General features: G+C 45.7%; 2 protein-coding genes across 3 annotated transcripts in view; both read right to left on the bottom strand.

Moving 5' to 3' along the window:
- The window catches only part of LHX3 (LIM homeobox 3), a 48737-nt gene extending 8564 nt beyond the window's left edge, over positions 1-40173 (bottom strand). The window contains exons 1-3 of one of the 2 annotated variants that reach the window (XM_068249103.1): positions 38971-40173; positions 1461-1632; positions 65-267 (exon numbers count right to left, since the gene is read on the bottom strand). In XM_068249103.1, coding sequence (XP_068105204.1) covers positions 65-267; positions 1461-1632; positions 38971-39040 — 445 coding nt within the window. In that variant the 5' untranslated portion in view covers positions 39041-40173. Of the gene's footprint in view, positions 1-64; positions 268-1460; positions 1633-13421; positions 13559-38970 lie in introns of those variants that run through there. The other variant, XM_068249102.1, reaches the window with a different exon arrangement.
- A 33323-nt stretch (positions 40174-73496) lies between these two features.
- Positions 73497-143641, bottom strand: QSOX2 (quiescin sulfhydryl oxidase 2). The gene is made up of 12 exons (XM_068249101.1): positions 143380-143641; positions 122728-122828; positions 121876-121924; positions 114823-114925; positions 114139-114229; positions 111730-111875; positions 110090-110233; positions 105885-106014; positions 98852-98974; positions 95143-95293; positions 77107-77292; positions 73497-74035 (listed from the first exon to the last, which is right to left on the bottom strand). The coding sequence occupies exons 1-12, from the start codon at positions 143624-143626 to the stop codon at positions 73521-73523; spliced, it is 1986 nt and encodes a 661-aa protein (XP_068105202.1). The 5' UTR covers positions 143627-143641; the 3' UTR covers positions 73497-73520.
- Between the last annotated feature and the right edge of the window lie 538 nt (positions 143642-144179).

The raw sequence follows: 144179 nt of genomic DNA, 5'->3' as shown, positions 1-144179 counted from the left end.
CAACCATTTCTTGGACGGTTTGATCTGTAGTAAACATACATAAGTGTTGGGAACAGTGGCTTACCTCTCTGCTTGGCTGTCTCGTAGTCCCCCTTGCACACCAACCGACTGTCCTCCATCAGGTAAAACTCGTCTCCAGTCGCCAGCTGCCTCTTACAGACAATACAGGAGAAGCAGTGCAGGTGGTAGACGTATTCCTGAGCCCGCCGCACTACCTGGGTAGGGGGAATCCCCTGCTGGCAAGCTGCACATTTTGTCCCAAACCGCCTACAGAGAGAACAAAGCTTGATAAGCCACATTTGCTATCACATGACACACAACCACATTGCACACAGTTGTAGACCACACAATCGTGTCTCACACAGTTATAGACCACACAACTGCCTCCAACACAGTTATATAGACCAGACAATCGCATCTCACACAATTACAGACCAGTAAACCATGTCTTACATCAGTGTTTCTCAACATTTTATTGGTATGTACCCCTTTTAAAGCCCTGGACTCACCAAGTACCCCCTAGCATAGTAAACATTAGCTCAAGTACCCCTTGACAAATATATATTTAATCGTAGTACATGATAATTGGTTCTAAACAATTTCCAAGTATTTACTATTGCTTTAAATTAGCTAAAACACTAATTTGGTGTAGTTTAAATAAGATTTATCATTTTCGAAAACTCTAAATTTGTTGTTCTTGGTTAAGTATATCAAGCCCGAGTACCCCCTGGAACCATCAGAAGTACCCCCTGGGGTACGCGTATCACATGTTGAGAACCTAGGTCTTACATAACTATAGACCACACAACTATAACCAACACAGTTATAAACCACACAACCATATCCCACAAAGTTATAGACCACACAGCTGGTCCCACACAGTTATAGATCACACAACCATGTCCTATATAGTTATAGATCACACAACTACATCCCACACATCCAGCGATAATTCCTGTACACAAGGGAGCTTGAGTGGGGGTGGAGCTATGCAAATTACCCTGTCGGCGCACTCTGCCGCAAGACGTTTAAAACACAAAATAGAGCGGTGCGACTGTCCTGCGGCGGGCTTTCCTGATGCAGGACAATCGCAATGCACCACGTGTGAAAGAAGCCTTAAAAAACATTTTTGGTTTACCAGAAATGGACAGAACATCACTCAAAAATGGGATTCAGAATTTGCAGCAGGAGGGATATAGAAAGGCTATATATATCTCTTTATATATGGCAGTATTTGTATAGCGCCTTTCTCCTGTCAGACACAAAGCGCTTGCGAGGCAGCCACTAGAGCGCACTCAGTAGGCAGTAGCAGTGTTAAGGAGACTTGCCCAAGAAACTCCTTACTGAAATAGGTGCTGGCTTACTGAACAGGAAGAGCCGAGATTTGAACCCAGGTCTCCTGTGTCATAGGCAGAGCCCTTAACCATTACACCACCCAGCCACTAATGTTATTCTCTTACTTGAAGAAATCGTCCTTGCAGTACACGCTCTCCCCTCGGCTGAAGCACTTCTCGGCAAGCTGGATCTGGCAGTCGTTGCACTTGAGGCATTTGCTGTGCCAGTGTCGGTCCAGGACTTTCAGGATGAAGCGGTCGACTATGTGCTGATTGCATCCAGCGCAAAGGGGGATCTCTGCAACGCAAACACAGGAGAGACATGGTCGTCATAATGCAACAGACTCACATGCTAGTGCTTCGCTTAAGTAGTATACACACATCCAATTTGTATTGGCAAATGACTGGCCAAGTTTAGCACCTCCATACAGTAGGAGGGCCAGCAGATTTTGAATACCGTATAATGTATACTCAAGAATAAGCTGACCCGAGTATAAGCCGACACCTCAACTTCTATCTTAAAAAAACCTGGGAATTTTTTTTACCTGAGTATAAGCCGGGGTGGCAAAAGCCACAACCACAACACATCTCACATCTCACAGCCATGGCCGGCCACAACTATATATTAGAAAAGCAGCATAAATTCAGCAGATTGCAATAATAAGCCACAACATAGGCTTACATTGGAGATGGACATGCAAAGAACTCCTGTTGTAAAGTGTAAGCTGGCATAAAGATAAAGCAAGGAATGCAGAGCCACATAGTCATGTATCTAAAAGTTGCTATAGCAATGCAAGGATTCTCACCACTCAGTAGACACTGTCCCTGTATGCCTTCCAAGGCTACAACTCCAGATGAGGTTAGCTGGGACCTCCCATGGAACTGTCAAGTGTGTGGTCTCCCTCAGATGATGCACCACTGTGCATATAGTGGTGGCACTGTGGGAGTTACTCAAAGAGTAGTGACTCGAGTATAAGCCGAGACCCCCACTTTGGGACACTTTTTTTGGCCCAAAAATGAGGCTTATACTCGAGTATATACAGTACTATGAACAGATTGTGCAGGTAAACTCCCATGTTACATGGAATGTGTGTACACACCCTTAAAGCGGACCTGAACTCATAACTTCCCCTTTGCTCTAAAACACAAGCAACAGCATAATAACCTTTAGGATGGGAACACACTAGGGGTTTGATTCACTAAAGCGTACAAAGTGTTAGCACGCTAGTGAAAAGCCCCTTAGCACATGCAAAGTGCCTTTGCACGCTCTAATATGCGCGCAAAAAAGTTTGCGCACGCGCAAAGTTTAAGCACTGCGGGATACGCACGAAACGTCGCAGCGATGCGCGCAAAATGTCACACCCTCCGAGTGCAAAATAGCCTGATAAGCGTACTTTGCATGCGGACGGTGCATCATTTCATGCGCATCGGTGCAACGTTTTGCACGCACCAAATAGAACGCGATCAGTAACAGCTTTGCCCGTGCAAGCTACTTAGCACCCTAGTTTGCATGTGCAAAGCTATTAGGCGTGCTAACTGCGTTAGAACGCGTTTCAGTGAATGAAGCCCTAGGCGTTGTGTGAAAGGTAGCGTTTTGCTGCATATGCGTTTTGGAAAAATATTCAGCAAGTTCAGCATTTTTATAATTGCACATTGCAGAATGTGAACATATGTGTTTCTTCATGCGTCCCATTGACTTGCATTATGTGCGCTAACGCAAGTGTTTCTGCCCAGTGTGTTCCTACCCTTAAAAAAAAACATAACTTTGTCACAGCTGATACAAATCCTGCAATAAATCTGCAGTGTGTATACTTCCTGCTTTCATGGAAGTAGACATAGGGCTTGATTCAGAAAAGAGTGCTAACTGATAGCACAGCCGTTTTTTGCGAGAATTTTCGCTTTTGCGCGATCGCGAATTTTCAATAACGTTTTCGAGCACAAACGAGAATTCGCATTTGCGCACGAAACCATTATCGTTTCACGACAAAATTTGCGATTGCGCTAAATGTGAAAATGTGCGCAAAAACGGCCGTGCTATCAGTTAGCACTCTTTTCTGAATCAAGCCCCTAGGGTTAACATCCTGTGTTTACAAAATTAGCTCTTCTGCACTGTCGAGGCAGATGACATCCCTTAACTGACAGAGAGATCAAATTACAACTTGTGATTAGTCACAGATGAGGGGAAATTACACAGGCCAAACTCAATACATACAGGGTGCATTTCTCTCTGTTTTCCATTTGTCCTGTTCAGGAGTTCAGGTCCACTTTACTGGCAAGCAACCAAGGGCAGGCAGAAGAGATGGACAATGAAATGCTACACACATTCAATTTTGATTGACCAATCACTGACCAATTTTACCACCTCCGTGTGGTGTGAGAATTTACCTACTCAAAATCTGTTGGCCCTCTACATGGAGGTGGCAAAATTGGCCAATCAAAATTAAAAGGTGTGTACCAGGCTTACAAATGTAATGCAAATCATATGCAGCACTCCCATGAGATGGATATAATTTGTATGCAAACCAGAATAATTAGCATCTCAATGACCACGCCCAGAGGCAGGAGCCTGGAGTGAGGAAAAGACGGGGGAGTCACAGACTGAGCAGACTGCACCTTTAAAATGTGACTAAGTGCAGGGGGATTTAACATTAAAGTTCAGGCATAGCTATTGACAAGCATTAATATAAAATTATTTAACTACAATTTAGCCCAAGAAAGTTTTTTAAAACAAACAAACAAAAAACGTCCGTGGCTTTTTCAAAACCGCAAAAGGGTATACCTCTGCACCAGTTCACAGACCCTGAGTCGCCTTACAATTAGTTTGAAGCCCCCCATCATATGATAAAGGGACGACCATGATAGACTATCGATTAGCAGAGAGGCGTGGCTTAACCTGACAGAATAATAGCACCCCCTCCTCCTTGTATTCCCATGCAGAGAGGCGTGGCTTAACCTGACAGAGTAATAGATCCCCCTCCCCTTTGTATTCCCATGCAGAGAGGCGTGGCTTAACCTGACAGAGTAAGAGATCCCCCTCCCCTTTGTATTCCCATGCAGAGAGGCGTGGCTTAACCTGACCAGGTAATAGTTCCCCCTCTCCCTTTGTACACACATGCAGAGAGGCGTGGCTTAACCTAACAGAGTAATGGCTTCCCCCTCCCCCTTGTATTCCCATGCAGAGAGGCGTGGCTTAACCTCACCAAGTAATAGCTCCCCCTCCTCCCTTGTATTCTCATGCAGAGAGGCGTGGCTTAACCTGACCTAGTAATAGCCCACCCCATGTGATTAAAAGGGGTGTGGTTTAAAATGAATGGGAATGAGCAGACAGTTGTAGGTCACTGAGGATGAGATAAGGATCGATAAATTGCTACAGGTAGTATTTTCCTTTTAATTTGTTTTTGTTACTTTTTGTCTTCTTAAAGCGGAACTGTAGATACGTTTCAAACACACTTACCTGGGGCTTCTGCAAGCCCCCAGCAGCCATCCTGTCCCGCGCCGGTCCTCCGCGAGCCTCCGTTCACCCGCCGCCGCTCCATTCTGTAAGTCAAGGCAAGCACAGCCCTGCCAAGCGTATCTTTTCTTTGCATTACCCTCTGCAATAGCGCTATTGCACTTGAGAACGCGAAGAAAGGATATGTGTGGCAAGAGCCGCGCAGGTGCAGCCCGGCGGCGAAACCGAAAGTAGCTGGCGGCGGGAGAACGGAGGCTCGTGGAGGACCGGCACGGGACAGGACGGCTGCTGCCCCAGGTAAGTGAAACAGTGTGTTTGAAACGTATCTACAGTTCCGCTTTAATTTCAAGTAATATTTTACAAAATGTACCTAATATAAAAAATTGTCTACAATGGACGATTTTAAAAAACAAAAAACATATTTCTCTGCTTGTGATCCCAAGTGTGAAATGAACACAGTGAGGGAATTTTTTACAGTGAAAATGCATGCACTTTAAAGGGAACCTTAACTGAGAGGGATATGGATTTTTCCTTTTAAACAATACCAGTTGCCTGGCAGCCCTGCTGCAGTGGTGGCTGAATCACAGACCTGAAACAAGCATGCAGCTTATCTAGTCTGACTTCAGTCAGAGCACCTGATCTGCATGCTTGTTGAGGGGCTGTGGCTGAAAGCATTAGAGACACAGGATCAGCAGGAGAGTCAGGCAACTGGTATTATTTTAAAAGGAAAAATCTATATCTTTCTCAGCTTAGGTTTCCTTTAAGCCTACAATTTCCACCATGAAACCCCCTCCCAGGGCCCCACCTCCTCCTGGGCATCGGAGGTGAGGAAGAGACCCTTGTCCATGTATAGACAAAGGCTCTGGGGTAGAGGTGGAGGATTGCTGCCCCTTTCTTCCAGAGCTTTACCCCCTCCCCCCCCCCCTTCTTCCCTATGAAACATGCAGGTGCACTCCGTGGTCCAAATTACGGTTATACCAGCCTGCATGGGTGACAAGCGGAGAAAGAGGTTTGAGAGGGGGAGGAGCCTACACCTTCCGTTCTTTTATTATGTATAACAGAGTAACCAAGCAGCTCAGGGTGACCCAAACTACTAGGAATGTAGTAGTTTGGGTCAACCTGAGCTGCTTGGTTACTCTGTTGTACTCATCCAAGCCCTATTTCATACAGCCTTATCAATCCCTGCCATGTACTGATGAGAACCAAAAGTCAGAAACAGGCTGTCACATGTGGGTTTGATATGGCTGTGTAAAACTTAAAGCTATATGCTTGCTACACATCAGCGATTCTGGATGCTTGCCTGGCTTACAGGGGCGAAAAGTGATAATTTGCATATTTAGTGGTAGTGCATTGTGGGTAACCACAAATGTTCACTTATAACTGAATTATTGCAAATTTCCTTCTGTTTTAAGAAGGCAAATTACACCAAGCTTTATTATGTATAAAAAGTGTATTTGGAACTCAGTATATAATAAAATGTACCACAGCAAAATGTCATTTTCGTTGAATTTTTAAAAAATCGATTTTGTCAAAAACTGTAAGGTGTTGACTTGTTTTTAACAAGAAAATTTAGCAATTTTGCACAATTACCAGTAATTGTGAAACTGCCTATCATGATTACAATTAAGTTCTAAATTAATTATGAATTTGCCAGAAATTTTGCATTACAAGTTCACATCATAGTTGCGAATTTAAATAAATTTTATTGAAAAATTAAATGTATGCGATTATGCATTTTTGGAATGTGGGAGGAAACCGGAGTGTCTGGAGGAAACCCACACACACACAGGGAGTACGTATAAAATATGTGCAGATAGTGTCCTGGCTGGGATTACCCTTATATTTTCCCAGTCTGTATTATGACTGGATATCTGATGAACAAAAATGTCCTCTTCACGTCCCCTTAGACTGTAAGCTGCTATGGGCACGTCCCTCTCTCCTATTGTTTCTTAGTATGTTGTAATTGCTGAATGTCCCATTTACGGAATATTTACAGGATTCTGAGAACAGAAGGGACAGATCTGGGGGGGGGCAGGCAGGTCTCTTGCCCCAGGCGCAGTTTGTTGAATTCTTAAAAAGGTGGCAAAATTTGGATGGGGAATGGCAGTTTAGGTGCCAAAACCTGACCTTTAGGCGCCAAAATTTGACCTTTAGTCGCCAAAACCTGACCTTGCCCCAGGCGCAACTTTGTCTAGATCCGTCCCTGGGATTCTCTATACAACTGTATTTTGCTCTATATTGCATACAGTGCCCCCTGATGGTCTGTTTGTGAAAAGGAAAAGATTTCTCATGGGAAAGGGGGTATCAGCTACTGATTGGGATAAAGTTCAATTCTAGGTCGGAGTTTCTCTTTAAGTGAACATCTGTGGTTACCCACAATGCACCACTACTGAATATGCAAATTATCTCTTTATGCACCTGAAGCTAGGCTTGCATCCAGAAGCGAAATAGCTTAGGCGAGGCATCAACGGAAGGGTGGGGCTACATACAGATATATATGGTTCTGCCTACAGCAGGGGTGCTGAGAGACATTATTGGTCATAATAGTGTACACTATAATATTCACAACACCCGATTATAGCTGTATACTTCAGGCAGCTTTTGTATAATTTAAAGGACACCCGAGGCGAAAATAAACTAATGAAATAAACAATTGTATCTATCTTCCTTCTCCTAAAAATGACTTTTTAAAGATATTCCATAGTTTTATTTTATGTTTAAATTTACGTTTCAAAGTTGTAATGTTTTTGCTCAATGACACATTCAATGAAGTAATCCAGAGCTAAAATGTATTAACTATTGACCCTTTGTATCTCTTTCCAGCTCTCAGAAGCCATTTTCTGCTAGGAAAGTGTTTTATAGTTGGAATTTCTTATCAGTGAGGGTCGCACTGTAGTCACTTCCTGTCTGAGTCAGGACTGAGCCAGCCTGATATTTAACTCTTTCAGACAAAGAAAGAAAAAAGGAACACAGCATAGTTATTTGTGTGCTAGGCACTGTACATACACATGTCTATCTCATCATGTCACATGTCACTTCGGGTATCCTTTAACTATCAGTGCAATGTAGGTGATGGAGAAGATTGTACAGATGAACTCTAAGACGCTCCAGGTATTCTATTTAATGTCAGACCATTGCGGTTGATTGCTGTTGTTTTGGTGAATACGTCTGCTGTATGATGCCCGACAATGAGCCCTGTGCATGCCTAGCCCCTCCCCCTCCCTAGACCTCACCACCTTCTACCAATCAGTAGAGGCAGGTGGGGGCATCCTTGGCTCTTGCTGAGACCTGGTGTAGATAAGAATTATCATCAGATGCTGAAATCTGCCAGAACCACTGCTGGAAAAGACAGCAGAACAGACCAGAATTTACAGTATCGATATCGGAATATCTGTTCTATTTTTTTTCCTTTAGTGTAATTGGCCCCATTACCAAACATCCTACATAAATACCCCCATAGACAGATAGATAAATGTGAAACTGAGAGAGAGAGAGAGAGAGAGAGAGAGAGAGAGAGAGAGAGAGAGAGAGAGAGAGAGAGAGAGAGAGAGAGAGAGAGAGAGAGAGAGAGAGAGAGAGAGAGAGAGAGAGAGAGAGAGAGAGAGAGAGAGAGAGAGAGAGAGAGAGAGAGAGAGAGAGAGAGAGAGAGAGAGAGATAGACCTGTTTATTCAGAGAAATTAATAATATGTGGGTGAAAAATTGGGTAGTGAAATATCTGTCTATACAATTATTTCATACCGCTCTCTCCTATTTGCATTTCTGATGTAATTTGGTGACAGACAGGAGAGGAGAGATCAATAGATATGTATAGTTATGTAGTTAGTTTGGTTGAAATTTAATCAGTTTGCCCATTAAGTTCAACCAAAACATAAATAAACAAAGTTCAACCAGAACATAAATAAACAAACAAATAAAATTGATACAACACTTCTCCCTCACATATTCCAGACTTAATACAGAAATGGACATCTGTTCGTACAGAATATCTGTCTACTGTGCAAATATATATATATTTTACCCCCAAAGTGAGACCTATTGTAAATACATTTGTAGATGCCACTTGGAGATAGATGAAGAGACATATATACTGTAGATAGATAGATAGATAGATAGATAGGCAGGCGGATGGATGGATGGATGGATGGATGGATGGATAGATAGATAGATAGATAGATAGATAGATAGATAGATAGATAGATAGATAGATAGATAGATAGATAGATAGATATGCTATTTGTATAGTTAGTCATGGAGATGATGATATATTTGTCACACATTTCAGTGTTCTCCCCGGAATTTTTTTCCAGCCGGGTAGCATGAAAAAGTAGCCGGGTGGGGCGAGATGAGAATGCAGGGCCGATGCTTCTGTGAGCAATTCTGCTTACAAAATAGGAGGAGGTGAGCCGATGACAGCCGGGTGGTCACCAAAACTAGCCGGGTGGAGCACCCAGCTAAAAGAGCCTGGGGAGAACACTGCATTTATTCATATAACATTTGTCACTGTTATTACCAATTCTGTATTTTGTACCAACTCTGAATTTTGTATATTGTTGTAAACCATTGTCTGCATTATATTGTAACCCTATGTTTGTTTCAAACGTTGTACAGCGCCACAGAATATGTTGGCGCTTTATAAATCAATAATAATAATACATCAATATTAAACAGAATAGATATTATATAGATCAGAGAATCCATGTATTATATTGAAAAATTATAGAATAAACCAGAATATAATTTTAAAATTAAAGTATATATACGGTAATGTAGAGAATTTGGTTATATATGTCCTTATGTGTGTGATATATATATATATATATATATATATATATATATATATATATATATATATATATATATATATATATATATATATATATATATATATATATATACACACAGTATGTATCACATGCATATCTATCTATCTATCTATCTATCTATCTATCTATCTATGTGTGTGTGTGCACGCATCTGTGAGATATATATACAGTATATATACGGTATGTACACACACATACACACATTTATTTAATCTATATGCCTGCCCGTCTTCAGCCTCAGGTTGCTCCTTTCTTTATTTCCAATACAAATAATTTTTTCCCAGCTACCTAGGCTAGAAAGAATAAGCGGAGCATTAATTGCAGGAACAGAACTGTATTCTGGTTTCCTATCTCCTTGGAGGTCTGCCTCTTGCTGTGTACGAGTGTGACCAGGTACACCGGGCTGTATGTCTGTGTCCGCCTGCACACAGGTAGCAGGGAGGGAGGCGGTTGGGGTCTGCTGCTTAGTATGCTGAACAGGTGGGTATTTGTGTGTTTAATTATTTATTGGCCTTTATGCTGTCAGAGACTCTCATGCTGATGGAGTGACTCCTGTCTTTTGTCTGGCGGATGTCTGATGAAATTTTAATGCTCTCACTAGCAGAACCTGTGTCTCTTGTTCCTCCATTTAAAAATTATCAAAATAAAATAGAGAAAAATTCTACTCTCACCATAAAATGCTTTCTAATAGCATTGAACATCAATTCATCATTTACAACCTGTGGGTGAATTATCATCTTTTTATGGGTTGACTTTACGTGAAAAGAAACAAAAATCATAAAATCTGTTTTCAACACATTTTTTTTTAATTTATCTTACATTTTAATTTTGCAATATTGTTTAGCAAAATACTATGTGACACCATCAAGGTGCATAACATTAACTTTTTTTTGTCTTTAATTAGGTAAGTAATTTTAATGATCATATTTTTTGCAATTAAATTATTCAGAATAATATTAAAGCATTATTACTGGAGAGCAACAATATATCTGGTAATCATAATATTAATAACACAAGAATTACAAAATTATTTTCATTTAAATGTTCACTTCACGCAGCTGAATATACTATGCCACTTATTTGATCATCCAAATCATTTATTTTCTTTTACTATTTTCTTTTTTTTTATTATAAATATATTTTTACTATATCACTATCTGAAAACCTGTTATTATTAGGGATTTTTTTTTAAATTTTTTAATTTTTAGCTTCTAAGGGTACAATGGTTAATTTGCATATATTTAGCAGTGGTGCCTGGGAGACATCTCAAGCTCACTCCAACCTGAATTATCAAAAATTCTTTCTGTTTTAGGAAAGCAAACTTTTGGATTTTTTTTAAACATATATATTACAGTTTTTAGGACAAAAGAAAATATGAATGCTGAATTCTTTCTTGAAAACTGTTAGTGTGCCAAGAATGAAAAGAATTTCCTAGATTTATTGTTTTACAGTTCTGCATCTAAGGTATTATCTTTTTGAAAATATATATTTAACTTGCTAAGAATTAACAAATTATCAGCACAAAACAAGCTTACTTGTACGAAAAAAAAAACAAATATTGTAATTGGCTAATAATATTGAAAGATGCATATCACAGGATGGCAACGTAAAAGAGCAGCATAAAAATGAACTATAAGTTAAAACTTTAAGCAGAAAATGTACCCCTGTTGCGCACTGCACAGCTAGGAGGATAGATTACAGGGGGGGAAGATTAGTGGGACATGGGTATAGGCAAGTATGAGAATAAACAGATTATTATAGAGACTATAAATTACATCTGTGAAGAAGTACAAAGTAATTAATTGTTAAGTAGAATGTGCGGAAAAAAAGATAAAATTACAAAATTACAAAATACTGAGATTTTATTAAATTAGGAAAAAAAATAGCTAGCGACATAAAACTGAAAATATCACATGTGCCAGTTCTACTCAAATTCACTGTAATTTTTTTTTTATTTAGTAAGATATTTTATACAGTAAAAGTAGTTTAATTTCTTGTTGACCATCCCTATATTCATGCTTCCTGATAGTAATATAAAATACACTGCCAAGTGTAATTTTTTAAGCATTAATTTGTGACATCTAGCAAAAAAATGATTGCAAAAAAAAATATATGCCCTAATAATACAATATACAGATTAAACTAATATTTCTAAATGACTGTAATAAAAATTGAATGGTTTCTGAAAATGTTTTAGGGATTCAGTAATAACTCAACAACAGTAGTGTTCCAATCCATGCCAGAGTACAGGGCAAAATCGCAGATAGATCTGGCCAAAGTTATTATATATATATATATATATATATATATATATATATATATATATATATATAGCATATATTTAAGATATTTTTTTTAGGCAATATTTATAAAAATGTATGTATTTATTGTAGTGTGATGTACAATCTCCACTCCTGATGTTGACTCTGTTCATAAAAGATAAAATTAATTTTGGGGATATAATGTAAAACTTTGAGAAATTCTATCAATTTATGATACTAATTAATATTTTCGGTATTCTTTGATGCACAGATTGTCAGGAATGTTGTTTCCTAGAATGACATGAAGCTTCACATTTTTGTGTTGTATATGAAGGGATATATTGATTATCACAAAGTACAGTGACTACAATAAAGAGCCAGCTGTGTTTATAATACATAGCTGTCTGTGCAAGATGAGGATGGATGGTAGAGGACTGATCAGCACAACTTCAGCAGGTATAACAGGGGATGCTTAGCAACTGGAAGTGACATATATAAGAGAATTATTCAGCCTTCAGCAATATAGTGCATACTGATGTGCAGGAGGCAGAGAAGCCTGGAGTATAATATTCAATGTGTCTAATATCTAAAAATTGATTAAACCATATAGAACTTACAACCCTAAAGGTGACAATAACAGTGCATACTGTAATATATGCTTTTGATTATATATATATATATATATATATATATATATATATATATATATATATATATATATATATATATATATATATATATATATATATATTATTATGTATAACCTTTTTATTATGTATATCCAAAAAATTTAAAGAAAATGTGAATTTAATTATATCAGAAAAAGTGTATATGATGTTTATAATAAAAAGAAATATAAAATATTATAGATAAATGATATCTACTAAGTCTAATTTATAATGTGAATTGATTATAATTAAATACAGTAATGCACAGCTGGTAGTATTTGTTTTTATTTTAGAGAATGGTTTAATATATAGAGTGATATTATATGACATTATTATATAATCTAACATAACATAATAAAACACAATAAAAATATGATACAATATTATAGTACATACCCTAATATATTGTATAGTAAACACGATATATTTAGCATAATATTTTACTATACAATACATAATATTTTACTATACAATACATAATATTTTACTATACAATACATAATATTTTACTATACAAAATATAGTATATGGTGTAAATGGAATATTTGTACTGAAGACCAGTGTAATATATATATATATATATATATATATATATATATATATATATATATATATATATATGTGATGATTCTAAGGATGGCAAATGTCCAATATGAAGACTTTACATTTGCACATTGTTACATAAAAATCTGAATAATGTTTTGGTAAAACAAGAAACTTAAATTGCCAGCCACTTGTGGTATATTTGGTATAGTGACAACATGGGGATGACACAGAGGGGGGCATGTCATGCAGGGCAGTACGGGGGTGGCGTTGGTGAGTGACAGTGCAGGATGGTGTCAGTGATATAGAACAGAGGTAAGTAGACAGGAGGAGTACCTACCTTTCCTAAGCTCGTCATTGTGTGCCAGCAGAGCCAGTAACATATCAGTACTGCTGTTTGGCTCTTTGCTGCTTGTCAGATCCTTTATAGCCTGATCCATGGCTCATCCCTTCCCCAATGCAGCTGTCCCCCCTTCCTCCTGGGCACCCAGACCCAGCACAGACCCCCACACCACCCCAGGGCTCTCCAAACGCTGCTGCTCCACCTCAAGCTGGATGGAGAGTGGGAGCAGAAGAGATGTGAGGGGTGCTGTGCGCCCACCGGACACCAGGGGGAGCCACTGAGCTGTGCAAGACCTACTGAATATACAGCCAGCCAGCTAGAGAGCACAGTAGTGACCACAAGAGCTGACACTCACCTATGAGGCCCGGCTTACCGCTTCTAATGCTTTTCTCAGTACAGAGAGCAATCTATACATCAATCATGTACAACACAATATAACTCAGTCATGCTACAACACAAACTACAGAAACACTATACTTTAAATACAAAGTGTACACAGAGCAACACAATACAAATACAGCACCACAGATATACAATGTACACAGGGCAACACAATACAAATACAGCACCACAAACATACAATGTACACAGGGCAACACAATACAAATACAGCACCACAAACATACAATGTACACAGGGCAACACAATACAAATACAGCACCACAAACATACAATGTACACAGGGCAACACAATACAAATACAGGACCACAAATATACAATGCACACAGGGCAACACAATACAAATACAGGACCACAGATATACAATGTACACAGGGCAATACAATACAAATACAGCTCAACAAATCTACAATGTACACAGGGCAACACAATACAAATACAGGACCACAGATATACAATGTACACAGGGCAACACAATACAAATACAGCACCACAGATATACAATGCACACAGGGCAACACAATACAAATACAGGACCACAGATATACAGTGTACACAGAGCAACACAATACAAATACAGCACCACAGATATACAATGCACACAGGGCAACACAATACAAATACAGCACCACAGATATACAATGCACACAGGGCAACACAATACAAATACAGCACCACAAACATACAATGTACACAGAGCAACACAATACAAATACAGCACCACAAACATACAATGTACACAGGGCAACACAATACAAATACAGCACCACAGATATACAATGCACACAGGGCAACACAATACAAATACAGCACCACAAACATACAATGTACACAGGGCAACACAATACAAATACAGGACCACAAATATACAGTGTACACAGGGCAACACAATACAAATACAGCGCCACAGATATACAATGTACACAGGGCAACACAATACAAATACAGCACCACAGATATACAATGCACACAGGGCAACACAATACAAATACAGCACCACAAACATACAATGTACACAGAGCCACACAATACAAATACAGGACCACAAATATACAATGTACACAGGGCAATACAATACAAACACAGCACCACAGATATACAATGTACACAGAGCAACACAATACAAATACAGGACCACAGATATACAATGCACACAGGGCAACACAATACAAATACAGCACCACAGATATACAATGCACACAGGGCAACACAATACAAATACAGGACCACAAATATACAATGTACACAGGGCAACACAATACAAATACAGGACCACAAATATACAATGTACGCAGAGCAACACAATACAAATACAGCACCACAAATATACAATGTACACAGGGCAACACAATACAAATACAGCACCACAAATATACAATGTACACAGGGCAACACAATACAAATACAGCACCACAAATATACAATGTACACAAGGCAACACAATACAAATACAGCACCACAGATATACAATGTACACAGGGCAACACAATACAAATACAGCACCACAGATATACAATGTACACAGGGCAACACAATACAAATACAGCACCACAAATATACAATGTACACAAGGCAACACAATACAAATACAGCACCACAGATATACAATGTACACAGGGCAACACAATACAAATACAGCACCACAGATATACAATGTACACAGGGCAACACAATACAAATACAGCACCACAAATATACAATGTACACAGAGCAACACAATACAAATACAGCACCACAGATATACAATGTACACAGGGCAACACAATACAAATACAGCACTACAAATATACAATGTACACAGAGCAACACAATACAAATACAGCGCCACAGATATACAATGTACACAGGGCAACACAATACAAATACAGCACCACAGATATATACAATGTACACAGGGCAACCCAATACAAATACAGCACCTCAAACATACAATGTACACAGGGCAATACAAAACAAATACAGCACCACAGATATACAATGTACACAGGGCAACACAATACAAATACAGCACCACAAACATACAATGTACACAGGGCAACACAATACAAATACAGCACCACAGATTTACAATGTACACAGAGCAATACAATACAAATACCGCACCACAAATATACAATGTACACAGAGCAACACAATACAAATACAGCACCACAGATATACAACGTACACAGGGCAACACAATACAAATACAGCACCACAAATGTACAATGTACACAGGGCAACACAATACAAATACAGCACCACAGATATACAATGTACACAGGGCAACACAATACAAATACAGCACCACAGATATACAATGTACACAGGGCAACCCAATACAAATACAGCACCACAGATATACAATTTACATGGCAATATAAAACAAATACAGCACCACAGATATACAATGTACACAGGGCAACACAATACAAATACAGCACCACAGATATACAGTGTACACAGGGCAATACAATACAAATACAGCACAACAAATATACAATGTACACAGGGCAACACAATACAAATACAGCACCACAAATATACAATGTACACAGAGCAACACAATACAAATACAGCACCACAGATATACAATGTACAGAGGGCAATACAATACAAATACAGCACCACAAATATACAATGTACACAGGGCAATACAATACAAATACAGCACCACAGATATACAATGTACACAGGGCAACACAATACAAATACAGCACCACAAATATACAATGTACACAGAGCAACACAATCGAAATACAGCACCACAGATATACAATGTACACAGGGCAACACAATACAAATACAGCACCACAGATATGCAATGTACACAGGGCAACACAATACAAATACAGCACCACAGATATACAATGTGCACAGAGGAATACAATACAAATACCGCACCACAAATATACAATGTACACAGAGCAACACAATACAAATACCGCACCACAAATATACAATGTACACAGAGTAATACAATACAAATACAGCACCACAAATGTACAATGTACACAGGGCAATGCAACTCAGTCCAGCTACAGCACAAACTATGGAAACAGAATATGACAAACTCACAATATACACGGAGCAGTACAACTCAGCTTAGCTGCAACACACACTACTGAAACACAATACCTCAAATACACACTGTATACAGGGCAATCCACACACATTAATAAAATAAACAACAAAAAGCAAGTACACAATGTACACAAAGCAATTCAACTCAGCCCAGGTACAGCACACACTACAGAAATAAAAAACACAAACATACAATGTACACAGAACAATACAACTCAGCCCAGGTACAGCACACCCTACATAAATAAAAAAAAATACAAATATACAATGTACACAGGGCAATACAACACAGCCCTGGTACAGCACACACTACAGAAATAAAAAACACAAATATACAATGTACACAGGGCAATACAACTCAGCCCAGGTACTGCACACACTACAGAAATAAAAAACACAAATATACAATGTACACAGGGCAGTACAACACAGCCCTGGTACAGCACACACTACAGAAATAAAAAACACAAATATACAATGTACACAGGGCAATACAACACAGCCCAGGTACAGCACACACTACAGAAATAAAAAAAATACAAATATACAATGTACACAGGACAATACAACACAGCCCAGGTACAGCACACACTACAGAAATAAAAAACACAAATATGCAATGTACACAGGACAATACAACACAGCCCAGGTACAGCACACACTACAGAAATAAAAAACACAAATATGCAATGTACACAGGGCAATACAACACAGCCCAGGTACAGCACACACTACAGAAATAAAAAAACACAAATATGCAATGTACACAGGGCAATACAACTCAGCCCAGGTACAGCACACACTACAGAAATAAAAAACACAAATATACAATGTACACAGGACAATACAACACAGCCCAGGTACAGCACACACTACAGAAATAAAAAAAATACAAATATGCAATGTACACAGGGCAATACAACACAGCCCAGGTACAGCACACACTACAGAAATAAAAAACACAAATATGCAATGTACACAGGGCAATACAACTCAGCCCAGGTACAGCACACACTACAGAAATAAAAAACACAAATATGCAATGTACACAGGGCAATACAACTCAGCCCAGGTACAGCACACACTACAGAAATAAAAACACAAATATACAATGTACACAGGGCAATACAACACAGCCCAGGTACAGCACACACTACAGAAATAAAAATACAAATATACAATGTACACAGGGCAATACAACTCAGCCCAGGTACAGCACACACTACAGAACACAATAGACAAATACACATACAGTACCACAAATACACAATACAGTTCACACAGACTGTAAGCTCACAAGGACAAGGTTCTCTCGCCCTTTTGTGTCTTGCAATTTGTTATGCATTGTGTTCATCATGTTACATGTGTCACTGTAATTACTATCTCTACCAATTCTGTATCATGTACCAACATCTATATTTTGTGTATACCATTGTCTGTATTATAATATACCCCATGTATGTTTCTGTAAGAGCCCCATGGAGTATGATGGAGGTTTATAAATTATTATTAATAATAATAATGATAATAATGTAGCTCCATCCCTGCAGACAGTGCCACATACAGGAAATATACAGATTCCCCGCTTTAACAGCTAAATTATCACCACCAGTTTCACCACTAAAGATGCACAGCAGGGCTGGGGGTCTCTGTACACCCCTCCATACACACAGCAATCCAGATGGGAACAATCGCTACAACTAACCGACAGTTATTACCAGAGATCCCAACTGATGGGAGACTACAACTCCCAGCATGCCGGATACTCCAAACTATTCTCCCAGAAAAATATTCCTCAACACCCATCATCTACCAAATCAAGCAATACAAAATGTGAGTTTACATAAACATCAAATGTCTAATGTATTACTGCTCACAAATAATAACGAACGATGCATATTATTATTATTAGTAGTAGTATTAGTAGTAATATTATCATCATTATTAATGCTTGCAATTTCATGTTACATGTAATACTGCTTATAAATAATAACAATGCATATTATTAGTAGTAGTATCATCATCATTATTATTATTAATATTGGCAGTTTAATGTTAAATGTTTGATGTATTAATGCTTATAAATAATAACAAAGCATTATATAATAATAATAATAATAATAATAATAATTATTATTATTATTATTATTATTATTATTATTATTATTATTATTATTATTATTATTATTATTATTATTTATATTATTTTTATTATTAGTAGTAGTAGTACTATTATTGTTAATAATATCAATAATAATAATAATAATTTGCTGTAGTAATTGGCCACTCTATGTTGAACAGTTTAGTTCCATAAAACCTACATATGTACATTATAAACATGCAATAAGCAGATAACAGAGATAAGCAGAGGACAGACAGCAGGACATAGAGATGAATATATAAACACATGTATTTCCTTCCCCAGATTTACTCTCCAGCCAGGGAAAGGAATCCATATATAGTAAATGAACACAATTATTATTATAGGAAAATATGTACACAGCAGGAGAATTTTCGGGTGAATGGAGAACCATCCCTGGCCCTATGTTTAGGGTGACGGAGGGAACACTTAAGCCCCACATTTATATATGATAATGGCAGATATGGAACAATGGCCGCTCATACTGCCAGCAGCCTTGGATACCATGACATAATGCAGGTTGGGGCCAGAAACCAAGTGGAGCTCCAAGCAGGGTGACCAGACATCTTGGAAAGTCTCAGTCAAGCAGGTAGAGACTGCAATGCATTTTACTGCCACTGGGGGGGAGTCAAGCTTCTTTCTGTGGGCCATATTACATTAATTACATAGCCGTGTTGCCCTCAGATAGCAGAATTAAGTAGCCATGTGCCCCCATATATAAGCATGAAGTAGCCATGTGCCTTGCTTATACTATAATTATGTAGCCATGTGCTCCTTCTATGCAATAATTATGTAGCCATGTATCCCCTGCATGCCATAATTACGTAGCCATGTGCCCCCTGTGTGCAATAATGATGTAGTCATGTGCCCCCTATGTGCAATAATGATATAGCCAGGTGCCCCCTGTGTGCAATAATGATGTAGCCATGTGCCCCCTGTGTGCAATTATTATGTAGCCATGTGCCCCCTGTGTGCAATAATTATGTAGCCATGTGTCCCCTGTGTGCAATAATTATGTAGCCATGTGTCCCCTGTGTGCAATAATTATGTAGCCATGTGTCCCCTGTGTGCAATAATTATGTAGCCATGTGTCCCCTGTGTGCAATAATTATGTAGCCATGTGTCCCCTGTGTGCAATAATTATGTAGCCATGTGTCCCCTGTGTGCAATAATTATGTAGCCATGTGCCCCCTGTGTGCAATAATTATGTAGCCATGTGCCCCCTGTGTGCAATAATTATGTAGCCATGTGCCCCCTGTGTGCAATAATTATGTAGCCAGGGCCGGGCTGAGGCATAGGCTGGAGAGGCTCCAGCCTCAGGGCGCAGTGTAGGAGGGGGCGCACAATTCATTCAGCTGTCATTCCTAATTGTGTTTGAAGCAGAAAGAAATAAGAAAAGGGGATACATAGCAGTGACTGCATGCCAGATAACTACCGGTAGATATTAAGGTGTTGGGGAAGTTGTGGGCCCTGTGGCGCCTTAGTCTAATAGAAATCAGTGTGTGACGGCTGGGGTGGCAGGGATGGAGGGGCGCACTTTGGTGTCTCAGCCTTGGGTGCTGGAGGACCTTGTCCCGGCTCTGTATGTAGCCATGTGCCCGCTGTGTGCAATAATTATATAGCCATGTGCCCCCTGTGTGCAATTATTATGTAGCCATGTGTCCCCTGTGTGCAATAATTATGTAGCCATGTGTCCCTTGTGTGCAATAATTATATAGCCATGTGCCCCCTGTGTGCAATTATTATGTAGCCATGTGCCCCCTGTGTGCAATAATTATGTAGCCATGTGGTCCCAGATACCAGAGTTAGGTTGCCATGTGCCACCCAGATACAAAAATTAAGTAACTATGTGCCCTGATTATACCATAATTATGTAGCCATGTGCCGCCTGTATACAAGGAATAGGTATCCATGTGGCCCCAGATACCAGAATAAAGTAATGAGCACGAATTTTTCAGAACCGTAATTTTCTGTCATAATAGGAAATGTCAGGAAAAATCTTAAATAATTTTGTTTGTGACTGTAATCAGAAACTGTACCTTTGTAACTTTGCAGTTTTGCTTAAAGGATACCCGAACTGACATGTGACATGATGCGATAGACATGTGTATGTACAGTGCCTAGCACACAAATAACTAGGCTGTGTTCCTTTTTCTCTTTCTTCCCCTGAAAGAGTTAAATATCAGGTATGTAAGTGACTGACTCAGTCCTGACTCAGACAGGAAGTGACTACAGTGTGACCCTCACTGATAAGAAATTCCAACTATAAAATCCTTTCCTAGCAGAAAATGGCTTCTGAGAGCAAGAAAGAGATAAAAAAGTGGAATTTCTTATCAGCGAGGGTCACACTGTAGTCACTTCCTGTCTGAGTCAGGACTGAGTCAGTCACTTACATACCTGATATTTAACTCTTTCAGGGAAAGAAAGAGAAAAAGGAACACAGCATAGTTATTTGTGTGCTAGGCACTGTACAAGCACATGTATATCTCATCATGTCACATGTTACTTCGGGTATCCTTTAAGCAACTGATCTATAATTGATCTATATCTTGTTTTTTCCGCCACCAATTAGGCTTTCTTTGGGTGGTACATTTTGCTAAGAATTATTTTTTTCAAAATGCATTTTAACAGGATTATTAAAGGAAAAAATGGAAAAAATTCATTATTTCTCATTTTTCGGCCATTATAGTTTTAAAATAATACATGCTACCATAAATAAAACCCATTTTCTTTGCCAATTTGTCCCGGTGATTACACCATTTAAATTATGTCCCTATCACAATGTGTAGCACCAATATTTTATTTGGAACTAAAGGTGCATTTTTTCAGTTTTGCGTCCATCACTATTTACAAGCTTATAATTTAAAAAATATTAGTAATGTACCCTCTTGACATGCATATTTAAAAAGTTCAGACCCTTAGGTAACTATTTATGTTTTTTTTTGTTTTGTTTTTTAAATTGTAATTTTTTTTTATTTATTTTTTTTTAGTTACAATTTTAATTTGGGTATTTTTGGGTGTGGTAGTTAAACAGTTAATTTTAAATGCAATGTATTGTGTCTTTTTGTAATAAAAATGTATGTGCATGTAGTTTGACTATTTGGCCACAAGATGGCCACAGGGATATTTTTGTTTTTCTATCCTGTGAGCGAGCACGCTCGCTTACAGGAACTATAAGGAGGATGTGATTATTTTTTTTTCAGAAAGACAGCGGCCTCTGAAAAGAAGCCATCGGTTTTTCTACCGGGGACTTAGATCAATGAATGGGAACAATGTTCCCATTCATTGATCTCCGGGCTACCAGAGGAGTGGCACGGGAGCGCTCAGACGCGCGCTGCAGCCTTTTGGACGTGAAATGGTTAAACTGTCATTTAAAAAAAAAAACATTTAATTAATTTATTGACTTGTTCTCACTATTCTCTTTAGCATACCTAGAAAATCTGGTGATGACAGCATGTATAGGGGCTTTGTTATTAACCGTGTCAGCACAACATTACCCAAATTACATATACTTACGCAAAATTACAAATGGATTACACAAAATCGATTGGATTTCTAAATCGTAATTGCGTATGTTCGTAATTGCAAATTGTACGCAAAATTTTGTGTAATCATGATTAGCAAAGTACAATTATCACTAGTAGCCAGGTGCCCCCCAGATATCATAAATAAGCTGTCGAGGAACCCCGGATACCATAATTAAGTTGCCAAGATATCATAGTTATGTTGCATCGCCACTCTTCTAACACAAATATTAGGCAGCCAAGAGCAGCCCCTGGATATCATAATTAGGAAGGACAGGTCCCATTACGACCTGCAGTGGCGTAGCTAAGGAGATGTGGGCCCCGATGCAAGTTTTACAATGGGGCCCCCCAAGCACTCTATACATAACAATTGATACGGCGCACCAAAACCTGTCAATGGCAACTACAGTGTCAGAAGTGCAAGAGGGGGATGGGAAATAGCTTGTTAATGATTGCCACAATTCAAACCATCTATAGAAGTGATCATTATGAGCACAGGACCAATAGAGAGCTAATACTGTAGTTGAGGAAGGGTCCTTTGGGGCCCCTCTGGCCCAAGGGCCCCGATGTGGTCGCAACCTCTGCAACCCCTATTGCTACGCCCCTGACGACCTGTGATGGTGCCCTGTGGTATCTGACTATATATCTATAATACATATAATACACTATCAGCCTAATATATAGTGCAGCTCCCCCTGGAGGTCAGGCCTGGACTCCACAAGACCTGTGATGGTGTCCTCTGGTATCTGACTATATATCTATAATACATATAATACACTATCAGCCTATAATATAGTGCAGCTCCCCCTGGTGGTCAGACCTGGACTTCACAAGACCTGTGATGGTGTCCTGTGGTATCTGACTATATATCTATAATACATATAATACACTATCGGCCTATAATATAGTGCAGCTCCCCCTGGTGGTCAGGCCTGGACTCCACAAGACCTGTGATGGTGTCCTGTGGTATCTGACTATATATCTATAATACATATAATACACTATCGGCCTATAATATAGTGCAGCTCCCCCTGGTGGTCAGGCCTGGGCTTCACAAGACCTGTGATGGTTTCCTGTGGTATCTGACTATATATCTATAATACATATAATACACTATCAGCCTATAATATAGTGCAGCACCCCCTGGTGTCAGGCTTGGACTCCACAAGACCTGTGAAGGTGTTCTGTGGTATCTGACTATATATCTATGATACATATAATACACTATCAGCTTATAATATAGTGCAGCTCCCCCTGGAGGTCAGGCCTGGATTCCACAAGACATGTGATGGTGTCCTGTGGTATCTGACTATATATCTATAATGCATATAATACACTACCAGCCTAATATATAGTGCAGCTCCCTCTGGTGGTCATGCCTGGACCCCACAAGACCTGTGAAGGTGTCCTGTGGTACCTGACTATATATCTATAATACATATAATATACCATCAGCCTATAATATAGTGCAGCTCCCCCTGGTGGTCAGGCCTGGACTCCACAAGGCCTGTGATGGTGTCCTGTGGTATCTGACTATATAGCTATAATACATATAATATACCATCAGCCTATAATATAGTGCAGCACCCCCTGGTGGCCAGACCTGGACTTGACATGACGGGTGAAGGTGCCCTGAGGTATCTGACTATATATCTATAATATCTATAATGCATATAATACACTATCAGCCTATAATATAGTGCAGCTCCCCCTGGTGGTCAGGCCTGGACTACACAAGACCTGTGAAGCTGTCCTGTGGTATCTGACTATATATCTATAATACATATAATATACCATCAGCCTATAATATAGTGCAGCACCCCCTGGTGGCCAGACCTGGACTTGACATGATGGGTGAAGGTGCCCTGAGGTATCTGACTATATATCTATAATATCTATAATGCATATAATACACTATCAGGCTATAATATAGTGCAGCACCCCCTGGTGGCCAGCCATGAACTCGACATGACGGGTGAAGGTGCCCTGAGGTATCTGACTATATATCTATAATACATATAATGCACTAAGTATTTAAACTTAGCTCTTCTGTGGGTTTGAACCAGACAGGCTGCCCTCACTCTCTTTGGCTGCAGAAACAAGCATGCAGCTAATCCAGTCACACCTCAGTCACCTGATCTGCATGCTTGTTCAGGGGTTATGGCTGGAAGCATTAGAAGCAGAGGATCAGCAGGACAGCCAGGCAATCTGCATTGCTTAAAGGGGCACTATGGCGAAAAATTGTAAAATTTAAAATATGTGCAAACAGAGACAAATACGAAGTACGTTTTTTCCAGAGTAAAATGAGCCATAAATTACTTTTCTCCTATGTTGCTGTCACTTGCAGTAGGTAGTAGAAATCTGACAAGAAGCGACAGATTTTGGACTAGTCCATCTCTTCATAGGGGATTCTCAGCAAGGCTTTTACTCTTCATAAAGATATTCCCTAAAAAGGATTTAAACAATGATGCTGGCCAGCCTCCCTGCTCGCTACACAGTTTTGGGCAGTTGAACAGAGCAACTGCCATTCACTAAGTGCTTTTGAAAAAAAATAAATCCCTGAGAATCCTCCATGAAGACATGGACTAGTCCAAAACCTGTTGCTTCTGTCAGATTTCTACTACCTACTGTGAGTGACAGCAACATAGGAGAAAAGTAATTTATGGCTCATTTTACTCTGGAAAAAAACGTACTTCTCATTTGTATATGTTTGCACATATTTTAAATTTGACAATTTTTCGTTATAGTGCCCCTTGAAAAGGAAATGAACATGTCAGCCTCCGTATCCCCCTCTCACCTCGGGTTCCCTTTAAAGGGACACTGTAGGGGGGTCGAGGGAAAAGGAGTTGAACTTACCCGGGGCTTCTAATGGTCCCCTGCAGACATCCTGTGCCCGCGCAGCCACTCACCGATGCTCTGGCCCTGCCTCTGGTTCACTTCTAGAATTTCAGACTTTAAAGTCAGAAAACCACTGCGCCTGCGTTGCCGTGTCCTCGCTCCCACTGATGTCACCAGGAGTGTATTGCGCAGGCCCAGTATGGTCAGTGCCTGCGCCGTGGGCTCCTGGTGACATCAGGGGAAGCGAGGACACGGCAACGCAGGCGCAGTGGTTTTCTGACTTTAAAGTCTGAAATTCCAGAAGTGAACCGGATGGGGGGGCGGAGCATCGGTGAGTGGCTGCGCGGCCACAGGATGTCTGCGGGGGACGATTAGAAGCCCCGGGTAAGTTCAACTCATTTTCCCCCAACCCCCCCTACAGTATCCCTTTAATGCTGCATTCAGGGGCGTAGCAATAGGGGGTGCAGAGGTAGCGACCGCATCGAAGCCCTTGGGCCAGAGGGGCCCCGTAGGGCCTTCCCTCAACTGCAGTATTAGCTCTCTATTGGTCCTGTGCTGGTAATAATCACCTCTATAGATACTTTGAATAGTGGTAATCATTAGCACACTGTTCCCCATCCCCTTCTTGCACCTCTGACACTGTAGTTGCCATTGGCAGGGATTGCTATGTATAGAGTGCTTGGGGGTAATCAGTAACAAGCTGCTCCCCATCCCCTTCTTGCACCTCTGATCTGTAGTTGCCATTGGCAGGGATTGCTATGTATAGAGTGCTTGGGGGTAATCAGTAACAAGCTGCTCCCCATCCCCTTCTTGCACCTCTGACACTGTAGTTGCCATTGGCAGGGATTGCTATGTATAGAGTGCTTGGGGGTAATCAGTAACAAGCTGCTCCCCATCCCCTTCTTGCACCTCTGACACTGTAGTTGCCATTGGCAGGGATTGCTATGTATAGAGTGCTTGGGGGTAATCAGTAACAAGCTGCTCCCCATCCCCTTCTTGCACGTCTGACACTGTAGTTGCCATTGGCAGGAATTGCTATGTATAGAGTGCTTGGGGGTAATCAGTAACAAGCTGCTCCCCATCCCCTTCTTGCACCTCTGACACTGTAGTTGCCATTGGCAGGGATTGCTATGTATAGAGTGCTTGGGGGTAATCAGTAACAAGCTGCTCCCCATCCCCTTCTTGCACCTCTGACACTGTAGTTGCCATTGGCAGGAATTGCTATGTATAGAGTGCTTGGGGGTAATCAGTAACAAGCTGCTCCCCATCCCCTTCTTGCACCTCTGACACTGTAGTTGCCATTGGCAGGGATTGCTATGTATAGAGTGCTTGGGGGTAATCAGTAACAAGCTGCTCCCCATCCCCTTCTTGCACGTCTGACACTGTAGTTGCCATTGGCAGGAATTGCTATGTATAGAGTGCTTGGGGGTAATCAGTAACAAGCTGCTCCCCATCCCCTTCTTGCACCTCTGACACTGTAGTTGCCATTGGCAGGGATTGCTATGTATAGAGTGCTTGGGGGTAATCAGTAACAAGCTGCTCCCCATCCCCTTCTTGCACCTCTGACACTGTAGTTGCCATTGGCAGGAATTGCTATGTATAGAGTGCTTGGGGGTAATCAGTAACAAGCTGCTCCCCATCCCCTTCTTGCACCTCTGACACTGTAGTTGCCATTGGCAGGGATTGCTATGTATAGAGTGCTTGGGGGTAATCAGTAACAAGCTGCTCCCCATGCCCTTCTTGCTCCTCTGACACTGTAGTTGCCATTGGCAGGGATTGCTATGTATAGAGTGCTTGGGGGTAATCAGTAACAAGCTGCTCCCCATCCCCTTCTTGCACCTCTGACCAGTGGCGGACATACGGCCGTGCAGGCCGTGCCGCCGCACAAGGGCCCCTGAAGTTCCGCTGCTTCAGGGGCCCATTAAGTATTGCAGTTTTTTTTTTTTTAATTTTACCTTTTATTTTAACCTGGGGGGCTCCTACTCCTGTCCTCCCCCCTCACATCGGCCCCCCCCCCCTCATGCGATGCGGCGGGAGAGCAGAAAATACAGGAAGTCTCCGCCGGGGCTGCAGCAGACACTAGAGGCTGCTGCCGCTTGGTCTCCCGTGTCTCCTTTGTACACTGCTCGCTACTAAACCAGGAAGTAGCGAGCAGTGTACAAAGTTGGAGACACGGGAGACCAAGCGGCAGCAGCCTCTAGTGTCTGCTGCAGCCCCGGCGGAGACTTCCTGGATTTTCTGCTCTCCCGCCCGCGCCGCGCATACCGGGAGGGGGGCCCCTAGGTGAGTGAGGGAGGATAGGAGTCGGGCCCCCCACCCGGATAGCTACACACCCATCCACCCGGCTACCTTACCCACCCGGCTACCCACACACTCACCCGGCTACCTACCCACCCGGCTACCTACCCGGCTACCTAACCACCCTGCTGGCTACCTACCCACCCGGCTACCTACCCACCCGGATACCCACACACCCACCCGGCTACCTACCCGGCTACCTAACCACCCACCCGGCTACCTACCCACCCGGCTACCTACCCGGCTACCTAACCACCCTGCCGGCTACCCACCCACCCACCCGGCTACCTACCCGGCTACCTAACCACCCTGCCGGCTACCCACCCACCCACCCGGCTACCTAACCACCCACCCAGCTACCTACCCGGCTACCTAACCACCCTGCTGGCTACCTACCCACCCGGCTACCTACCCACCCGGATACCCACACACCCACCCGGCTACCTACCCGGCTACCTAACCACCCACCCGGCTACCTACCCACCCGGCTACCTACCCGGCTACCTAACCACCCTGCCGGCTACCCACCCACCCACCCGGCTACCTACCCGGCTACCTAACCACCCTGCCGGCTACCTACCCACCCACCCGGCTACCTACCCACTCGGCTACCTAACCACCCACCTGGCTACCTACCCACCCGGCTACCTACCCGGCTACCTAACCACCCACCCGACTACCTACCCACCCGGCTACCCACCCACCCGGCTACCTAACCACCCACACATCTACGCACTCACCCGGCTACCTACCCACCTGGCTACCTAGCCACCCACCCGTCTACCCACCCGGCTACCTACCCACCCGGCTACCTACCCACCCAGCTACCTAACCACCCTGCCGGCTACCTACCCACCCACCCGGATACCTACCCACCCACCCGGCTACCTACCCACCCAGCTACCTACCCGGCTACCTAACCACCCACCCGGCTACCTAACCACCCACACATCTACCCACCCGGCTACCTAACCACCCACCCGTCTACCTACCCACCCAGCTACCTAACCACCCTGCCGGCTACCTACCCACCCGGCTACCTACCCACCCGGCTACCTACCCACCTGGCTACCTACCCACCTGGCTACCTACCCACCCGGCTACCTACCCACCTGGCTACCCACCCACCCGGCTACCCAACCACCCACCCGGCTACCTAACCACCCACCCGGCTACCTACACACCCACCCGGCTACCTACCCACCCACCAGGCTACCTACCTACCCACCCGGCTACCTACCAACCCACCAGGCTACCTACCTAAAGACCCACCAGGCTACCTACCCACCCACCCAGCTACCTAACCACCCACCTACCCACCCACCAGGCTACCTACCCACCAGGCTACCCACCCACCCGGCTACCCAGCCACCCACCAGGCTACTTACCCACCCGGCTAAGGGCTGCCTACCTACCTACCCACCAGGCTACCTATCCACCCAACCACCCATGGGAGCTGCGCGCTGGATGGAGGCTGGGACAGGAGGTCTGCTGCTGCAGGTGAGTAAATGGTTTTTTTTATTATTTATTTTAGCAGGTGTATGTTCTGGGCAGGTCTGCCACATGATTGCGTGTATGTTCTGGGCAGGTCTGCCACATGATTGCATGTATGTTCTGGGCAAATTTGCTACATGATTGCATGTGTTTTCTGGGCAAATCTGCCGACATGATTGCACGTATTTTCTGGGCATATCTGCCGACATGATTGCACGTATTTTCTGGGCATATCTGCCGACATGATTGCACGTATTTTCTGGGCATATCTGCCGACATGATTGCACGTATTTTCTGGGCATATCTGCCGACATGATTGCACGTATTTTCTGGGCATATCTGCCGACATGATTGCACGTATTTTCTGGGCATATCTGCCGACATGATTGCACGTATTTTCTGGGCATATCTGCCGACATGATTGCACGTATTTTCTGGGCATATCTGCCGACATGATTGCACGTATTTTCTGGGCATATCTGCCGACATGATTGCACGTATTTTCTGGGCATATCTGCTCACATTATGTGTATTTTCATGAGAAAACCTGCTCACATTATGTGAATTTTCTGGGGAAAGGGTCACCAAAACCTGGGCCCACTGTCTTTGCGTTGCACTTTTCAAGGGAACCTGAGGTGAGAATAATATTGAGGCTGCCATATTTCTCTCCTTTTAAGCAATACCAGTTGCCTGGTTGCCGTTCTGGTCCTCTGCCTCTTATTCTTTCAACCATAGACCCTGAACAAGCATGCAGCAGGTCAGGGGTTTCTGACAATATTGTCAGAACTGAGAAGATTAAGCTGCATGCTTGTTGCTGGTGTAATTCAGTTTATTACTGCAGCCAAATAGATCAGCAGGGCCGCCAGGCAACTAGTATTGTTTAAAAGGAAATAAATATGGCAGCCTCCATATCACTCTCACCCCGGGATCACTTTAAATTACAGTTAGCTCCGCCCTTATCCGGTCATTGCCACGCCCATTTTCTGCCGCGGCGCTACGCGCCGCAGGTTCTATCCACACCCATTTTTTGCTGCGGCGTGCTTCGCGCGTCGTAGGTTATAGCCACGCCCATTTTTTGCCGCGGCGCGCTTCGCGCGCCGCAGGTCAGGGGGGGCCCACAATTGATATTTTGCACAGGGGCCCACTGCTGCCTGTGTCCGCCACTGCCTCTGACACTGTAGTTGCCATTGGCAGGGATTACTATGTATAGAGTGATTGGGGGTAATCAGTAACAAGCTGCTCCCCATCCCCTTCTTGCTCCTCTGACACTGTAGTTGCCATTGGCAGGGATTGCTATGTATAGAGTGCTTGGGGGTAATCAGTAACAAGCTGCTCCCCATCCCCTTCTTGCACCTCTGACACTGTAGTTGCCATTGGCAGGGATTGCTATGTATAGAGTGCTTGGGGGTAATCAGTAACAAGCTGTTCCCCATCCCCTTCTTGCACCTCTGACACTGTAGTTGCCATTGGCAGGGATTGCTTTGTATAGAGTGATTGGGGGTAATCAGTAACAAGCTGCTCCCCATCCCCTTCTTGCACCTCTGACACTGTAGTTGCCATTGGAAGGGATTGCTATGTATAGAGTGATTGGGGGTAATCAGTAACAAGCTGCTCCCCATCCCCTTCTTGTACCTCTGACACTGTAGTTACCATTGGCAGGGATTGCTATGTATAGAGTACTTGGGGGTAATCAGTAACAAGCTGTTCCCCATCCCCTTCTTGTACCTCTGACACTGTAGTTACCATTGGCAGGGATTGCTATGTATAGAGTGCTTGGGGGTAATCAGTAACAAGCTGCTCCCCATGCCCTTCTTGTACCTCTGACACTGTAGTTGCCATTGGAAGGGATTGCTATGTATAGAGTGATTGGGGGTAATCAGTAACAAGCTGCTCCCCATCCCCTTCTTGTACCTCTGACACTGTAGTTACCATTGGCAGGGATTGCTATGTATAGAGTGCTTGGGGGTAATCAGTAACAAGCTGCTCCCCATCCCCTTCTTGCACCTCTGATCTGTAGTTGCCATTGGCAGGGATTGCTATGTATAGTGCTTGGGAGGTAATCAGTAACAAGCTGCTCCCCATCCCCTTCTTGCACCTCTGATCTGTAGTTGCCATTGGCAGGGATTGCTATGTATAGTGCTTGGGAGGTAATCAGTAACAAGCTGCTCCCCATCCCCTCCTTGCTCCTCTGACACTGTAGTTGTCATTGGCAGGTTTTGGTGCGCCGTATCAATTGTTATGTATAGAGTGCTGGGGGCCCCATTGTCAGACTTGCACCGGGGCCCACAGCTCTTTAGCTACGCCACTGGCTGCATTGATGAGTATATATGTGTGTGTGTATAAGTAATATGGGCATTAGGTAGAGAGAGGCAGTGAGCGGTCCCAGAGGCCGGGCCAGCCATGGAATAACAGTTTACTCTGGCTCTAGCGCCGGCTCAATAAGCCGTCAGGAGGCCGAGCTGCTGATAAATGCTATTGACACGGATCCGGGAGGAAAGTGGCGTCCTGGGAAATCAAGTCTAGTGCTGCCCTGTATGCTGCAGATGAATTCACAATCAATGCCCCATTTGCCTATATCTCGCCAGTCTATGAAACACACTGCGGTGAAAGGTGCGAGATGTTTCACCGTTATAGCCAACTTTTAGTCTTTAATAATAATTTTACGTCTTATTGATCGACCACTTTGAAGGAGTCGCGCGACACTAATGCTATAAAATGAGGCCGCGGGAGATGAATGAGCGAGGCGGGGGATGGGGGGGACACAAGTCCGTCGCTCTCTCTCTCTACGGGCCATGAAAGGGTTAATGACTGCCCATAGGTCTGCCCTTCAATACAGGTCTATGAAAGGGTTAATTGTCGTTGGGGGTGAATCCGGCAAATCTCAATCTGAACTGAGAGATTATTCTGTCTGTCTATGGCATTATCTATCTATCTATCTATCTATCTATCTGTCTGTCTGTCTGTCTGTCTGTCTGTCTGTCTGTCTGTCTGTCTGTCTGTCTGTCTGTCCATCCATCCAACTCCCCACCCATCTATCTATCTATCTATCTATCTATCTGTCTGTCTGTCTGTCTGTCTGTCTGTCTGTCTGTCTGTCTGTCTGTCTGTCTATCTGTCCGTCCGTCCGTCTGTCTGTCTGTCTGTCTGTCTGTCCATCCATCCAACTCCCCACCCATCTATCTATCTATCTATCTATCTATCTATCTATCTATCTATCTATCTATCTATCTATCTATCTATCTATCTATCTGTCTGTCTGTCTGTCTGTCTGTCTGTCTGTCTGTCTGTCTGTCTGTCTGTCTGTATGTCTGTCTGTCCTATCTGTCTGTCTGTCTGTCTGTCTGTCTGTCTGTCTGTCTGTCTGTCTATGGCATTATCTACCCACCCATCTATCTATCTATCTATCTATCTGTCTGTCTGTCTGTCTGTCTGTCTGTCTGTCTGTCTGTCTGTCTATGGCATTATCTACCCACCCATCTATCTATCTATCTATCTACCTACCCACTGTCTGTATCTATCTATCAATTAATCAATCAATCAATCTATAATCTATCTATCGGTGCCAGTGGCATAGCTGAGGAGCTGTGGGTCCCGATGCAAGTTTTACATTGGAGCCCCCCAAGCACTCTATACATAACAATTGATACGGCGCACCAAAGCCTGCCAATGGCAACTACAGTGTCAGAGGTGCAAGAAGGGGATGGGAAATAGCTTGGTAATGATTACCAATATTCATAGTATCTATAGAAGTGATTATTATGAGCACAGGACCAATAGAGAGCTAATACTGCAGTTGAGGGAGGGGCCCGATGTGGTTGCTACGCCCCTGATCAGTGCCTATTAATGGATCAATTTTTAGCAAACTATCATATTTTCAGTAGAATCATTCAGATCGAAAGAAAAGGATGTATTTACACTATTTGGATAACACCACCACAGAAACTAGAATGTCTCTTCATATCAAAACTACCTGCCACACCGATCCACTATTATCTGTTCATTATACTATCCATCTATCTATTCAATATCTATCTATAATCCTCCACCCCTGATTGATCAAGACACCCTGTCCAGTCTGATCGATATCGTCAATCGATTTCTGTAAAATCTCACACTACCAGAGGCCAGGCTGGGATGTCAGAGAGATCTCTCAATACCCGCCCCCATGCCATGTCATCGAGTCCAGCAGAAGCTCCTCCCACAAAGCCCTCTGTTAACTCCTTCAAGGATTCAAGTCCACTTTCGATAAGCAATAAAACTTTTATGACATAATTTCTGTGTATATTAAAAATCTAGCACGCAGCATTACACAGAGGTGCCTGTGATTACTCTGAAATTACTATTACCTTCACTCTGAACCTCTGCATGCGCTTTGCTGTGAAAACTGCCGAACATGGCTTTCAGCTGTTACTGAGGATGGAGTGATTACTCTCCACTGCTGCGTACGCAGAGCCAGCATCCCCACAGTTGTGAGGCTCCCTCCTCTCTGTGGAATGTGTTAGGGTGGCTGTGGGGGGGGTGAAAAGAGATACCACCGTCTTCTCTTCCTGCTTTGAGCAGATTCATAAATCAGTAAGGCCCGGTTCACATTAGCGTTTTTTTCCAGATCGGAACCGGAACGTATACTGTACAAATGGAACGGATGTGAAAGGATCCAATGTTAACCTATGGATCCTTTCACATGCGTCCGTTGATACGGATATGTTCCGTATGTTCCGGTCCCCGGATCTAAAAAATGCTGCAGGCCCTAATTTTCCTGCCCAGCGGAACGGATCTGGACATAAAATATTGCAGCATTGGGGCAATGGGAAACGGAACGTTTCTTCTCACTAGTGAAGAAACGGACAGTTCCACGGGGGATGGGGGGATGTGCTGACGCGTATCTAGCGACGGGAGGGGAGGGTGCAGCAGTCGGGCGGGTGGGTGAGGGGAGAGTGCAGCGGGCGGGTGGGTGAGGGAGGGTTTATACATACCTAATCTTCCATAGCAGCCGGCGGTAGAGGTTTCTGTCTTCTTGCATGGCATGTGACTACATAACGCGTCATGTGACTAGTTGTGTAGTCACAGGAAGAAGAGGAAGCCTCTACCGCCGGCTGCTACAGAAGATTAGGGATGTATTTGCTGAGTGAAAACGGATCCGATCAATCATTGATCAGATCCGTTTTCACTATGTGAACTGGGCAACGGACTGAGCCATCCGGATCCGGTGAAGCGGAGACCGGATCCACTCACCGGATCCTTTTAGCTCAGAACGCTAATGTGAACTGGGCCTAAGACAGAGAGGGGAGGGGAGATATCCAGGTATCGCCACCAGGGGGCAGCCAAGTCAGCAAGCTCTGTTCCCTCTTTACTATAGATGCTAATTATTCTAGGTTGCATGCAAATGTTATGCAGCATGGAGTTGGGCCATTCGAATGCACTTACTGCTGATATTGGTTGGCCCAATGCAGAACTGCATACAATTCGCATCACATTTGCATGCAAGACAGAATCATTTACAAATCATTGACCATCTTCCGTTTCTAAGGTACTTTCCATTCCCGTGATCTGTTTGTTTGTATGATTGGCCACACCCACAGTCTCCGCCAAACACTGAAAGAGGAATTCCAGGTTAAAGTGGAGCTGAACGCTTGCACAGGACAGAAGGAAAACATATAGAATTGTACCCTGTATGTATTTAGAGAGTTTAGCCTGTCTAATTCCCCCCTCATCTGTGACTAATCACCACTGTAATTTGATCTCTCCCCTGTGTCACCTGACTGCCATGGCAGAGAGCTAATTTGTAAACATAGGATGTTAACCCAATAACCCTATGTCTGCTTCCATGAAAGCAGGAAGTAGACACACTACAGAGAGATACTGTAGATAGATAATTCAATCATAATCCATCTATCTATCAATTTCCTGCTTGTCTATCTATACATCTTACATCTATCTAATCTACCCTATGACCACATCTTTATTTTTTATATATGTTATATATAGATAACTCTTTCTGTCTCTATATCTCCTCTGATTTCTACTTTCTAGGCAGATAGAAAGAATATCCTGTTTCCTGTGTGCACATCGTGTAGAAAAATCTTTTATCTATAATCTGTCTGGACTCTCTATATTTTATATATAGACAGATACATAGCTCAGTCCTTTATAGTCCCAGCCCAGCCCATTGTTTACCCAGTCCTTATAATGGTCTTATTTTTAATGCTCTCGGGGTATGTATTCATCCTCAAATCACCCCCACCCATAAAAAGTCCCAGCAGTCCTGTTTGTATGCAAACATAACCGCCCCTAGCAACCAATCAGAGGAGGAATCTGGTTGCTGTGAGACTGCTCCATAATGTCTTTACTATTCATAAATCACCTGAAGAAGGTGAGAAACATTCTACTTGTGAGACTCCCCAGAGCCCCAGAACTGCGGGATAAGCCGACCCAGAACTGCGGGATAAGCCGACCCAGAACTGCAGGATAAGACGCGCCCCTAGGCAGATGCCTCCGATGCCTCTTCCCCAGATGGACACAAATTAACTATCCTCATTTGTTATAATAAACAAGAACACTGATTCATTGATATTTTTTTTTCAGTCTCAAGAAAGATAAAACCTTAATGGAGCACTATTGCGAGAAATTGTAAAATGTATAATACAAACATATAGAATGTTAATTTCTCCCATACTACTCACTGTTTTTCCTATGTCGCTGTGACTTATGCTAGGTACACATAATGCAATATTTGCATCAGATAGACCTATCATTCAATAATTTCCGACATGTACGATCTGCTTCTGACCCAGAAAGGGATTGATTTTGTGCAGTACTGATCTCAAAATCAATCTTGATCGGAAGCAGATTGGACATGCCTGTCGGATTGAGCAACTACCATTCACTGAGGACTTGTTTGCACTATGAGCATTTGTGGATTTTTTTTAAGCGCTGGCGATTTTAGAAATCTCCCTAAGGGCCCTTTTCCACCAGCGCGTTTGCGCTGGCTGAATAGCAAAGTCGCAAACCGCTAGCGATTTTACAATCGCTACGGTTTGCTTTTTAACATAGGAATCGCGTTAGGTCATTTCCACTACCGTGATTCGTTTTTTACAGCAACGCGAACGCGCGGCGGAGCGATATTTGCCGCGATTTTGCTATGCAGTGCATAGCATAGTAAAATCGCGGCCGCAAACGTCGTGAAATCGCCGGCTTTGCGATTCAGCAATCGCTAGCGTTCAGCGTGAACGCTAGCGACTGCTAGTGGAAAAGGGCCCTAAAAGCTCTTGTGCAATGATTCCCTATGAGAGAGTTCACATCAGAGCAGTTCGTTTCCGATCCGCTCAGCAAAGCGCTGCCTGGACTATTTTTGGGGCGATTTGCCTCAATGGAAGTTATAGGGAAATCGCAAAGCACTTGAAAAGCACTATATATAGCGATTTCTCCAGCACTTTCATGGATAAATACATTTTATTTATTCATTTCCGGGTGAAAGAGTTCACTTCCTGACCGACCTCAGGAAGGGAAAAAAAACTGCTCTGCAAGAAAGCGCAGGTAAAGACGATTTAAAAAATCGCAATAAATTGCTCAGATGTTGAAATATCACTGGTGATTTATAATATGAACAAGTGCTTTTGTAAATACAGAAATACCAATCCCCGTGAGGAGATGGACTAGTCAAAAACCTGTCAGATCTGTCAGATTCTCCCTACCCACTGTAGGTTACAGCAACATAGGAAAAAGCTCATTTATAATACATATTACGCTGGGAGAGATTGACAATAACATGCATGTATTTTACTCGATAGCTGTCCTTTAAATGAAGAAAATACGTTATCCTTTCCAATAAAGAGGATTAATGAATTGTATTTTTACACTTACAACGCCTCCTGTTTTGCTACAAGCCAAGCGGACCTGTCAGTGGAGTGGCTGGCAGTGAGGCAGGTGACAGCTGGAGTGGTGAGGCCAGCAGCGGCGGAGATTGTCGTTATTGTGACACAGTGACATGTGGAGGGGTCCTGTGTACTGGGGGGGGGGGGGGGGGGTCTCCATTTATCTGATGCTGTCTGTTGTGCCAGACACTCCTCGTTGTACATCTGTCCCCACCAGCCACACACAATGCAGCCATTATCAGTGCGGCGGGCAGGAAATAGACCCACCGACCAAACCAGCGACAGAATTCGTTACAAAAACGCTACAGCCACCCAAAAACTCCAAAAAGTTACAATTTACAAACACTATAAAATCCTAAAAAATGCACAAAGCGCTTCAGTACCAAGCGGGGCAATCTGGGCTGGAGATTAATTATAATGTAACGAATACAAAATATACATCTTGTTCTGTTACAGCAAACCCAGAGAAAATAATGTCTTTTGTTACAGCTGATACAAGTCCTGATAATAAATCTGCAGTGTGCCTATTACCTGCTGTCATGGAAGCAGACAATAGGGTTAACATCATGTGTTTATCAATTAGGTCTCTGCAGTGGCAGTCACAGCAGAAGAGATCAAATTACACTTGTAATTAGTCACATGTGTAAGGGGGAATTACACAGGATAAACTCTAAATACAGGATATTTCTCTCTGCTTTCCTTCCTTCTGTCCTGTGCGAGAGTTCAAGTCCACTTTAACAATAATAACACTAATTATAACATGTATCATTATTATTATTATTATTATTATTATTATTATTATTATTATTACTTATTTTATTATTTATAAACTTATTTTAAATGTAATTATTCCTCATTTTCTCGGCTTTCTTAACTGTTGAAATCCAGCAATGAATGAGAAACATTTCGTTGGGAATTCGTTATCAGATCACTGAATGTCGCAGGACACATTCCTGCCCGATCAATAAAGAAGAGTTCGATTAAAAAATGGGAAATATTTCTGCCCGATTCCAGCTGAATTTCGTCGCTTCAGTTGCTGCAGTATAAATCGCGCAACGATATCTGGACGTGTAGCCGGGCGGATCGGTCGTTTTCGTTTATAATATCTCATGAAATATTTATTATCCTCAGATCCGAGGAGAGGCGATTCTGCAGCATAAAAACACAACGAATAATAACCTGATCGGGGGTTTGATGTGAAGTTGATACAAAAGAGCGAAAGAAGTGAAACAAAAGTATCGATATTCCCAATAAAAGTATCGATATTCCCGGATAGTCGCAGAATTCCGCTGTGTTTATTTGTGAATTTGATGTACTGATGATTGAGTCACTTTTCAGGGTGTCAGCGTTCTGTGTTATATATTGTGTCATTTCCCTATTCTATCACTATACCCCGAGGTCAGTATTAAGGGTTTATATTTATTTATATATCTGACTGCCATTCCATATTTATACTAGATCGCTTTATAAATGAATATTGATCTACTAAATAGATAGATAATTAAATAGCTATGGAATAAGATAGATAGATAGATAGATAGATAGATAGATAGATAGATAGATAGATAGATAGATAGATAGATAGATAGATAGATAGATAGATTTGCTACCATGCACATCTCTGTCTATCTATTTATATATCTATATAGTAATCTCATATCTATCTATCTATCTATCTATCTATCTATCTATCTATCTATCTATCTATCTATCTTCTCTGCACATTCCCCCTGCCTGCCAGTAACAAGTGTGTATTTGGGGGGTCGCAGCTCCCTGGGGACCCCCCATCCATCACGTTGGACAGGCAGATGTAGCTGTGCTCTCCCCCGATGCTCCCCCATAAGCTGCCGTCTCTGCCCCGGTGTCCCCCCTCCCCCATTGTCAGGACAGCGGTGGGTGACAGGAGGCGACCCCTTACCTCCTCCTCCAGGGTAGCCGCACAAGTCCGAAGACTTCTGGGAGTTGTTCTGCACCCTCTCCAGTAGCATGGTGCTGCCTGGTGGGGGGGGGTCCTCCGATCAGAAAGGGGGGCAGGAGCCTCTGGTGGGGTCCTCTATGATGGTCTCTGGTGGGGTCCTCTATGAGGGTCCTCTCCGGTGCAGTCACTGCAGACAGTCCTCAGCCATGGACATCAGACAGGTGTCTGTCACCCACAAGAAGGATGCGGAGCTGTCCGAGGAGGTCCTGCCTTCTTCTCACTGGTGGGACTGCAGGAGCAGAGCTGCTATGAACAGGTCAGTGGGGAGGTCCTGGTGAAGGTGGAGGCGTTTGGTGATTTTGGTGGAGACCTGATGATGATGATGAGGTCACCTGAACGGGCAGTTTTGTGTTTGTGGTGAAGGTGTGCTCAGTACCTGGCGGAGCTGTGGCGAGGTGATCGCCTGGTGGACTAGACTTGAGATCTGGTGAGGTGGTCACCTGGTGGAGTTGAGTTGTAGTGAGATGATCACCTGGTGGAGCTGAGATCTGGTGCGGTGGTCACCTGGACGAGCTGAGATCTGGTGAGGTGATCACCTGGTGGAGCGGAGATCTGGTGAGGTGATCACCTGGTGGAGCATAGATCTGGTGAGGTGATCACCTGGTGGAGTTGAGATCTGGTGAGGTCATCACCTGGTGGAGTTGAGATCTGGTGAGGTGATCACCTGGTGGAGCGGAGATCTAGGGAGGTGATCACCTAGTGGAGCGGAGATCTGGTGAGGTGGACACCTGCTGGAACTGTGGTGAGGTGGTCACTGGTCAGAGGTCACCTGTTGGCGGTTGTCCACTGGAAGCTGATGATACCCCTAGCAGCACTTTGGAGAGCAAAGCCTCCTAGTGGAGAAGTGACTGGTGGTGGTTCATGGTGGTGCTCGGATGAGCTGGACACATGGCTTCCAGGAGAGCTGTTGGTCAGTTTTGGTGGTCAGTTCCAGGTGCTGAACTGCTTAGTTGCTTAGCTGGTGACGTAGGCATTTGTTGGTGGAGCAGTGCAGGGCTGCCAGTTAGTAGTTAGTGGAGCAGTGCAGGGCTGCCAGTTAGTAGTTAGTGGAGCAGTGCAGGGCTGCCGGTCAGTTGTTGGTTGGAGCAGTGCAGGGCTGCCGGTCAGTTGTTGGCTGGAGCAGTGCTGTCCCCTCCAGCAGATAGCTCAGTAGGGTAATGTTGTCACCCAGCAGGCAGAGTACAGAGTGTGCAGAGGGGGGAGCGAGGGATGGGAGGGGGGCTGCAGTCAGGTGACCTGGTCTTGCCTCCACTCTCTAGTTTAGCATAAGAAAGCTGTGGTGGTCTCCAGAAGGCCGCCCCCCCCCCCCCTCTCCCCCAGTGACAGGACACATACCCATACACGTGCCCTCCTTTCACTGCTCACAATAGGCAGAGGGGACCAGCGTCACAGTATTGTCTCCATGCTAATGTCACCCTCTGTCACCCTCCCTGCCAGAGCTCAGGGGAGCAGGGAACACAGGAGGGCATTGTGTGCCCATTGTGTGCCCCCCTCACCCCCTGCCTTCTGTGCAGCTTCCTGAGTCATGCCCCAGATAACTGCCCCTCTGCTGTGTCTTATTATTATTATTATGTTACATCCAGTCATTGTCAGTTTGTTGTGTCTTCTATCTAAATCTGTTAAAGTGGCTACACATCTTGCGATTTGGTTGTATGATCGACTATTCCATTCGATCATTTTATAGAACCGAGAAGGAAACGAGTGTGTCCCAGAATTCCCAATCGATGAAAAGTGACTTATTTCATGTTGAATCGACCAGCTTAGTCGATCGAGCAGGAGGCAAGATATCGGTCGATCGCACAGAAATCGGCTACTCTTTACATGTCATTCAATCGACTCTCAATCGATTTTTGCATTCAGACAGAGCACGGAGACACAACATCGGTTAGATCGAATGTGAAGGTAAATGGCATAGGATATGGTTTGTAGTGTGTGGGTTACTAGTCGATTGACTTTCAATCAACCATACTGAAGTAGATTCCTTAATAAAGTCGACCGCTTAGTCGATTAAATCAAAATCGCTAGCTGTATGACTACGTTTATTCACTCATTTCTGTATATTGGTTCATACACACGCTTTTCGAAAACCCCTTCCATCAAACGTCATGAAAATGACTTCACTGGCGACAAAACAGCGACAAGTCTGTCAGACGAAGTTGTCTGCTCACCGATATTGTAAACGTCCAACTCATGTAAACGCGGAAGTGACCATGCATGCATTTTTTAGAACAATGTTGTCCAAACTCTAGGGGGTCAACAGGTGGTACGTGTAGGGGGGGCGTACATGTAATAAGGGCGCCTGGAAAAAAGGGCACAGAGGATCATCACTATGGTAGTAGAATATCGGTAAAAATTACAGATAGTCTACTACTTTATTCAGATAGTAAGATATATCAGTAATCTTTATCGATATTTTACTATGACTTAAATCTAGCCTTACCCTAACATAAGCCCATCCTCCACCTCCCTCTATGCCTACCCCTTAAAGGGTTCTGTGGCCTTTTTAACAAAAAGTTTCCTTGTACTGCACAGGACACTCCCGATGACGCGTGTGGGAGCGAGAACGCTCGCGGCCATGGCCGCGCAGTCGCAGCGCTATTCGTCTAGTTAGATGAAGAATTGGCAGGTGACCAGCGGCGAGAAACGGACGGGGCTTCAGTGACGGCGTGGGACTTGATAGCTGTAGGGAGCCGGTAGAAGCCCCAGATAAGTGACACTTTTTTGTTTTTATAAAAAGGCCACAGAACCCCTTTAAAGTTGAACTGATGTTAAAAATGTATTTCTGAACTTAACAGGGGTTTCCTCCAGCCCTCGTCCTGCCTACTCTGTAGTTTGTGAGGTGCCTCAGCATTCTTTGCTTTGAGAGCCACACGTGCGCAGAACGCTCATGGCAGCGGAAGCATGACTGAGACTGGTGCGCGGACGGGCCACATAGAGGTAGTTGCACTCGTCATATTTTTATTTTCAGGCATATAGTTTTTTTTTTTGTTTGTTTTTTTTTAATAACACTGCATCATTCTCTAATAATTGCAGTTTCCACACTACACTCAGCATTCTAAATGATTTCACAGAGCAGGCTAATGACCATGTGAACTTTAAGGTGCGTACACACGCCGGACTGGAGGCAACGACGGGTCCGTCGTTACCTCCCGCTGGGTGGGCGTGCCAACGACAGTCCGGCGTGTGTACGCACTGTCGGCGGACTGATACGGCTGTTTCTGAGCGATCCGCCGGGCGGATCGCTCAGAAACAGCCATATCAGTCCGCCGACAGTGCGTACACACGCCGGACTGTCGTTGGCACGCCCACCCAGCGGGAGGTAACGACGGACCCGTCGTTGCCTCCAGTCCGGCGTGTGTACGCACCTTTACTCTGCAGGAAAACCATAAACAAAGACGAAACAATGAGAGACAGTTGAGATAAGTGCTTCAAAAGACAGTGCTGGCTTACAAAGTCACAGAGCTCAGAGAAGCTCTTGTGCATAGATAAGAAATTTCAGTTGTTAACTCTTCCTGTACTGGAAACAATATGAGACTCATATCTCTGCTCCTAATGTTTTATTTCTTAGCTGTACTACACGTACAAATCATTATATCATACGTTTATTTTCAATTCAGATTCCCTTTAACCGTCCCTCTACCGATACCTAACCCTTAAAGGGAACCTAAACTGAGAGGGATATGGATTTTTCCTTTTAAACAATACCAGTTGCCTGGCAGCCCTGCTGATCTCTTCAGCTGCAGTAGTGGCTGAATCACAGACCTGAAACAAGCATGCAGCTAATCCAGTCTGACTTTAGTCACCTGATATGCTGCATGCTTGTTGAGGGGTTGTGACTGAAAGTATTAGAGACACAGGATCAGCAGGAGAGTCAGGCAACTGGTATTATTTTAAAAGGAATAATCCATATCCTTCTCAGTTTAGGTTCCCTTTAACCATCCCTCTGCCGATGTGTAACTCTTAAAGGTGGCCACTAACGGTCCAGTTTCTAGCGAAAAATCGTTCGAGCGATCAGAAACTCTGATCGGATGAAAAATCATTCACTACACCATCAACTAACCAATCCTTGCTTCCTATCTATCACGACCAACAAGAAAATCCAAATTTTGGTTAGAGGAAAATTCAATAGGACGATTGTTTTTATAATCGTTCATTATCGATTGTGCCCATCAACTGAGATTATTTACAACCAATCCGATCAGAATTTCTGATCGCTCGAACGATTTTTCGCTAGTAATTGGACCGTTAGTAGCCAGCTTAACTGTCCCTTGACAGATGCCTAACCCGAGGGCCCATTTCCACGTTTGCGATGCAAATTCGTTGCGGAAAATGCAAAAACGAATTCGCATGCGGATGTGAATTGTACCGTGATTTTGCGTACTTTTGTAAGTATGCAAATTTATCCATGTCAGTGCCTGTGTGCTTTTACATTGATTTTAGAAACATACGCAAATTCACATGGGAAATTCGCACAGCGAAAACGCATGCGAATTTCCTATTAATTACATTGTATGCGAATCTCTGATGGCTCTGCCGTGCAGATTTTTCCTGCACAGAAAAACGTTCTGTTTTCCTGACAAGTGGGAACAGGATAATTAACTTGTATTGGTTGTGCGAATCTGCGTGCAGAAAACGTATGCAGATTCGCGATAGTGGAAACGGGCCCTCACCATCACTCTACCAATGCCAAATGCCCGGCACACGATTCATGGTCATACAGATAATTACCGATAGGTCTGATCTGATTTCCTATAGTTTTTTTCTGATTGATTTTGTATAGAAGTGACCGGAAAATTGACCAGAAAAACGCCCGGAAATCAGATCGAACCTGCCGAAAATGATTGATTCCACTGTCAGGCCCAGTGCACACCAAAACCGCTAGCAGATCCGCAATACGCTAGCGGTTTTGGGAGCTGATTTCAGAGCGATTCTAGGTATGTTTAGAGAGGTTTTCTAAACATACCTAGCGGTTTTGGGTGCGTTTTTGTGTAGCAGATTACACATATTGTTACAGTAAAAGCTGTAACCGAACAGCTACTGTAACAAAAATGCCTGGCAAACCGCTCTGAACTAGCGTTTTTCAGAGCGGTTTGCGTTTTTCCTATACTTTACATTGAAACGCTTCCGAAAACCGCAAACGCGCAGCAGGAGGCGTGTTTGCGGCTTGGCAAAAACCGCAAACCGCCGGTGTGCACCATCCCATTGCAATACATTAGACAAGCGTTTTTAGAGGCGGATGCGGCCGGCAGATCGCTCCAAAAACCGCTCGGTGTGCACTGGGCCTCAATCTGATGGGAAATTGCCCTCCTCCCTGCCGACCGCTGTCAGCTCCAGATCCATTTCTGTGTCCAAATCTGCCTGTGTAGAGGGGTATCAGTTTTACTATTGATTTTCACTACCCCTCCGTGTATCCCAGTTCCGTGAAAATGTTGCAAATCTGGATCATCCATTCAGGTTTTGAAAACGGGTCCCCCGGATCCGTGTTTTTTATGAGTGAAGATGGCTGCTATTTTTAACATTGCTATCTGTGGCTGGATAGTGTAATGGTTAAGGGCTCTGCCTCTGACACAGGAGACCTGGGTTCGAATCTCGGCTCTGCCTGTTCAGTAAGCCAGCACTAATTCAGTAGGAGACCTTTGGCAAGTCTCCCTTACACTGCTACTGCCTATAGAGCGCCCCTAGTGGCTGCAGCTCTGGCCTAACACTGCTACTGCCTATAGAGTGCGTCCTAGTGGCTGCAACTCTGGCCTAACACTGCTACTGCCTATAGAGCTCCCCCTAGTGGCTGCAGCTCTGGCCTAACACTGCTACTGCCTATAGAGTGCTCCCTAGTGGCTGCAACTCTGGCCTAACACTGCTACTGCCTATAGAGCTCCCCCTAGTGGCTGCAGCTCTGGCCTAACACTGCTACTGCCTATAGAGTGCTCCCTAGTGGCTGCAACTCTGGCCTAACACTGCTACTGCCTATAGAGCTCCCCCTAGTGGCTGCAGCTCTGGCCTAACACTGCTACTGCCTATAGAGCGCCCCCTAGTGGCTGCAGCTCTGGCCTAACACTGCTACTGCCTATAGAGTGCTCCCTAGTGGCTGCAGCTCTGGCCTAACACTGCTACTGCCTATAGAGCTCCCCCTAGTGGCTGCAGCTCTGGCCTAACACTGCTACTGCCTATAGAGTGCTCCCTAGTGGCTGCAACTCTGGCCTAACACTGCTACTGCCTATAGAGCTCCCCCTAGTGGCTGCAGCTCTGGCCTAACACTGCTTCTGCCTATAGAGCTCCCCCTAGTGGCTGCAGCTCTGGCCTAACACTGCTACTGCCTATAGAGCTCCCCCTAGTGGCTGCAGCTCTGGCCTAACACTGCTACTGCCTATAGAGCGCCCCCTAGTGGCTGCAGCTCTGGCCTAACACTGCTACTGCCTATAGAGCTCCCCTAGTGGCTGCAGCTCCGGCCTAACACTGCTACTGCCTATATAGCGCCCCTAGTGGCTGCAGCTCTGGCCTAACACTGCTACTGCCTATAGAGCGCGCCCTAGTGGCTGCAGCTCTGGCCTAACACTGCTACTGCCTATAGAGCGCGCCCCTAGTGGCTGCAGCTCTGGCCTAACACTGCTACTGCCTATAGAGCTCCCCCTAGTGGCTGCAGCTCTGGCCTAACACTGCTACTGCCTATAGAGCGCCCCCTAGTGGCTGCAGCTCTGTCCTAACACAGCTACTGCCTATAGAGCGCCCCCTAGTGGCTGCAGCTCTGGCCTAACACTGCTACTGCCTATAGAGTGCGTCCTAGTGACTGCAGCTCTGGCCTAACACTGCTACTGCCTATAGAGTGCTCCCTAGTGGCTGCAACTCTGGCCTAACACTGCTACTGCCTATAGAGCTCCCCCTAGTGGCTGCAGCTCTGGCCTAACACTGCTACTGCCTATAGAGCGCCCCCTAGTGGCTGCAGCTCTGGCCTAACACTGCTACTGCCTATAGAGTGCTCCCTAGTGGCTGCAGCTCTGGCCTAACACTGCTACTGCCTATAGAGCTCCCCCTAGTGGCTGCAGCTCTGGCCTAACACTGCTACTGCCTATAGAGTGCTCCCTAGTGGCTGCAACTCTGGCCTAACACTGCTACTGCCTATAGAGCTCCCCCTAGTGGCTGCAGCTCTGGCCTAACACTGCTACTGCCTATAGAGCACCCCCTAGTGGCTGCAGCTCTGGCCTAACACTGCTACTGCCTATAGAGTGCGTCCTAGTGACTGCAGCTCTGGCCTAACACTGCTACTGCCTATAGAGAGCGTCCTAGTGGCTGCAGCTCTGGCACTTTGAGTCCGCCAGGAGAAAAGCGCGATATAAATGTTCTGTGTTTGTTTTGTTTGATCTGTGGCTCCGTTTTTGATCAGGACCAAAAAAACAGAGCCACAGATATGTTTTTAATACAAGTGTGAACCTACTCTAAAACAGAAATCACTCCCCCAATATCAATTGCGCCCCCCAAAAAAAAAAAAACACAAATCGCTGGAAAAATGCAGAATAATTGCAATTGCTGAAAGATATGCTTCTTCTTTCGGGGCTTTGGAAATAAGGCAGCTGGCAGATGATCCAGGTAAAGAAGACTTCTGGAAATGCTGGTCAGTTTGAATACTACATACTTTTGTGATGTTCATTCTTATATTTGTTTTAATATTTTCTCTTTTGAGCTTTATCCTGAGCCTCTGCCTTATAGTATAGTCTGGTAGCTGCCCGGATCACCTATACATTATACATGCTTCCTAAGCTGTGTTTTGCTTTTAAATAATTCAGTCCTGTCATTGCCGACCTCTCTGTTTCTCTCAGCTTCACTGTTTGCTAAAACTTTAAACAGTCCTATGTGCCTCATTCCAGCAGACAGACGTACGGTACCCCCCCCCCCCCCCGTACCCCAACATGTACCTCACAGGGGAGTAGCAATAGGGGTTGCAGAGGTTGCGACCGCACCGGGCCCTTGGACCAGTGGGCTCCGAAGGGCCCTGCCTAAACTGCAGTATTAGCTCTCTATTGGTCCTGTGCTCATAATAATCACTTCTACAGATACTTTTAATATTGGTAATCAGTAACAAGCTGCTCCCCATCCCCTTCTTCCACCTGTGACACTGTAGTTGCTATTGGCAGGTCTTGGTGCTCCGTATCAATTGTTATGTACAGAGTGCTTGGGGGGCCCCATATAAAACTTGCACCTGGGCCTACGCCACTGGTACCCTAGAGGGGCATGTACCTCAATAGGAGGGGATGGATAATCCTAATCGTTATCTGCTGATTACGATTACCCGAAATTTTGCATACGGGCATACATAATTACGATTAGGACATTCAATTGATTTCGTATAGTCCGTTCATAATTTTGCATAATTTTCACGTAGGTTTTGCATAATTTCTTGCCAACTTTAGCTTTTTTTTTAAAAAAAAATGCAAAGGGAAATGTTTTCTAAACTCACAAAAAAAGTTTTACAAACCATTTTTTCTTAGCATTTTTAAAAATCATTTTTTTTAAAAACAACGAGGTCTTTTCAAAAAATGTTTTGACTTATTCTCATCATTCTCCTTCAGGGTGGCCATATACCATACATTGTTGGTTGTTCAATCTTACCACTTTCATTTCGTATAAGAGCTGATTGTAATATTCTTCTCATAGTCTGTTGGCCATTATACGTCACAGATTTAGTAAATCTGTACAATCAAGATTGTATGGTGTATGGCCACCAGTTTATCGTGTTTGGGCTTAGGAAAGATTTATTTCTAACCCCCTGTACTATTTGTTGCGCTCCACCTGTTGTAAGACTACAACTCCCAGCAGGATTTTGTGTGACTTAAAACCCGTACAGGCACTCAATAATTGTTGCCTGGAATGCTAATGATCATTCTGGATGACCCTCAGAAAAACAGTCAAAGAACAGAATGATCCTCTGGACAATAGTCAGTCCTTCTCGCTGCTGTGTAAAGGCCTTGTAGTGTGGCGGCAGCACAGGCCTGTCTGTAGGGTGGCGGCAGCACAGACCTGTCTGTAGGGTGGAGGCAGCACAGGCCTGTCTGTAGTGTGGTGTGTGGCAGCACAGGCCTGTCTGTAGTGTGGTGTGTGGCAGCACAGGCCTGTCTGTAGTGTGGTGTGTGGCAGCACAGGCCTGCCTGTAGTGTGGCGGCAGCACAGGCCTGTCTGTAGTGTGGTGTGTGGCAGCACAGGCCTGTCTGTAGTGTGGCGGCAGCACAGGCCTGTCTGTAGTGTGGTGTGTGGCGGCACAGGCCTGTCTGTAGTGTGGTGTGTGGGGGCACAGGCCTGTCTGTAGTGTGGTGTGTGGCAGCACAGGCCTGTCTGTAGTGTGGTGTGTGGCAGCACAGGCCTGTCTGTAGTGTGGTGTGTGGCAGCACAGGCCTGTCTGTAGTGTGGCGGCAGCACAGGCCTGTCTGTAGTGTGGTGTGTGGCTGCACAGGCCTGTCTGTAGTGTGGTGTGTGGCGGCACAGGCCTGTCTGTAGTGTGGTGTGTGGGGGCACAGGCCTGTCTGTAGTGTGGTGTGTGGCAGCACAGGCCTGTCTGTAGTGTGGTGTGTGGCAGCGCAGGCCTGTCTGTAGTGTGGCGGCAGCGCAGGCCTGTCTGTAGTGTGGTGTGTGGCAGCACAGGCCTGTCTGTAGTGTGGTGTGTGGCAGCACAGGCCTGTCTGTAGTGTGGTGTGTGGCAGCACAGGCCTGTCTGTAGTGTGGTGTGTGGCAGCACAGGCCTGTCTGTAGTGTGGTGTGTGGCAGCACAGGCCTGTCTGTAGTGTGGCGGCAGCGCAGGCCTGTCTGTAGTGTGGCGGCAGCGCAGGCCTGTCTGTAGTGTGGCGGCAGCGCAGGCCTGTCTGTAGTGTGGCGGCAGCGCAGGCCTGTCTGTAGTGTGGCGGCAGCGCAGGCCTGTCTGTAGTGTGGTGTGTGGCAGCGCAGGCCTGTCTGTAGTGTGGCGGCAGCGCAGGCCTGTCTGTAGTGTGGCGGCAGCGCAGGCCTGTCTGTAGTGTGGCGGCAGCGCAGGCCTGTCTGTAGTGTGGCGGCAGCGCAGGCCTGTCTGTAGTGTGGCGGCAGCGCAGGCCTGTCTGTAGTGTGGTGTGCGGCAGCACAGGTCTGTCTGTAGTGTGGTGTGCGGCAGCACAGGTCTGTCTGTAGTGTGGTGTGTGGCAGCACAGGTCTGTCTGTAGTGTGGTGTGTGGCAGTGCAGGCCTGTCTGTAGTGTGGTGTGCGGCAGCACAGGCCTGTCTGTAGTGTGGCGGCAGCGCAGGCCTGTCTGTAGTGTGGCGGCAGCGCAGGCCTGTCTGTAGTGTGGTGTGTGGCAGCACAGGTCTGTCTGTAGTGTGGTGTGTGGCAGTGCAGGCCTGTCTGTAGTGTGGTGTGCGGCAGCGCAGGCCTGTCTGTAGTGTGGCGGCAGCGCAGGCCTGTCTGTAGTGTGGTGTGCGGCAGCGCAGGCCTGTCTGTAGTGTGGTGTGCGGCAGCGCAGGCCTGGTTGGTGGTAACAGGTGGCTCCTGTGAGTCTCAGGTGTGACAGAGCAGTGCTGCATACTGACACTCTGTTCCTCACTCATCATTTATTAGTGCGGTGTCATCCTATAGACAATGGCATGCGGTATACGGTGACAATGGCAGCAGCATCTGGCCCCCCTGAGCCCGTCTGCCCTCCAGGAGGGGACCGGCCTAACTGACAATAAACCCGCTGCCATTGTTCCCGGGGTGCTGCGGAGAGGAGAGCACTGCCAGCTTAACCCTGTGACTGCTGGAAAGCACAGGAGACTGGCTGATCTCTGCTATATTCTACAAGACTGGAGCTCTGTGGAGGCTGCTGCCTAAAAGGTGGCCACACACCATACAATTTTTTTTTAATATCTGTTCAATTCAAGAATCGCAATCAATTTTTTGACTGATTGCAACATTTCAAAAATCTGACCGATGTACCACATTCCCTCAGTTATGATAAAAATCGGAAACTCGGAAAAACTTGCTTGGCTGTACAGTATACAGGTAGTCCCCAACTTACAAACGCCCAACTTACGAATGACCCACCGATACGAACGGCATGGATTCTGTGTTTCCATGAAAACGAGTAAAAAAAAAAACCTTATTTTTTTAAAATTGGAAATGTAGTTTTTGAGAAAATCGATTTAAAAAAACAAAACAAAAAAAAACATGGCTTTTAAACTTGTATAAGCAGGTACAGAGGGCAGAGGTGACACAGAGGGGGACACTGGAGGCACAGAGGAGGTACAGAGGGCAGAGGTGACACAGAGGGGGACACTGGAGGCACAGAGGAGGTACAGGGGCAGAGGTGACACAGAGGGGGACACTGGAGGCACAGAGGAGGTACAGAGGACAGAGGTGACACAGAGGGGGACACTGGAGGCACAGGGGGGCACAGAGGGGGACACTGGAGGCACAGGGGGCACAGAGGAGGTACAGAGGGCAGAGGTGACACAGAGGAGGTACAGAGGACAGAGGTGACACAGAGGAGGACACTGGAGGCACAGAGGGCAGAGGTGACACAGATGGGGACACTGGAGGCACAGGGGGGGCACAGAGGGGGACACTGGAGGCACAGAGGGGGACACTGGAGGCACAGAGGAGGTACAGAGGGCAGAGGTGACACAGAGGGGGACACTGGAGGCACAGGGGGGCACAGAGGGGGACACTGGAGGCACAGGGGGCACAGAGGAGGTACAGAGGGCAGAGGTGACACAGAGGAGGTACAGAGGACAGAGGTGACACAGAGGGGGACACTGGAGGCACAGAGGGCAGAGGTGACACAGATGGGGACACTGGAGGCACAGGGGGGGCACAGAGGGGGACACTGGAGGCACAGGGGGGCACAGAGGGGGACACTGGAGGCACAGAGGAGGTACAGAGGGCAGAGGTGACACAGAGGGGGACACTGGAGGCACAGAGGAGGTACAGAGGGCAGAGGTGACACAGAGGGGGACACTGGAGGCACAGAGGGCAGAGGTGACAGAGGGGGACACTGGAGGTACAGGGGGGCACAGAGGGGGACACTGGAGGCACAGAGGGGCACAGAGGAGGTACAGAGGGCAGAGGTGACACAGAGGGGGACACTGGAGGCACAGAGGAGGTACAGGGGACCAGAGCTGGGACAAGGTCCTCCAGCACCCAAGGCTGAGACACCAAAGTGCGCCCCTCCATCCCTCCCACCCCAGCCATCACACACTGCATGCTATTAGACTAAGAAGCGCCACAGGGCCCACAACCTCCCCAACACCTTAATATCTAGTTATCTGGCTTGCAGTCACTGCCATGTATCCCCTTTTCTTATTTCTTTCTGCTTCAAACACAATTAGGAATGACAGCTGAATGAATTGTACGCCCCCTCCTACACTGCGCCCTGAGGCTGGAGCCTCTCCAGCCTATGCCTCGGCCCGGCCCTGCAGGGGACAGAGATGGCACAATGTTCCGACTTATAGTGGCACTATGGCAAAAAATTGTAAAATGTAAAATATTTGCAAACATAGACCAATAAGAAGTACGTTTTTTCCAGAGTAAAATGTAAGAGAGTATAAATTACTTCTCTCCTATGTTGCTGTCACTTACAGTAGGTAGTAGAAATCTGACAGAAGTGACAGGTTTTGGACTACTCCATGCCGTCATAGGGGATTCTCAGCAAGGCTTTTATTCTTTATAAAGATATTCCCTAAGGGCCCTTTTCCACCAGAGCGATTGCGATCGCTGAATCGCAAATTGCTAGAGATTTTAGAGTCGATAGGGTTTGCTAAATGACATAGGAATCGCGGTAGGTGATTTCCACTACCGCGATTGGATTTTTACAAAAGAGCGATTGCGCCACAGAAAGATTAATGCCGCAATTTTGCTATGCTATGCATTGCATAGCAAAATCGCAATCGCCAGGGGAAAAAGGACTTTGCTGAATCGCAAACGCTAGCGACTGCTAGTGGAAAAGGGCCCTAAAAAGGATTTAAACAATGATGCTGGTCAGCTTTCCTGCTCGCTACACAGTTTTTTGGCAGTTGGACAGAGCAACTGCCATTCACTAAGTGCTTCTGAAAATAAATATATCCCTGAGAATCCCCCCCCATGAATAGATGGACTAGTCCAAAACCTGTCGCTTCTGTCAGATTTCTACTACCTACTGTAAGTGACAGCAACATAGGAGAAAAGTCACTTATGGCTCATTTTACTCAGGAAAAAAACGTACTTCTTATTTGTTTATGTTTGCACATATTTTAAATCTTACAATTTTTCGCCATAGTGCCCCTTTAAGAACAGGTTTCGGTTAAGAACGAACCTACAGTCCCTATCTCGTTCATTAACCAGGAACTACCTGCATATTGATGAATTGACAATCTACCGCACACCATTCAATTTCATAAAAATTGATTAGAAAAAATCCACCATTCCCGATTGACTTTTATCGAATAAAAACAGGAAATCTGATAGTATTTCTTGCTCAAATAAAAAAAAACGAAAAAAAAAACAAAACTTGATTTTTTGGGAAATCCAATCTTTACTGAATTGCTGTAAAATCGGATCATTTTATTGAATCGTGTGTGGCCACCTTTATTCAATGAAAATACCGCTGGTGTCTATCCCAGTCATAGCAAATCCCTCTGTCCCTCCCTGCCACCGCCACGCCCATCTGTCAGGACTGAGGGCTGCAGAACTTAAAGGACAACTGAAGTGAGAGCGATATTGAGGCTGCCATAATTATTTGCTTTTAACCTCCCTGCCGTTCTAATTGTCTGCTGCGCACGGCAGCGGGAGGGTTTTTTTTTTGCATATTTTTTTTTTAGCATGTAGCTAGCCTAGCTCTAGCTACATGCTTCCCCCCTCCCTTCGCTATCCCTCCCGCACTATTACCGAACAGGAAATCCCGTTCTGAACGGGATTTCCTGTATGGGCTTCCCCCCGTCGCCATGGCAACGATCGGACTGACGTCATCGACGTCAGACGGAGTCCCGATCCACCCCTCAGCGCTGCCTGGCACTGATTGGCCAGTCTGCGCACGGGGTCTGGAGGGGGGGGGGGGGGCGGCGCGGCAGATATCGGATGTTACAAGCAGCTAGCAAAGTGCTAGCTGCATGTAACATAAAAAAAAATTATGCAAATCGGCCCAGCAGGGCCAGAGCAATCCTCTGCGTCGGGTTACCCCGAGCTGAGCTCGGGATAAGCAGCAAGGAGGTTGAGCAATACCAGTTACCTGGCTATCCTGCTGATCCTCTGCCTCTAACATGTTTAGCCATAGCCCCTGAACAAGCATGCAGCAGATCAGGTGACTGAAGTGTGACTGGATTAGCTGCATGCTTGTTTCTGGTGTGATACAGCCACTACCGCAGCCAAATAGGTCAACAGGGCTGCCAGGCAACTGGTATTGTTAAACAGGAAATAAATATGGCAGCCTCCATGTCCCTCTCACTTCAGTTGTGCTTTAAGTTATTAACGGTCTCTGATCAGATTCCATCAGAAAGGGGTCTGACGGGCGAATCTGGAGGGCTTTGCACACTGTATGGGGACCTTTACAAGCATCTCACGAATACTCTTCATCTCTGTTCACCTTTTCAGCAGTGAAGCTGCGGGGGAAACAATATCCTGAACACCGCTGACTTCCTGCCTAGTTATTAGGAACATACCCACCATCCTCCAGTCTGATTCCGCTACAAAAGGGCCTAAAATAGGAACACCACCACCAATATAATACGAAGGGGGTAAGAGGCGCCCAGGAGTGTATAAATCCACAAGAGGCACTCTTGCACCTGGCTTTTAAAACCATTCAGCACTTTATTTGGCCTGAGGAAGGGGACAAAGACCCACGAAACATGTTGCCTTTGCTTATTAAAAATTCATTTTGTTATTATTGAGATAAGCCACCTCCCCTTTCTGTTTTATTTGTTTTTAACAAGTCCTGGTCACCACATGGCTGATGCCACATGTCAGGACCTTACTGTTATTGCTCAAGAGTGCGACCATCACCACCCTCTCTGGGTACCCGAGTGGAGTCAGGTTTGAGCATCTCCAATGGTTGGTTGCTCTCTATGCACCTTTCCTTTGTAAGTATTCATTTTGCCCAATTTTCATTTTTACATACTTTGGCTGGAGCTGGGAAAAAAGGGCGCAGGCAGCTAGTGGACAAAAAGGGCGCCGCCATTCACTCCCATAATAAATAACGTTTAATGGGCGCCGAGCAGGAAAAAAGGGCGCCGGAGCTAAATAAAGTTTACAAACGGCGCCCGGAGCTAAATAAAGTTTACAAACGGCGCCCGGAGCTGTTTAATGATTTATAACTGAGCTTGTGTTGATTTACGTTTATAAAATGCACCCGTGCCGAATAACGTTTATGAAAATACTAAATATATTTATCTTATTTAAATAATTAAAACATTATTTAAAGTTTTATCCCTTACTGTTTTTAAAACATTATTCACAAAATAAAGCGATCAGTACGTAATGTAAATATAGTATATATGTTTTGGAGTCACAATTTGTAAAACATTATTATCCACATAATAAAAAACATTATTATTCACAAAATAAAGCGATCAGTACGTTACGTAAATTGCAAAATATTTTTTGCATCCATAATTAGTAAAACATTATTATCCACATAATAAAGGGGGGTCTTAGGTTTAGGCACCAACAGGGGGGTCCTAGGTTTAGGCACTAACAGGGGGGTCTTAGGTTTAGGCACCACCAGGGGGGGTCTTAGGTTTAGGCACCAACAGGGGGGTCTTAGGTTTAGGCACCAACAGGGGGGTCTTAGGTTTAGGCACCAACAGGGGGGTCTTAGGTTTAGGCACCAACAGGGGGGTCTTAGGTTTAGGCACCACCAGGGGGTCTTAGGTTTAGGCACCAACAGGGGGGTCTTAGGTTTAGGCACCAACAGGGGGGTCTAGGGGTTAGGGGTAGGTACAGGGAGGGTTACTTAGGCACCAACAGGGGGGGGTCTTAGGTTTAGGCACCAACAGGGGGGTCTTAGGTTTAGGCACCAACAGGGGGGTCTAGGGGTTAGGCACCAACAGGGGGGTCTTAGGTTTAGGCACCAACAGGGGGGTCTTAGGTTTAGGCACCAACAGGGGGGTCTAGGGGTTAGGGGTAGGTACAGGGAGGGTTACTTAGGCACCAACAGGGGGGGGCTTAGGTTTAGGCACCAACAGGGGGGTCTTAGGTTTAGGCACCAACAGGGGGGTCTAGGGGTTAGGGATAGGTACAGGGAGGGTTCTGTGTAAGAGTAGGCTTAGGTATAGTTTTAGTAAAATTTTAGTAATAATTACTAATGTTTTACAACACTTATTACGAACGTACTTATATTTATATCATCGTTATAAAGAATATTTTCAGATTTTATTATAAGAACAAACCATAAATGAAGGTTATTCACAATAATATACAATTATAGCAATTAAACATATATTATTGTTTTTTTAATAAACATAATTATAAGTTTAACTTTACAAATAGGGAAGATTAACGTTTTCACAATTTCCGATTTTATAAACATTATTTAATGATTTATAATTTTGTTAAACTTTATTTGTAAACGAAATATAGCACACTATTTTTATAAACCCTATTAATGATTAATTATTATTTAGAGTTTACACCCCGCGCCCTTTTTGTCCAGGCGCCCTTTTTGTACGTACACGCTTTGGCTATCATTCATAAAGCATTCCCGCATGCGGTAATGCTGAAAACAGCTGACTTTACCGACCAGTTAGAAAAGTGTCAATTCATAAAAGCTGTTACCGCATGAAAAGCTCAAATTACCGAGCAGTGCGGGAAATTACCGCCTTGTGCAGTGATTATCTCAACACGTCAGTAAATGACAATTCATAAAGATTAGAGCAGGCGGTATTGAGATAGAGAATATCGCTCCCTTGGAAGAGAAGAGAAGCGTGCGGATAACAGCTAAGTTAATGGAGACAGACCTCCCAGGCAGCAGCAGTGAAAGCAGAGCAAAAAAGGCTTTCCAGAATACCCAGGCTGTGTTTTTTAACCTCTTGGGTACCTGTTTTCATTGTTTTTTTTACATCAGAAAGCCTATGTGTAACATTTCTTGAAGTTCTTCTAAGCTGTGGCAATTAAATAGATTTTTAGAAAGACTAATACACAGATTCAGGGCAAACAGAGGCAGTTTAAATAAAAAACAATGCACATCTAAAGGGAAGCTGGGGATGCCTCTTTTATTGTAATGCTGACTCTGGAGGAGAAAATGTATCAACTCGGCAGCTTCTCATGTTACCGCCAGCCTAGTTTGTCCCGAACTTCTATTGCAACTGTAAACATTTTTATGAATTAGCACACAGAAGTGTAAAATACTGAATGCTGTATTTTCATGCCCAGATTTTTTTACCGAACACACTTTTATGAATGATAGCGTTTGTGATGTACTACTGCACCATTTGGGCTCCCCTGGTCTATGGGTTTTTGTCTTAGGGTGCTTTGCTCACCCTTCCACACACTAAGGCCTTGTTCACACTGTGTTTGGCTCGCGTGTCCATCCGCGGTGGGCTTTTTTTAAAGCGTTTTCCGGCATGTTAGCTCGTTTTTGTAAGCGCTTTTGCAGAGTGCTTCCGTCTTTTGAATAAATACTTTTTTGTTTTTTTTTGATGGTCACGCAATCGCTTGCCAAAGCGATTTTGTGAGCATTTTGCGTTTTTCCTATACCTTCCATTGAGGAAAATCGCCTCAAAAATGGCCCAAGCACCGCTTTTCTAAGCGGATCACAAACGAACCGCTCTGATATGAACTCTTGCATAGGGAATCATCGCACGAGCGCTTTCAGGGCGATTTTGAAAATCACCTGCGCTTAAATTTTACAAAAACGCCTCTAATGTAAACAAGGCCTGACACCAATATAATGGGATTTTGACAACATACACAATTTCACAGGAAGAAGAAATTTCTTGAAAACGCATTTTTCAGATATATACTGATTTGTGTAAAAATGTGTTTTCTCACATCCATAAGATTGCACAAATACTCTCATCTGTGCAAAAATGTGACGTTTTCATGAACAGTACAGTATGGGGGAATTACTGAAATTCTGACTGTACAAATATTTATCAGCATTATTTCTGGTTCTGGTGGCTTTTATTTGGGGAGTCTGTGAGGTAACAAGTCCCTCAAATGCCTCCCCAGTCCCCACAGCTGATTGGGAAGGGGGGGGGGGGGGGAGGGAGGGGGGGCAGTTTGGATTTCTCCCCAATCCCTGCATAATTATAGTTATAATTTATCTGTGTAATCAGAATAATCTTTTTACGGCTGCTGTGAGCGGATTACATATTAATAATGTCAGATTAGAGTTGTGACCTCGCACAGATCATCGGGATGATGCGGTAACCTTCGCTGTTTGGGTTAAACAGACTGAACTGCGTCCATTTCATTCCTGGCAGCATTAAAGAGGACCTGTAGTAACATAGAGTAGAATACAGCAACAACAAATAACATTTGTAAAGCGATTTTCTCCCGTAGGACTCAAAGCGCATAAGCATGGCTCCGACAATCGTGGTACAGAGGAAGAATTTTATAAGTCCGGAAATGCCAGGCTAAACAGGTGGCTTTTCAGTCTGGATTTGAATAGCTCCAGGGATGGTGCTGTCTTTACTGGGTGTGGCAGGGAGTTCCAAAGAGTAGGGGCAGCATGACAAAGCTCTGGCTCTAGATTTTTTGCACTTTGGGAGTGACCAAGTTTATAGAATACAGTAAATTATTCAGGATACCCACTTTTACATACATTTTCCTGGTTTCAGGAAATCGCCCTGAAAATGGTACAGGCGGCGCTTTGGTGAGCGGATCGGAATTGAACCGCTCAGATGTGAGCTCTCTCATAGGGAATCATTGCACAAGCGCTTATATGGCGATGTTCAAGAATGCTGGTGCTTAAAATAACCTGAAACCGCTCATACAGGGAGTGCAGAATTATTAGGCAAGTGGTATTTTTGAGGAATAATTTTATTACTGAACAACCATGTTCTCAATGAACCCAAAAAACTCAAATATCAAAGCTGAATATTTTTGAAAGTAGTTTTTGGTTTGTTTTTAGTTTTAGCTATTTTAGGGGGATATCTGTGTGTGCAGGTGACTATTACTGTGCATAATTATTAGGCAACTTCACAAAAAACAAATATATACCCATTTCAATTATTTATCTTTTACCAGTGAAACCAATATAACATCTCAACATTTACAAATATACATTTCTGACATTCAAAAACAAAACAAAAACAAATCAGTGACCAATATAGCCACCTTTCTTTGCAAAGACACTCAAAAGCCTGCCATCCATGGATTCTGTCAGTGTTTTGATCTGTTCACCATCAACATTGCGTGCAGCAGCAACCACAGCCCCCCAGACACTGTTCAGAGAGGTGTACTGTTTTCCCTCCTTGTAAATCTCACATTTTATGATGGACCACAGGTTCTCAATGGGGTTCAGATCAGGTGAACGTGTCATTAGTTTTTCTTTTATACCCTTTCTTGCCAGCCACGCTGTGGAGTACTTGGATGCGTGTGATGGAGCATTGTCCTGCATGAAAATCATGTTTTTCTTGAAGGATGCAGACTTCTTCCTGTACCACTGCTTGAAGGTGTCTTCCAGAAACTGGCAGAAGGACTGGGAGTTGAGCTTGACTCCATCCTCAACCTGAAAAGGCCCCACAAGCTCATCTTTGATGATATCAGCCCAAACCAATACTCCACCTCCCAGGGCCGGGCCGAGGCATAGGCTGGAGAGGCTCCAGCCTCAGGGCGCAGTGTAGGAGGGGGCGCAGAATTCATATAGCTGTCATTCCTAATTGTGTTTGAAGCAGAAAGAAATAAGAAAAGGGGATGCATGGCAGTGACTGCAAGTCAGATAACTAGATATTAAGGTGTTGGGAAGGTTGTGGGCCCTGTGGCACCTATTAGTCTAATAGCAATCAGTGTATAACGGCTGGGGTGGGAGGGATGGAGGGGCGCACTTTGGTGTCTCAGCCTTGGGTGCTGGAGGACCTTGTCCCGGCTCTGCTGGCACCTCCACCTTGCTGGCGTCTGAGTCGGACTGGAGCTCTCTGCCCTTTACCAATCCAGCCACAGACCCATCCATCTGGCCCATCAAGACGCACTCTCATTTCATCAGTCCATAAAACCTTAGAAAAATCAGTCTTGAGATATTTCTTGGCCCAGTCTTGACGTTTCAGCTTGTGTGTCTTGTTCAGTGGTGGTCGTCTTTCAGCCTTTCTTACCTTGGCCATGTCTCTGAGTATTGCACACCTTGTGCTTTTGGGCACTCCAGTGATGTTGCAGCTCTGAAATATGGCCAAACTGGTGGCAAGTGGCATCTTGGCAGCTGCATGCTTGACTTTTCTCAGTTCATGGGCAGTTATTTTGCTCCTTGGTTTTTCCACACGCTTCTTGCGACCCTGTTGACTATTTTGAATAAAATGCTTGATTGTTCGATGATCATGCTTCAGAAGCTTTGCAATTTTAAGAGTGCTGCATCCCTCTGCAAGTTATCTCACTATTTTTGACTTTTTCTGAGCCTGTCAAGTCCTTCTTTTGACCCATTTTGCCAAAGGAAAGGAAGTTGCCTAATAATTATGCACACCTGATATAGGGTGTTAATGTCATTAGACCACACCCCTTCTCATTACAGAGATGCACATCACCTAATATGCTTAATTGGTAGTAGGCTTTCGAGCCTATACAGCTTGGAGTAAGACAACATGCATAAAGAGGATGATGTGGTCAAAATACTCATTTGCCTAATAATTCTGCACTCCCTGTAGTGTGAATGAGCAACCTGAGGCAAAAACTCATATCCTGGCAGTTTTTGAGCACAATCGCGAATTTTCACATGTAAACGCAGCCATTTTCACATGAAAATTTGCAATTGTGCACAAAAACGCAAAAATGCGCTTGAAACCGTTAGCACGGCTGTGATATGAGTTATCACAGTTTAGTGAATTAAGCCCTAAGGGCGTTTTTGCCCTTTTTAGAAACGCGGGCGATTTTCTAAATCGCCCTAAGAACGCTTGTGCAATGATTCTCTATCACAGAGTTCATAGAGTTCGGTTTGTTTGCGATCCGCTCAGCAAAGCGCTGCATGGGCCATTTTTGAAGGTATAGGAAAAAGCAAAACGCTCACAAAAGCGCTTTGTGCAGTGATTGCGTTCGCGTTTTTAAGAATACATTGTATTCTTTCCCGGGTCAAAGAGTTCACTTCCTGACTGACGTCAGGGAATGTATTACAAAACCGCTCGGGAAAAACGCTTAGAAAACTGCTTAGCAAAAAAACAGAATCCCAAGCACCGGGAATCAAAAAAAAAAAAAAAAAAAAAAAAAAAAGAAGAAACCGCATCAAAAAGCGCCCACCGTTAACAGCCACACGAACGGAATGCAATGTGAACAGTCTAAACAAACATTCCATAGAGATCACCTGACAGGACTGAAGATATGATACATTTCAAAATGTAAATCAGGGATAGGAAAGATTTTACAATGGGCAAACACTGACTAAATAATCTATACATGAATATTGTAAAAAAATAAGCCATTTTATTCATTATTTCGACTATAGTTTCTCTATAGGACAAGCTCTGCCTTTTTCACTGGAAGTACGGTTTAGGCCCTTACACCAAATGCGTCATGTGACAGCAGCAGTGAAGCAGTACCGCAACAAAGGCCCAAAAAGTTGCATGCGGTACAACGCACAGCTGATCAGTTTTGGGTGGCAATTTCCCCGCTATATATGCTCACAAGCCCCTTGAAAGGCACAAGCTCCACCAAAGGCGCATTTCCACCTTGATCAAAATTCACATAATTTTCAGGCAAACCCACATTGCCATTTGTTAACATTAGTGCATCATGACACAAGTTGATGCATAACGCACGGCAACCGCATTGGGTCGCAATGCAGCATTTTGTTGCATCGCCACGCAGTAGGTGTGGGCTGCAGAGAAAAACTTGCATTGCTATGGCAGAAAAAGGTTGCATTGCGTGGATCAGTTTCAATGCGATTTAACACTACTTGACGCATTCTGTGCGAAAGGGCCCTTAAAGAACACCCGAGGCGAAAATAAACGAATGAAATAAACAATTGTATATCTCTTCCTTTTCCTAAAAAGGACTTTTTAAGATATTCCAGTTTTATCTTATGTTTAAATCTACTTTGTAAGTTTTAACTGGTTTTATTGTTTTTGCTCAATGACACATTCATTGAAGTATGCCAGAGCTAAAATCTATGAACCATTGGCCCTTTTTATCTCTGTCTTGCTCTCAGAAGCCATTTTCTGCTAGGAAAGTGTTTTATAGTTGGAATTTCTTATCAGTGAGGGTCACACTGTAGTCACTTCCTGTCTGAGTCAGGACTGAGTCAGCCACTTACATACCTGATATTTAACTCTTTCAGGCAGAGAAAGAAAATATGGAATACCGCAGTTATTTGTGTGCTAGGCGCTGTACATATCTATGTCTATCTCATCATGTCACATGTCACCTTGGGTATCCTGTAACCACTTAATCACAACCTGACTTATAAAAACGTCCTGCTAGAGCCTCTTAATGGCTCCTGGACGTTTTTATAAGTCAGACAGCGCTGCTGCCGCTGTGCGCGCTCCCGCATCCCCGTGCACATGATAATTGTGAAACCCCCCCCCCCCCCAAAAAGAAAAATACACCTTTATTTCCAGATACTATATTGTAACCATACTAGGGGCATCATTAAAATATTGTGATAACCAGGACAAATAGGCAGATAAAATGTGTGGGTTTTATATTAAAACTATAGGGTATGAAATTGGAGAAATAGTGTATTTTTTTCCTTGTTTTTCCCTTTAAAATGCATAGAAAATAAAGTAATTACTGAAAACAAATGGCAACCCCAAAAAGCCCAATTGGTGGTGAAAAAAACAAGCTATAGATCATTTCATTGTGATTAGTAGTGATAAAGTTATTGGCAAATGAAAGGGATGAGCACTGAAAGGTGAAAATCACTCTCGTCTGTTAGGGTAAAAAAAAAAAAAACCCTTGGAGTGAAGTGGTTAAAGGTAAGTATAAATACCCTCCTTTATAAAATCTCAGGTACACCTTAAAGGACACTCGAGGTGAGAGTGATATGGAGGCTGCCATATTTATTTCCTTGTAAACAATGCCAGTTACCTGACAGCCCTGCTGATCTGCTGGCATAAGTAGTGTCTTAGTCAAAACCCTGGAACAAGCATATGGCTAATCCAGTAAAACCTCAGCTGAGTCAGCGCACCTGACCTGCTGCATGTTTGTTCAGGGTCTATGGCTAAATGTATTATAGACACAGGATCAGGAGGACAGCCAGGCAATATGCATTGTTTAAAAATAAATAAATATGGCAGCCTCCATATCCCTCTCACTTCAGGTTCCCTTTAACCTTCTTGCCGGTCCAATTCCCGCCGGCAAGGGGGCAGCGCAGCACTTTTTTTTTTTCCCTTCAAATCATGTAGCGAGCATCCCCCACCCACTCCGATCAGAACGGGATTTCCTGCAGGGCTTCCCCGGTCGCCATGGCGGGATGACGTCACCGACGTCATAGGGAATCCCGATCCACCCCCTCAGCGCTGCCTGGCACTGATTGGCCAGGCTGCGCAGGGGTCTGGGGGGGGAGGGGCGGCTCGGCAGGTAGTGGCGAATCGGCGGGTAGCGTCGGCGATCGCGTACCACACGCAGCTAGCATAGTGCTAGCTGCGTGTAGGAAAAAAAAATTATGCAAATCGGCCCAGCGGGGCCTGAGAAATCCTCCTGCGCAGGTTACCCCGAGCTAAACAGAACGTTCGCTATCATTCATGTCCGATCGAGCTGTGTCTAGTGAATTAGTAAATGTGGAACGGATCTATCAACCGGATGAAGATCTCTCTGCATTTCTAGAGGCCAGGTGTCGGATATTCCGGATCTGACCAGAGAAATCTACTTATTCTACTGAGATTCTCTTCAATGACAATCTATATCATAATCAACCCGATGAGGTGACGGACATGGAAGTCTGATTAGCTGGTTCCCATCATGTGACCAGAAGGAAAAGGTGGGGGGAGGGGGGTGGCACGAAGCATTGCATTCAAAAAGAGTAAGATGACTTAAAACTGTTAAAGAGAAGGTGTTAGGGGGCGTAATTTTTCTGAAGAATCATCTGCTGAAAACATACTTTAGACCGAAATCGTTTATGAAACATTAAAACTGGGCAACGCATTTCATGGATGGTTCCAGCTTCTTCAGGTGAAATGACAGGAACAATGTGCCAGAAGTGGCTGAGATGAAGGCATACATATTGCTCATCTCAGCCACTTGTGGCACATTGTTGCTGTTATTTGCCCTGAAGAAGCTGGCAACACCTGCGAAACGCGTTGTCCAGTTTTTTTTTTTTTTTTTAATGTGCAATAAACATTTCCTGCCCGAAGTAAGTTTTGAGCTAATGATCACTCAGAATGTAAGCTTCCCAACACAATCGCTTTGTAATAGTTTTAAGTCATTTTACTTGCTCTGATACACTGCCGTTTTTATTCAGTTTTCCCGTCTCCTGGATACCTTTCTCAGGAGATCATGTGATCACGTCTCACTCCTGTTTCTGGTGTAGGATAAATCAACAGCACTCTGCTTGCAGCACTGGAGACCCAGCTTCCAATCACAGTCGGGGCACTGTCTGCATGGAGTTTATATGCCCTCCCCTTGTTTAACTACTTTCAGACCGCCATAATTGAAATCTACGTCCTGTTTTGATGGCTATCTGACTGGCAATTAACGCCGCTGAACAAATTCACCGTTTACGTCGCTCCTGCCGATCTCACCAATGAATCATCGCCATCTCCCGCCGCAGCTCACTCGCTCTGCCTGTCTCTATAACGGCAGATCCCTGTGAGCGGGTCAGGAGCAGATTTTATTGGCTCCTGGCCGTCTTTCAATGTAAGCAACTCCCATTGGCTTACATTGACAGGCAGGGTCAGGTGCCAATGGAAGCGGCTCCTGACCGGCTCATAGGAAGTCTGCCGTCTCTATAACCCAGGTGACGTGCGGCGGTGACGCCAATTGCAGTGGGTATGCGTGGCAATTCGCTGGTATCCCACCGTTTCTGTACCAGCGGTCTCTGCTCATTGGAGAACTGTAGTGAGAGGTGTATGGAGGCTGCCATATTTATTTCCATTTAAGCAATACCAGTTACCTGGCTATCCTGCTGATCCTCTGCCTCTAATAGTATAAGCCATAGCCCCTGAACAAGCATGCAGCAGATCGGGTGTTTCTGACATTATTGTCAGATATGACAAGATTAGCTGCATGCTTGTTTGTGGTGTGATTCAGCCACTACTTCAACCAAATCAGCAGGGCTACCAGGCAACTGGTATTGCTTAAATGAAATAAATATGGCAGCCTTCATATACCTCTCACTACAGTTCTTCTTTAAAGGGAACCAGAGACAATCTAAAATTTTTTTTTTAGACATACCTGGGGCTTCCTCCAGCCCCATACGCACGGGGGTATACAGTGGTTTGCAAAAGTATTCGGCCCCCTTGAAGCTTTCCACAGTTTGTCACATTACTGCCACAAACATGAATCAATTTTATAGGAATTCCACGTGATAGACCAATACAAGTGGTGTAATAGTTCCAAACATTTTTTACAAATCAATAACTGCAAAGTGGGGTGTGCGTAATTATTCAGCCCCCTTTGGTCTGAGTGCAGTCAGTTGCCCATAGACATTGCCTGATGAGTGCTAATGACTAAATAGATTGCACCTGTGTGTAATCTAATGTCAGTACAAGTACAGCTGCTCTGTGATGGTCTCAGAGGTTGTCTAAGAGAATATTGGGAGCAACAACACAATGAAGTCCAAAGAACACAACAGACAGGTCAGGAATAAAGTTATTGAGAAATGTAAAGCCGGCTTAGGCTACAATAAGATTTCCAAAGCCTTGAACATCCCACGGAGCACTGTTCAAGCGATCATTCAAAAATGGAAGGAGTATGGCACAACTGTACACCTACCAAGACAAGGCTGTCCACCTAAACTCACAGGCCGAACAAGGAGAACACCGATCAGAAATGCAGTCAAGAGGCCCATGGTGACTCTGGACGAGCTGCAGAGATCTACAGCTCAGGTGGGAGACTCTGTCCATAGGACAACTATTAGTCCTGCACTGCACAAAGTTGGCCTTTATGGAAGAGTGGCAAGAAGAAAGCCATTGTTAACAGAAAGCATAAGAAGTCCCGTTTGCAGTTTTCACAAGCCATGTGGGGGACACAGCAACCATGTGGAAGAAGGTGCTCTGGTCAGATGAGACCAAAATGGAACTTTTTTGGCCAAAATGCAAAACGCTATGGGTGGCAGAGAACTAACACTGCACATCACTCAGAACACTGTCAAATATGGTGGTGGCAGCATCATGCTCGGGGGGTGCATCTCTTTAGCAGGGACAGGGAAGCTGGTCAGAGTTGATAGAAAGATGAATGGAGCCAAATACAGGACAATCTTTGAAGAAAACCTCTTGGAGTCTGCAAAAGACTTGAGACTGGGGTGGAGGTTCACCTTCCAGCAGGACAACGACCCTAAACAAAGCCAGGGCAACAATGGAATGGTTTAAAACAAAACATATCCATGTGTTAGAATTGCCCAGTCAAAGTCCAGATCTAACTCCAATCGAGAATCTGTGGCAAGATCTGAAAACTGCTGTTCACAAACGCTGTCCATCTAATCTGACTGAGCTGGAGCTGTTTTGCAAAGAAGAATGGGCAAGGATTTCAGTCTCTAGATGTGCAAAGCTGGTAGAGACATACCCTAAAAGACTGGCAGCTGTAATTGCAGCAAAAGGTGGTTCTACAAAGTATTGACTCAGGGGGCTGAATAATTACGCACACTCCACTTTGCAGTTATTGGTTTGCAAAAAATGTTTGGAATCCTGTATGATTTTTGTTCCACTTCTCACGTGTACACCACTTTGTATTGGACTTTCATGTGGAATTCCAATAAAATTGATGCTTGTTTGTGGCAGTAATGTGACAAAATGTGGAAAACTTCAAGGGGGCCGAATACTTTTGCAACACACTGTAAGTAGCCGATACCCCCTTTACATGAGAAATCTATTCCTTTTCACAAACGGATCATCAGGGGGCGCTGTATGACTGATATTGTGGTAAACTCCTCCCACAAGAAACTGTGAGGACCATGGTCTTGGCAGTTTCCTGTCTGTGAACCTCATTGCATTGTGGAAAATAGTGGTTTACAACAGGCAATAAAGCAAGCAGCATCTCCTTCCAGTGACATCACCTGTCAGCAGTAAAAATGTCACCATGTGATAAATGTCAGAATATAAATCAGGGAGAGGAAAAATTTTACAATGGGCAAACACTGATTAAATAATTTATACACAATTATTGTAAAAATAAAGCACTTTTTGTATGACATTTTCACTGGAGTTCCTCTTTAAATTGTGAGCTCCTCTAAGGGACAGTAATGGGGAGAAGGGTGGTGAGTGGTCTCACCTTGCAGCAATGGGCACAGTTTGGAATATCAGTGAGGACACTATCTACCTGGGATGTTCTTCCTGCGTTGCTGTAGATTTCCTCCAGGCACTCCAGTGTCAAATCAACTGCTGTCAGCAGGGAGAGGATTCCTCTGCAGAGCACTAGGGTGCGATACGACACAGTCCAAGGTACCGGCAACACCGGCAGAAGCACCAGAAGGCAGGATAGGTGCCCCAGTCCTGGCGCGGAGCAGTGCTTTTCAGTGCTGCTAGATTTGGGCGCAGCTGGCGCCACCATAGACTGTAATAGGAATTACTTCTATAGAAGCTCTCGGTGAGTAACGTCGGCACCGTCAGAAGATTGAGCCGAAGTTGCTTTTAAAACATAATAATACGGCCGTCAGCAATCGCTGGAAGCCAAATTATATCATTCCCCCACCATCCATGGCGGCCTGGAGGGGGAATAATAATTACCGCCGCCGGGACTTGTGCAGAAGCAGGATCAGCCATATATATCGGCTGTGTCCTGCGCCCAAGTCTACCGGCGCCGATTTCATATGTATGCGTCCTGGCAATCCAATTCTGAAAGCATTTATACTTCCTTGTGGAGAAAACAAAACATTCCCCCGACTTGTGAACAAACAGGAGTTCAACATGTCCCAAAAGAAAGTCGGAAATGTAAATCTGATAGATTAACTTAATCCTACAAATACCGGCCCCGGGGGGCAACTCTCTTCCCCCGACCAAACAACCCCACCATCTCTAATCCACATTCTTGTCTTTTCTGAAAGAAATAAAAACACCAGACACCCTCGTCATTTCCTCAGCTTATTTCACACAAGGAACAAGAAAACAACAGCAGAAAATAAATCAAAAAAACAAAAACAAAACAAAAAACAAACACTTTGGTGATTAAAACTCCTGGGCGAAACACTTAACACTTTAACAGTAGGCGATTCTTCTCTGAGTTTTTAACCTCTTTCGGAACGGACGGCTCTGGCCCCTTTAAGACCAGAGCGAACCTTTCCTGATTTTGTACTGCAATTGCTGAGATCTGGAAGCTCTGCTGTCAGCTGGACAGCAGAGCAAGTGTAGGCAGCAACGTGAACGGTGAGGGCGATGGTACCATTTGGCAGGACAGATTGAAATCTATGCCCTGGCAGGAATAAGAGGTCTCGAACGAGGCACAGATTTCAATAACGCTGGTCTGGAAGCGGTTTAAGGACACCTGACGTGAGAGGGATATCGGACTTCAGTCAGGACACCTGATCTGCTACATGCTTGTTCGGGGTCTATGGCTAAATATATTAAAGGCAGATCAGCAGGACAGCCAGGTAATCTGCATTGTTTAAAAGGAAATAAATAGGTCAGCCTCCATATCCCTCTCACTTCAGGTGTGCTTTAAAGGGAACCAGAGACGAAGCACCCTCATGTATTTTACCATATATATCAGAGAGCAGGGTAGGGGTTTTCTCTAATGTTCCCACTGTTTCATTCTTCACTGCTCAGCCTGTTTGTTATCAGCCCTGATAAAATCCCCCACCGAGCATTCAGTCCGGCTTTGCTCAGGGATCATAGCTGAGTCATTATAGCAGAGCCACAAGGGGGCAGGCTTGGGCTTGAAAAGACATCAGAGAAGACAGACTCAGCTATAATGATTCCTGAGCAAAGCCAGACTGAATGCTCAGTGGGGCATACATTTGAAATTGGCGCTGGGAGACTTGGGCACAGGATACAGCCGGTACATGATTGATCCTGCTTCTGCACAAGTCCTGGCTGCGGTATTTACTATTCCCCCTCCAGGCCGCCATGGATAGTGGGGGAATGAAATAGCAATTGCTGGAGGCCGAATTATTGTTTTCTAAAAGTAACTTCTGCTCCATCTTCTGACGGCTCCAACGTTACTCACTGACCGTCGCTATAGATGCAATTCCCATTACAGTCTGTGGTGGCGCCAGCTGTGCCCAAATCTTCCTGCGCTGGAAAAGCACTGCTCCGTCAGTCGGGGATTTTATCAGGGCTGATAACAAGCAGGTTGAGCAGTGAAGAATGAAACAGAGAGCAGGGTAGTTGCTTTCTCTAATGTTTCCACTGGCATATATGGTAAAATACATGAGGGTGCTTCGTCTCTGGTTCACTTTAAAGAGGAACTGTAACAAAGGACTGAACTTCACCCCAATCAGTAGCAGATATTCCTTTTTTCTTTCCCATGCGAAATCTTTACCTTTCCTCTAATAGAGCATCAGAGAGGTCTGTATTTGGAAACACAGGGGATTTTGCTGGTGTAAGGGTTAGGCACCCTGCAGATATGATAAGGTGTATGGCGGAGGCGCATTGGGGTCGGGGGCAGGAGAGGGGCGGGGTTATGGTTAGGCACGGGGCAGTGGTTGGAAACAGCTCAAAGAACCAGGTTTGGGGCCCGGGAGCCGGATGAGTGTTTGTGATACTTTTACAGGATGATAGAAACCTTGATAAATTCATCATGTGTGACTTTTGTGTCCGAATTACCAGAGCGGCAAAAAACTCTTCACACCAGAAACTCATATGCGGGGCGAGCTTTATCGGCGTTCACAGCTGCACGCAGTAATGCATGGGTGAGAAAGGAAATATCCTCTGGATCCTATAGAGGCTTTCCAAGGTCCTCATTGCTCCTGCTAGCTAGGACCCTCCAGCTGAATCACACTGAGCCGTTTGTGCTTGACAAGGAACGCAGCCCCGTTCAAATTTCAGACACCTAGTCAGTCATGTTGGGGGGACGGGACAGGGTGGTCCGCAATCAGTGAAAAGGAACAGAGGACGCTGTGCGGAGCTTCTACAAGTTTCAGTGACTTCCCTCTTCTCAGGTATCTCCTTTTTGACCTGAGCTTTGTTTCCAGTTGACTTTAAGAGTACAACCAGACATTTTAGCTGCAGTTCTGTGCAAGGCGGGGAGTGTTAAGTCCTCTGTCAGGCTTTTATTGCCCTCTGCGGCTCTGGACAGGAACGAGGACAGAATATCTGCATTTTTGGCACATACAGCAATATAACCACATTTCTGTACAGGAAAATGGTAGAATTTGTCATTTCACAGAGTCCTTGTCACGTCCTGCATGATGACATTGAGAACACAGGAAACAGACAGTAATAAATACCCACATCCTATCCAATACTGAACACAAAGCTTTTGCTGGACTGCACCCACTAGGTCATCTCCCGGGGCTACAAGTCATGTTCATCATTCAGATGCCATTTCTTCTGGTTTGCATGCAAATTTATTGCAAACTGTATGCAACTTGGAAATGGCCCAATCAAATGCATCTCCCGAAGATCCTTACTGGGTCAGTTCCAAGCTGCATGCAATTTGTATTAAATCTTCATGCAAGCAGTATTAGGAAATCACTGACCATCCCTAGTTACAGGCATGCGGTGCATGTAAAATCCCGCTGTTAGCTCCTCCTACTCTCCTCTGTACTGTAATTGTGACTCAGCGCAGGAGGTGCATGACAGTCTACTGAGAGGCATGGCAGTGCAGAGGAGAGCAGAGACTGCAGAAACATCTGCCAGTGCTAACAGCAAGATATTAAAAAGATACTGAGGCCTTAATAGTCATGGAGACTTTCTAACTGTCAGTGTATTCATACCCAAGTGTGGATAAAATGTCTTAAAATGAGGCTCTGAACAATAATGCTAGCGGTACTGGTGTAAAGCTCTGTTCGGAAATACTGGCATGTCTCCAATGTTTACATTGTTAGGTCCGTCCTCTGTATTCAGTGCATGCCGGAGTGCTGATAAGAGCAGCGCAGGGATGTTAAGCAGTGTAAACATGCCATTTACAAGAGGGCAAAGAGAACCTGACAGAAGCAGCTAGTTTACTATCAGTAGTATCGCTGAGTAACAGCTTATACTGTACATACCTGGAGTAGCAGAGATCAGCACACACTGCAGCTAGTTTACCATCAGCATTGTTGATGGGTAACAGCTTGTTGGTTACATACTGGAGGAGACATGGCACCATATAAAACTGTAAATGATGAAGCGTATTGCATTATTGATCAGAGCTTCATTTCCAGAATACTTTAAAGTAAACCAGAGATGAAGCACCCTCATGTATTTTACCATATATATCAGTGGGAATATTAGAGAAAACACCTACCCTGCTCTCTGTTTCATCCTTCACTGCTCAGCCTGCTTGTTACCAGTCCTGATAAAATCCCCCACTGAGCATTCAGTCTGGCTTTGCTCAGGAATCATTATAGCTGAGTCATTATAGCACAGGCAGCAGGGGGCAGACTTGAGCTTGAAAAGACATCAGAGAAGACAGACTCGGCTATAATGATTCCTGAGCAATGCCAGACTGAATGCTCAGTGGGGGATTTTATCAGGGCTGATAACAGGCAGGCTGAGCAGTGAAGGATGAAAGAGAGCAGGGTAGTTCTCTCTAATGTTCCCACTGATATATATGGTAAATACATGAGGGTGCTTCGTCTCTGGGTAACTTTACAGATAATTGTATAACGTTCAGGCACAAATATCTACCTCCCACCATGCTTTCTCATTTCAGATAACTGCGGCTATCGGCTCCACGTCATACAAACTCCACATCAGGCAACACGGGTAAAAAGTCTGGCCGTCCAGTGACCTCACCCCACAAACAAATCTTGTGAGAGTTTTGTGGGGGTGTTTGGGAGATGTCACCTCAGTTATTACGGCTATATGGCTTCCAGAAGGGAGGTCATTGTTTATAAAAGAGCGATCATTGTATGGCGGTACTGCCCACTCAGGATATGACACTTCACACGCAGTGTTATGTCTGGTACTCAGCATAGCGCTGGCCACCAGGCAGTGCGCACGCTCCCCGAGTCATGCTGGCAGCGCGCACATTACCTGCCGGCGATGCTACACCGAGTACTGGCCCTTATTCCGGATCACTTCTAAGCATTCCCAAGAAAACTGGACGCATAGAGGATCCGAAAAGCTAGATTATGGATTCCAAGGTTGGAATAAGCCACCTTCATTAATACGGGTGTGCCGATATTTTGTTTGCACTTTCCTGGATTGGTCGCGGTGACATTTTCTGAGCACCCGGGCATGACCTATGGTGTAACTTGTATGTTGTGCATTGTTAAAGGACATCTATCGTGCAAAAATCCAAAAATGTAAAATACATATGTTCACATACATAGAGGTCTTCTAGTGGCTGGATAGTGTACTGGTTAAGGGTTCCGCCTTTGACATGGGAGACCAGGGTTCGAATCCTGGCTAGGTCAAGTACCTATTCAGTAAGGAGTTCAAGGCAAGACTCCCTAACACTGCAGGGTGGCCTCCTGAGCGCGTCCCAGTGGCTGCAGCTCTTGAGCGCTTTGAGTCCGACAGGAGAAAAGCGCTATACAAATGTTCGGATTATATTATTATATAGAGTGAAAAGCACTATATATTACTTTTCTCCTATGTTGCCATCACTTACAGCAGGCAGTAAAAATCAACAGGTCTGACAGGTTTCAAATTCCATCTCCTCATAGGGGATTCTAAGGGTTTCCTTTTTTTTTTTTTTTTTTTTTACATAAGAATTCCCTGGAAAGGATCTATACAAAAATGTTACACACTGGTTTGTCAGTTGGACTGAGCAACTGCTGTTCAATAAGTGCTTTTGAAAGTAAAGAAAACCCTAAGAATCCCCCATTAGGAGATGGACTAGTCCAAAACCTATCAGTTCTGTCAGATTTTTATTGTCCACCGTGACAACATAGGAATAAAAAATATAACTTATAGTGCATTTTAATCTGGGAAAAATGTACTACTTAAAAAAAAAAATGATGTTCATGTGTATTTTAAATTTTACGTGATGGTGGTCTTTAAAGAGACACTGAAGCGTAAAAAAAAATATGATATGCTTTGTATGTGTAGTACAGCTAAGAAATAAAACATTAGGAGCAGAGATACGAGTCTAATATTGTTTCCAGTACAGGAAGTTGTTATCTATGCAAAAGAGCCACTGAGCTCCGTGACTTTCAAAGTGGCAGAGAGCTCTGTCTTCTGAAGCTTGTTATCTCACCTGTCACTGTATCATCTTTTTCTCTCCAGAGGACAGTTCAAAAGTTCACTGGCCTGCTCTGTGAAATCATTTCGAATGCTGAGTAGTGTGTAAACTACAAATATTAGAGAATGATGCAGTGTTCTAAAAAAAAACCTATATAACTGAAAATAAAAACATAATATTTCATTTGCTACTAATATTCTAGTAATTATCCATACTACACAACCAATTCATTATATCAATTTTTTTCCGCTTCAGCATCTCTTTAAGCACCTGTTTTGCGTACATTTGAGATATGAAAGACGCAGGGCTGGGCGTGGCAGTTCAGGAGAACTCGAGGGCAGATAGCTGTACTTTTTGCTAGGTCTTTTGTACATGGAGTTTCACGCTTAGGTCATTTTCCCCACTTCAAACTGAAGAAAAAGGTCCGAGCACAGCTGGAAAAAAAAACCTGATCAACTGATTTTACACTGCATCTGAGATGCATTAAAACCAACAACTGTGATGAAGTGATAAGGTCCATGCACACCAGCCCTAACCCTTTGGGTATGAGTACACTAACACGTTAGGCTTAGGATGAGCAGGGGAGCTGGGTCGCACATTTGAACCACATGAATGTCAGCACCGCTACTGGCTAAAAGCTTCAGACGTTTGAGTTCTCAAACAAAAGTTCTGAAGGTACGTAGGAAATTTGTAAAAACTTGCAGCAAGCACCATCGAAACTTTCCCCAAGTCTAAACAAGGCCTGGAGCCACTGCTTCCTGGAGAGAAGGCAAACGGCACCTGAAGGGACTAGAGCAGCGGCCACTTTGCTGTCTAGATCCCCCCCTCCAATGCCAAATCTCTCAGAAAGCCGACATGAATCAGCCACAGATGCCTCCTCAGCATCAGTGGTGGAACAGTAAGAAAGGAATGGAAAAAAATAGCATTTCGCACACTGGACAGTTCCCTGATCACCAGGCCACACTTAGTAGAAAACGTTTGTGGCCTGAAAAACAAAACGGCCAATGGCATGAGGTTTAAGTCAATCCTATAAATTATACGAAGGGCCGGTTGTATCTGATCTTCCACCGCCGGGAGCGGACTTTGAAGAAGAAGTACATGATCATCAGGAATAAGGAGGACGTGATGTAGAGCACCACGCACAGGCTCATGTCTATGCTGGAGAAGCCCAGTCCTAGGAAGGAGATGGAACTCTTGTTCCCTTCATGGTAGGCGTCCACCTTTTTGTCCCTGTCCGGCTGGTGTTGAATTACTTTGTCCAGGAACTCTGGTTTCGGCTTACGAAGCTTGTGGACTCCGAAGTCGTGGTGGTCTCCGGGGGTCTTGGTGTGGGGCTTCTCGATTTTCCTGTCTGCATTGTCGTGCCAGTCGTCGTTGAGGTCGGCGTACTGCAAGGAGAGGTATTTGCTACCATAGTGTCGGCTGAGGAAGGAGAAGACCTCCTTCTCGTTCCAGCTGTGGATTCCGTTCACCTCCTCGTGGCACGCAGGGCAGAGGTCAGGGGTCGGCCACTGGACTTTGGGGCTCTTGGGGTCCTCGCTGGGAGCGCCTATATAAAAAACAGACATCAAATCAAACGGTTTCCTTATATATAAATGCACAGATGAAGTGTTATCCTAGTTTCCTATAAACATAAAAGGAAAACAATATGATCAAAGTGATATGTACTAGATCTATGGGAAACCTAGGGCCACGGGTGATTTTTCATGGTACAGGCCCTGATAAACCTATAAGGGTCAGCCTACCGCATTTGGGACTGCCGGTGATTCTTAGAAAGCATAAATCGATGTTGAAATCAATCTAGTGGGTCCCAGGCCTAAAAGTCTAGTTTGGGTTGAATTTCTTGCAGAACAACATAAAATCAGTTTCTCAAAAGTCTGCATATAATTTGTCTCTCACATCTGAGGTATGAATAGGGAATTTTTAAAACATTTTTTAAGGATTTAAAAAAATTGTAAAGAGATCAGTTTTCTTGTAATTTAATGCTATTGAAAAATCTCATTCCCATTTTAGTCTGCAGTCAGTAAATACAGTGGGATGCAAAAGTTTGGGCAACCTTGTTAAGCGTCATGATTTTCCTGTATAAATCGTTGGTTGTTACAATAAAAAATGTCAGTTAAATATATCATATAGGAGACACACACAGTGATATTTGAGAAGTGAAATTAAGTTTTTTTGGATTTACAGAAAGTGTGCAATAATTCTTTAAATAAAATTAGGCAGGTGCATAAATTTGGGCACTGTTGTCATTTTATTGATTCCAACACCTTTAGAACTAATTATTGGAACTCAAGTTGGCTTGGTAAGCTCAGTGACCCCTGACCTACATACTAAAGTTAACCAAATTATGAGAAAGTATTTAAGGGGGTCAATTGTAAGTTTCCCTCTTAATTTTCTCTGAAAAGTAACAACATGGGGGTCTCAAAACAACTCTCAAATGATCTGAAGACAAACATTGTTCACCATCATAGTTTATTGGAAAGGACACAGAAAGCGGTCTCAGAGATTTTAGCTGTGTTTCCACAGTTAGGAACATATTGAGGAAATGGAAGACCACAGGCTCAGTTCAAGTTAAGGCTCGAAGTGGCAGACCAAGAAAAATCTCGGCTAGACAGACCCGACGAATGGTGAGAACAGTCAGAGTCAACCCACAGACCAGCACCAAAGACCTACAACATCATCTTGCTGCAGATGGAGTCACCGTGCATCGAACAAGCATTCAGCGCACTTTACACAAGGAGATGCTGTATGCGAGAGTGATGCAGGGGAAGCCTTTTCTCCACCCACAGCACAAACAGCCGCTTGAGATATGCTAAAGCACATTTGGACAAGCCAGCTTCATTTTGGAATAAGGTGCTGTGGACTGATGAAACTAAAATTGAGGTATTTGGGCATAACAAGGTGCGTTATGCATGGAGGAAAAACAACACAGCATTCCAATAAAAACACCTGCTACCTACAGTAAAATATGGTGGTGGTTCCATCATGCTGTGGGGCTGTGTACCCAAAGTAATACTTTTAATGGCTGACTGATAAAAGTTAAATGATGCAAGCTTTCAGGGATCTAGTCCCCTTTTTCAGGCATATTTCCAGATGTTAGCTGAAGTAAACCACTGACGCAGGTAAATAATAAACACGAAGATGACTGCTGTGCTGATTGCTGTTTACCAGTTAAACAGTAACCAGCACAAACTGTCATCTTCGCGTTTATTATTTCCCTGCAAAAACGTATTACTCTTACAAAACTTTTTTTTCTACCTACTTAAAATTGTTTGGCTAACACGGTGCAGAAACTTTTTTCACTACTATCACCAGATTAATGGGAAAGCTACATGCAAAAAGAACATAAATTACATTTTTCCTTGGGACAGAAGTACTTATATTTATGAGTACACAAATCTCTTCAGTTTTCCACCCCAGTGCTCCTAACCAGTCTACCACAATAAAAGTCCATGTGCAAAGGAAGAGTCGCACACCACTAGTGAGGTGCAGGACCAGGACCAACGTCAATACAAAAATCCAAGAGGTCCGCACACTCCAACGTGGTATAATCCACATTTATTCAAAATGTCATGACATTAAGCCATTCCAGCACCAACGATTCATTCTGCTTTATTGCCTTGACGGGGGACCCTCCGTGGCCCGGAAAGGAATCCTTGGTGCTGGAATCACTTAATGTCAAGACTTTTTGAATAAATGTAGATTATACCACATTGGAGTGTGCGGACCTCTAATTTCTCCACCACAATAAAAGGGATGCCGATCCCCCAACTTTGAGGGTCATGTGACCATGCTTCACCCCCCCTTCCCTGTCTGAATGGTCTGTGCCAGCTTCTGGTGACACCCAGTTTCACCCCAAAGGGAAGACTTTTAGGGTGAGTCAAGTAGCAGACCAGGTGGCCTTATTACACAACTAGTGAATTTCAGAAAACCTGAATCATCCAGTTTACCACCTACTCAGCACTGAACAAGCGGACAGCGTCTCCGTTTAGAAGGAGGAAGCATCATAGTCATGTGACTCGCAAGTCAGTGACCTCCTCCTGACCCTGTCTGCTTGTCCGGTGCTGAACAGCTGTCATCGGGAGTATTCAGCGTTCTGGATTCTGCCGAATTCTAACCTCCAACACTGCCTGTAACATCCCATGACTCATGTGCTGCAGTCACCGCTACTCTCCAGTGTGGAAACGTACGATCAATAACTATAAAAGCCACCTTCCCCTTTAATAGGCAGCACATAGAAGGGGGGAGTGGTTTGTGTATGTCAGCGATCTGCAAATTTGGCTCTCCAGCTGTTAAGGAACTACAAGTCTCACAATGCATTTGCCTTTATGAATCATGACTGTGGCTATCAGACTCCTGCAATGCATTGTGGGACTTGTAGTTCCTTAACAGCTGGAGAGCCAAGTTTCCAGATCACCGGTTTATGGCACGCCAGAAGGGGCCGCAAGAGGCGGAGCCAATGCTACGTACAGCACCAGCTCCAGCCAGAACCCCCGCAAGACTTCAGTGCTGAGTAGGGGAGGTTTGGGGGTTTATTTGGCTTTTTTTTTGAGGGGGGGGGTGGGTAAGTGACGCTATCCACCCTTCACACACAGATGACGGACGATCTGATGTACGTACCGGCCAGTCGGTTATTAACCACATTGTGTTTTCTCCAGAGCCACAGGACTGCTTCCTCTGCTGTTTTCACGGACTCTGACTCTTTCGCCATGGCTTCGAAATGCTGCGCGCACTCCCGGCAGCCGAAGAATTCCCGGATATATCGCCGCATGATCTTCAGAACCACCGGCGGGTCGTCTTCAAACGCTGGGGAGGGTGGAAACAAAACAATATGAAGCTCTGATAGTCCCAATTGGCAGGTTACAAAACACTGAACATAAGCTGGGTGTACAAAATATCGAGCCAGAGCACCCCCTGGATCTATCAGAAGAATGTAACCATCGCTAATTCATGCAAATCTACTGTCATATGTATTTAGGAATAACGTGAGTCTGTATACACATCCAATACCATTCTACCACTTCCCATACTGCTGTATAAAGCCCTGCCCTCCCAGTGAGGTTTAGCCTAGGCTATTTTGCCATGTGGAATGCCGCCCCCCCTCCCGCCAAAATGTTTTTTTTATATGAGACCAGATATAAATCTTCTGGCTTTAAAACTCTCAGTAAACAAACATTCCATACAGATCACCTGACAGGACTAAAGACGTCACCACCATTGACGTGTTTCAGAATGTAAATCAGGGTAAGGAAAGATTTTACAATCGGCAATCATTTATGAATAGATATTGTAAAAAAATGATGTTATTAATGATGTTATTTTCACTACAGTCCCTCTTTAAAGGACCCCTGAAGTGAGAAAGATATGGCGGCTGCCATATTTATTTCCTGTTAAACAATACCAGTTGCCTGGCAGTCCTGCTGATCTCTCTGGCTGCATTAGTGTCTGAATCACACACCTGAAACAAGCATGCAGCTAATCCAGTCACACTTCAGTCAGAGCACCTGATCTGCTGCATGCTTGTTCAGGGGCTATGGTGAAAAGCATTAGAGGCAGAGGATCCGCAGGACAGCCAGGCAATCTGCATTGTGTAGAAGGAAATACACATGTCAGCCTCCATATCACTCATCTCAGGCTCCTTTTCCAGCCTATGATATTTCTATAGCACACTGCCCATAGCGGCTCCCTGTGAGGTCTGCAGATACCGGGTCTCTGCCATGCTGCTGTCCCTCCCCCACTGAGAGGAGCAGTGTAAGTGTGCCAGGGTAAGGCAATGCGGCGGAGGCTACTGGAACAAGGAGTGGGCACAGCTTCTGTTCCACCTAATGGCCCGGCACAGTGCCAGCACCCACTTTACTCCAATCAATATTTAACATTCTGGAAGCAGCGATGTTTTGCTGCATCTTATCAGAGCGGAAGCAGGAAAGATGAGAGGGCTGCTGGTATCAGGCTGCCGGGAGGGAGGCATTGCTTTCCACACAGACAACACCGGCTGGATCCAGAGATAAGGCCATAGGTGCAGAGCTGTATGGCTGATGGGCTTGTGGTGTACAGCAGAGGTGTGCTACACAACCAGCTACTGCCGGCACACAGAACCCCCACTACACACTGCAAGACAGGAAACCTGGTCTCCCCAATATAAACCTCTCAGTGATGTCACCGGTCTCTAGTGATTGGATAGGCTGTGTTCTCAGGTATATGAGGAGTCAGTGATGTCACTTGTCTCTAGTGATTGGATAGGCTGCGCTCTCATGTATATGAGGCGTCAGTGATGTCACTGGTCTCTAGTGATTGGATAGGCTGCGTTCTCATGTATATGAGGAGTCAGTGATGTCACTGGTCTCCAGTGATTGGATAGGCTGCGTTCTCATGTATACGCGGGGTCAGTAATGTCACTGGTCTCTAGTGATTGGATAGGCTGCGTTCTCATGTATGAGGCGTCAGTGACGTCACTGGTCTCTAGTGATTGGATAGGCTGCGTTCTCATGTATATGAGGTGTCAGTGATGTCACTGGTCTCTAGTGATTGGATAGGCTGCGTTCTCCTGTATATGAGGTGTCAGTGATGTCACTGGTCTCTAGTGATTGGATAGGCTGCGTTCTCATGTATATGAGGTGTCAGTGATGTCACTGGTCTCTAGTGATTGGATAGGCTGCGTTCTCATGTATATGAGGTGTCAGTGATGTCACTGGTCTCTAGTGATTGGATAGGCTGCATTCTCATGTATATGAGGAGTCAGTGATGTCACTGGTCTCCAGTGATTGGATAGGCTGCGCTCTCATGTATACGAGGGGTCAGTAATGTCACTGGTCTCTAGTGATTGGATAGGCTGCGTTCTCATGTATGAGGCGTCAGTGATGTCACTGGTCTCTAGTGATTGGATAGGCTGCGTTCTCATGTATATGAGGTGTCAGTGATGTCACTGGTCTCTAGTGATTGGATAGGCTGCGTTCTCATGTATATGAGGTGTCAGTGATGTCACTGGTCTCTAGTGATTGGATAGGCTGCGTTCTCATGGATATGAGGTGTCAGTGATGTCACTGGTCTCTAGTGATTGGATAGGCTGCGTTCTCCTGTATATGAGGCATCAGTGATGTCACTGGTCTCTAGTGATTGGATAGGCTGCGTTCTCATGTATATGAGGCGTCAGTGATGTCACTGGTCTCTAGTGATTGGATAGGCTGCGTTCTCATGTATATGAGGGGTCAGTGATGTCACTGGTCTCTAGCGATTGGATAGGCTGCGTTCTCATGTATATGAGGGGTCAGTGATGTCACTGGTCTCTAGTGATTGGATAGGCTGCGTTCTCATGTATATGAGGAGTCAGTGATGTCACTGGTCTCTAGTGATTGGATAGGCTGCGTTCTCATGTATATGAGGTGTCAGTGATGTCACTGGTCTCTAGTGATTGGATAGGCTGCGTTCTCATGTATATGAGGGGTCAGTGATGTCACTGGTCTCTAGCGATTGGATAGGCTGCGTTCTCATGTATATGAGGGGTCAGTGATGTCACTGGTTTCTAGTGATTGGATAGGCTGCGTTCTCATGTATGAGGCGTCAGTGATGTCACTGGTCTCTAGTAATTGGATAGACTGCGTTCTCATGTATATGAGGTGTCAGTGATGTCACTGGTCTCTAGTGATTGGATAGGCTGCCTTCTCATGTATATGAGGTGTCAGTGATGTCACTGGTCTCTGGTGATTGGATAGGCTGCGTTCTCATGTATATGAGGTGTCAGTGATGTCACTGGTCTCTAGTGATTGGATAGGCTGCGTTCTCCTGTATATGAGGTGTCAGTGATGTCACTGGTCTCTAGTGATTGGATAGGCTGCGTTCTCATGTATACGAGGGGTCAGTAATGTCACTGGTCTCTAGTGATTGGATAGGCTGCGTTCTCATGTATATGAGGTGTCAGTGATGTCACTGGTCTCTAGTGATTGGATAGGCTGCGTTCTCATGTATATGAGGTGTCAGTGATGTCACTGGTCTCTAGTGATTGGATAGGCTGCATTCTCATGTATATGAGGCGTCAGTGATGTCACTGGTCTCCAGTGATTGGATAGGCTGCGCTCTCATGTATACGAGGGGTCAGTAATGTCACTGGTCTCTAGTGATTGGATAGGCTGCGTTCTCATGTATATGAGGTGTCAGTGATGTCACTGGTTTCTAGTGATTGGATAGGCTGCGTTCTCCTGTATATGAGGCATCAGTGATGTCACTGGTCTCTAGTGATTGGATAGGCTGCGTTCTCATGTATATGAGGCGTCAGTGATGTCACTGGTCTCTAGTGATTGGATAGGCTGCGTTCTCATGTATATGAGGTGTCAGTGATGTCACTGGTCTCTAGTGATTGGATAGGCTGCGTTCTCATGTATATGAGGGGTCAGTGATGTCACTGGTCTCTAGCGATTGGATAGGCTGCGTTCTCATGTATATGAGGGGTCAGTGATGTCACTGGTCTCTAGTGATTGGATAGGCTGCGTTCTCATGTATATGAGGGGTCAGTGATGTCACTGGTCTCCAGTGATTGGATAGGCTGCGTTCTCATGTATATGAGGTGTCAGTGATGTCACCGGTCTCTAGCGATTGGATAGGCTGCGTTCTCATGTATGAGGCGTCAGTGATGTCACTGGTCTCTAGTGATTGGATAGGCTGCGTTCTCATGTATATGAGGCGTCAGTGATGTCACTGGTCTCTAGTGATTGGATAGGCTGCGCTCTCATGTGTATGAGGCGTCAGTGATGTCACTGGTCTCTAGTGATTGGATAGGCTGCGCTCTCATGTGTATGAGGTGTCAGTGATGTCACTGGTCTCTAGTGATTGGATAGGCTGCGCTCTCATGTATGAGGCGTCAGTGATGTCACTGGTCTCTAGTAATTGGATAGACTGCGTTCTCATGTATATGAGGCGTCAGTGATGTCACTGGTCTCTAGTGATTGGATAGGCTGCCTTCTCATGTATATGAGGTGTCAGTGATGTCACTGGTCTCTAGTGATTGGATAGGCTGCGTTCTCCTGTATATGAGGTGTCAGTGATGTCACTGGTCTCTAGTGATTGGATAGGCTGCGTTCTCATGTATACGAGGGGTCAGTAATGTCACTGGTCTCTAGTGATTGGATAGGCTGCGTTCTCATGTATATGAGGTGTCAGTGATGTCACTGGTCTCTAGTGATTGGATAGGCTGCATTCTCATGTATATGAGGCGTCAGTGATGTCACTGGTCTCCAGTGATTGGATAGGCTGCGCTCTCATGTATACGAGGGGTCAGTAATGTCACTGGTCTCTAGTGATTGGATAGGCTGCGTTCTCCTGTATATGAGGCATCAGTGATGTCACTGGTCTCTAGTGATTGGATAGGCTGCGTTCTCATGTATATGAGGCGTCAGTGATGTCACTGGTCTCTAGTGATTGGATAGGCTGCGTTCTCATGTATATGAGGTGTCAGTGATGTCACTGGTCTCTAGTGATTGGATAGGCTGCGTTCTCATGTATATGAGGTGTCAGTGATGTCACTGGTCTCTAGTGATTGGATAGGCTGCGTTCTCATGTATATGAGGCATCAGTGATGTCACTGGTCTCTAGTGATTGGATAGGCTGCGTTCTCATGTATATGAGGCGTCAGTGATGTCACTGGTCTCTAGTGATTGGATAGGCTGCGTTCTCATGTATGAGGCGTCAGTGATGTCACTGGTCTCTAGTGATTGGATAAGCTGCGTTCTCATGTATATGAGGTGTCAGTGATGTCACTGGTCTCTAGTGATTGGATAGGCTGCGTTCTCATGTATATGAGGCGTCAGTGATGTCACTGGTCTCTAGTGATTGGATAGGCTGCGTTCTCATGTATATGAGGTGTCAGTAATGTCACTGGTCTCTAGTGATTGGATAGGCTGCACTCTCATGTATATGAGGCGTCAGTGATGTCACTGGTCTCTAGTGATTGGATAGGCTGCGTTCTCATGTATATGAGGGGTCAGTGATGTCACTGGTCTCTAGTGATTGGATAGGCTGCATTCTCATGTATATGAGGTGTCAGTGATGTCACTGGTCTCTAGTGTTTGGATAGGCTACATTCGCATGTATATGAGGTGTCGGTCAGGGCTGTGGAGTCCGTACAAAAAAAACAGAAAAAAAAAAAATCACCCAAATCAAACTCCGACTCCTCAGTTTATGAAACCAATGACTCAGACTCCAACTCCGAGTACCCAAAATGGTTCCGACTCCACAGCCCTGATGTCAGTGATGTCACTGGTCTCTAGTGATTGGATAGGCTGTGTTCTCATGTATATGAGGTGTCAGTGATTTCACTGGTCTCTAGTGATTGGATAGGCTGCATTCTCATGTATATGAGGGGTCAGTGATGTCACTGGTCTCTAGTGATTGGATAGGCTGCGTTCTCATGTATATGAGGTGTCAGTGATGTCACTGGTCTCTAGTGATTGGATAGGCTGCGTTCTCATGTATATGAGGTGTCAGTGATGTCACTGGTCTCTAGTGATTGGATAGGCTGCGTTCTCATGTATATGAGGTGTCAGTGATGTCACTGGTCTCTAGTAATTTTTTTTTTTTTTTTTTTTACAAAAGTTCAGTATTTCTATAGGTAAGATTGCTATTTTACAATAAAGCCACAACATTTTAAAAAACTTAAAATACCATTTCTGCCTGCAGTTCCATCTCAGTGACGATAATGAATGAATGTGGACTTCCCTTGCGGAGAACTCTCAGGATGAAACACTTGGCGAATGACATATATGATGATTTGATGAACTTTTGCCTCATTACAATATAGCGATAATGACTTTCTCCCCTCCGTCTCCGCGGCACATATTTCCGTAGCGTGTAATGATAGCGGCCGGCGTGTCACCGCGGTGATTGAGTACACGCACATAAATAAGATGTTGGATGATGAGATTACAGCAGATTAAAGGCTGGTATTAAAAGAAATGCTTCAAATCAGGTTTTAGAAACAAAATTAAAATCGCCCAATTTCTCAAAACACAGCGGCTTAATTCCTCAGAGAGATAAACGCCGCCGAAACGGCAGATTTATGGACGCCAAATAAAAATGGCCGTCATTTAATAATCTGCATCGGCCTTGCAGGAAAAACCCTCGATGAAATCTTAATGAACTATTAATGCTGAACTTGCCCTGCACAGAAATTCGCCCGTCGATTGAAAAGTTTTAATTGAAGGATGGGCAATTTACAGACGGGCGTGAAAAACGCGTAATCACTTCCTATAAAACAATGCGGGGCGCCGCCCCTTTCCTGACAGGAAAAGATTTCTGACATTCACTTATCTCTTTAAAGGGGACCTGACCTCAGAACTTATTCTCTGTTCTAAAACAGCATAGTAACCTTTAAATAAAAACATTTCTTTGTTACAGCCGATACAAATCCTGCAATAAATCTGCAGCGTGTCTACTTCCTGCTTTCATGGAAGCAGACATATAGTTAACAGCCTGTGCTTTCAAATGAGCTTATCTGCCACGGCAGCCAGCTGATACAGCCGAGGGATCAAATTACTGTTGTGAATAGTCACAGATGAGAGGGGAAGGGGGGACAGGCTAAATGCTCTAAATACATACAGGGTGCATTTCTCTGTTTCCTTCTGCTCTGTGCAAGAGTTCAGGTTTAGTTTATTCGCCAATTTTATTAAAAATCCATCTACACTGAGTAGTGGTTAGCGCTCTCGCCTCGCAGCGCTGGGTCCCTGGTTCGAATCCCAGCCAGGGCATTATATGCAAGGAGTTTATATGTTCTCCCCGTGTATGTGTGGGTTTCCTCCGGGCACTCCGGTTTCCTCCCACATCCCAAAAACATGCAGATAAGTTAGTTGGCTCCCCTCTAAATTGTCCCTAGGCTACAATACATACACTACATGATACAGACACATGACTATGGTAGGGATTAGATTGTGAGCTCCTTGAGGGACTGTTAGTGACAAGATATACATATATTCACTGTACAGCGCTGCGTAAGATGTTGGCGCTATATAAATACTAAATAATAAGAATTACATTTCCAAAAATGTTGAGTCGGATGGGGGGTGGGTGTCGCAGTCGGATGGGGAGGAGGGCACAGTTAGCCTGGAGCGGGGGCGTCCTACAATACAAGCTGTAGGAGGGGGGGGTGGGTGTCGCAGTCGGATGGGGAGGAGGGCACAGTTAGCGTGGTGCGGGGGCCTCCTACAATACAAGCTGTAGGGAGGGGGTAAATTGATGACAAACTGATCTGTATTGGCTGAGGGGGGTCCAATCACCTACCAATTTTTTTGGCCCAATTGACTTTCCGATTCGATCATTTCATGGAATCGGATGAAAATAGGCGCCGTAATAAACATGCCTGATCAATTACTCCCTCCGATTTAAAGCCGAAATCAGTTGAATGCGGCAATTGGACATGCAGTTAAAGTAGCTAGTAGAAGGTGAGGTGTTTTTCATTTCATTTCTTCCATTTAGCTGACCCCTGGGCTTTTGGCATGGTTCCCACTAGAACTCTGATAATAAATAGCATTTTTGCCTGGTTAGAGTAGGACTCACCAGATTGGGGACACTTTGGCGCAGTTGGTGAGCTTAAACGCTTTAAAGCGTAACCAAGAGCCCCTGTCACTGTTTTCTTGTTGTGTGCTGCAGCCCCTCTGTATTTATATGGACATGCGGTTAAAGCCGCATCTACACCATACAATTTTTTGTGCAATTCGACTCATTGATTTGATTCAATCCGACATATCCGATCGGGATTCGATTTGATTCATTTTGTCATTGCAGAACAATGGCAAAATGAATAGAATCCCGATCGGAAATGTCAAATTGAACCGAATCGCACAAAAAATTGTACGGTGTAGATGGGGCTTAAGATCTCAGTCGTTCAATCGAATACTTGGTGGCAACAGTGTTCAATATCACAATGACCAAGGAACAGGATGGGTGCTGCCTGCCTGGCTGCCCTTAAGTGTAAATGGACATGCGCAGCCCCCCATCCGCGCACCCATTGCCAGGAGAATTCAGCGCATAAGCGGTTAATTCTTTTGAGCACCTCTCATGGCGCCAGACGCACGGACAGGCGCATTTGCAGTTTGGCGCGACTCCCGGCTAAGTCGCGCGCTAACCGAGCCGCCGGCAGAATTGAGGGAGCCCAGTGGACTCTGAGGGACCTCACGGACTACGGCAGCCAGGAGAAATGCCCAGGTAAGTTCAGTATGGCATTATTTCTTCTGTCCCATTGACAGGCTCACCTTAGGTACTTTTAACAATGAGATCTCGAGGCTGTCTCAAGCACTGAATACAAGAGGTGCCGCCCCCTCCCAGGTTACCCAGAATCCCCCAGTGACGGGCCTGGTGTGAAGGAGTTAAGATGGCTCATTTTGTTAGTTGTGGTCTAAGTCCCCGGATGGATCTTGGGGCAACATCTGCCGTGTATCACGGAGTAATCCTCCCGGCCGTCTTCCTCGCAAACTAGCGCCGCTCTGGGTTACCCTAATCTCTAAAGTGGACAATGAACATTAAAGCCCTACCTGGCTCTGCCGGGGATTACAGGCAGCAGGCTTTTTACTCGATGGGATTTAACACAAGATACAAGGAGGGGAGGGGAGGGGAGGGAAAAACCTCCCCAAGACATAATCCAGCGACTCCAAGTGACCCAATTCTCTCAGCCTAAGAAGCAAAAGCTTGTCACAAATTTGGGCGAGACGCTGTCAAGTGCGCGACCACTTAGAGACACCAATCGCGTGGCCTTTCACACCGCCGGCCGGCTCAGAGAGCGGCAAAGAGGCTTAACCCCTACCAAGCCGGGGAAATAAGCCAGAGACAGAGAATGCGTCTAAGCTCCCTTTATATGCACTTTATATTCCCTCTTATACAAGGCTGAACATCGCTCTGCTCTAAACATTCTATTGTGTATTTATATAGCACTGACATCTTCTGCAGCATTGTACAGAGTACATAGTCATGTCACTGACTGGCCTCAGAGGAGCTCACACTCTAATCCTGCCATAGTCATAGTGTAATGTCCTGCCATATTATTAATATGTATTTATATAGCACTGACATCTTCTGCAGCACTTTACAGAGTACATAGTCATGTCACTGACTGTCCTCAGAGAAGCTCACAATCTAATCCTACCATAGTCATAGTCTAATGTCCTACCATATTATTATTATGTATTTATATAGCACTGACATCTTCTGCAGCACTGTACAGAGTACATAGTCATGTCACTGACTGTCCTCAGAGGAGCTCACACTCTAATCCTACCATAGTCATAGCCTAATGTCCTACCATATTATTATGTATTTATATAGCACTGACATCTCCTGCAGCACATTACAGGGTACATAGTCATGTCACTGACTGTCCTCAGAGAAGCTCACAATCTAATCCTACCATAGTCATAGTGTAATGTCCTACCATATTATTATTATGTATTTATATAGCACTGACATCTTCTGCAGCACATTACAGAGTACATAGTCATGTCACTGACTCTCCTCAGAGGAGCTCACACTCTAATCCTACCATAGACATAGTGTAATGTCCTACCATATTATTATTATGTATTTATATAGCACTGACATCTTCTGCAGCACATTACAGAGTACATAGTCATGTCACTGACTGTCCTCAGAGGAGCTCACAATCTAATCCTACCATAGTCATAGCCTAATGTCCTACCATATTATTATTATGTATTTATATAGCACTGACATCTTCTGCAGCACATTACAGAGTAGTCATGTCACTGACTGTCCTCAGAGGAGCTCACAGTCTAATCCTACCATAGTCATAGTCTAATGTCCTACCATATTATTATTATGTATTTATATAGCAATGACATATTCTGCAGCACATTACAGAGTAATCATGCCACTGACTGTCCTCAGACTATGACTATGGTAGGATTAGATGGTGAGCTCCTCTGAGGACAGTCAGTGACATGACTATGTACTCTGTAATGTGCTGCAGAAGATGTCAGTGCTATATAAATACATAATAATAATATGGTAGGACATTAGACTATGACTATAGTAGGATTAGATGGTGAGCTCCTCTAATGTCCTACCATATTATTATTCTGTATTTATATAGTACTGACATCTTCTGCAGCACATTACAGAGTACATAGTCATGTCACTGACTGTTCTCAGAGGAGCTCACACTCTAATCCTGCCATATTATTATACTCCATTCCAATAGAGTCCTTGGCTGAGAATTGAAGTAACTGACAAATCTCAGCATGAAGTAAAATCTGCAAAATCTTCAGGAATCCATGTCATGAAGAATTGTGCCCAGTATTAGTAAAGTGGCTGGATGGTGTAATGGTTAAAGGGAACCTTAACTGAACGGGGGGTAAAGAGTTTCACTTACTCGGAGCTATTACCAGCCCCCTGCAGCAGTCCTGTGCCCTCGGAGCCGCTGTGGAATCCTCCAGTCCCCCGCTGTCACTTTCGTTTTTGACGACTCACCAGTCGACCGGCCGCCATGCGTATTATTGGACGCATTCCCTACTGCAATTAGCGCTGTTGCGGACCGGAGCACGTACAAAAATATTGTCGCATTCCGCACGCGTAGATACGTGGCAATGTGTATCTTTGTACGCGTTGCGGTCCGCAACAGCGCTAATTGTAGTAGGGAATGCATCCAATAATACGCATGGCGGCCGGTCGACTGGTGAGTCGTCAAAAACGAAAGTGACAGCGGGGGACCGGAGGATTCCACAGCGGCTCCGAGGGCACAGGACTGCTGCAGGGGGCTGGTAATAGCTCCGAGTAAGTGAAACTCTTTACCCCCCATTCAGTTAAGGTTCCCTTTAAGGGCTCTGCCTCTGACACAGGAGACCAGGGTTCGAATCTCGGCTCTGCCTGTTCAGTAAGCCAGCACCTATTCATTAGGAGACCTTTGAAAAGTCTCCTTAACACTGCTACTGCCTATAGAGCGCCCCTAGTGGCTGCAGCTCTGGCCTAACACTGCTACTGCCTATAGAGCACCTCCTAGTGGCTGCAGCTCTGGCCCAACACTGCTACTGCCTATAGAGCGCCCCCTAGTGGCTGCAGCTCCGGCCTTACACTGCTATTGCCTATAGAGCGCCCCCTAGTGGCTGCAGCTCTGGCCTAACACTGCTACTGCCTATAGAGCGCCCCCTAGTGGCTGCAGCTCTGGCCTAACACTGCTACTGCCTATAGAGCGCCCCCTAGTGACTGCAGCTCTGGCCTAACACTGCTACTGCCTATAGAGCGCCCCTAGTGGCTGCAGCTCTGGTCTAACACTGCTACTGCCTATAGAGCACCTCCTAGTGCCTGCAGCTCTGGCCTAACACTGCTACTGCCTATAGAGCGTCCCCTAGTGGCTGCAGCTCTGGCCTAACACTGCTACTGCCTATAGAGCTCCCCCTAGTGGCTGCAGCTCTGGCCTAACACTGCTACTGCCTATAGAGCTCCCCCTAGTGGCTGCAGCTCTGGCCTAACACTGCTACTGCCTATAGAGCGCGCCCTAGTGGCTGCAGCTCTGGCGCTTTGAATCCGCCAGGAGAAAAGTGCGATATAAAGGTTATTTGATTTTTCTTGTCTACAATAAAAAGCATACCATTCTATTCATTATGTTCTCCTGGGCCCCTCTGCTGTAATTGCCAGTTTTAGGCAGTGTTTACAAACAAAAGACATGTTATGCGATAGGCTGAGAGGAGCTCAGTCTGTGACTCATACAGAGCATGCAGGGGGCCTGGAGAGGGTGTGTATAGGTTCTATCCTATCACAAGCATAGCAGCACATCCCTGCCAGAGTGCCTGAGCCCGACAAAGCCATCAGAGGAAAGAAGATTAGATTATATAACAGACAATACAGCCACTGTGCAACTAGGAAAGGCTGCAGCAATCCAGACCACATTAGAACAGGCATAGGAACTTATAGGATAGAAGAACTAAGGCTGAACATTTTGTTAGAGTCTCTTTAACCTGAGGAGAATATGGAGGCTGCCATATTTATTTCCAATTAAACAATGCAGATTGCCTGGCTGTCCTGCTGATCCTCTGCCTCTAATACTTTTAGCCATAGCCCTTGAACAAGCATGCAGCAGATCAGGTGCTCTGACTGAAGTGTGACTGGATTAGCTGCATGCTTGTTACAGGTGTGTGATTCAGACACTACTGCAGCCAAAGAGAACAGCAGGGCTGCCAGGCAACTGGTATAGTTTAACAGGAAATAAATATGGCAGCCTCCATATCCCTCTCGCTTCAGGTGTCCTTGAATATAGCAGAGAGCCCATTCCGTGCATTCTATATGATTATGATGCGAGTACAAATCGTCATGATTTTCCTGCATAAATCGTTGGTTGTTACAATAAAAAAAATGTCAGTTAAATATATCATTTAGGAGACACACAGTGAAATTTGAGAAGTGAAATGAAGTTTATTGGATTTACAGAAAGTGAGCAATAATTGTTTAAATAAAATGAGGCAGGTGCATAAATTTGGGCACTTTCATTTTATTGATTCCAAAACCTTTAGAACAAATTAGTGGAACTCAAATTGGCTTGGTAAGCTCAGTGACCCCTGGCCTACATACACAGGTGAATCCAGTTATGAGTAAGTATTTAAGGGAGTCAATTGTAAGTTTCCCTCTTAATTTTCTTTGAAGAGTAGCAACATGGGGGTCTCAAAACAACTCTCAAATGGCCTGAAGACAAAGATTGTTCTATATCATGGTTTAGGGGAAGGATACAGAAAGCTGTCTCAGAGATTTCAACTGTTTCCACAGTTAGGAACATATTGAGGACATGGAAGACCACAGGCTCAGTTCAAGTTAAGGCTCGAAGTGGCAGACCAAGAAAAATCTCGAATAAACAGAAGCATTGAATGCTAAGAACAGTCAGTCAACCCACAGACCAGCACCAAAGACCTACAACATCATCTTGCTGCAGATGGAGTCACTGTGCATCGTTCAACCATTCGGCGCACTTTACACAAGGAGATACTGTATGCAAGAGTGATGCAGAGGAAGCCTTTTCTCCGCCCACAGCACAAACAAAGGTATGCTAAACCACATTTGGACAAGCCCGCTTCATTTTGGGATAAGGTGCTGTGGACTGATGAAACTAAAATTGAGTGGCGTTATGCATGGAGGAAAAACAACACAGCATTCCAAGAAAAACACCTGCTACATACAGTAAAATATGGCGGTGTTTCCATCATGCTGTGAGGCTGTTTGGCCAGTGCAGGGACTGGGAATCTTGTCAAAGTTGAGGGAAGCATGGATTCCATTCAGTATCAGCAGATTCTGGAGACCAATGTCCAGGAATCAGTGACAAAGCTGAAGCTGCGCCGGGGCTGGATCTTTCAACAAGACAATGACCCTAAACACTGCTCAAAATCCATTAAGGCATTCATGCAGAGGAACAAGTACAATGTTCTGGAATGGCCATCTCAGTCCCCAGACCTGAATATAATTGAAAATCTGTGGTGTGAATTAAAGAGAGCTGTCCATGCTCGGAAGCCATCAAACCTGAATGAACTAGAGATGTTTTGTAAAGAGGAATGGTCCAAAATACCTTCATCCAGAATCCAGACTCTCATTGGAATCTACAGGAAACGTTTAGAGGCTGTAATTTCTGCAAAAGGAGGATCTACTAAATATTGATTTCATTTCTTTTTTGTGGTGCCCAAATTTATGCACCTGCCTAATTTTATTTAAACAATTATTGCACACTTTCTGTAAGTCTAATAAACTTCATTTCACTTCTCAAATATCACTGTGTGTGTCTCCTATATGATATATTTAACTGACATTTTTTATCATAACAACCAACGATTTATACAGGAAAATCATGACGATTCACAAGGCACAAACTTTTGCATCCCACTGTATATTATATATCTATATACACACACACACACACACACACACACACACACACACACTATGTAGATTGCTAGCTCATGCTTTGCCCTCGGTGCTCTTTAACCTCAGTTTCCGCCATCATATCACTTTGCCATCCACTTAATTATTGACCTCCTGCTCTCAGAGGCGGCACCTTTGAAGCGTCGGCCATAACTCAGGCCGGCAGCGCTGCGTGGATAGGAACGGCTCGGACTGTTGCTCCGAATGGCTTTCTGTGTAATCAATGAATAACAGTATTTCTAAAAATCAAATAATGAGGCCGGGGCTGAAGAGAGCGCCCCCGCAGTCAATTACAGGGCCGTATATCACGGGGAACAAAGTGCAGTAAGTTTCAGTGCCGATGATTCATGGCGGGGAGAACGGACGCGGGTTACTGTGGTCACAGATCAGAGCGTTATAGGGCAGATTACTAGATCTGTCTGATGTAAGAAGGAACGGGGACATCCTATGATAGCTTATGTAATACACTGTACATAACAACCAACCTTCTGCTGCCAGAATCAGGCCTAAGGGGTGCCTACTCAGATGTCTCTCTGTCCCGGTCACGGCCTTTATCCATACTCACCTCATCACCATCCCTGCCTGACGGAATTACTGCAAAGTCCCCAGCTGTAGCAGGTCAGAATATCATGGGGGTGGGGATGGGGGGCTGTCCCAAAATAAGCAGAGTCCATGCGTACAGCTCATTGTGTAGCTGTACATCTGAGCCCTCATTGGTCACTAGGAGTTCTGAATCCATATTATGCTCTACAATATTAAAGGAGGTTGTAAAAATCCAAAGATAAAAAAAGATATTTGCAAAAACATCTTTTTTTTTCTAAACTAGGTCCCTATATGTCCAATTTGTTTTGTTTTTATCTGGTCTGGATGCAGTTGCCTAACTGCAGAAAAAGTGCAGTTCCAGGGAGAATGTGGGAAGCTACAATTAGAGCTATAAGCTTATCTCAGCATGCAATTAACAGAAAGCTTCCGGTTTCAGATAAGATAAGGACACTATGACCAGAAGGTAATTGAACCCCCCCCTCCCTTTGAAGAGATTACACAGTGATGTAAGCCTGCTGTCTAGGTGATGTGAGAGGGACAGTAAGCTGTGGCAGTACGGAGGGGAAATTAACACTGAGCTGGGTTGAAAATTAAAGGGCAGAAGTCATGTCACTTTTGGCATCACATACAGACAGTAAAGCAGAAATATTTTCTTTTTTCCATAACACCTTTCTACTAAATCTGACTGTAAATACTAAAAAAACTACAGGATAGGTAACGGTAAGCCAAACATTATATTGTGATTTTTATCTTTTTGGATGATATTTTTTCCAGTTGGAGTTTCATCCCACTTTTAGGGGCCCGCTATCACTCCCATAATGCTCCTCCTATCTCCCCAGCAGCCAATCAGAGCCCAGTACCATACACCATACGCCTCTCACCTTCCCAGCAGCCACTCAGTGCCCACTATCACTCCCATAATGCTCCTCCTACCTCCCCAGCAGCCAATCAGAACCCAGTACCATACTCCATACTCCTCCCAACTTCCCAGCAGCCACTTAGAGCCCACTATCACTCCCATAATGCTCCTCCTACCTCCCCAGCAGCCAATCAGAGCCCAGTACCATACACCATACGTCTCTCACCTTCCCAGCAGCCACTCAGTGCCCACTATCACTCCCATAATGCTCCTCCTACCTCCCCAGCAGCCAATCAGAGCCCAGTACCATACACCATACGCCTTTCACCTTCCCAGCAGCCACTCAGTGCCCACTATCACTCCCATAATGCTCCTCCTACCTCCCCAGCAGCCAATCAGAGCCCAGTACCATACACCATACGTCTCTCACCTTCCCAGCAGCCACTCAGTGCCCACTATCACTCCCATAATGCTCCTCCTACCTCCCCAGCAGCCAATCAGAGCCCAGTACCATACACCATACTCCTCTCACCTTCCCAGCAGCCACTCAGTGCCCACTATCACTCCCATAATGCTCCTCCTACCTCCCCAGCAGCCAATCAGAGCCCAGTACCATACACCATACGCCTCTCACCTTCCCAGCAGCCACTCAGTGCCCACTATCACTCCCATAATGCTCCTCCTACCTCCCCAGCAGCCAATCAGAGCCCAGTACCATACACCATACTCCTCTCACCTTCCCAGCAGCCACTCAGTGCCCACTATCACTCCCATAATGCTCCTCCTACCTCCCCAGCAGCCAATCAGAGCCCAGTACCATACACCATACTCCTCTCACCTTCCCAGCAGCCACTCAGTGCCCACTATCACTCCCATAATGCTCCTCCTACCTCCCCAGCAGCCAATCAGAGCCCAGTACCATACACCATACGCCTCTCACCTTCCCAGCAGCCACTCAGTGCCCACTATCACTCCCATAATGCTCCTCCTACCTCCCCAGCAGCCAATCAGAGCCCAGTACCATACACCATACGCCTCTCACCTTCCCAGCAGCCACTCAGTGCCCACTATCACTCCCATAATGCTCCTCCTACCTCCCCAGCAGCCAATCAGAGCCCAGTACCATACACCATACTCCTCTCACCTTCCCAGCAGCCACTCAGTGCCCACTATCACTCCCATAATGCTCCTCCTACCTCCCCAGCAGCCAATCAGAGCCCAGTACCATACACCATACTCCTCTCACCTTCCCAGCAGCCACTCAGTGCCCACTATCGCTCCCATAATGCTCCTCCTACCTCCCCAGCAGCCAATCAGAGCCCAGTACCATACACCATACGCCTCTCACCTTCCCAGCAGCCACTCAGTGCCCACTATCACTCCCATAATGCTCCTCCTACCTCCCCAGCAGCCAATCAGAGCCCAGTACCATACACCATACTCCTCTCACCTTCCCAGCAGCCACTCAGTGCCCACTATCACTCCCATAATGCTCCTCCTACCTCCCCAGCAGCCAATCAGAGCCCAGTACCATACACCATACGCCTCTCACCTTCCCAGCAGCCACTCAGTGCCCACTATCACTCCCATAATGCTCCTCCTACCTCCCCAGCAGCCAATCAGAGCCCAGTACCATACACCATACGCCTCTCACCTTCCCAGCAGCCACTCAGTGCCCACTATCACTCCCATAATGCTCCTCCTACCTCCCCAGCAGCCAATCAGAGCCCAGTACCATACACCATACTCCTCTCACCTTCCCAGCAGCCACTCAGTGCCCACTATCACTCCCATAATGCTCCTCCTACCTCCCCAGCAGCCAATCAGAGCCCAGTACCATACACCATACGCCTCTCACCTTCCCAGCAGCCACTCAGTGCCCACGATCACTCCCATAACTCCTTGCCTCCATTGCAATGCCCTCAGCTCCCCACAAACACTCAGGGCCAAAATGCTTTACACCAAATTCTTTCCATTTTCCTATTAGATAATCAGGGCACCTCTTTACTTACAGCACACCTGAGGTGAGATGGATATGGAGGCTGCCATATTAATTTCCTGTTAAACAATACCAGTTGCCTGGCTGTCCTGCTGATCTATTTGGCTGCAGTAGTGTCTGAATCACACACCTGAAACAAGGATGCAGCTAATCCAGTCACACTTCAGTCAGAAACACCTGATCTGCTGCATGCTTGTTCAGGGGCTATGGCTAAATGTATTACTGTCAGAGGATCAGCAGGGCTGCCAGGCAACCTGCATTGTTTAAAAGGAAATGAATACGGCAGCCTCCATGTCCATCTCACCTCAAGCGTCCTTTAATCCGCAGCAGTGTGCAGGAAAGTAACATAGCAGGAGACACGAGTCCTCACCGGTGTTGGCCAGGGCGCCCGGCTGTGTGGCGGCTTGCATGGACAGGCTGTGAAAGAGTTTCCACAAGGCACATGGATATCCTCTCAGCTGGGGCTGGCTGCCCTGACAGCTCACCCACTGCGTGCGATTAGTGAGGAAGATTCCAGAAATCTGTGAGGAGGAAACAAGACGCACATTTCAGCTTATGTATAAAAATCACCAATCCACTACAGATGCACAAACATGTGTCAATCACAAAGTACAGAATACTTGTACCAGGTAATAAATAACTAGCATCTCACTGGCCATCTGCAGAGAGGACTTACAATCCTATAGGGTCTCTCCATACACCTCTCTGGCACCCCCCCCCCCCCGCTCTCTGGCAGCCCCACCCTCCGTTCTCTGGCAGCCCCACCCCCCGCTCTCTGGCAGCCCCATCCCCCGCTCTCTGGCAGCCCCATCCCCCTGCTCTCTGGCAGCCCCACCCCCCTGCTCTCTGGCAGCCCCACCCCCCTGCTCTCTGGCAGCCCCACCCCCCTGCTCTCTGGCAGCCCCACCCCCCCTGCCAGACCCCCCTGCTATCTGGCAGCCCAATCCCCCTGCTGACCGCAGACGATGTGCTGGTCATACCTGGATGTTTTCTGAGTGTGAGGAACTCCATTTTGTTTAAAGAGAACCTGTACTGAGTAAAAATATTTAAAATAAACACATGAGGTAACTTCAAATGAACATTGAATAGTTACCTTGCCATCAGTTCCTCTCAGAAGCTCACCATTTTCTTCTGACAATAATCCCTTCCAGTTCTGACAATATTTTGTCAGATCTGAAATATGTCAGTTGCTGTCAGTAAAATATCAGTTGCTGTCAGTTATAGCTGAGAGGAAAACTGATGTACCAGGTAATGTCCATGTTTCCCTATGGCTCAAGTGGGCGATGTTACAGTTTAACTGTGTGCTGACCAGAAAGCGGTTATGGGTAATGGCCATTTTCAAAATGGAGGACGGAAAATTCCCTTGATCACAGTGAACAACCAGGACGCGGGACAGGAGAAAGACACTGAGGAGTAGACTACACGGGAGGTAAGTATGACTTGTGTATGCTAATTTTGTCTTAATTTTTAGTTCAGGTTTTCTGAACTGAAGAGGATAATATTGCATCTTAAGGTGGCCACACACGATACAATAAAATGATTTGATTTTAAGGCAATTTAATAAATATGCTTGGATCTCCCGAAAAAAAATTGAAAGCTTTTTTTTTTTCATTCGATTGAAAAATCGGATTTCCGTTTTTTGTTTCGATTTTTACCGATCCGGAATGCTGGAAATGTTACTTCCATTTTTCTAAAGATTGTATGGTGTGTGTTAGATTGTCAATTTATTTATATACATACCCTAGCAATTTTCTCAGAGTTTCCAATGATTTTTATTATAATTGGGGAAAAGTTGAACGTACGTGTGTGGTACACATTGGTCATATTTTTTAAATGTTAGTCAGAAAAATTTATCGCAATTCTTATATTGAACAGATATTTAAAAAATTGTATGGTGTGTGGGAATGGAAATAATCTGTTCTTTGTCAACTCCTGACTTATTCAAAACAAGAGTAATGCTGGGCATACACGCGTCGATCCGGCGGCCGATTAGCCGCCGGTTAGACCCCCGCCGCTTCCCCGCGTGGATCGATTGCTGCTCGTCCCTGCCGGCGAGACCGAGCGGGGAATCTATCTGGCAGGTCATTGGACCTGTCGGATATTATGAATCTAGCCATCAGTAGCTCGATTGATAAGGAGACTGCGTGTATGCCCAGCATAAGGCTGGGTGCAGACTACGCCGGATGCACAACTGTGTTCACAGACAATATCTGTCAGTTCGTTCACAATCCAATTCAAAAATGCCCTCGGTCTTGTGAAAGGCTCAATCCTGCTTAGGAGAGCTGCTGCCGGTGGCCAATCCTCCAGGTAGGTACACCACTCCTACCGCCACACAGTGAATATATCGGTAAAGTAGAAGGAGGCATTCCACTGGCAAGAACTTTCGTTCAATTTATTGCATGTCTTGCACACTACATGCTACGGGCTCCGCCCTTCATCAGCTGCCACCAATGGCGCTTGGGTCCGCTGTCAGCACCACTTGTGTCCACCGCAACAGACAAGCGCTGCTATACACAGCGAAGCCCTGTTCGAGGCGTTAGGAGGCTCCCTATTGGGTTGTAACAGACCAGTGGGGATCCGCCCCCCCTCACCAGGGAGGATGCTCATTGGTCCACCACTCAGGGAACCAATGGGAAAACTACCTGAGGAGGATTCCCATAGGTCTGATGCAATCCAGTATGCTAATAGCAGGGCTTGGATGTGTATAGCAGCGCTGGCCCTCTGCAGTGGACCTGAGCAGTGGTGGCAATAGTGGACCTGATGGCAGAAGATGACAGAAGACAGAAGAAGTGTGCAGCAAAAAGCCTAGTGAGGACCGACACCGCCTGTGTGTGTCTCCAGCAGCATCCACTAATATCGGGCAGGTCGGGTGTTTGCATTCCGATTCCCGGGACGGTTTTCTCAGTAAGTGTGAATAGAGCCGAAGTCAGCTGATATTAGAGTGCGTTCAGTATTTGTGCAGTGAATGGCTGTTGGAAGAGAATTACAAAAAAAAATACTGTATACAAAAAATAAGCAAAGGACCACTAACTGTAAAATACATGTAAACACATACAAATAAAGAAATATGTGTTCCTGAGTAAAATGAGCCATAAATGACTTGACTCCTATGTTGCTATAATTTACAGTAGATAGTAGAAATCTGACAGAACTGACAGGTTTTTGATCAGTCCATCTCTTCATGGGAGATTCTCATTATTTCATTTACTCTTTACAAAAGCACCCCCTGGAATGGGTGTATAACAGGCATGGGCAAACTCGGCCCTCTAGCTGTTACGGAACTACAAGTCTCACAATGCATTTGCCTTTATGAATCATGACTGTGGCTGTCAGACTCCCGCAATGCATTGTGGGACTTGTAGTTCCTTAACAGCTGGAGGGCCAAGTTCTGCCACTCCCTGCAACCCCCCCCCCCCCCCCCCCCTCTATAAATTGATCGTTGGGGTAGCCATGTTGTGGTACTGATTGTCTCCTGGTTGGATAAAATGATTGAATGATTGGTGGATTGAGCCACAATCTGGAGTTGAGGATGGGTACCTTAAAGCAGCAGGATCAGCCATACTATGCCAGGGAAAAAAAACATATATAAGTAGATAAATACTTGATCTACTTACATAACAGATGTATTATACTGTCCACGTTTTGATTTCAGTGAATGTTATATAGTAAATGACGAGAATTCTGTTAGTGGTGGGGGCCATGTCTTTTGCCCACAGTTAAGGCTAACTCGTGATGTCATTTCTGCCCTTAACTTTTTTTCTTGTCTCCAATTGCTGAGTCGCCTCAGCCTTGCTTGTAAACACAAGTGAGTAGGGGATTAGGTTTCAGATAAGAAGCCGGCAGGGAAATAAAGGGAAGAGGAGGAATAGATTATAGATAAAAAGAACCCCCAGCATGCAATTCTTTGGCACGACTACTAAAGGGCCAGTGCTCCTTAAGTATGTGATAACTCCAAATCATAACAGCAGAAAAAGTTTTGAAAGTTTTGAATGCAGGATTAGCATCTTTATCACTTAATACACTCAGACCAGTTGCTGTTGAAATTTGATTTTTATGCTGACGATACCGCTTTAACTCACCCGCATTTTGTTGTTCACTATATCCAAGATGGCGTCGTATGGAATCTTATCCAGAGGCATGCTGACCAGCCACTCCTGCAAGGTTTCCAGCAGTTTCACCACATGGGGGCGCCCCGGGAACAGCTGAAAAGCAAACAGTGTTAAAGTGAACCAGAGGCGAAGCACCCTCATGTATTTTACCATATATATCAGTGAGAACATTAGAGAAAACGCCTACTCTGCTCTCTGTTTCATCCTTCACTGCTCAGCCTGCTTGTTGTCAGTTATCAAGCCCAAGCCTGCCCCCCCATCTGGCTCGGCTTTCCTGTTTTGTACACTGCAGCATCACAGAGAGCTGTGATGAGATGGGAGGAGCTGCTGGTGCCGAGGAAGGAGCAATTTTTTTTAATCTATATTTGTTAGTCATAAGAGGTTTTTAGAAATGGTGATTTCATTTTGCACACAGCCCACTAAATAATATGCTTTTCTGATAAACTGTGTTTTGCATGGAGTTTTAGTAAAAAAAAAAAAAAACCACAAACGGCACACCGTAGCGGCGAAAATACCAGGTATAGTATTTATTTTGTAAAATCTTTCGGGGGATATGTTTGTTTTGTGCCAAAGCGTTCATCTCTGGTTTCATTATACAGCAGGCAGGGCCAAATGAGGCAGACGAGGGCTGAGGAGCGGTTGAGGGGACAGACGAGGGCTGCGGAGCTGTTGAGGGGACAGACGAGGGCCGAGGAGCTGTTGAGGGGACAGACGAGGGCCGAGGAGCTGTTGAGGGGACAGACGAGGGCTGCGGAGCTGTTGAGGGGACAGACGAGGGCCGCGGAGCTGTTGAAAGGACAGACGAGGGCTGAGGAGCTGTTGAGGGGACAGCCGAGGGCTGAGGAGCTGTTGAGAGGACAGACGAGGGCTGCGGAGCTGTTGAGGGGACAGACGAGGGCTGCGGAGCTGTTGAGGGGACAGACGAGGGCTGAGGAGCTGTTGAGGGGACAGACGAGGGCTGAGGAGCTGTTGAGGGGACAGACGAAGGCTGAGGAGCTGTTGAGGGGACAGACGAAGGCTGAGGAGCTGTTGAGGGGACAGACGAGGGCTGAGGAGCTGTTGAGGGGACAGCCGAGGGCTGAGGAGCTGTTGAGGGGACAGACGAAGGCTGAGGAGCTGTTGAGGGGACAGACGAGGGCTGAGGAGCTGTTGGGCTGAGGAGCTGTTGAGGGGACAGACGAGGGCTGAGGAGCTGTTGAGGGGACAGACGAGGGCTGAGGAGCTGTTGAGGGGACAGACGAGGGCTGAGGAGCTGTTGAGGGGACAGACGAGGGGTGAGGAGCTGTTGAGAGGACAGACGAGGGCTGAGGAGCTGTTGAGAGGACAGACGAGGGCTGAGGAGCTGTTGAGGGGACAGACGAGGGCTGAGGAGCTGTTGAGGGGACAGACGAGGGCTGAGGAGCTGTTGAGAGGACAGACGAGGGCTGAGGAGCTGTTGAGAGGACAGACTAAGGCTGAGGAGCTGTTGAGGGGACAGACGAAGGCTGAGGAGCTGTTGAGGGGACAGACGAAGGCTGAGGAGCTGTTGAGGGGACAGACGAGGGCTGAGGAGCTGTTGAGGGGACAGCCGAGGGCTGCGGAGCTGTTGAGGGGACAGACGAGGGCTGCGGAGCTGTTGAGGGGACAGACGAGGGCTGCGGAGCTGTTGAGGGGACAGACGAGGGCTGCGGAGCTGTTGAGGGGACAGACGAGGGCTGCGGAGCTGTTGAGGGGACAGACGAGGGCTGCGGAGCTGTTGAGGGGACAGACGAGGGCTGCGGAGCTGTTGAGGGGACAGACGAAGGCTGAGGAGCTGTAGAGAGGACAGACAAGGGCTGAGGAGCTGTTGAGAGGACAGACGAAGGCTGAGGAGCTGTAGAGAGGACAGACGAGGGCTGAGGAGCTGTTGAGAGGACAGACGAGGGCTGAGGAGCTGTTGAGGGGACAGACGAGGGCTGCGGAGCTGTTGAGGGGACAGACGAGGGCTGCGGAGCTGTTGAGGGGACAGACGAGGGCTGCGGAGCTGTTGAGGGGACAGACGAGGGCTGCGGAGCTGTTGAGGGGACAGACGAGGGCTGCGGAGCTGTTGAGGGGACAGACGAGGGCTGCGGAGCTGTTGAGGGGACAGACGAGGGCTGCGGAGCTGTTGAGGGGACAGACGAGGGCTGCGGAGCTGTTGAGGGGACAGACGAGGGCTGCGGAGCTGTTGAGGGGACAGACGAGGGCTGCGGAGCTGTTGAGGGGACAGACGAGGGCTGAGGAGCTGTTGAGGGGACAGACGAGGGCTGAGGAGCTGTTGAGGGGACAGACGAAGGCTGAGGAGCTGTTGAGGGGACAGGCGAAGGCTGAGGAGCTGCAGAAGCTGGAAAAGAGTGAAGGCTTCATGCACAGTGCAGGGGCTACACAAGTATTAAAGAGTTTGAGTGGCATGCAAATTTCCATGGATCTGAAGCTGGGCTAAGATATGGTGGACAATGTTCTGTACAAGTAAAGAAAACAATGGAAAAACAAAAAAACTAAATGAATCCAAATCCCCCCCCCCCCCCTTTCCCACCCAAATGCAGGCACTGTATTGAGCAGATAATTTTGCCCTCCCTGTAAGCGGCATTAAGTGGTGAGAACGCTGCGCTGAACGCTCCCATAAAAGCACCCAGGAGCTGTGAGGCTTCTGGGTAACAATTTGATCAGACGCAGAGATTTATCCACTAAAAGCATTAGCCGGTGCGTCCCGTCAGGCAGGATATGACAGCAGATTAGCACCGCCGTGTCTCCAGGAAATGGGGGCGGACAGAGATCTCTGACCCCGCAACCTCATTGGGCGAGAAATTGTCAAGGAAGCCTTAACCCCAAAGCACTTACTCAGCAACAGGGATGAGACAAGGCCGCCCTCCTGCTGGCTGTACTACATTACCAGACAGGCAAACTCTGCTTCATTGCATTAAAGAAAATGTTCCCTCATAATCCTATCATAATAATGAGAATTCCAAGTCACACCTGGATGGGAGAAATAGGGAGGGAACATTTCTCACCCTTATGTGAGACTGGAGACAGGAGAAGAGAGGTGACGGGGGACACTGGAGACAGGAGAAGAGAGGTGACGGGGGACACTGGAGACAGGAGAAGAGAGGTGACGGGGGACACTGGAGACAGGAGAAGAGAGGTGACGGGGGACACTGGAGACAGGAGAAGAGAGGTGACGGGGGACACTGGAGACAGGAGAAGAGAGGTGACGGGGGACACTGGAGACAGGAGAAGAGAGGTGACGGGGGACACTGGAGACAGGAGAAGAGAGGTGACGGGGGACACTGGAGACAGGAGAAGAGAGGTGACGGGGGACACTGGAGACAGGAGAAGAGAGGTGACGGGGGACACTGGAGACACGAGAACAGAGGTGACGGGGGACACTGGAGACACGAGAACAGAGGTGACGGGGGACACTGGAGACAGGAGAAGAGAGGTGACGGGGGACACTGGAGACAGGAGAAGAGAGGTGACGGGGGACACTGGAGACACGAGAAGAGAGGTGACGGGGGACACTGGAGACAGGAGAAGAGAGGTGACGGGGGACACTGGAGACAGGAGAAGAGAGGTGACGGGGGACACTGGAGACAGGAGAAGAGAGGTGACGGGGGACACTGGAGACAGGAGAAGAGAGGTGACGGGGGACACTGGAGACAGGAGAAGAGAGGTGACGGGGGACACTGGAGACAGGAGAAGAGAGGTGACGGGGGACACTGGAGACAGGAGAAGAGAGGTGACGGGGGACACTGGAGACAGGAGAAGAGAGGTGACGGGGGACACTGGAGAAAGGAGAAGAGAGGTGACGGGGGACACTGGAGACAGGAGAAGAGAGGTGACGGGGGACACTGGAGACAGGAGAAGAGAGGTGACGGGGGACACTGGAGACAGGAGAAGAGAGGTGACGGGGGACACTGGAGACAGGAGAAGAGAGGTGACGGGGGACACTGGAGACAGGAGAAGAGAGGTGACGGGGGACACTGGAGACAGGAGAAGAGAGGTGACGGGGGACACTGGAGACAGGAGAAGAGAGGTGACGGGGGACACTGGAGACAGGAGAAGAGAGGTGACGGGGGACACTGGAGACAGGAGAAGAGAGGTGACGGGGGACACTGGAGACAGGAGAAGAGAGGTGACGGGGGACACTGGAGACAGGAGAAGAGAGGTGACGGGGGACACTGGAGACAGGAGAAGAGAGGTGACGGGGGACACTGGAGACAGGAGAAGAGAGGTGACGGGGGACACTGGAGACAGGAGAAGAGAGGTGACGGGGGACACTGGAGACAGGAGAAGAGAGGTGACGGGGGACACTGGAGACAGGAGAAGAGAGGTGACGGGGGACACTGGAGACAGGAGAAGAGAGGTGACGGGGGACACTGGAGACAGGAGAAGAGAGGTGACGGGGGACACTGGAGACAGGAGAAGAGAGGTGACGGGGGACACTGGAGACAGGAGAAGAGAGGTGACGGGGGACACTGGAGACAGGAGAAGAGAGGTGACGGGGGACACTGGAGACAGGAGAAGAGAGGTGACGGGGGACACTGGAGACAGGAGAAGAGAGGTGACGGGGGACACTGGAGACACGAGAACAGAGGTGACGGGGGACACTGGAGACAGGAGAACAGAGGTGACGGGGGACACTGGAGACAGGAGAACAGAGGTGACTGGGGACACTGGAGACAGGAGAACAGAGGTGACGGGGGACACTGGAGACAGGAGAACAGAGGTGACGGGGGACACTGGAGACAGGAGAAGAGAGGTGACGGGGGACACTGGAGACAGGAGAAGAGAGGTGACGGGGGACACTGGAGACAGGAGAAGAGAGGTGACGGGGGACACTGGAGACAGGAGAAGAGAGGTGACGGGGACACTGGAGACAGGAGAAGAGAGGTGACGGGGGACACTGGAGACAGGAGAAGAGAGGTGACGGGGGACACTGGAGACAGGAGAAGAGAGGTGACGGGGGACACTGGAGACAGGAGAAGAGAGGTGACGGGGGACACTGGAGACAGGAGAAGAGAGGTGACGGGGGACACTGGAGACAGGAGAAGAGAGGTGACGGGGGACACTGGAGACAGGAGAAGAGAGGTGACGGGGGACACTGGAGACAGGAGAAGAGAGGTGACGGGGGACACTGGAGACAGGAGAAGAGAGGTGACGGGGGACACTGGAGACAGGAGAAGAGAGGTGACGGGGGACACTGGAGACAGGAGAACAGAGGTGACTGGGGACACTGGAGACAGGAGAACAGAGGTCACGGGGACACTGGAGGCACAGGAGAACTGAGGTGACACAGGAGAATTGGGGTGACACAGAGGAGAACAGAAGTGGTACACTGGGTTTCAAAGTCATTGACCAGAGACTACCCTCTATATAATATAGATAAAGGAAAGATGACTGCAGCAATGCACAGAGACATCCTGGATGAACACCTGCTCCAGAGCGCTCTTGAACTCAGGCTGGGGCGACGGTTCATCTTTCCGCAGGACAACGATCCTAACACACAGCTAAGATATCACAGGAGTGGCTTCAGGACAACTCTGTGAATGTCCTCAAGTGGCCAGCTAGAGCCCAGACTAGAATGCGACTGAACATCTCTGGAGAGATCTTACAATGGCCATGTACCGACGCTTCCCATCCAACCTGATGGAGCCTGAGAGGAGCTACAAAGAGGAATGGGCGACACTGGCCAAGGATAGGTGTGCCAAGCTTGTGGCATCATATTCAGAAAGACTAGAGGCTGTCATTGTTGATGCACCTTTGCCAGAAAAGTATTGAGCAAAGGCTGGGAATACTTCTGTACATGGGAGTTCTCTTTTTTGATTATGTGTTTAATAAATTTGCCATAACCTCAAGTAAAGTTTTTTGCACATTGTCATTATGGGGTGTTGTGTGTGGAATTCTGAGGGAAAAAAATGAATATAGTCCATTTTGTAATAAATCTTTAACAAAATGTAGAAAAAGTCATGTGGTGTGAATAAATTCCAGATTCACTGTGTATATCTATTTATCTCGATAGATATTTCAGATCTATACAGACAGACCATTATTTTAGACTAGCTGATTGCCCGGCGTTACCCGGGTATGTATTTGGCTGATTTTGGCTCCGCCCACTTTTTCTCACCCTAACACACAATTACTAAATGGCCTAGTTTGTGAGCTTTGCGGTCTTTGGCATCAGTAATTTGCATTGAAGTGAATCAAATCTGATTGGCTGTTTGTGGCTCCACCCCCTTTTCTGAATTTGAACCCCAGTCACCCAATGACCGACTGTACCAGGTTTGAAGCTTGTGCCATAACAGTGCATGAATGGCAGAAATTAAATATTCCCCTTGAAAAGCAATAGGTGAATTTTGATTGGCTTTTGTAGGCTCCACCCACTTTTCTGAATTTTAATCCCAGTCACCCAGTGACCAACTGTGCAAAGTTTGAGAACCCTGCCATTAACAGTGTATGGCTGCAGTTTAAATTTCCCCAGTGAAATTTGTATTTTTGGTTATGGGGATAAGAAGTATCCTATATGTTATTCCAGGTAATATACTACGTGTGTGCCAAATTTCATTCAAATCCGTAAAGCCATTGCTGCGTGATCGAGTAACAAACAGCCAAACTTTCGCATTGAGATGAAAACCTAGTACACACACACATCGCTGGCCAGACCAGGAAGGGGTTGGGCTATAGTTAATGAAATAATAAAGTATGCTTTCTGCAATAGTGATTAGGGATGATCACAGGTATGCAAATTGTTCTGAGTGGATTCCAATCTATGCAAATTCGTATGCAAATAAATGCAGCTTGAAAATGGACCAATACTGGGTTTAAATTGATTGGTCCATTTTCACGCTGCATATATTTGCATAATCTCAGAACAATTTGCATCTCATTGATCATCCCTAGTGGTGATATGATGATATGGTTCTCTGCAGTACCACCACTACAGGCTGCTAGGACTGAGGCAGGCAATGGACACAGGACTAGTATTTGAAGGCAGTTACATAGTTTGCACCTTGTACAGGATGGTGATGAAGTCCTTGAAGGTTTTCAGCTTCTCCCCCTCCAGCGACTGGTGCGTGGCAAGCTCCACCCTCAGCAGGTAGTGCAGGCCGGACTCCAGGTCTGCCGCGTACAGCTTGGACCTAAACCGGGAGATCGGAGGTAAAGAGGATCAGGACCACTCACAGCGCTACACCGATCAACACAGAGTAGCATTCGAGATGGACAATGACAGCGCTACACTGATCTGTGACAGATGTGCATTATGCTGGGAATACACAATAATGGCTTTAATTCTGGTAACATGGAGATAACTGTAGAAACAGCTCAGAAGAGTTATTAAAGACAGGAGATAAGCTTAGTGAATTGAGGCCATGTGATGTAAATATATTTTGGAGGTAAAATACCTCATGAGGCATTTTCCTCCTTTTTTAGCAATTCTGAAATATTTTTCTCCATTTCCGAACATGAGGTAAAACATGAGGAAAATGCCCAAAGTGAGATAAAAACGAGGTATTTCAGCGGTAAGCATGCAGTAAATAAATAATAGTAGTCTTTAATTGTCTTCCATAAGTTAGGATAGTCTTTAGAAGATTTTTTTTTTGAGGGGGGAAGGTGTATTGATTATGTAACAACCTATGAGAAGTACATTTATAGGCTTCCATATCCAGTAAATATTTGGAGTTTTATTTCTACTATTCTTTTCTATTACACAGCCTGAATAGGAACAACACTCAGGGCTGGAACCCACAGGAGCGCTTTTGGCAGCGTTTTGGCAGCGCTGCGATACGCTAGCAGTTTGCCAAAACGCTGGGCTAATGTTAATGGATGGGGCAACTTCAACAGGAGCGTTTGCGTTTCCCAGAAACGCAAACGCAGGACCTGCAGCGTTTTGGGAGCGTTAGCGCTTCAATGTAAAGTATTGAAACGCTAGAAGAAACGCTCAGCAAAACCTAAACTGAGCGGTTTTGCTAGCGTTTTGCGGTTCAGCACACTGTAACAAAATTAAACAGGACCAATCAGGATAAAACGCAAAACGCTACGCACCCGCTGGGCAAAAAAATACAATGTTGCAAAACACGACCAAAAACGCGCATGAATCCGCTTGCAAAGCGCTCAGACAAAACGCTAGTGGTTGCGTTTGCTGATTTCAGTGGGTTCCAGGCCTAATACAGCAATAGGAGCTCCACTAAAAACTGCAAAGTGCATACAAATTGACTTTACCTCCAGGTACAGGCAGGTCTTAACCTGATCGGTAAATCAAGTGCTAACATGCCCCCTAATTTCCATGAGAAAAGAAAGTGCTCCTAAAGTATGTGATGACTCCAAACCATAACAGCAGAAAAAGTTTTGCAAGTTTTGAATGCAGGATTAGCATCTTTATTACTTAATACACTCAGACCAGTTGCTGTTGAAATGTGATTTTTATGGTGACAATACCACTTGAAAGCTGGAATAATCAGCATGTCATTGATGGTCACTGGACTAATTATATACTGTACTAGGAATGGATGAAGAGGTGGTGTACAGATTTACAGGAGCTGGCACAGCCTAACGTGATAGCAGGAAAAAAAAAAAAAAGAGAAAACTCTGGAAGGGTAAAAAGGCCATGGCTGTACTCGGTAGTCTACAACATCAAAACAATGACAACTTAAAGGACACTCGAGGCAAAAATAAACTAATGAAATAAACGAGTGTATCCATCTTCCTTTTCCTAAAAATGACTAAGATATTCCACAGTTTTATTTTATGTTTACATCCACTTTAAGTTAACTGTTTTATTGTTTTTGCACAATGACACATTCAGTGAAGTATGCCAGAGCTAAAATATGAACTATTGACCCTTTTTATCTCTTTCTTGCTCTCAGAAGCCATTTTCTACTAGGAAAGTGTTTTATAGTTGGAATTTCTTATCAGTGAGGGTCACACTGTAGTCACTTCCTGTCTGAGGCAGGACTGAGTCAGCCACTTGCATACCTGATATTTAACTCTTTCAGGCAGAGAAAGAAAAAAAAGGAACATAGCCTAGTTATTCGTGTGCTCGGCACTGTACATACACATGTCTGTCTCATCATGTCACATGTCACCTTAGGTAGCCTTTAAACTGTATGGTCAATTATTAAAGAGACTCTAAAGGAAAAAAAAAAAACCCTCTGAGGGATACTTACCTCAGGAGGGGGAAGCCTCTGGGTCCCAATGAGGCTTATCCCATCCCTGTAGCTGCAGTAATCCTCCCGCAATCCAGCCCTGGCTCCCCCGACAAGGCATGATTTATTTACCTCTCTGCAATCCAGCATACGCGCAGCAGCGGCTCTCCGTTCAGGCTAGGCGGAAATAGAGTCCAATCATATATGCTCTACTGTGCAGGTGCAAAGGACTCGCATCTGAGCAGTAGAGCGGATCGATCGGGTTCAGCTATTTCTGCCTTATCTTGAACGGAGATCGGCTAGTGCGCCTGCGCAGGATCGAGGTAGGTAAATACTTACCTCACCACGATTCGGGGCACTTGAACGGAGGAGGATGGGGAGAGCCTCGTTAGGATCCAAAGGCTTCCTTCCCCCGAGTTTTTTTTTTTATTTTTTTTGTTACAGATTCTCTTTAACCTCCTGAGCGGTCTGGACGAGCTCAGCTCGTCCATCACCGCCGGAGGCTGCCGCTCAGGCCCTGCTGGGCCGATTTTTATCAAATAAAGTGCAGCACACGCAGCCGGCACTTTGCCAGCCACGTGTGCTGCCTGATCGCCGCCGCTCTGCGGCGATTCGCCGCGAGCAGCGGCGAAAGAGGGCCCCCCTAGCCGCCTGAGCCCTGCGCAGCCGGAACAAAAAGTTCCGGCCAGCGCTAAGGGCTGGATCGGAGGCGGCTGACGTCAGGACGTCGGCTGACGTCGATGACGTCACTCCGCTCGTCGCTATGGCGACGATATAAGCAAAACAAGGAAGGCCGCTCATTGCGGCCTTCCTTGTTTATTCTGGGCGCCGGAGGCGATCGGAAGATCGCCTCCGGAGCGCCCTCTAGTGGGCTTTCATGCAGCCAACTTTCAGTTGGCTGCATGAAATAGTTTTTTTTTTATTTAAAAAAAACCCTCCCGCAGCCACCCTGGCGATTTAATCAGAACGCCAGGGTGGTTAAGCTTTTATGGACATGTGGTTCCCTCCCACAAGACACACGTATATACGCTGTATAAAATACTATCTCCCCTCTGAGTCGTAGCATCTCGGAGGGAGAAGTAATTCGGGTCCATCGATCGCCGGAACCCCAAACTACCCATGCAGGGGCGCGGACTGTAGCACTGGTTCCATAGCGACGGCCAAGTCAGGCGCTACGCGGCGCGCTGAAAGCACCAGCTCCCCCCCCCCCAGGCATCTTTAAACAGAGCTCAAAATGCTGGTCACATGACCATTGTGCCTGTATCCAAACCCATCTACATCATCTCACTGGCTGAATATTCTCATTTCTGAGTCTGACGTTTCAAGAACATAGAGAAGGATGCTGTGGAGAATTAACCACTATGGATGGACGCCAATTATCCCATGTTAATGCAAATTTTATGCAAAATGTATGCAGCCTGGAAATGGTCCATGTCCGCACTGCATAAATTTGCATCAACCTTGAATCCTTAGCATTTCATTGAATGCCCCCACTAACCACGTCATGACCCAGCTGGTTATACTCCAGTTACAGATGTTCTGCGATACGCTGTGCATAAAGGAACCACCTCATTGCTGCGAGGCCCAGAAGCATCAATCTAGACTGAGCGCAGACAAAATGGCCACCCTTCGGCCAACCCATTATTGTGTCCTAATGCTCAGGCTAAGCTGTGGCTTTGATAGACTGGCCGTTACTCAGGAACTGCATCATAGCCACAAGACTCAGACACAACAGTCTAACACAACAGTCTAAGCTGAGCGCTGACAAAATGGCCGCCCTTAGGTCAACCCATTATTGTTTCCCATCACTCAGGCTAAGCTATGGCTCTGTCAGACTGGCCGTTACTCAGGAACTGCATCATAGCCACAAGACTCAGACACAACAGTCTAACACAACAGTCTAAGCTGAGCGCTGACAAAATGGCCGCCCTTAAGTCAACCGATTATTGCTTCCCAACACTCAGGCTAAGCTACGGCTCTGTCAGACTGGCCGTTGTCTCATTTCAGGACATGTGAGGCTGGTACAGCTTAAAACAGGACCACACTTACAGAAAACACACACATCACTTACTTGTCATAATGCCTCCAGACCACATCCTGTTTGGGGTCCGCAGGGCCCAGCCTGGCGGGATAATCTGAGCGGGCTCCTGCCTTTTTCTGTACGGAGGGCAGAGACTTCAGATGTGAGGAGAACACAGAGCGCAATGGCTTCACACTAGAAGAAAAGATACATTATTCTTCTGTCTCTGGGAGATATACTGGACTATTCCTGCAACTTCCTAATAAAGGGAGGCCCTATCCAGTATTAGTATAGTGTTCCTAATAAAGGGAGGCTCTACTCAGTATTAGTATAGTGTTCCTAATAAAGGGAGGCCCTACCCAGTATTAGTATAGTGTTCCTAATAAAGGGAGGCCCTACCCAGTATTAGTATAGTGTTCCTAAGGGAGGCCCTACCCAGTATTAGTATAGTGTTCCTAATAAAGGGAGGCCCTGCCCAGTATTAGTATAGTGTTCCTAATAAAGGGAGACCCCTACCCAGTATTAGTATAGTGTTCCTAATAAAGGGAGGCTCTACTCAGTATTAGTATAGTGTTCCTAATAAAGGGAGGCCCTACCCAGTATTAGTATAGTGTTCCTAATAAAGGGAGGCCCTACCCAGTATTAGTATAGTGTTCCTAATAAAGGAAGGCCCTACCCAGTATTAGTATAGTGTTCCTAATAAAGGGAGGCTCTACTCAGTATTAGTATAGTGTTCCTAATAAAGGGAGGCCCTGCCCAGTATTAGTATAGTGTTCCTGATAAAGGGAGACCCTGCCCAGTATTATTATAGTGTTCCTAATAAAGGGAGGCTCTACTCAGTATTAGTATAGTGTTCCTAATAAAGGGAGGCCCTGCCCAGTATTAGTATAGTGTTCCTAATAAAGGGAGGCCCTACCCAGTATTAGTATAGTGTTCCTAATAAAGGGAGGCCCTGCCCAGTATTAGTATAGTGTTCCTAATAAAGGGAGGCTCTACTCAGTATTAGTATAGTGTTCCTAATAAAGGGAGGCCCTGCCCAGTATTAGTATAGTGTTCCTAATAAAGGGAGGCCCTACCCAGTATTAGTATAGTGTTCCTAATAAAGGGAGGCCCTGCCCAGTATTAGTATAGTGTTCCTAATAAAGGGAGGCTCTACTCAGTATTAGTATAGTGTTCCTAATAAAGGGAGGCCCTGCCCAGTATTAGTATAGTGTTCCTGATAAAGGGAGACCCTGCCCAGTATTATTATAGTGTTCCTAATAAAGGGAGGCTCTACTCAGTATTAGTATAGTGTTCCTAATAAAGGGAGGCCCTGCCCAGTATTAGTATAGTGTTCCTAATAAAGGGAGGCCCTACCCAGTATTAGTATAGTGTTCCTAATAAAGGGAGGCTCTACTCAGTATTAGTATAGTGTTCCTAATAAAGGGAGGCCCTGCCCAGTATTAGTATAGTGTTCCTAATAAAGGGAGGCCCTACCCAGTATTCGTATGTTTCCAACAAAGAGCCCCGATGTGGAAAAAAAGAAAAAAAAAGAAAGAAAACAAAGATAAAAACATTAGCGACATTTTGGAGTCAGAACGCTTCTCATTAGTAACTGTAGACCGAGAGACGAGCTATAAGAAAGGCCGCGGATCTTCCATTTAGAGGTAAGGAAAGCGCCCGGTATCTCTTACAGACACTTAGTTACTTACATGTTAATTAATCCATGCGTTCCGTTGGGGTAGATCAGGTAACAAGATGGAACAGAGACAATACTGAGCGTCTCCAACACCATCTTCTCCCAATTCACCGCTCTGCGGACCACAATGTTCTCGTACTGCATCAAGTCCAAGATGACCTGCGAGAGAGCGGCAGACAGAGTCAGCTTCACCCAACTCCACCAGCACCTCTCTGCATAACACTGACATATACCACAGCGCTGTACAGAGATCACTGATCCATTCCCATCAGCCTCTGCACCAGAGGAGCTTACACTCTAATGTCCTCACCACAGTCACACACTTATTATACATTTATATAGCTCTGACATATTCTACAGCGCTGTACAGAGGTCACTGATCCATTCCCATCAGCCTCTGCACCAGAGGAGCTTACACTCTAATGTCCTCACCACAGTCACACACTATTATTATTATACATTTATATAGCTCTGACATATTCCACAGCGCTGTACAGAGATCACTTATCCATTCCCATCAGTCTCTGCACCAGCTTACACTCTAATGCCCCCACCACAGTCACACACTATTATTATTATACATTTATATAGCTCTGACATATTCCACAGCGCTGTAGAGAGATCACTGACCCATTCCCATCAGTCTCTGCACCAGAGGAGCTTACACTCTTATGTCCCCACCACAGTCACACACTATTACTATACATTTATATAGCTCTGACATATTCCACAGCGCTGCACAGAGATAACTGATTCATTCCCACCAGTCTCTGCACCAGAGGAGCTTACACTCTAATGTCCCCACCACAGCCACACACTATTATTATTATACATTTATATAGCTCTGACATATTCCACAGCGCTGTACAGAGATCACTGATCCATTCCCATCAGCCTCTGCACCAGAGGAGCTTACACTCTAATGTTCTCACCACACTATTATTATACATTTATATAGCTCTGACATATACCGCAGAGCTGCGGAGTGTGTGTGACTTCACACATGCGCCTGACGTGCAGTAACACGGAAGAGGAGTCCGGACATGTAAAGTATTAGTGTAAGTGCACAGGGGCGGTTACATGTACACTAGTGGGGGGACAGCAGCCGGGGCAGCGAGTCAGCTTCACAAGACTGATTGCCAAAATATTTCATTCGGCCGTCTGTCGGGAATCAGTCTGCGGTGTACGGGCAGCCAACAGATCTCTCTCTGATCAAATTCAAAAAGAGTATATTATAATATACTGTCTATATATAATAAGTGTCTATTGGTTGGTCGATCACCTTTCATTCTAGATGTATGGGGACCTTTAGGTGCCCAAAACTCCCCCAAATTCCCATCTTTTCACCGGGGGAACTTTGTACAGATAAAGAAGTTTAATATTTGTGTCATCAAAACCCTTCCCTAAATCTACTGAGGTGAGCGATTGCTTCTATGCACATCTAAGGACACGCCAAATGCATTCTGTTGTTTGGAACAGCTGAAAACAAAAAGATGGATACTCTGAGTTTTAGGGTGTGTACACACATCCAATTTTGATTGGTTATTTTTATCACTTCTATGAAGTATGAGAGCTTAAAGGGATACTGTAGGGGGGTCGGGGGGAAAATGAGTTGAACTTACCCGGGGCTTTTAACGGTCCCTCGCAGACATCCTGTGTTGTCGCAGCCACTCACCGATGCTCCGGCCCCGCCTCCGGTTCACTTCTGGAATTTCTGACTTTAAAGTCAGAAAACCACTGCGCCTGCACGCCCGTGTCCTCGCTCCCGCTGATGTCACCAGGAGTGTACTGCGCAGACACAGACCATACTGGGCCTGCGCTGTGCGCTCTTGATGACATCAGCGGGATTGAGGACACAGCAAAGCAGGCGCAGTGGTTTTCAGACTTTAAAGTCTGAAATTCCAGAAGTGAACCGGAGGCGGGGCCGGAGCATTGGGGAGTGGCTGCGCGGGCACAGGATGTCCGCGGGGGACCAATAGAAGCCCCGGGTAAGTTCAGCTCATTTTCCCCCGACCCCCCTACAGTATCCCTTTAACTGCACGATCTGTTCGTAGTGTTCTACAGAGGTGGTAAAATCGACCAATCAATATTGGATAAGGTGTGGGGAACCCCAGATGTGACAGGAAGGAGTACACACTTACGCAGGCTGGTTTAGCATTTCAGCCCAAACTCATTTTTCGAATCACTAATTGTAAGAATGCCCGCAGATTTTCTTGCCAATTTCCGACAGGTCCAATCTGATTTCCCATCTTTTTTTGATCGCTTTTGCATAGAAGTGATTAGAGAATCCATCAGAAAAACAATCGGACTTGTCGAATTTAAAAAACGATTCGACCGCCAACCAGACGTAAAGTTGCATGGTGTGTACTAGGCATGATAAATCGCAGCGATTCAGAGGAAGAGGAGATAAAGTGCAGCTCACCTCTCGTCCAATATAGGAGCGCTCATCCTCCACGATAATGGCGGTGTAGTGCGATTCCGGTTTGTTGAGGAGGGCAGTGATGTCGGCTGGCCTGGAATGCAGAGAAGGAAGAAGTGTAACGATTAGTCGCGGCGCGGCGGTAGTCAGTTTACGCTCACACACTCGGCCTCACTGCAATACCGGGAGGAAAAAAGGAATATTAAATGATAAAAAAATGTGAAGTTTCCCTTTTTTTGATCATCTAATAAATAATAGCGTTATCTGGGACATGGCGGTGTTTGTATAGACTTGGAGGGTGGTGTCCTCATTGCTTTTGGCCCAACCATCCTAGGTATACCGCCTTTTTCAGCTACAGAGACAGAATTCTATTGCTAAAGTTGGCAATTTACTTGTTGATTTTTTCCACCAATATCCAGCCCGGTTAAACATTTGAACAAACCTGCTAGAAATTGATGCCACAGAAGATTCCCACTCAACCAAATTTTTAGCTGCTTCCATGATCACTTACTACCATTGCTCAGAGTCCTCCAGCGGGGAGGGGGGTGGGGGTAATGCCAGATGCTGCCAAAAGCCTCCCGGAAATGTAAAATGCTTTTCTGCAGGCGTTTGTCCGACACACAAGCAGACACCTTAGTGAACTGGCTCTGATGCATACCCTAATAGAGTTATGATAAAAAGCCTCACCCGATTGGCTGAAGAGATGGAAGAGGTCGAGGTTGGTGCTCCCCAGAGGACTGCAGATAATCTATTATCACTTGTCGGACCGTCTGCACCTCTCTGTTGGAATCTGAGAATTAAGAGAACATGATAAAGAATAAATTCTTCTGTACACAGCAAAGATCGCAGCAAACAGCGGTCACACACAAAATACACTACACCTGAAAAGAGTGGAAAAAAACACAGCAGACTACAACAATCAATCTTGTGTCAATTAAGCTTTCTACGGGAATACAGAAGACAAACTGTTTTAAAGTGAACCAGAGACGAAGCACCCTCAGGTATTTTACCATATATATCAGTGGTGACATTAGAGAAAACACCTACCCTGCTCTCTGTTTCATCCTTCACTGCTCAGCCTGCTTGTTATCAGCCCTGATAAAATCCCCCACTGAGCATTCAGTCTGGCTTTGCTCAGGAATCATTATAGCTGAGTCATTATAGCACAGCCAGCAGGGGGCAGGCTTGGGCTTGAAAAGACAGCACAGAAGACAGACTCCGCTATAACGATTCCTGAGCAAAGCCAGACTGAGTGCTCAATCGGGGAATTTATCAGGGCTGATAACAAGCAGGCTGAGCAGTGAAGGATGAAGCAGAGAGCAAGGTAGGCGTTTTCTCTAATGTTCCCACTGATATATATGGAGAAATACATGAGGGTGCTTCGTCTCTGGTTCACTTTAAAGGGAACCTTAACTGAGAGGAATATGGATGTTTCCTTTTAAACTATACCAGTTGCCTGGCAGCCCTGCTGATCTCTTTGGCTGCAGTAGTGGCCGAATCACACACCTGAAACAAGCATGCAGCTAATCCAGTCTGATTTCAGTCAGAGCTACTGATCTGCATGCTTGTTGAGGGGCTGTGGCTAAGGCCACATACACACATCAGACCATAGTCTTTGGAAAATGAAAGATCACAGACCAATCTTACCACCCTTCATGTAGTATGAGAGCCATACCTTCACAGTATTTTCTATGGAGCTGAACTCCCCATCAGACAGAAATCTTACCCCCTTCCATGTAGTATGAGAGCCACACCTACACAGTCTATTCTATGGAGCTGCACTCCACATCAGATAGAAATCTTTGCAAGATGCTGCACACACAGATGCTGTACAGACACAAAAGATCAGTATCTGCAAAAGATCTGTTCCTGCAAAAGATCCGTTCCTGCAAAATGCATTCATAGTCTATGATATCTGCAGATCTCATACACACCTTGTTTAACAGACATTCATCTGCAATCAGATCCACCAGGATGGATTTTCAGATCTGCAGATGATTGTCTGATCTGCAGATAAATGTCAGTTAAACAAGGTGTGTATGATGATCTGCAGATCTCATAGACTATGAATGCATTTTGCAGGAACGGATCTTTGGCAGGAACAGATCTTTTGCAGATACTGATCTTTTGTGTCTGTACAGCATCTGTGTGTGCAGCATCTTGCAAAGATTTCTATCTGATGGGGAGTTCAGCTCCATAGAATAGACTCTGCAGAGTATGGCTCTCATACTACATGGAAGGAGGTAAGATTTCTGTCTGATGGGGAGTGCAGCTCCATAGGATAGACTGTGTAGGTATGGCTCTCATACTACATGAAGGGGGTAAGATTTCTGTCTGATGGGGAGTGCAGCTCCATAGAATAGACTATGTAGGTGTGGCTCTCATACTACATGGAAGGGGGTAAGATCTCTGTCTGATGGGGAGTGCAGCTCCATAGAATAGACTGTGTAGGTATGGCTCTCATACTACATGGAAGGGGGTAAGATTTCTGTCGGATGGGGAGTGCAGCTCCATAGAATAGACTGTGTAGGTGTGGCTCTCATACTACATGGAAGGGGGTAAGATTTCTGTCTGATGGGGAGCTCAGCTCCATAGAATAGACTGTGTAGAGTATGGCTCTCATACTACATGGGAGGGGGTAAGATTTCTGTCTGATGGGGAGTGCAGCTCCATAGAATAGACTGTGTAGGTGTGGCTCTCATACTACATGGAAGGGGGTAAGATTTCTGTCTGATGGGGAGTGCAGCTCCATAGAATAGACTGTGTAGGTGTGGCTCTCATACTACATGGAAGGAGGTAAGATCTCTGTCTGATGGGGAGTGCAGCTCCATAGAATAGACTGTGTAGGTGTGGCTCTCATACTACATGGAAGGTGGTAAGATTTCTTTCTGATGGGGAGTGCAGCTCCAAAGAATAGACTGTGTAGGTGTGGCTCTCATACTACATGGAAGGGGGTAAGATTTCTGTCTGATGGGGAGTTCAGCTCCATAGAATAGACTGTGTAGAGTATGGCTCTCATACTACATGGAAGGGGGTAAAATTGGTCTGTGATCTTTCATTTTCAAAAGACTATGGTCTGATGTGTGTATGAGCCTTAAAAGTATTAGAGACACAGGATCAGCAGGAGAGTCAGGCAACTGGTATTATTTTAAAAGGAAAAATCCATATCCTTCTCAGTTTAGGTTCCCTTTAAGCTTAACAACCATGGCTGTATCAATGCATCATATTTACAGTAATGCTGAAAGCTAGTCATATTTGTATTAATTGAGCAAGTCTCTTTACTAGACAAACCAGTTCCTGCCTTTCTATTGCAGATCTGCTGGAGGACAGAGCTTGGAACCAGCGGTGGCCATGGACAGGTAATGTGAAGTGCACGCAGCACCAATAGGGGCACATTGACAATTTAAGGGACAGCATCGCGAGCACGTTTATTAGAGCGGAGGAGATTAGGGTGCAGCCGGCGCCACCATAGACCGTATTAGGTATTACAGCTATAGCACCGCACAATGAGTAACTTTGGCGCCGTCAGAAGATGGAGCTGAAGTTACTTGTAAATTCGGCTTCCAGCAATAGCCTGGAAGCTGAATTACACCATTCCCCACCATCCATGGCGGCCTGGAGGGGGAATAGTAATTATCGCCGCCAGGACTTGTGCAGGAGCAGGGGGAGCTGTATATCGGCTGTATCCTGCGCTCAAGTCTCCCAGCAGCGATTTCTCTCGCACGCACAGCATCAGGGCTTTCGCCACTTGTCTGGATATCGCTGGCTGATACTGCCGCACAACCGAACGACAGCCCGACATTTTGCAGCATTGTCAATTGGGCATGTACTTTGCAGCACTAATTTTTATCCGATTCGATTGTAATAATTGAATCGGAGGGTTGATTGGCTACCTTTATGCTAGGTACACACGATACAATTTTCTGGCAGATTTACCTGGCAGATCAATTTTTTCTAGCATGTCTGATCTGAATTTCGATTGATTCTCCAATCAATTTCCATAAAAGTGAACGAAAATCGATCGGAAAAGTCAATCGAAATTCAGATTAGACAAATTCAGAATAGACATGTTGTAAAAAAAAAAAAAAAAATCGATTTAGCATGTAAATCTGCCAGAAAATTGTATCGTGTGTACCTAGAATTAAGGGGCCCAAACACTTAACGATTTTCCCGCCGATATACAGCAGATTCGATCACTGTGATCAAATCTGCTGTGAAATCGTTGCGCAAACGCTGACCGAACGACCGATTTCCATCCGAAATCTATCGTTCCGGTCGATCGCCAGCAGGTCAGGCGTGCGTCGATAGCGGCGTTCAAATGTCCGACGACAGCGGTAATACATTACTTTTTCCGCCGGCGCGTGTCTCCGCGGTCACTTCTCGACCAGCTGGCCGCAATAGCAGCATAGGGGGTGATATACAGGCTGGGAACACGAAGAATCACTCGCGTTCCCATGCCTGTCGGCCGGTGACGGCCAAACCGGAAGTGTTCGCCGGCGGGTCCTGGAGCGTCAGAGCGGGGCTGCGAGGGCACTGATCGGCTGCTGGGGGCTGAGGGAAGCCCCAGGTGAGTTAATCTCATTTTTTATACTTGACTTAAGTTTCCCTTTAAACTTCCCCTGGACAGGAAGTTCAGTGAAGCCACCCGGAGCCCAGCGCGGAGAAGAAGGCAGCGGAGACCGGGGGACTCCCGCTGGCTGGATCAGGTAATGTATGCGAGGGGGAGGGGGGGCAGCAGCGGCGGCAGCACCACCACCACCACCGATTGTGAACGGTTTCATAGTGAAATCGATATACAATCTGTTTGCAGTAAAGGCAGCCATACGATCCCTCTCTGATCAGATTCGATCACAGAGGGATCTATCTGCTGGTCGATCTGGTGGCAAATCGACCAGTGTATGGCCACCTTTAGTCTCTTTGTAATGATTAATGTGGATTCCCTTATTTGGTGTTTTACTCCAACGTACAATAATTTAAACATTAGTCTCTTTGTACAGTTAATTGTTTGCCCAGACTCCAATTGTTATAGGTATCTGTTTAAACTCTGGAAATCTCTCCATTGTATTGTATGTGAAGACTGAACGATCTGTTTACTTGCAGCAGCTCATTGTCTCATATGTACATTATGTATAAACTTTCCTCAATGATATCAGAAGGACCAACCTTTTCCCTGCCTGATGATAAATGGATCAGAGATAAAGGAGAAAGAACAGTTCTGACAGTTTACCCTCTTAAAGTTAGCCATACATCAGGTGACTTGGCGGCCGATCGACCATCCGATTTGATTGTAATAATCGAATTGTATTAAAATCGGTGCAGGTCAAGTGCAAGCCTGACCAACCAAGCGACCAATTTGTGGGTGAAAACATTCTCGGATCGAGCATGCTGCAAGACGTTGGGCCGACTTGCTCGGTCGGTGCGTGGCGCAAACAGCGAGCAATTTCAGGAGGATTGATGAAACCCCTGATGCCCCGTGTAAAGTATACAGTCGTGTATGCAGAGGAGAGATCCTGGAGGCAGCGGGGGACAAGCGCAGGCCCCGGACAGGTAATGTATACTTTACACAGGGCACCGGGGGGACATTTACATTGGGGGGACAGCGTCGGGGTAGAGGATGCAGAACAAGGCCGATTCCCGGAAGGCCGGGAATTGGCCTGTGGTGTATGGGCAGCTGGCAGATCTCTCTCATCAGATTGGTCTCTTGGTCGAATCTGCCCATTATCGCTAGATATGTGGCCACCTTACCTCCCTACTGTACACAGCTTATGTTTGGACTTCCGTTATATGCATTTTCTGAACTCATGAGACTGCCTACCTTTTGTTTTGGATAAATTAATTAAAGGACACCTGAAGAGTGATATATTGGCTGCCATATTCATTTCCTGTTTAACAATACCAGTTGCCTGGCAGCCCTGCTAATCGCTTTGGCTGCAGTAGTGTCTGTATCACACCAGAAACAAGCATGCAGCTAATCCAGTCACACTTCAGTCACCTGATCTGCTGCATACTTGTTCAGGGGCTACGGCTAGAATTATTAGAGGCATGCTTGTTGAAGGGCTGTGGCTGAAAGCCGAGGCAGAGGATCAGCAGGGCAGCCAGGCAACTGGTATTGCCTAAAAGGAAAGAACTATGTCGGCCTCCATATCCCTCTGGCTTCAGTTGTCCTTTAAAGCACCCATAAAGTCTCATACACATGTACAACACCATGACAAACCGCTCACCGGCCAACTGAACGACCGACTGCATACTGTGCGCGACAGCAAAATGACAGACTGAACGACATGGCTGCATTCACGCCAAGTACAGCCGTGGCCAACTGCACGATATCGGATCGGACAAACTGCCTGTTATCAGTCGCTCGTCTAATCGTTCACCACAAATACACACGCTCAACTATCGTCCAACAGACCAAATTCAGAGACAAATTGGGTGGAATAACTGGAAGTGTGTACGAGCCTTAAAGAGGAACTCCAGTGAAAATAATGTAATAAAAGTGCTTAAAGGAGATCTGTAATGAGAGGTATATGGAGGCTGCCATATTGATTTCCTTCTAAGCAATACCAGTTGCCTGGCAGCCCTGCTGAGCCATCTGCCTGCAGTAGTGTGAATCACACCAGAAACAAGCATGATGCAGCTAATCTTGTCAGATGTGACAAGTGTCAGAAACACCTGATCTGCTGCATGCTTGTTCAGGGTCTAGGGCTAAAAGTATTAAAGGCAGAGGACCAGCGCGGCAGCCAGGCAACTGGTATTGCTTAAAAGGAAATAAATATGGCAGCCTCCATATACCTCTCACTACAGTTCTCCTTTAATTTTTACAATAATTATGTATAAATGATTTAGTCAGTGTTTGCCCATTGTAAAATATTTTAAATCCCTGATTTACAGTCTGACATTTATCACATGGTGATATTTTACTGTTGGCAGGTGATGTAGCTGCTGCATGTTTTTTTGGCAGTTGGAAACAGCTGTAAACCGCTATTTCTCACAATGCAACAAGGTTAACAGACAGGAAACTGCCAGGAGTACCACGGTCCTCAGAGGTTCTTGTGGGAGGGGTTTCACCACAATATCAGTCATACAGCGCCCCCTGATGGTCTGTTTGTGAAAAGGAATAGATTTCTCATGTAAAAGGGGGTATCAGCTACTGATTGGGATAAAGTTCAATTCTTGGTCGGAGTTTCTCTTTAAATCTAATAGATGGGCACCTGATGTGGTCTAAAGGTGGCTCCTTCTCAAATCAGAATCTGATCAGAGCAAGATCTATGCCTTCTACACACTGCATATAGAATAGAACAGATTCAATAGATTTCAGCATTAAATACCAAACCAGTGTTCTCCCCAGAAGTTTTTTGGCATGAAACAGTAGCCGGGTGGGGTGAGATGAGAGAATACAGGGCCGGCGCTTCTCTGCTCAACTCTGCTTACAGAATAGGAGGTGGTCAGCCGATAACAGCCGGGTGATCACCAAAACTAGCCGGGTGGAGCACCCAGCTAAAAGAGCCTGGGGAGAACACTGCCAAACTGCCGCCAAGCCGCTAATCAATTTGGATCTTCCGTCAAGTCCCATCAGTCTATTTCGGCCGAAAATCGATCGGAGTTGCACTTGGTCGGCCACCAATCTCTGGCAGATTTGATTGCAGTCATAAAATGTGCCAGGAATCAAAGGGATAATCGATAGGAGTTTCACATACTCTGCTGCTCTACTAAACATCCTTCTCTGTTCTGTATGAAGCTTACCTTTGTAGTTTTCACCTTGTGTGAACTCCCTTGTAAAAGCACCGAAAAACTATAAGAAAAAAAAGATTTCAAATTATCAGATTGAAACAAACACACGCTACATATACTCAATGACCACTGCATTATGAACACTATACTGATACTGGGTACGGCTTTCCTTTATTATGCTGCTGGCAATGTTCTTTAAATATCAAGACAGGATTTTTAGCTGCAGAAACATTTGAGAAAACCGATCACTAAATACCAAAATGACTGCATTTTAGCAGGCTTTATATCGCTGTGTAAATTCTTCAAAAGGAGGGGAGATTCAGGTGTCATTATCTTATCTGAAGTAGGAAGTTTAAATTTGCATTTCGAGATAAGCTTGTCACTGTAGCTATAAAAAAAAAAAAAATATATTAAAAAAATAATAATTGGGGGTTAAGTCAGGACTTATTTAAGAACAATAAATGGTTTACATATATATTTGGGCACTATTTTTAGGTAATTTTTTCTATTTGGAGTAACAACCCCCTTTAAAAAAAACAAAAAACCTTCCTTTTCCTCTGGACTGTAGTCACATGATTATGCCTACAGGAAGTTGCAAACTCAGATGCATGCTGGGAGAAATAACCAGTGGTAGCACTCCCAGAATGTATCAGAGGCAGCAGCTTCTTGTAGGCATAATCACATGACCACAGGGAAATGGGAGGGATGCTATTTAATGGTAAAACATACGGTACTTTTTAACGGTAAAGAGCATTCATTTTACTCTCTCTCTAGCAACTGCAGTTCTTTCTTAGCGATTAAAAAAAAATGGCGTTATGTACCGTACATAAAACAAACATGCATAAAATGGCCACAGTCATTTACCCGGAAGGTGGGATAGAATTGCACGCCGTAGTCTTTGCAGATGGCAGTGTTCTCCTCGTTGGCGCAGTTTAACACCCCGATTTTTATTGCCGGATGCCAGTCTGGAAATAGAGAAATTAGGGAGGTTTTAGCGGTGAATCTACAATCTTATGACAGCCCGCGTCTCCGGTTACCCGAGGCATAGTCACAAAGTCATTAGATAATGTGTCATTTTAGCGGTTGCGACACCCTATCGAATAACCGCAAGACATAAAAAGGTCTACGTGGATCCTCGCTCTGATGTCACAACACAGGTACAGCTAATACCTCCAGATGTCTGTGAAACCAGAGCGCTGCAGCAGATTCGCCTGCATCCGCCAGATATCTGTGTGTTCAGTGCCGGAACAACAACTCCCAACCTGTTACATAACACAAGACTACGTGCGTATCAAATGCTAGACAAATACAGCAGAAACCCAACGCTGCAAGCCTGCTATGATCAGCAAAACACTAAAGGGATCGCTTACAGCCGCACACATACAACTTATATACGGCCAGGTGAAAACCAATCCCAACTGCAAGGTGCTTTCACTGGTTCAGTGCCAAACTGCATACAATTAGCATAAAATCTGCATGCAAGACCAAGTCATTAAATGGACCTGAACTCAGAACGTTCTCTCTGCACTAAAAGAAAAGCAACAGCATAATAACCTTTAAACAAAAAACATTTCTTTGTTACAGCTGATAGAAATCCTGCAATAAATCTGCAGGGTGTCTACTTCCTGCCTTCATGTATGCAGACAAGAGTTAACACCCTGTGTTTACAAATGAGCTGCTTTGCCAAGGCAGCCAGCTGACAGAGCTGAGAGATCAAATTACAGTTGTGATTAGTAACAGATGATGGAGAATTAGACAGACTAAACTCTCTAAATATATACAGAGTGCATTTCTCTCTGTTTTCCTTCTGTCCTGTGCAAGAGTTCAGCTCCACTTTAAAGTGAACCTAAACTGAGAAGGATATGGATTTTGATTTTTAAAATAATACCAGTTGCCCGACTCCCCTGCTGATCCTGTGTCTCTAATACTTTTAGCCATAGCCCCTCAACAAGCATGCAGATCAGGTGCTCTGACTGAAGTCAGACTGGATTAGCTGCATGCTTGTTTCAGGGTGTGATTCAGCCACAAATGCAGACATCAGTAGGATTGCCAGGCAACTGGTATTGTTCAAAATGAAATCCATATCCCTTTCAGTTAAAGTGAACCTCCAGCCTAAAAATGTACTCGGCAGCACTGAAAAGGCTTGGTGTTTAACAGTTTCACAACATCGGAACTTTGTTTTTCTAACCCAAGCCTCATTTTTAGCTGCACAGAAGAAAACTGCCCGAGATTTGAAGCCTAGCGTGTGCAGCTAGGAGGGGTGATCAGGACACAGGACAGTTGGAATTGTCTCATGCTGGGCAGCACGGTGGCGCAGTGGTTATCGCCTTGCAGTGCTGAGTCCCCGGTTCGGATCCCAGCCAGGTCAAGATCTGCAAGGAGTTTGTATGTTCTCCCCGTGTCTGCGAGGGTTTCCCCCGGGCACTCCGGTTTCCTCCCACATCCCAAAAACATACAGATAAGTTAGTTGGCTTCCCCAAAAATTGTCCCTAGACTACAATACATACACTACATGATACATACATAGACATATGACTGTAGTAGGGATTAGATTGCGAGTCCCTCTGAGGGACAGTTACAGCGCTGCGGAAGATGTCGGCGCTAAATAAATACTAAATAATAATAATAATGCTCCCGTCACCTCCTTTCAACCAAAAAGATGGCTGCCCCCATAAAATCAGACATTTGCCTGTTCTTTTAAAACCGGGTGGGTAAGAGATTATATTACCTATATTTTAATTAACAAAACGAATGCCACTTAATGACAGTATGTTTGTTTAGGCTGAAGCTCCCCTTCAACCACATCGCCATATCTGGACGGATATATCCGTCCAGATAGGTACTGCTGCTGCAGCCGTGTGGTGCGCGCGATCGGGCGCACGCTCCCGCTGCCCCCCCCCCCCCCCCCCCGATCAGTGAATAGGAATATAATTCCCATTCACCGATCTAAGTCCCCGGCAGAAATACCGACGCTTTCTCATCAGAGAGCGCGGTATTTCTGCCCGTACAGAGTCTCCCCAGCCTCTTTATACTTCCTGGATGCGCGATCGTTCGCATCCAGGAATTTTTTAATGTGGCCATCTTGTGGCCAAATAGAAACTGCACCCACATACCTTTATTAAATAAAAAAATTACATTATATTACATCTAAAATTAGCTATTTACCTCACAAACTAAAATTACCCAAATACATTTTTGTATTAAAAAAAAAAAAAATTTTTTTTTTTAAATTATAAGCTTGTAAATAGTGATGGACGCAAATTGAAAAAATGCACCTTTATTTCTAAATAAAATATCGGCGCCATAAATTGTAATAGAGACATAATTTAAACGGTGTAATAACTGGGACAAATTGGCACATACAATACATGGGTTTTAATTACTGTAGCATGTATTAATTTTAAACTATAATGGCCAAAAACTGAGAAATAATGAATTTTTTTCCATTTCTATCTTAATTTTCCTGTTAAGATGGATTTAAAAAAAAAATAATTCTAAGCAAAATGTACTACCTAAAGAAAGCCTAATTAGTGGTGGAAAAAACAAGATATAGATCAATTAATTTTGATAAGTAGCGATAAAGTTATTAGTGAATGAATGGGAGGTGAACATTGCTCGGATGTATACGATTTTCAAAGCTGTAGGCTGAAGTGGTTAAAGGATGCTAGATAAGAACAGAGTAGGAGAAACGAGATAAGATGATCGAATGGCCGATCGTACAGGAAAATCTAGTAATCAACGTATTCATATTAGTAAATTTGAAGAAAGAAGAAGAAAAAAAAATTATATCTATCTATCTATCTATCTCCGTACTTACCTTCATTCAGAAGCCCTTGTGTCCGAGTGCTCCGGAAGACAGGCGCTCCATACTGCGCATGCGCATACTCCCTTACACAGGCACCCTTGTGTCCAAGTGCTCTGGAAGACAGGCGCTCCATACTGCGCATGCGCACACTCCCTTACACAGGCACCCTTGTGTCCGAGTGCTCCGGAAGACAGCGCTCCATACTGCGCATGCGCACACTCCCTTACACAGGCACCCTTGTGTCCGAGTGCTCCGGAAGACAGCGCTCCATACTGCGCATACTCCCTTACACAGGCACCCTTGTGCCCAAGTGCTCTGGAAGACAGGCGCTTCATACTGCACATACTCCCTTACACAGACACCCTTGTGTCCGAGTGCTCCGGAAGACAGCGCTCCATACTGCGCATACTCCCTTACACAGGCGCCCTTGTGTCCGAGTGCTCCGGAAGACAGCGCTCCATACTGCGCATACTCCCTTACACAGGCGCCCTTGTGTCCGAGCGCTCCGGAAGACAGCGCTCCATACTGCGCATACTCCCTTACACAGGCGCCCTTGTGTCCGAGTGCTCCGGAAGACAGGCGGCTCCATACTGCGCATGTGCACACTCACTTACACAGGCACCCTTGTGTCCGAGTGCTCCGGAAGACAGGCGGCTCCATACTGCACATGTGCACACTCACTTACACAGGCACCCTTGTGTCCGAGTGCTCCGGAAGACAGCGCTCCATACTGCGCACACTCACTTACACAGGCGCCCTTGTGTCCGAGTGCTCCGGAAGACAGGCGGCTCCATACTGCACATGTGCACACTCACTTACACAGGCGCCCTTGTGTCCGAGTGCTCCGGAAGACAGGCGGCTCCATACTGCACATGCGCACACTCCCTCACACAGGCACCCTTATGTCCCAGAGTGCTCCGGAAGACAGGCGGCTCCATACTGCACATGTGCACACTCACTTACACAGGCACCCTTATGTCCCAGAGTGCTCCGGAAGACAGGCGGCTCCATACTGCACATGCGCACACTCCCTTACACAGGCACCCTTATGTCCCAGAGTGCTCCGGAAGACAGGCGGCTCCATACTGCACATGCGCACACTCCCTTACACAGGCACCCTTATGTCCCAGAGTGCTCCGGAAGACAGGCGGCTCCATACTGCACATGCGCACACTCCCTTACACAGGCACCCTTGTGTCCGAGTGCTCCGGAAGATAGGCGGCTCCATGCTGCACATGCGCACACTCCCTTACACAGGCACCCTTGTGTCCGAGTGCTCCGGAAGACAGCGCTCCATACTGCGCATGCCCACACTCCCTTACACAGGCACCCTTGTGTCCGAGTGCTCCGGAAGACAGGCGCTCCATACTGTGCATGCGCACACTCCCTTACACAGGCACCCTTATGTCCCAGAGTGCTCCGGAAGACAGGCGGCTCCATACTGCACATGCGCACACTCCCTTACACAGGCACCCTTATGTCCCAGAGTGCTCCGGAAGACAGGCGGCTCCATACTGCACATGCGCACACTCCCTTACACAGGCACCCTTGTGTCCGAGTGCTCCGGAAGATAGGCGGCTCCATGCTGCACATGCGCACACTCTTACACAGGCGCCCTTGTGTCCGAGTGCTCCGGAAGATAGGCGGCTCCATGCTGCACATGCGCACACTCACTTGCACATGCGCAGTACGGAGATGCCCATCTTTGGGAGCACTCTGGCTACAGAAGTCTCCTGGTGGCAGCTTTAATCTACCGGGGGAAAGGAAATCCAGAGCCTTAAAGCGCGTACACACATCCAACTTTTCTGACCAAGTTGTCACCCAACTTCAAATGACAGATCCGTACATGCGTACACACGACCAGCGGTTGTTTGACCAACTAATTAGTCGGCGCATGCGTGTAGAGGTGCAGTGTACCAGGATTTCTATCAACGTGATGATGCAGGTCTTTTATGCTGGAACATCTAGTGTGTCAGACATGTAAATCAGTTTGTCGGCCTCTTTGTTGGACATGAGTATGTGACTTTTAAATGACATGTTTGCCTGACAAGTACTTCAAATGACCGATCCAAATGACAGGCACAAAGTTGGACGTGTGTACGCACATTAAAGAGAATCTGTATTGTTAAAATCGCACAAAAGTAAACATACCAGTGTGTTAGGGGACATCTCCTATTACCCTCTGTCACAATTTCACCGCTCCCCGCCGCATTAAAAGTAGTCAAAAACTGTTTTAAAAAGTTTGTTTATAAACAAACAAAATGGCCACCAAAACAGGAAGTAGGTTGATGTACAGTATGTTCACACATAGAAAATACATCCATACACAAGCAGGCTGTATACAGCCTAACTTCTGAATCTCAAGAGATCACTTGTGTGTGTTTACCTTCTGTCCCCAGCTTCTCTCATGCACTGAACATTACAGGCTTCCTGCAGACAGCTCTGCCTATGTGGTTAATTCCTTAGTATGTGACAGACCAGCTCCTTTCACAGCCTAACAGAGGAGGATTTTTATCCAGCTCTCTTCTATCACTGATAAGATAGCAGAGAAGCTGCTGGCTTATGTAAATAAAACACACACTGGAGTGTGCATAGAGGAACAGTTCAACACTGAAGAACTTGGCAGCCTTCCAGACACAGGCCGACAAGTCTGACAGGGGAAAGATACATTGATTTATTACAGAGATGGTTATAGTAGAAAGAGCTGCAGCAAGCCAGATCACATTAGAATAGGTTTAGGAACTTGTAGGAAGGTAGAAAAAACGTTGTAATTTTTGTTACAGAGTCACTTTAAGGGCTCAGCCACACTAGAAGCTCTTTTCAGAGCGCTTGTGATTGATTAGCGCTTTTTGAGCGCTTTTTAAGAATCGCTCCATTTACCTTCATTAAAATCGCGGTAAAAAATCATTTAAAAAAAATAAATAAATAAATTTAAAAAAAAAATAAAAAAAATTAAAAAAAAAATCGCCGCAATTTTTGTATACTCGATGCAATTTTACCACGATTTTAATGAACGTGAAAGGGAGCGATTTTTAAAAAGCACTCAGAAAGTGTCAATCACAAGCGCTCGGAAAAGCGCTTATAGTGTGGCTGAGCCCTAACTCTCCATAAATATCAGACTTTTTTGTTTAGCTACAGAATTTCTTTTAAGGGAACCTGAACAGAGTAAAATTATTTAAAATAAACACACAGTGTACCTGCAAAGTAAGATTACATAGTTGCCTCGCCATCAGTTCCTCTCAGAAACCCACCATTTTCTTCTTACAGCGATCCCTTCCAGTTCTGACAAAATCTTGTCAGAACTGAAATATATCAGTTGCTGTCAGTTACATATCAGTTATAACTGAAAGGACAACTGATGAGCAAGGTAATGTGCATGTTTCCCTATGGCTTATGTAGGCGATATTACAGTATAACAGTGTGCTGACCAGGAAGCGGTTATGGGGTAATGGCCATTTTCAAAATGGAGGATGGAGAATTCCATTGATCACAGAGGACAAACAGGATGCAGGAAAGGAGAAAGATTGAGGAGCAGACTACACTGGAGGTAAGTATGATGTGTGTGTATGTTCTGACTTTTCTTTTTCAATTCAGGTTTTCTTTAACTTGACCGTTAAGTCACAGAACAGGAAGTAAAGACAAGATACAGAGATTGCGATAATCTGACAGAGGCCTTCCTCACTCAAGCAATACATTTTGGCAGGCCCTGGAAGTTTGGCATTTGTCGCAGCGGGGAGAGGAGGCCGTTACAGCAAGCAGTGACAGCTGAGAGCACTGGAGGTATCCCTGGACAGATGGGCGGCCATTGAGGTGCAGACAATAGATGTAACTGACTACTCTGCAACGCACAAAGTCCCGCACTGCCTGCAGGAGAATACAAGCATGTGCTGGGGGGAGGGGGGGGGGGCCCTTTCACTGCCGGCGAGTACCCCCTCTCCTCCCCCTTCCCTAGCCCTGACGGTCACAGCCGCCTCTGCTCCTAATATGTTAATGTGGCCTAACAATGCCACCCTGTCACTGGGCACCATCTGGGATAAGCCAGCTACCCTCTGCCATGACGGTTACAGTGAACACCGCCCCATTGGGCGTTTGGCATGCAGACTTTTAAAAACAATTACAAACTAGAACAGTAAAAAAGTTATGCAAGAAAAGAAGTGCATGTTTAAAGCTCACCTGAACTGAGAGGGATACAGAGGCTGCCATATTTATTTCCTGTTAAACAATACCAGTTGCCTGGCTGTCCTGTTGATCCCTTTGGCTGCAGTAGTGTCTGAATCACACACCTGAAACAAGCATGCAGCTAATCCAGTCACACTCCAGTCAGAGCACCTGATATGCTGTATGCTTGTTCAGGGGCTATGGCGCTCAGCAACGGGGGGCAACGTAGTAGTGAGGGAAGTCTGAAGGACCTGAAAACTTTGGGATCTGGCTGGCCAACACCCAAACTGGCCAGCTATTAGTGCCCCAGTATAGGTTAGTCAGGTAGATGCCTCAAGTATAGGTAGCCAGTATAGTTGCCCCCAGTATGGGTATAGGTTCATCCCAGTATAGATGGCTAGTATAGTTGCCCCCATTATAGGTGCCTCCCAGTATAGATAGCTAGCATAGTTGCTCCCAGTACAGGGAGTGCAGAATTATTAGGCAAATTAGTATTTTGACCACATCATCCTCTTTATGCATATTGTCTTACTCCAAGCTGTATAGGCTCGAAAGCCTACTACCAATTAAGCATATTAGGTGATGTGCATCTCTGTAATGAGAAGGGGTGTGGTCTAATGACATCAACACCCTATATCAGGTGTGCATAATTATTAGGCAACTTCCTTTCCTTTGGCAAAATGGGTCAAAAGAAAGACTTGACAGGCTCAGAAAAGTCAAAAATAGTGAGATATCTTGCAGAGGGATGCAGCACTCTTAAAATGGCAGCGCTTCTGAAGCGTGATCATCGAACAATTAAGCGTTTCATTCAAAATAGTCAACAGGGTCGCAAGAAGCGTGTGGAAAAATCAAGGCGCAAAATAACTGGCCATGAACTGAGAAAAGTCAAGCGTGCAGCTGCCAAGATGCCACTTGCCACCAGTTTGGCCATATTTCAGAGCTGCAACATCACTGGAGTGCCCAAAAGCACAAGGTGTGCAATACTCAGAGACATGGCCAAGGTAAGAAAGGCTGAAAGACGACCACCACTGAACAAGACACACAAGCTGAAACGTCAAGACTGGGCCAAGAAATATCTCAAGACTGATTTTTCTAAGGTTTTATAGACTGGTGAAATGAGAGTGAGTCTTGATGGGCCAGATGGATGGGCTCGTGGCTGGATTGGTAAAGGGCAGAGAGGTCCAGTCCGACTCAGATGCCAGCGAGGTGGAGTACTGGTTTGGGCTGGTATAATCAAAGATGAGCTTGTGGGGCCTTTTCGGGTTGAGGATGAAGTCAAGCTCAACTCCCAGCCCTACTGCCAGTCTCTGGAAGACACCTTCTTCAAGCAGTGGTACAGGAAGAAGTCTGCATCCCAGTGTTCTCCCCAGGATCTTTTAGCCGGGTGCTCCACCCGGCTAGATTTGGTGACCACCCGGCTGTCATCGGCTCAGCTCCTCACCTCCTCCTATGCTGTAAGCAGAGTTGCCCTTCATTTTCATCTCGCCCCACCTGGCTACTATTTCATGCCACCCGGCTGGAAAAAAATTCTGTGGAGAACACTGCATCCTTCAAGAAAAACATGATTTTCATGCAGGACAATGCTCCATCACACGCGTCCAAGTACTCCACAGCGTGGCTGGCAAGAAAGGGTATAAAAGAAGAAAAACTAATGGCATGGCCTCCTTGTTCACCTGATCTGAACCCCATTGATAACCTGTGGTTCATCATAAAATGTGAGATTTACAAGGAGGGAAAACAGTACACCTCTCTGAACAGTGTCTGGGAGGCTGTGGTTGCTGCTGCACGCAATGTTGATGGTGAACAGATCAAAACACTGACAGAATCCATGGATGGCAGGCTTTCGAGTGTCCTTGCAAGTAAAGGTGGCTATATTGGTCACTGATTTGTTTTTGTTTTGTTTTTGAATGTCAGAAATGTATATTTGTGAATGTTGAGATGTTATTTTGGTTTCACTGGTAAAAATAAATTGAAATGGGTATATATTTGTTTTTTGTTAAGTTGCCTAATAATTATGCACAGTAATAGTCACCTGCACACACAGATACCCCCCTAAAATAGCTAAAACTAAAAACAAACTAAAAACTACTTTCAAAAATATTCAGCTTTGATATTGAGTTTTTTGGGTTCATTGAGAACATGGTTGTTGTTCAATAATAAAATTATCCCTCAAAAATACAACTTGCCTAATAATTCTGCACACCCTGTACTAGCTATCTATACTGGGAGGCACCTATACTGGTGGCAACTATACTAGCTATCTATACTGGGAGCAAGTATACTAGCTATCTATATTAGCCCATGCATGAGTAGTTCACCTGTAAGTGTCCGCCGCAGGCTCCATCCACATACACGCGCCCCACGTGGTTGCCGGCAATGGCAAGTGTGTGGATGGAGCCAACGGCAGACACCGATAGGCAAAGTATTCACGCATGGGGCACATTTTACACTTGGGGGCGGGGGGGGGGGGTTGACAGAGCTGAGGCGGTGCCAAAAGGCCGATTCGGGAGAGATTTCATGCTGAAAGCCATCAGAAATCAGCCTGTGGTGTATGGACAGGCAACAGATCTCTCTTCACTCAGATTCAATCAGAGAGTAATCTGTCTCTTGGTCGATCTGCCCGTACCTCGTCATGTATGGGCCTCTTTAACCAGTTCACCCCCAAGGGTTTTTACCCTAACGGACCAGAGCAATTTTCACCTGTCAGTGCTCCTCCCACTTATTCCCTAATAACTTTATTACCACTTATCACAACGAAATGATCTATACCTCGTTTTTTTGCCACCAATTAGGCTTTCTGTGAGTAGTACATTTTGCTAAGAATTTTTTTTTTTCTAAATGCGTTTTAATGGGAAAAATTCAAAAATAATGATAAAAATTCATTATTTCTCAGTTTTCGGCCATTATAGTTTTCAAATTAAACGTTCTCCTGTGGATAAAACCAACACTTTCATAGATTTTAGTAGATTCATTACACACAACTGAAGTAGTTCAAAGCCTTTTATTGTTTTAATATTGATGATTTTAGCATACAGCTCATGAAAACCCAAAATTCCTATCTCAAAAAATTAGCATATCATGAAAAGGTTCTCTAAACGAGCTATTAACCTAATCATCTGAATCAACTAATTAACTCTAAACACCTGCAAAAGATTCCTGAGGCTTTTAAAAATTCCCAGCCTGGTTCATTACTCAAAACCGCAATCATGGGTAAGACTGCCGACCTGACTGCTGTCCAGAAGGCCATCATTGACACCCTCAAGCAAGAGGGTAAGACACAGGAAGAAATTTCTGAACGAATAGGCTGTTCCCAGGGTGCTGTATCAAGGCACCTCAGTGGGAAGTCTGTGGGAAGGAAAAAGTGTGGCAGAAAACGCTGCACAACGAGAAGAGGTGACCGGACCCTGAGGAAGATTGTGGAGAAGGACCGATTCCAGACCTTGGGGGACTTGTGGAAGCAATGGACTGAGTCTGGAGTAGAAACATCCAGAGCCACTGTGTACAGGCATGTACAGGAAATGGGCTACAGGTGCCGCATTCCCCAGATAAAGCCACTTTTGAACCAGAAACAGCGGCAGAAGCGCCTGACCTGTACTTGACACTGGACTTCAGACATTTTGGCATTTCCCTCTCCCCAGTCTTCCTCCAGACTCTGGCACCTTGATTTCCGAATGACGTGCAAATGCTGCTTTCATCCAAAAAAAGTACTTTGGACCACTGAGCAACAGTCCAGTGCTGCTTCTCTGTAGCCAAGGTCAGGCGCTTCTGCCGCTGTTTCTGGTTCAAAAGTGGCTTGACCTGGGGAATGTGGCACCTGTAGCCCATTTCCTGCACACACCTGTACACGGTAGCTCTGGATGTTTCTACTCCAGACTCAGTCCACTGCTTCCGCAGGTCCCCCAAGGCCTGGAAATGGTCCTTCTCCACAATCTTCCTCAGGGTCCGGTCACCTCTTCTCGTTGTGCAGCGTTTTCTGCCACACTTTTTCCTTCCCACAGACTTCCCACTGAGGTGCCTTGATACAGCACTCTGGGAACAGCCTATTGATGCAGAAATTTCTTTCTGTGTCTTACCCTCTTGCTTGAGAGTGTCAATGATGGCCTTCTGGACAGCAGTCAGGTCGGCAGTCTTACCCATGATTGCGGTTTTGAGTAATAAACCAGGCTGAGAGTTTTAAAAGCCTCAGGAATCTTTTGCAGGTGTTTAGAGTTAATTAGTTGATTCAGATGATTAGGTTAATATCTCGTTTAGAGAACCTTTACGTAATATGCAAATTTTTTGAGATAGGAATTTTGGGTTTTTATGAGTTGTATGCCAAAATCATCAATATTAAAACAATAAAAGGCTTTAAACTACTTCAGTTGTGTGTAATGAATCTAAAATATATAAAAGTCTACAGTTTATCAGTACATTGCAGAAAATAATGAACTTTATCACAATATGCTAATTTTTTGAGAAGATCCTGTATATTTTGAAATAGGTGTTATTTTTCTGTTTTGCTTTTTTTTGTCCAGTCTATAATTACAAGCCCCTATGTAGTAAAGTAAAAGTAATTTCCCCTCATAAAATATAGATTAAAAGAAGCTGAGTCCCTAAGGCAACCATTTATGAATTTTTTTTTTTTGGGGGAGGGGAGGCTTTGGAAGTGCAAGTTTTATTAAACTAGTATACATTTTTTGGAAGTATAAATTTTATTAATATTGTGTATGTATCCGTATGTGTAACTTTACTATTTGGCCAAAAGATGGCGCTCGTGAACACTCTCCCATTATAGGAAGTGTTATACCAACTTTTTATTTTTTTTATTTTTTTAACACATTTAAAGTGAACCTTAAGTGTAAAAAATAAATTGAGTTTTACTCACATGGGGCTTACCTCAGCCCCCTGCAGCTGATCGGTGCCCATGACGAGTCGCTCTGATGCTCCGGGTTCCGCTGGCGGCCACTTCCGGTTTCGCCGTCAGGACCCGTCTGGCTGGGGAATGCGGCTGATACTACGCGCTACCAGCCAAAATAGCACCCCTATGCGGCCATATGGCCGCACAGGGGTGCTATTTTGGCTGGGAACGCGTAGAAACGGCCGCCTTCCCAGCCTGACGACGAAACCGGAAGTGGCCGCCAGCGGGACCCGGAGCATCAGAGCGACTCGTCGTGGGCACCGAACAGCTGCAGGGGGTTGAGGTAAGCCCCAGGTGAGTAAAACTCAATTTATTTTTTACACTTAAGGTTCACTTTAACTACATTGTGACGGCTTCCTGTTTTATGAATGGACGTGGCCACTGTTTGCGGTCACGTCCATTTATATCAGGCATTGCGATTGGGTAGAGGACCGCTTGGTACTCTTCCCCAATCACTGAACACGGAATCCTGACGGAAACGGCGGCGGGAGCTGCACACTCGTGCGGAGCGGTAGCGGGAACGAGCAACGTATTAAAACATCATGTTGCCGTTAACAGGCTCAAACATGACGTTTTAATACGTTACATTGTCATTAAGTGGTTAAGATGTCACCACCAGTGATAAATGCAGCTAATCCAGTCAGACTTCAGTCAGAGCGCCTGATCTGCTGCATGCTTGTTCAGGGGCAATGGCAAAAAGTATTAGAGGCAGAGGATCCGCAGGACAGCCAGGCTATCTGCATTGTTTAATTGTAAATAAATATGGCAGCCTCCACATACCTCCCTTCAGGCGTACTGTAATGACAGGTCTGCATTCATCTCCATATCTGCCTCGGCCACGCGCAGTGAGATCTGACAGCGATCTGGCGCTCAGTCTCGCTGTAGCTCCAGCACATCAGCTGAATGTACTAAGTCTTTAATGACAGTTGTGCTTAATTACAGGTTACTCAAAGCAGAACCTTCCAGCAGCCAAACAGCCATGTTTACTTAATGTGAGAGACGTAAGCCGCGGCCGCAGGTGGCTGACAAGGAGGCGATAGACGCTCGCGGCCGGAGAATGAGCAGCTGATCCTCTCACTTCCACTTCAATTCCAACACTAATAACCCAAACCTGCCCCAGTCTACATTCAGGAAACACTGAGGCATACACAGCTTACCTAGAGTGCACGAGACAGCAACAGCCCTGCAACCACACAGGACAACCCCGACCTACCGGCCAATCACCACCTGCCTTCCCCGCATACACAGCTTACCTGGCGTGCACGAGACAGCAACAGCCCTGCAACCAAACAGGACAACCCCGACCTACCGGCCAATCACCACCTGCCTTCCCCGCATACACAGCTTACCTGGCGTGCACGAGACAGCAACAGCCCTGCAACCAAACAGGACGACCCCGACCTACCGGCCAATCACCACCTGCCTTCCCCGCATACACAGCTTACCTAGCGTGCACGAGACAGCAACAGCCCTGCAACCAAACAGGACAACCCCGACCTACCGGCCAATCACCACCTGCCTTCCCCGCATACACAGCTTACCTGGCGTGCACGAGACAGCAACAGCCCTGCAACCAAACAGGACAACCCCGACCTACCGGCCAATCACCACCTGCCTTCCCCGCATACACAGCTTACCAGGCGTGCACGAGACAGCAACAGCCCTGCAACCAAACAGGACAACCCCGACCTACCGGCCAATCACCATCTGCCTTCCCCGCATAAACAGCTTTCCTGGCGTGCACGAGACAGCAACAGCCCTGCAACCAAACAGGACAACCCCGACCTACCGGCCAATCACCACCTGCCTTCCCCGCATACACAGCTTACCTGGCGTGCACGAGACAGCAACAGCCCTGCAACCAAACAGGACAACCCCGACCTACCGGCCAATCACCACCTGCCTTCCCCGCATACACAGCTTACCTAGAGTACATGACCAGACAGCAACCACCAAACAGGACGGCCCTGACCTACCGGCCAATCACCACCTGCCTTCCCCGCATACACAGCTCTCCCAGAGTGCATCACCAGACAGCAACCACCAAACAGGACGACCCTGACCAGTGTTCTCCCCAGGCTCTTTTAGCCGGGTGCTCCACCCGGCTAGTTTTGGTGAGTACCCGGCTGTCATCGGCTCACCTCCTCCTATGCTGTTAGCAGAGTTGCTCACAGAAGCACCAGCCCAGCATTCTCATCTTGCCCCACCCGGCTACTATTTCATGCCACCCGGCTGGAAAAAAATTCTGGGGAGAACACTGCTGACCTACCGGCCAATCACCATCTGCCTTCCACGCATACACAGCTCTCCTAGAGGTCCTGAGCAGAAAGCAACCCCGACCTACCGGCCAATCGCCACTAGCATACAGCACTGGGAGGAACAGAATGGCCAAAAGGACGACTCAAGAGTGTATTCTTTGTCAAAAACTTAAAGGGGACCTGAACTCTTGCACAGGACAGAAGGAAAACAGAGAAATACATCCTATACTGGAGGCAGCAGAGATCAGCACTCGCTGCAGCTAGTTTACTATCAGTACAGGCACAGAGTAACAGCTTATACTGTACATACTGGAGGTATCAGAGATCAGCACACACTACAGCTAGTTTACTATCAGTATATACTGTACATACTGGAGGCAGCAGAGATCAGCACATGCTGCAGCTAGTTTACTATTAGTACAGATTAGCATCTTATACTGGCCATACTGGAGGTAATTGAGATAAGCACACGGTGCAGCTAGTATACTATCAGTACAGGCACAGAGTAACAGCTTATACTGTACATACTGGAGGCAGCAGAGATCAGCATATGCTGCAGCTAGTTTACAATCAGTACAGGCACAGAGTAACAGCTTATACTGTACATACTGGAGGCAGCAGAGATCAGCACACACTGCAGCTAGTTTACTATCAGTACAGGCAAAGAGTAACAGCTTATACTGTACATACTGGAGGCAGCAGAGATCAGCACATACTGCAGCTAGTTTACTATCAGTACAGGCACAGAGTAACAGCTTATACTGTACATACTGGGGGTAGCAGAGATCAGCACACACTGCAGCTAGTTTACTATCAGTACAGGCACAGTGTGACAGCTTATACTGTACATACTGGAGGCAGCAGAGATCAGCACACACTGCAGCTAGTTTACTATCAGTGCAAGCACAGAGTAACAGCTTATACTGTACATACTGGAGGCAGCAGAGTTCAGCACACACTGCAGCTAGCTTACTATCAGTACAGGCACAGAGTAACAGCTTATACTGTACATACTGGAGGTAGCTGAGATCAGCACACACTGCAGCTAGTTTACTATCAGTACAGGCACAGAATAACCGCTTATACTGTACATACTGGGGGTAGCAGAGTTCAGCACACCCTGCAGCTAGTTTACTATCAGTACAGGCACAGAGTAACAGCTTATACTGTACATACTGGAGGCAGCAGAGATCAGCACACACTGCAGCTAGTTTACTATCAGTACAGGCACAGAGTAACCGCTTATACTGTACATACTGGAGGCAGCAGAGATCAGCACACGCTGCAGCTGGTTTACTATCAGTACAGGCACAGAGTAACAGCTTATTTATACTGTACATACTGGAGGCAGCAGAGATCAGCACACACTGCAGCTAGTTTACTATCAGTACAGGCACAGAGTAACAGCTTATACTGTACATACTGGGGGTAGCAGAGATCAGCACACACTGCAGCTATCTTTACCCCCTTCTGTGTTGTACCATTCTATCATGCACAGATTTGCCGTTTATCCTCCACACACCCCTGCACTCCATAGCAACAAAACACATTGCTAGCCCAGAAACCTGTACAGAACTTGGCCACGAACTGTCACCCAAGAGATTAAGTCCCGACCCCTACAAACAGCAGCAATTGTGCGTGTGTTCTTAAAGGACAACTGAAGTGAGAGGAATATGGAGCCATATTTATTTCCTATTAAACAATACCAGTTGCCTGGCAGCCCTGCTGGTCTATTTGGTTGCAGTAATGTCTAAATCACAAACATGAAACAAGCAGGCAGCTAATCCAGTCACACTTCAGTCAGAGCACCTGATCTGCTGCATGCTTGTTCAGGGGCTACGCTTAAAGTATTAGAGGCAGAGGATCAGCAGGAAAGCCAGGCAACTAGCATTGCTTAAAAGGAAGTAACCATGGTCCATATCCCTCATCTCGGGTTCCCTTTAAGCTGTGTCAGCCAATAAGCGCCACTATCTGTAGAGATTGGCAGAGATCCTTATTCGTCTATCCTTGGCAATGCTGCCCTATCCGATAGGCGGGTGAGATGAGTCATTAGTGAAGCAATGCCACCTGCTGTACCTCCACCATGAGGCGTACACCTGAGAGAGGGCGACAGGTGCAACTGAGCACACGCTTCCCTTGTTTTTCAGGTTTATCTGTGATTACACACGTCCCATCTCTGTGTGCAGAGAGACACGTGAAGACTGGTCACCGGCTGGAGAGAGACACAACGCAGAGCTATCACCCCAAACTGGCCCTGAGGTTTTGGAGAAAAGGTGTATTTATCATAACGGTGCTACAGCGACACCAGCGCACGACAGACCTCAGTGACGTTCACTCCAGATCCTACGAGAGCGAGTGATCAGATCAATACTCAGATGTGACGATCGATCGGATATAGAAGAAAGCCAGCTACACGCATTTGCAGTCAGTAGGCTGTACATATTTTTGCCCAATCCGATTATTTTTTAATCGGAAGTGAAAATTGCATGGTGTGTTCCAAGCCTATATAACTCCCCCCCCCCCCCCATAACTTACCTTAGGAGGGAGAGGCCTCAAGATCCTAATGAGCCTTCCCCATCCTCCTCCGTTCCTTCGGTTCCCGAAACCACAACCGAGACGGATATTGGCTGTGCCGCACAGCACAGTACTGCCAGCAATATTTACCTTCCCTGGCTCCAGCGCAGTACCGGCTTTCCACCGGGATCCGACGGAAATACCCGAGCCTGATGGGGTTTGCTCTACTGCGCATGGCAGAGTCACTCCCCAATCAGGATTGGCTATTCCGCATGAGCCTGATCAGAAAGCCAGCACCACACCTGCGCTGGGACCTGGTAGGTAAATATTCACCTTGCCAGTGTTCGTGGGCTGCCAGCGCTGACACCGAGGGACAGGAAGAGCCTCAGAGTCCAGAGGTTTCCTCCTCCTGAGGTAAGTACCCACCAGGGGATGTTTTTTTTATTACATATAATACACACCCTTTTAACCACCTTTATATAGAATGAAGGCCAACAGATTTTGGATACTATGAATAGCACGGATGATCAATGGAATGCAAATAATTTCTCCTTGCATTCAAATTTTATGTAAATGATATGCAACTAGAAATGGAACCAATCACAATAGCTTCCTGTCAATTTTTACTGGCTCAAGTTCGAAGATTCAAAACATTTACATGAAATTTGAATGCATGGAGAAATAATTTGCATCTCATTGATCATCGCTAAGGGCCCGTTTCCACTAGCGTTTAGGATGCGAAGCGATCGTCGCATCACCTCGTCTCCCTCCGCTGGTACTTCCGGACAACGGATGCGGCATCCGGTTGGCGGCTATGGGGACTTGTACGGAGCAGTGCTTTTCAGCGCTCCTAGATTTGGGAGCAGCCGGCGCCTCCATAGACTACAATAGGAATCATTCCTATTGAAGCGCTCAGTGAGTAACGTCGGCTCTGTCAGGAGACGGAGCCGAAGTTGCTTAAAAACATAATAATTCGGCCTCCAGCAATCGCTGGAAGCCGAATGATTTCATTCCCCCACTATCCATGTCGGCCTGGAGGGGGAATAGTAATTAAATCGGCCCGGACTTGTGCAGAAGCAGGATCAGCTATATACGGCTATATCCTGCGCCCAAGTCTACCGGCGCCGATTTCAAATGTACTCGACTCGTATGCGTGCTGCGGAAAACTGCAGCATCCAATCCATAATTTTCCCTGCGTCGCACCACATAGGTAAATTTAGGTAAATTTGCGTCAATGGAAACTACTCCATCGAGGTGAATTGGTTGCAGTTTCCTTGCGATGCGGTTTCCATTGGAACCGGCCCTTATAAAGAGAGCGCAGGTGTATACGCTGCCTGAAAATATTAGTAGTAGGTAGTTACAGGATGCAGTGCTTCTGCTGCACTGTCAGGAAATTATCATTCACACAAGTTCTGATACCGCAGAACAGATCCCAGAGCTGGCATTTGCAGCCCTACACAATGTGCTTAGCGCTCTTTCACATTAGAGTCATTTTCCTGTGAAAACTTGCATTAACCAAGGTAAAATCAAAGTCCATAGACTTTGATTTTACCTTTCACACCCAACGCTGCGTTTCGGTGCGGAAGCGTTGAACCGTTTCCCATCAGGTGAATAATAGCTGCCGCCGCTGATTGCGTTCCCGACGACACGCCGCAGGCCATTCAACGCGTGCAGGAGAACGGCTCCTGCACACGTTGTCTAATGTGAAAGAGCCCTGAAGGCTACCAGTACCCAGATCTGACCGACGCGTTCCGCTCAGAGCAGAGCTTATTCAGCGGGCCGGGTCATGAGTCACTAAGCAAATTACAGGGTGTATAATAAGAATCATTCTGAGTTGATGCTAAAGCAAACTGATGCACTTTGAAAATTGATTAAACAATTCAGCTGCATAAATTCCAAGCTTGCATGAAACCAGCATAACATTTGCATCAACTCAACAACATATTAGCATCTTATGAACCTTCCATATCTGAGATCTGTTTCCAGTGACAGCTACAGATATCAGCTAGACAGTCTAAGAGACCGATCCAAATCACTTTATCTCCTAATTTTATCCTGGGTGATAGTTACACATCTCCTTAAAAATATATATTAAGCCTCCAGCCAGCAAGAAAATATTCCAAATAATTTTGAAAGTATTATTTTATTATTTCACTTATTGGTACTTTTCCAATTGCAGCAAGCTGCACATTTATTTTCATTAACTTTTCTGCAGAGGAAAAACTGTCCCCTTGGAGAAAACTTGAGAAAAAGTTAATTGGATCGGGCCTGAGTGGCATGCACCCACCCCCCTCACCAAGGGATATCACTTTAGTGTATACCCCATGTACCAACCCGAAATAATCTCACTGGACCCCATATACCACCCCCCAGTGATGTCACACATCCTATGTCCCATAGACCACCCCCAATAATGTCACTACCCCCCTGTACCCCATATACCACCACCAGTCACCTCCTCATACCCCATATACCACCCCCCAGTGATGTCACACCTCCCCTGTACACCATATACCACCCCCAGTCACCTCCTCATACCCCATATACCAACCCCAATAATGTCACTACCCCCCTGTACCCCATATACCACCACCAGTCACCTCATCATACCCCATATACCACCCCCAGTCACCTCCTCATACCCCATATACCACCCCCAATAATGTCACTACCCCCCTGTACCCCATATACCACCCCCAGTCACCTCCTCATACCCCATATACCACCCCCAGTGATGTCACTACCCCCCTGTACCCCATATACCACCACCAATCACCTCCTCATACCCCATATACCACCCCCAGTGATGTCACACCTCCTCTACACCTCATATACCACCCCCAGTGATGTCACACCTCTCCTGTACCCCATATACCACCCCAGTCACCTCCTTGTACCTGATGCCCCATATACCCCCAGTGATGTCACACCTCTCCTGTACCCCATATACCACCCCAGTCACCTCCTTGTACCTGATGCCCCATATACCCCCAGTGATGTCACACCTCTCCTGTACCCCATATACCACCCCCAGTCACCTCCTTGTACCTGATGCCCCATATACCCCCAGTGATGTCACACCTCTCCTGTACCCCACATACCACCCCCAGTCACCTCCTTGTACCTGATGCCCCATATACCCCCAGTGATGTCACACCTCTCCTGTACCCCATATACCACCCCCAGTCACCTCCTTGTACCTGATGCCCCATATACCCCCAGTGATGTCACACCTCTTCTGTACCCCATATACCACCCCCAGTCACCTCCTTGTACCTGATGCCCCATATACTACCCCCAGTGATGTCACACCTCTCCTGTACCCCATATACCACCCCCAGTCACCTCCTTGTACCTGATGCCCCATATACCCCCAGTGATGTCACACCTCTCCTGTACCCCATATACCACCCCCAGTCACCTCCTTGTACCTGATGCCCCATATACCCCCAGTGATGTCACACCTCTCCTGTACCCCATATACCACCCCCAGTCACCTCCTTGTACCTGATGCCCCATATACCCCCAGTGATGTCACACCTCTTCTGTACCCCATATACCACCCCCAGTCACCTCCTTGTACCTGATGCCCCATATACTACCCCCAGTGATGTCACACCTCTCCTGTACCCCATATACCACCCCCAGTCACCTCCTTGTACCTGATGCCCCATATACTACCCCCAGTGATTTTTCACCCCACTGTAGGGTCCCCCAGTGATGTCACAGCTCCCCTGTAGGAACACCCCCAGTGAAGCCAAATACCCCATATCCCACCCCCAGTGATGCCACACACACCTGTACCCCAACATACCACCCCCAGTGATGTCCCCCTCCCCCCTTGCAGGCCCCCCAGTGATGTAGACAGACAGAGGGGTGCTCACCCTGCACGTCCTCGGCCAGGCTCCGCCAGGTGGGGGCGTAGCTGATGCAGTGGCCGCACCAGGATGAGTAGAACTCCAGCAGCCAGGCGGAGGAGGAATTATACAGCGCCGCCGCCACCGTCCCCTTTTCCAGTATGTGTATCCCGGGGTGCCGGGCATCGTATAGGGCGCTCTCCGCCCCGCACACCTCCCGCCACACAGCCGCGGTCAGTAGCAGCACCACCGTCCGCCACATCCCGGCCGCCATACTGCACGAGCGGCGTGACGTCACCGCACTACTCCGGACGGGGCGGGGCCTGCCTGAAGAGCGGACCAGCGAGGGGCGAGGCCTCCTCCACAGAGCTGCCAGCCAGGGGCGACTCCTGGGCGGGGCCTCCTCCATAGAGCAGACAAGCGAGGGGCGACTCCTGGGCGGGGCTCTGGGGGAAGCAGGCGGATCCCGTCGAATGAAAACTCTGGTGGGCGGGGAAAGAGGCGGAGGAGAGGGCGGACTTCACTTCTAAGACTAGTATAGCTGCTGCCATGGCAACTGTGTGACTGAAAGTTCAACACAATGCTGCTGCTTTATAAATAAGAAGTTTTAAATCAGGATGATACCATTTATTGGCTAACTACAAATGAATAAGAATAAACAAGCTTTCGGCCTTGCAGCCTTCCTCAGGTTTACATCCTGTTAGTTTGCAAGCTGGTGGTACCAAATCTGGACTCCCAGTTGCTACACACTTTTGGTCCAACAGACACAGCATGGATGATCTTCGTGTCACTGCCCTGAAGGGCGGCTTCAAAACGTCAAATGACCG

Source organism: Hyperolius riggenbachi, chromosome 8 (genome assembly GCF_040937935.1).
Source record: "Hyperolius riggenbachi isolate aHypRig1 chromosome 8, aHypRig1.pri, whole genome shotgun sequence".
NCBI lineage: Eukaryota > Metazoa > Chordata > Amphibia > Anura > Hyperoliidae > Hyperolius > Hyperolius riggenbachi.
This window is presented reverse-complemented; position numbering and strand designations above follow the sequence as displayed.

What these genes read in the sequence shown, in the direction of transcription:
- QSOX2 (XM_068249101.1), bottom strand. Translation starts at nt 143,626, where the DNA reads ATGGCGGCCGGGATGTGGCGGACGGTGGTGCTGCTACTGACCGCGGCT. An exon ending in ACGCATGGATTAATTAACAT is followed by an intron (nt 110,234 to 111,729) that starts GTAAGTAACTAA and finishes CTTTTCTTCTAG; the next exon opens with TGTGAAGCCATTGCGCTCTG. An exon ending in TCATCACCATCCTGTACAAG is followed by an intron (nt 98,975 to 105,884) that starts GTGCAAACTATG and finishes TTTGCTTTTCAG; the next exon opens with CTGTTCCCGGGGCGCCCCCA.